General features: G+C 47.1%; 8 protein-coding genes and 1 pseudogene across 14 annotated transcripts; 4 read left to right on the top strand and 5 right to left on the bottom strand.

The window, feature by feature from the left end:
- The first annotated feature begins 5,016 nt into the window (after positions 1–5,016).
- On the top strand, positions 5,017–14,632 carry BTBD18 (BTB domain containing 18). The gene is made up of 4 exons (XM_079787104.1): positions 5,017–5,060; positions 5,541–5,616; positions 6,424–6,588; positions 12,258–14,632. The coding sequence occupies exons 3-4, from the start codon at positions 6,465–6,467 to the stop codon at positions 14,267–14,269; spliced, it is 2,136 nt and encodes a 711-aa protein (XP_079643230.1). The 5' UTR covers positions 5,017–5,060; positions 5,541–5,616; positions 6,424–6,464; the 3' UTR covers positions 14,270–14,632.
- A 196-nt stretch (positions 14,633–14,828) lies between these two features.
- SELENOH (selenoprotein H) lies at positions 14,829–16,915 on the bottom strand. The gene is made up of 4 exons (XM_079787103.1): positions 16,537–16,915; positions 16,306–16,451; positions 16,071–16,201; positions 14,829–14,982 (listed from the first exon to the last, which is right to left on the bottom strand). The coding sequence occupies exons 1-3, from the start codon at positions 16,656–16,658 to the stop codon at positions 16,101–16,103; spliced, it is 369 nt and encodes a 122-aa protein (XP_079643229.1). The 5' UTR covers positions 16,659–16,915; the 3' UTR covers positions 14,829–14,982; positions 16,071–16,100.
- A 349-nt stretch (positions 16,916–17,264) lies between these two features.
- On the bottom strand, positions 17,265–25,297 carry TMX2 (thioredoxin related transmembrane protein 2; the record flags this gene model as incomplete). 2 transcript variants are annotated; one of them, XM_079787083.1, is made up of 8 exons in its annotated part: positions 25,039–25,294; positions 20,326–20,386; positions 19,725–19,838; positions 19,380–19,456; positions 19,034–19,140; positions 18,795–18,860; positions 18,573–18,702; positions 17,265–18,069 (listed from the first exon to the last, which is right to left on the bottom strand). In XM_079787083.1, the coding sequence occupies exons 1-8, from the start codon at positions 25,225–25,227 to the stop codon at positions 17,923–17,925; spliced, it is 891 nt and encodes a 296-aa protein (XP_079643209.1). In that variant the 5' UTR covers positions 25,228–25,294. The 2 variants fall into 2 exon arrangements, with proteins under 2 accessions (XP_079643209.1, XP_079643210.1); XM_079787084.1 differs by lacking the exon at positions 17,265–18,069 and having other exon boundaries at positions 18,610–18,702; positions 18,806–18,860; positions 25,039–25,297.
- Positions 25,298–25,582: 285 nt separating this feature from the next.
- Positions 25,583–34,983, top strand: MED19 (mediator complex subunit 19). Of its 3 annotated transcripts, none has more exons than XR_013814354.1 (6): positions 25,583–25,877; positions 30,409–30,665; positions 30,829–30,925; positions 31,235–31,329; positions 31,524–31,764; positions 34,821–34,983. XR_013814354.1 is itself a non-coding variant. In XM_079787082.1 (5 exons), exons 1-5 carry the CDS (start codon positions 25,610–25,612, stop codon positions 31,590–31,592), a joined length of 786 nt encoding a protein of 261 aa, XP_079643208.1. In that variant the 5' UTR covers positions 25,583–25,609; the 3' UTR covers positions 31,593–33,620. The 3 variants fall into 3 exon arrangements, 1 of the variants encoding a protein (XP_079643208.1); XR_013814355.1 differs by having other exon boundaries at positions 31,524–31,941; XM_079787082.1 differs by lacking the exon at positions 34,821–34,983 and having other exon boundaries at positions 31,524–33,620.
- On the bottom strand, positions 33,170–56,473 carry ZDHHC5 (zDHHC palmitoyltransferase 5). Of its 2 annotated transcripts, none has more exons than XM_079787080.1 (12): positions 56,271–56,473; positions 51,969–53,150; positions 44,578–44,687; positions 40,322–40,479; positions 39,214–39,386; positions 38,959–39,061; positions 38,215–38,306; positions 37,649–37,781; positions 36,827–36,950; positions 36,303–36,415; positions 34,990–35,849; positions 33,170–34,484 (listed from the first exon to the last, which is right to left on the bottom strand). In XM_079787080.1, the coding sequence occupies exons 2-12, from the start codon at positions 52,070–52,072 to the stop codon at positions 34,319–34,321; spliced, it is 2,136 nt and encodes a 711-aa protein (XP_079643206.1). In that variant the 5' UTR covers positions 52,073–53,150; positions 56,271–56,473; the 3' UTR covers positions 33,170–34,318. The 2 variants fall into 2 exon arrangements, with proteins under 2 accessions (XP_079643206.1, XP_079643207.1); XM_079787081.1 differs by lacking the exon at positions 56,271–56,473 and adding an exon at positions 56,050–56,200.
- Positions 56,474–62,654: 6,181 nt separating this feature from the next.
- Positions 62,655–65,824, bottom strand: CLP1 (cleavage factor polyribonucleotide kinase subunit 1). 2 transcript variants are annotated; one of them, XM_079786992.1, is made up of 3 exons: positions 65,711–65,824; positions 64,128–64,755; positions 62,655–63,748 (listed from the first exon to the last, which is right to left on the bottom strand). In XM_079786992.1, the coding sequence occupies exons 2-3, from the start codon at positions 64,731–64,733 to the stop codon at positions 63,077–63,079; spliced, it is 1,278 nt and encodes a 425-aa protein (XP_079643118.1). In that variant the 5' UTR covers positions 64,734–64,755; positions 65,711–65,824; the 3' UTR covers positions 62,655–63,076. The 2 variants fall into 2 exon arrangements, with proteins under 2 accessions (XP_079643118.1, XP_079643119.1); XM_079786993.1 differs by having other exon boundaries at positions 64,128–64,780; positions 65,711–65,813.
- Positions 65,825–69,742: 3,918 nt separating this feature from the next.
- Positions 69,743–76,957, top strand: YPEL4 (yippee like 4). Its single transcript, XM_079787720.1, has 5 exons — positions 69,743–69,847; positions 72,213–72,541; positions 72,682–72,725; positions 73,088–73,196; positions 73,365–76,957. The coding sequence occupies exons 2-5, from the start codon at positions 72,401–72,403 to the stop codon at positions 73,452–73,454; spliced, it is 384 nt and encodes a 127-aa protein (XP_079643846.1). The 5' UTR covers positions 69,743–69,847; positions 72,213–72,400; the 3' UTR covers positions 73,455–76,957.
- An 8,053-nt stretch (positions 76,958–85,010) lies between these two features.
- Positions 85,011–86,595, top strand: LOC307109360 (large ribosomal subunit protein uL22-like; annotated as a pseudogene). The gene is made up of 2 exons: positions 85,011–85,015; positions 86,108–86,595. The product of its transcript is annotated as a large ribosomal subunit protein uL22-like (transcript).
- Positions 86,596–100,212: 13,617 nt separating this feature from the next.
- SERPING1 (serpin family G member 1) lies at positions 100,213–110,304 on the bottom strand. The gene is made up of 8 exons (XM_079788832.1): positions 110,227–110,304; positions 109,692–109,775; positions 107,806–108,253; positions 106,269–106,403; positions 104,507–104,707; positions 104,173–104,312; positions 101,525–101,744; positions 100,213–100,618 (listed from the first exon to the last, which is right to left on the bottom strand). Exons 2-8 carry the CDS (start codon positions 109,749–109,751, stop codon positions 100,365–100,367), a joined length of 1,458 nt encoding a protein of 485 aa, XP_079644958.1. The 5' UTR covers positions 109,752–109,775; positions 110,227–110,304; the 3' UTR covers positions 100,213–100,364.
- Positions 110,305–110,529: the final 225 nt, after the last annotated feature.

The following is a 110,529-nucleotide window of genomic DNA, read 5'->3' as shown; positions in this document are numbered from 1 at the left end:
ATTGAGTGTTGACCTATGAGCCAGAAGGTCACAGTTCGATTCCCGGTCAGGACGCATGCCCAGATTATAGGCTCTATCCCCAGAGAGGGACTTGCAGGAGGCAGCCAATCAATGATTCTCTCTCATCATTGATGTTTCTATCTCTCTCCCTCTCTCTTCCTCTCTGAAATCAATAAAAATATATTTAAAATATCTACACTAATAAAAGAGTAATATACTAATTAGACCAGGAGACCTTCCAGACGTCCTTCCGGACAAAGCTGGGGGCTTGGCCGGCCTGCAAACTGCCCCCAAACAGCCCTCAACCCCTCGTCCAGGCTGGCCATGCCCCCCAGCAGGGACCCCCACCCTGAAGGGAGCGTGGCCAGCCTGAAAACGGCCCTCAGCCCCTCACCCAGGCTGGCCATGCCCCCCAGCGGAGACCCCCACCCCAATGGGGACATGGCCAGCCTGCAAACCGCCCCAGCCCCTCGCCCAGGCCAGCACCACCCCCTAAGGGGACCCCCACCCTGATATGGGACCCCCTTCAGGGCAGACCAGCCGGCCCCCACCCGTGCACCAGGCCTCTATCTACACTAATAAAAGGGTAATATGCTAATTAGACCAGGAGACCTTCTGGGAAACCTTCCGGATGTCCTTCCGGACAAATCCATGGTGGCGGGGCCGAGGCAGAGGTGGTTAGGGTCGATCAGGCCAGAAGAGGAGGGCAGTTGGGGGTGATCAGGCCGGTGGGGGGGGGGGGTCAGTTGGGGGCAAGCAGGCCGGCGGAGGGGGGTGTAGTTGGGGGCAAGAAGGCCAGCAGGGGGAGCAGTTGGGGGCGAGCAGGCCGGCAGGCAGAGTGGTTAGGGGCGATCAGGCAGGCAGGTGAGCAGTTAGGAGCCAGTAGTCCCGGAGTGGGATCGGGCCTAAAACAGCAGTTGGACATCCCCCGAGGGGTCCCAGATTGGAGAGGGTGCAGGCCGGGCTGAGGGACATGCCCTGCCATGCATGAATTTTATGCACCGGGCCACTAGTATATATATAATTATATAAAAAACATTTTTAAAGATAACTCAATGGTGAAAAAGTTATTACAATTTAAATATGAAGCAGCTATCTTCAAAAAAAGCATCTCAAGGATTAATATGCACTAAGGAAAAACTGTTTACACTCAATTTATAAAAAATAAAAAGACTAGTTCTAATTATTTTAAGCACCTACCATGAGCCAGTAAATGTCAAGAATAATGAGATAGTCACATTTCCTGCTCTCAATAAACTTACATTCTAGCAGGGGGTCGGGGGGAGGAGGTTAACAAGTAATGTGCCAGATGGAAGATTATACAGGGATTTCAGAGTCTAATGAGAATGATTTTTGGTCTGTTTTAAATATTTTTTATTGATTTCAAAGAGAGGGAGAGAGAGAATCATAGATCTGCTGCCTCCTGCATGCCCCCTACTGGGGATCAAGCTCGAAACCCAGGCATGTGACCCAACCAGGAATCAAATAGTTATGGGTCAATGCTCAACCACTGAGCAAAACAAGCCAGGCGAAAAAAAAAAGAAAAAAAAAACAAGCCAGGCGACTTGTGGTCTGTTTTATTATTTTTACTTTTTTTTTTTTTTTTAATCCTCACCCAAGGATATTTTTCCATTGATTTTTATAGAGAGTGGAAGAGAGAGGGAAAGACAGAGAGAAATATCAATGTGAGAGAAGCACATCAATTGGCTGCCTCCTGCATAAGCCCCAACCAGGGCCTGGGCTAGGGAGAAGCCTGCAACCAGGTATGTGCCCTTGACTGGAATTGAACCCAGGACCCTTTGGTCGAAGGCTGATGCTCTATCTACTGAGCCAAACTGGCTAGGACTTGTGGTCTTATGTCAGGGACAAACTCCCTGGAGAGGTGACATTTAAGTTGAAATCTGAATGGTAAGAAGCAGCCAACCATGAGAAGATATGAACAATGATAACTACTAATGCCAAAGCTCTGAAGTGTGGGGTTGAAACACACTCGATCCAGCAGAGTTGTCGCAAATGAGGAGGAAGGGGTAGGCAGGAATCAGAACATGAAGGGTTCCTATAGGTTAGAGAAAGTAGTTTTGATTTTATTCTAGGGGAAAGCCTGTGAGAGTTTTAAACAGCAGAATGGTAAGTTCTAACTCACATTTTTTAAAAGTTCGGGCTATCTATGTGACAAATGGATTGAAAAGGGAACAAAAGTGAAAGCAAGGAAATTAGTTTGAAGGTCAAGTGATGGTGATAAGCAGTTCACTACAGTGGTAGCAGTAAAAATGGAGAGAAGTCAATGGATTGAGGATATGTTTAGAGATAGTGTTGTTTTTTGTTTGTGTTTTCCCCCCTTCTTTCTTTCTTTCTTTTTCTCTGTATGCATGGAATATTACATTCAGTGGTCAGTTTTATAACTCTCCCAGCTTAACTTTCCCACCCATAACTGTCACCACTTACTTAACACATAAAGAAACACAAGATAACATTAAATGGTGAAAGATTAGAGAAGAACTGGGAAATAAAATTGTATTTTAAAAATAAATATTAAAATTCTTATATGGTGCAGCCCTAGTTCGTTTGGCTCAGTGGACAGAATGTCGGCCTGCAGACTGAAAGATCCCGGGTTCGATTCAGGTCAACAGCACATTCCTGGGTGTGGGCTCGATCCCCAGTAGGGAACGTGCAGGAGGCAGCCAATCAGTGATTCTCTCTCATCATTGATGTTTCTATTTCTCTCTCCCTTCCTCTCTGAAATCAATAAAAATATATATTTTTTAATTCTTCATATACGGTGCAGCGTGCTATGCTGTGATGACTCTACTTCCAAAATAGACTAAAACCAGCCCAGCCAGTGTGGCTCAGTGGAGGAGGTCCTGGTTCAATTCCCAGTCGGGGCACATGCCCAGGTTGCTGGCTTGATCTCCAGTAGGGGGCATGCAGAAGGCAGCTGACTGATGATTCTCTCTCATCATTAATGTTTCTATCCCTTCCTCTCTAAATTCAATAAAAATATATTTTAAAAAAATAAAATAGCCCTGACTGGTTTGGCTCAGTGGATGGAGTGTCGGCCTGCGGACTCAGGGGTCCCAGGTTCGATTCTGATCAGGGGCATGTACCTTGGTTGCGGGCACGTCCCCAGTGGGGGGTGTGCAAGAGGCAGCTGATCAATGTTTCTCTCTCATGGATGTTTCTAGCTCTCTATCCCTCTCCCTTCCTCTCTGGAAAAAATCAATAAAATATACATTTTAAAAAAATAAAATAAAATAAAAATAAATAAAATAGACTAAAACTATAAATGCCAAGAAGAAATGAAAAAAATCAATTCCAAAAAAAACACTGGCTACCTGTACAGAGGAAAACAAAATATTTTTACCCCTTTCTACCCTCTGGTGGCTACACATTACCATCCAAAGTTTGTCATTTTTGAAGCTCTAGGTAGGATGGCCATTTAACATTCCCTTTAGAAATTCTACTAATACATAATTTAACTATAATGGTATTGGATTTTTAAAACATCAAGAAGTGAGTCTCTCTACTAATGCTGATAATAGTATACTCATGAGGGGGTAGAATATTTACATTTTTGTTATAGAACTCCATAGAATCACCTAACACTGTACTGGTACTCCACTGCTTAATCCCATCCTGGTTCCACACTAACAGCTGCCATAAACAAATATTGTTCTGCCTTCTGTTTCCTTTTATTATTTATTTTTTTGGCTTGCTTGCTTTTTTGTGTATCTGCATGCTGATCTAAAATCTATCCTTCTATAAAGTTTTATGTCCTTTCATGAATTTTCTCCTCTTCAAAATATGACAACTGCAACAAAAAAATGTCTCCTGTTCTCCTTTCTTTTTCTATCCTAAGAGCAGAAGCCTCAAACTAGGGAAAATATTACCTGACTTGGAAATACTCAGCCACCCCCCCGGCCTCTCCCCAATAGTTCAGTCAACTACCTCAAATCCTTTCTTGAGAGACTATTAGATATCAATAAAGACATATTTGAGCGAACTGTACTTCCTACTCACCCCTCCACGTCTTGTCCCCTTCTCTTAGGCGCCTTCCTTTCCTGCCTCCAGTTGGCCTCAGCAGGGACTGCTCCGTTTTAATTCCTCTCACTTTGTCATCAATGGCTTTGGATTCCTCCACTTTCATACGGCGCTGGACAGCAGGTGACATCTAACCAAGGCTAGGAGCCGGGCCTAGCACACACAGGGCAAGGACCCACTGTCCAGATTGATAACGTGGGTTGGCATTCTCGCTAAATGTTTATAAACTTGAGATCATTTAACTTTTCATATCATCCCTGAAAGCAGCTGTTTCCAGTCAGGAAGTGTTCTAAACAAACCATCTCTGGAAGGACACCGCAGACCACTCCAGACGGGAAGTTCTGCAACCCTCTCCAGTCAGCGGTTCGCCAAGATTTGGGGCTGAAGTGGAATCTGGGAAAAATTTGAATTCAGAAAGGAGCCCAGTAACCTTGTTCCTGGCCTTAGGAGTTGTCTGGAGGAGAGATGAGGGGACGACGTGTGAGGAGCGCCATCACAGGGACTATTTCCTCCATTAAGCCTGGAGCGATCTTAACAGGGCTGCCGCCATTTGCAACCTCTCCTAGGAGACTCCGGAAGTCTCCTTCAAGTGCTCTGGGGCCTACCCAATTGGAGCGTCCAGACCCTGTTTTCGGGGTGTTCGCTCAGCCAGGAGGGAGAAGCCGGCTACCATCAGAATTCCTCCGACCCCACCTCTCGCGCCGACCTTCTCCCCCCAGCTCTCAAGTACCTCGAGACTTAACCTCCCGCCAAAGTGCTCCTCCTCCTGTGATTGGCTGTCCCAGAAACCTTCGGCCAATGGGGATGATGTATCCCGGCAGACTAAACCAGAGAGCTGGGGAGGAGGGCGGACGTCGGCCCCACGACGCATGTGCGCGAGGGCAGCAGCGCGAGGTGCGTGGCGCCAGGCGCGCGGGGCCGCAGGTCCTCCCAGTCATCACCTCCCCGTGCATGAGGGTGCCCCGCAGGAAGAGGACGCCAGAGAGACGGAGGCTGCAAACGCCGTGCGGCCATAGCTGAAGGTGAGGGTGAACCCTGAATTCCGGCCTCCGGGATCCCCACACTCTATTCCCAGAAACCTTTGCGTTAAGGAGCCTCTCGTCAAAGGAGTTGGGCCAGGGCGCCTGGGCGCCCAGCTTTGCAGGGCCTTCCCTGAAGCCCTGCTTCTTACGCCAACTCCGATTCCCTTGGTTCCGGACGGGGGAGAGGAACCTCAGGCGATTCACCCACCTGTGCTGCTTTCTTGGATAACCCTCCCGTTGCGAGGCTGGACACTGGGAGGAAGCAAGCACAGAGAGGACAGCAGGGGCGACTCCTACTGCAGAGCCCGTTCAGGTTGGGTCTGGGGGCAAGGCGGGAGCTGGTGGGTTGGTAAGCTTCCCCAGGGCCTCAGTTTGGGCCCTTGCAACAGCTGCCAACCTCCTCCATCCGCATCTCTGGCTGGATCCGTATTGAACCTACCCTTTCTTAATTTACTTTTTCACTTTTTTCTTTCCTGATAGTTTGATGTTAACTCTTCTGATCATCAGTGCCACCTGACAGAAAACTGCATGCCAGGAGAGGAACACCAGCTGTGCAGTAAGTGTAAGGGGTTCAGGGCAAAAAGCTGGAAATGTAGTTAGCCTGAAGTCAGAGTATCCAGTTTGTTTTGGTTGGGGTAGAATGCTTAATTATCCCTGTCCATTGTTAGCCAGGTGATCAACTGGACTGACAAACCTAAAGGCCAGATTCTTTGCCCAATGGAATCGGGCTCGCTTTAATCAAGAACATCTGAACCATTAGGTAATGTCCTAATTTCTGTGCCCGACCTTCCCACCAACTCCAGCAGCTTTTCTTTACTGTGCACCCTCTGCTGGTTAGTGTGGTAGAGTGAGCTCAGAGAAGAGATGTATACACTTGCTAGAGAATTTTATATTCATATTGTTTCTTAAATGTTAAATTGAGGATTATACCCATGTAACTCTGGAGTGTGATGCTCAGGAAGAATATGAGTAGTCAGAACTATAGCTACTGTGAATGAGGAAAGTTCAAGGATAATAGCTACTATTTTGGGGGTGATAGTTATTATGTGCCAGGCACGCATAGAACTAAGCAATTTTACCTACATTGACTCATTTAATCTTTAAAACAACCCTAAGAGGTAACTACTGTTATCAGTTCCATTTCATAGATGAGAAAAGTGAGACTCGAAGTTAGTTATTTACCTGAGATTCAAATTGAGACTTATCTTGTATCTCCCTCATGAAACAACTATGATAGTCTTTCTTGAAATACCTTGGCACAATTTCTGGGCTTATGGATCCTCAACTTTCAAATTTTCCTGCCATTTCAAAGACAAAAAAAGGTATAAGCATAGTTCTGAAATGTATGTTCTTTTATCCACAGGAATCTGATCTGTGAAAACCTAGGTTTATTAATAGACCAACATGTGTTCTCCTGCCAGTCCCAAAATCATATACAGAAATTCCCGGTTCCTCCGGTTGGCTTTTCTGCAGCTGTATCACCAGCAACAGAGTGGGGTATTCTGTGATGTCCTTCTGCAGGCAGAAGGTAAGAGACTGCAGCAGGTCCTTGGATAACATTGTTTTGTTCAATGTTGCTTCATTACATTAAAAAGGAAAATAAAATTGATTCCCAGCTAGGCCACTGTCTGTGTGGATTTTGCACTTTCTCCCCATGCCCGGTTGCTAGTTTCCTTCCACATCCCAAAGATGTGTATGTTAGGTGAATTAGCATGTCGGAGTTGTCCCAGTCTGAGTGGGTATAAGAGTATGTTTGTGAGTGCACCCTATAAGGGAAGGTGTTTGTCCAGGGTTGATTCCTGCCTTGAGCTGCCTTATAGGCTTTGGCACCTACAACCCTAAAGTAGAATAAGCAGGTTGGAAAATAATTATGACTTGCTTTTATGAATCATTAGAGGCATGGTGCACGAAATTCATGCACGGGGCGGGTGGGGGGGGGACGGTCCCTCAGCCTGGCCTGCAATGACTCAAGTGTTCTGTGCCCAGCCTGGCCAGAGGCCCTCCGAGGCTGGACGCAGAATGCTTGCCTCGTCGCTGGGGCAATGACGCAAGCACCCCCCCTCCCCCTGCCACCCTGTGCCCGCTGCCCAGAGGCCCTCTGTGGCTGGGGTGGAACGCTTGCCGTGGTGACAAAGCAAGCATTCCGCCAGGCTGTTCACGCTGCCCGCTCTCAGTGGCTGCCCACTCGGGACTGGGGGACTCCAGCGGGGCTGAGAGGACTGGGTGCCGCCATCTTGTGGCTATGGGCACCGCCATCTTTGGCAGAGTGATGGTCAGTTTGCATATTCCCTCTTTATTAGATAAGATTCTTAACTGTACATATACCTCACATTTATTACAATGTTTAATATTGTAAGTGTCTTGGTTGTTCCTTATTTAATAGCTTGGTGGCATTTTTGTGACCAGAAATATGCTATAGAAACTTAACTCTTGTTTACATAATTAGCCTATGGTAAAATTAGTTTCTTTATAGTCATTTTGCTTAAAGTTCCAGTTTCTAAAAACCTATCAATGACATTGAGAACTTACTGTAGTAGGGACTCAATTGAAAACTCACCATAGAATAAGATAAAAAGACTTTAGAACCAGGAAGAGGAGGACAAAACCAAAAAAAAAAAAAAAGTGTTCTCTTGCCTTTGAGAACTATAAGCTATTTGTTAAAGAGCTGTTTGTTTTCTAGGACAGTTATATTTGCAAGAGTGAAAATGAGACTATGCTCTTTTTCCCTTAAAAAATGAAATTAGCCCTACCCAGTTTGAGTGGGTAGAGCATCAGCCTGCAGATCAGAGGGTCCCGGGTTCAATTCTGGTCAAGGGCATATACCTCGGTTGCAGGCTCCTCCCTGGCCCACATGCAGGAGGCAACCAATCAATGTGTTTCTGTCTTTCCTTCCCTTCCACTCTCTCTGAAAGATCAATGGAAGAATACCCTCAGGTGAGGATTAACCAAATAATAATAATTAATTGTAAAGTTTCTTTAAGTGTAGAAATTCTATTAAAACTTGGATAATATCATAATGGGATGGTTGTGAGTATTGAGTTAACATATGTAAAGCACTCAGAAAAGTGCTTTTAATATATTAGGTGATACTATTACATAGTTTCCTATTTTCTTGCCAACCTGTTGCTTTTTTTATTCTTGTCTTCAAATTTATGGTTTTTATTGTTGTTTGACCTAAAATACAGAGGTGGGCAAAAGTAGGTTTACAGTTGTTCATACAGAAAAACATATAACACAAGAATCTATCTTACCTTATAATAGAGAAACATGCAAATTGACCGCACCTCCGCTATGCCCACGATTGGGCCGGCAGGAGGCTGGAGGCGGGACTCGGGGTGGCATATCCGCCGTTGAGAAGATCAAGATGGCGGTGCCCAGTGGTCGGGCCCATGCCGCCGCTCCCGGGGGTGCCTGGGGCGATGGGCACCCCTGGGGGCGTGGCCGGGCCCAGGCCACCGCTCCGGGGGGTGCCTGGGGCGATCGGCACCCCGGGGGGGCGTGGCCGGACCCATGCCACCGCTCCCGGGGGTGCCTGGGGCGATCGGCACCCCGGGGGGGCGTGGCCCGGCCCCTCCCGCCCCTTCCGGGGGTCGATCGGCCACCTGGGGGGGCATGGCCCGGCCCCTCCCGCCGCTCCCGGGGGTCCCAGGGGAGGCTTTCCGGGCCTTGGGCACCAGCTGGGAGCCTGCACCGATCACAGGAAACCACTGGGGGTCGGCTCCTGTGATCGGTAGCAGGGACACTGGGTGCGGCGAGCCCAAGGCCAGGAAAGCCTGGGGCGGAGGCTTTCCCGGCCTTGGGCACCAGCGGGGAGCCTGCATGGATCGCAGGAAACCACTGGGGGTCGGCTCCTGCGATCCTTAGCAAGGATGTTAAGTGCCGCCGAGCCCAAGGCCACCGCCCGGGGCCAAGCCCCGACCCTGAAAAAGGCAGAAGGCAGTGGCCACAGCCAAGGCCTGGGTCCCTGGTGCCAGCAGAAAACTGGTGCAGGAAGCCAGGTGAATGAAGGTCTATTGCACGAATCTTCGTGCAAACGGGCTACTAGTATATATATAAAAGCCTAAATAACTGTTATGACCGAGCGGCTGGAATGACCAGTCGACCAGTCACTATGATGTGCACTGACCACCAGGGGACAATGCAGGAGCTGCCCCCTGGTGGTCAGTGCATTCCCACAGGGGGAGCGCCACTCAGCCAGAAGCCAGGCTCACAGCTGGTGAGAGCAGCTGCAGCAGCGGGAGCCTCTCCCGACTCCACCACAGAGCTACTGAGCGGCAAGCAGCAGCAGCAGGGCAGCAGGCCAGGATGAGCATGAGTGGTGTGGCACCCAGTCCTGGCTCAGGCTCCTCCCTGGCCACCTGCCTCTTGGCACACGGCTACATCCCTCAGGGGATGCCCAACTGCGGGTTTAGGCCCGATCCCCGCAGGCCAAACTGGTCTGTGGGGATTGGGCCTAAACCGGACATCCCCCGAGGGGTCCCGGATTGCAAGAGGGCGCAGGCCAGGTTAAGGGTCCTCTTTCTTACCCCCCTCCCCACGCCATCCCCCGTGCACAAATCCATGCACCAGGCCTCTAGTAAATAATATAAAACTAAGCTGTGTTTGGCATACTCACAATTGTAAACCAGCTTTTGGTCACCCCTGTATATATACCTTATTTCCACCTCTTCCCTTTATATTTGATATGTTAAATCAGCATGAGATTGAGCCTGGGAAAGGTCCAATACTAGGAGTCAGTTTACATTCTAGTTTTTTTAGTAACTAAGTGACAAATGGGCAAGTAACTTCATTTCTCTGGAGCTCAGTTTCATTTATAGAAAAGGATTTTGACAACCAGTATTGTATAGCACTCTACAGTTTACATAGTATATATTCTACTGTATATGTCTCTTATAACAGCCTTGTGAAAAAAATAATGTTATATATAAGGTAAATGAGCTGAGGCCCAGAGAATTAAGTGACTTGCCTGTTCGTCTCTTAGTAAGTGCAGAGTTGGGATTCATTCCTTAATTCAGAATAAACAAAAAAGTGTATTACCTATTGTATGCTAGTGCACTATACTGGCATGGGCATACAGTATATGTAAAGATAAAAGTCCTTCCTTGAAAGGAAATCACTTAAGGGAAACACTCAAATAACCAGTGTATTCAGGTAGGAGTGGGAGGGACAGGCATTCCCACGGGAGTGAGGGTAACTGTGTAGTATGATAACCAATTGGGGTAACTATTGGCTGATACAGAAGCATCTTTTACAGGCTTGAGTTTGGGGAATGGGGATTCAGGAGATTTTCTTGGAGGAAGTAACCCCCTATAGTGAGGTCTGAAGGGCAAACACAAGTAGGAGGAAGTGAGGAAAGGTTTTCCCCAGGCAAAGAGAACAGAATATACAGAGAATTAGAGATGTGACGAGTGATTTGTGAGTGGCTTCTTATGGCTAGAGTGCAGACTACAGGAAGTGACCAGAAATATTACTAGAGAAATTAGCAGCAGCCATGTGAGGTCTGAAGTGTTATACAAAGGAAGTAGGTCTTGTCCTCAGAACATTGGGAATTGTATTTATAGGTTTTAAGAAGGTCATGATCAGATACCTACTTTTAGAAACAGCACTCAAGCTGCATAAGAATTATTGGATTACTCATGGGCCCAGATAGGAGGCTGTTTTGTAATCCAGAAGAGGGGATAGTGGCCTGAACTAAGATATTGAGTAGATAAAGAATTTTTAAAACTTCTTGAAGTTGAGTATAGATTCTGTAATCAGCCCCACTCCCCAACCCCCAGTACAAATATTTTTTTGCTACTTACTAACCATATAATTGTAGGCACATATTTAACTATGCCAAAATTTACTCATCTATAATAACAAAGCTACTTCATAGGGGTCTGGTAAAGATTAAATGAATACTGGTAAAACCCTTAGAATAATACTTGGCATATGACTCAAAAATGACTTGCTTTTAAAAAATTAATGCTTAGCCCTAGTTGCTGTGGCTCAGTGGATAGAGCATTGACCTGCAGGCTGAAGGGTCCCAGGTTCAATTCCGATCAAGGGCACATGCCCAGGTTGCAGGCTCAATCCCCAGTAAGGGGCATGCAGGAAGCAGCTGATAAATGATGATTCTCTCTCATCATTGATGTTTCTATCTCTCTCTCCCTCTCCCTTTCTGAAATCAATAGAAATATATCTACATATTTTTAATATATATTTTATAGTTTTTTTACAGAGAGGATCAGGGACAGAGAGCTAGAAACATCGATGAGAGAGAAACATCGACCAGCTGCCTCCTGCACACCTTCTACCGGGGATGTGCCCACAACCAAGGTACATGCCCTTGACCGAAATCGAACCTGGGACCTTTCAGTCCGCAGGCCGACGCTCTAGCCACTGAGCCAAACTGGTTTCAGTAATAAAAATATATTTTTAAAAAATTGAATTAAATGCAGTAGGTAAGGGAGAACAAAGAATCAAAGATAACGTCAAGTGCTCAGGCTTGAACAACTGGGTGAATGTGATACTTTATTTTGAAATAAACAGTTTTAGTGGCATCATCAGCAAGCATTTGGTATTTGAAGCCAATGGAGAGACTGAGATTGCCCAGGAAGTGCCCATAAAGTGAGAAGGTGGTTCAGGACAGACCACTGCCTATTAGGCAGTAGATAGAGCTCAGGAGAGAATTAAGCTCTGAGTGTACATATCCAAAGGTCAGGAGAGAATTAAGCTCTGAGTGTACATATCCAAAGGTCATGCCCTTTCTATTAGATCACAAGCAGCTTCTATAACTTTTTTATATTCATGTGAGTCACAAAAATTTATTTAGCAAGTATTTGATCCTACTCTGTCCAACATTGGATATACTGCAGTAAGACAGTCAGTCCTTATATTTATTGAAGGTGGACGATACAGATTGCTAAGTGCTATGATAGCTGCAGAATACCTCTCTGTTCAGGAGCACCAAACCCAGACATGGGATAGAGTGGGGGAAGGCTTTTTGAAAAAAGTAATGTCCAAACTGGATTTTTAGTTAGCTAGATAATAGCTCAAGGTTCCAGGAAGGCAAAAGGGACATATTTTTCCTTCTACTTGAACTTCCATGGAGGAAAATTGAGAGAAGGAGCAACACATTTCAGTAGTAGTATCTGTGCTTAGCTCATGAACATGCCAGCCTGCATGAGATAACCAAGTGTTTGGGTTTCCCTCCAGGTGAGGTAGTCCCAGCCCATTGCTGTATCCTGTCCGCCTGCAGCCCCTTCTTCACAAAGCGCCTGGAGCAGGAGAGGCCAGCTCAGGGTTGTAAGGTGGTGCTGGAGCTGGGGGGCCTGAAGATCACGACCCTTAGGAAGCTGGTGGACTTCCTGTATACCTCAGAAATGGAAATATCTCTGGAAGAAGCCCAAGATGTGCTTTCTGCTGCCCGTCAGCTCCGCATATCTGAGCTAGAATCCCTTCAGCTAGAGGGTGGGAAGTTAGTCAAGGCCCCTCAGGGCCGAAGACTGAACCGGGAGTGCCTACAACCTCCAAGTGCTGCACCAATCTCTGCCAGGGTGGTGGCATCCAGCCACTGCCCTACTCCACTGCCTGTTACCCAGACTCCTTGTCCTCTTGGGGCAGTGAGATTGAAGTTGTCAGGGAAGGACGAGGGGCCCCAGGACAAGAGCAACCGACAGAATGCAGGGAACTTATCTGGCACTCTTCTGCTCAAGAGGAAGGCCAGAGCCTGCCCAGCTCCGGAAGAAGCAAGCTCTTTGCCATCAAGCCACAGTCAGGGATCTAAAGAAAATAAGAGTGACCCTGCCCTTGGTCCTACAGAGCTTTCCCCACCCAGCTTGTACCCCTCTGTGGATAAGCGACTATTGCCCAGAAAGATCAGGCTGAGTCGTTCACAGCTGTCACCTGATGTCTATACATCCAAGCCTTCCAGCATTTTAAGTGGATCCAGTTCAGTGCCAGCAGCCCCTGGCCGGCGTCTTTGGCGACAAAAGAGTATAAATAAAGAAGTGCTAGAGGACAAGCATACACCAGGGAGAGCTAGTCCTCTACAAAGCACCTCAAGCCCATCTGGTCTTGGAAAGATGGGTGGGAGTAAGAAATGGAGCCCTGAAGTCAGGGCACCTAACTTAGACTCTGCGGAAGAGGGGCAGGTTGGGAGAGTGAAGCTTAGGAAGACTGTTAATGGGACCTGCTGGGAGGTGGTACAAGACCCTCCCCTCAAAACCGCTAAAGATAGCCCTCATGTCCCAGAACCTGGAGACGAGCCTCCAGGAATTCAGCCATCCTCAGTTAACCAGCTAGAAATATCATCAACTAGAATAGACCTGTGTCAGGACTCCCCTGTGTCCTGTAAGTTACAAGACATTCTGCTCTCTGCTAGCCGCTCCCCAGACGACCAAGTGGTGAAGTCTGAGTTTGGATCCAGTCCAGAGCTGGTAGGGAAGGAACCTGGTTTCGATATTGACTGCACAGAGTCATATGCATTTGACACGGCTCTGCTAGAGCAGCCCTGTGAAGCCGAGGAGTACCGAATCACAAGTGTTGCTGCCACCAGTGAGCTGGAGGAGATCCTGGACTTCATGCTATGTGGCTCAGACATTGAGCCTCCTCCAGGATCTCTGGAGAGTCCCGAAGCTGAGGGCTGCAGGACCCCTAGTTATCACTTGACAGAAACAGGAAAGAATTGGATCGAAGGGGAAGAATGGTATTTACCAGACATGGAACTCTGGTCCAGAGAGCTAACTGGATTAGAAAAGGAACCTGTTGGTGAGAACAAAGAGACAATTGAACCCTTTAGCCCCCTTGTCATGCCCTCCAAGATTAGTGAAGGGGAGGTGCTTTCTGTAGGACGCTCTTGGACTCAAGACCAAGAAATTACCAGTTCCAAGCCACTGGATGGTCAGAGGGACAAACTTCTCCACATTGACTCCCTTGACCTTCCCCAAAGGTCCTATGGGGACCTCTTACCTCCCTGTTCTAACTGGGTAGAGACAGGGCTGGAAGTATCCCTAACTATGGAAGATGTGTTATACCCTGCCCTAGAACCAGGCAAGGAGGTACTTAGCAACTCTGAGCTGTTAGACTCACCTTCTGCCAGCCCTGAAGAGGAAGAGATTGATGTGGTAGATTGGACATCAGAGGGGAAGCTAGTACCTACCAATATTCCCTCCGTATGGCCAGACCCTTCCTCAGAGTCAGAAACAGAGGTAGATATACTAACCTAGTGGACAGGGAAGGCAGTTTAGGGGCACTGGGAGGATGGGAAATGTTGGCTAGCAAAAGTGGTATTGGCAGAGAGGCTAGCACATGTCTGCCCTCTCACCCTTGCTCTCCTTAGGCCGTGCTCTCCCCTCTCCAGGTTTTGGGAGCTGGGCAGAAATTTAGTACCATGGGTAGAAAATTATGAACTTGAACCTTCTTCGTTCCTTATAATCTACTTTACAGTGACAAATAGGTAGAATAATAAACTATGAGGTCTCCAACTCTAGTGTTTCATAGGTAATAGCCAAGGCCAGGTCTCCCAGGTTATGAGACACAGCGAATTCAGGAAAAATTAAGTACATCCTCTGTAGTAGTTCTGTCAGAGAAAATGTTCCAAAAGGCGTGAAGCGGTGCTGGAGTGGAACACAAAGTGTATGGGAGTGAGAGGACATTGTCCAGCACCTTAAATGTGGGACTTATTTATGAAACATACAAAGGGGACCAATCCCATAGGCTGGCTTTTATCCCTTACCATACAATTAAGTTTTACTTTAGTAGTCAAGTACTTTATTTCAACTTTTATTAAACCAAATCCAAGAACTTTTCAATGCCTTACTAGTGTTGCCTCACAACTGAACCATCAGTTCTGCAGGGGAAGAAACTATAGCTTCAGGCACATAACTGAAGTTTGGTCATGTCCCGTCATAAATGCTCCATCATCACCAGAAACAGAAAGCTGTGAAAATGAGAGAGAAAAAAATGTTAGTAAAGAGATCTAGCGTCCAGTGGTCGGCAAACTGCGGCTCATGAGCCGCGGTTTGCCGCTCTGTTGACTAAAGAGTTTACCGACCACTGCCTTAGGGAAAAATACTTAAAAAACATTTTAATAACGTACTAATGTCTTTAACCTCAAGTTAAAACTTCTGGGTCAGAGTAATGCCTTACGAAGTGGTCGGCAAACTCAGTCAACAGAGCAGCAAACCGAAGCTCGTGAGCCGCAGTTTGCCGACCACTTGATCTAGGCAATCTCATAGCCTGAGGAAGGCTTGTTCCTCCATCCTTGAACCCAAAGACTCAGGAGAGCTCAAGGATTGCATCCTCCTCCCACATCTCAACATCTCAAGGTTATGAGGCACATACCTATGACATGTGAAAGCACCGTATGAACCACTAGATATGAAAACAAGGACAAATTTAAGTGACTACAGTAATGAAGTGTTACCATATGCGACTATTAATAGAAAGACCCTACTAGGAACAAATAACACAAGAGGGTTGGGGTAAGTATGCATGAAGTTACACAAAGATTTTGCCAATAAAAGGGGGAATCACAACCCATACAAATAAACACGTGTCAGTGATTTTGTTTAACTCATAAATGAGGGTACTGGTAGGATTTACAGTCCACTTCAAAGATTCAAAACACTCACCACCAGGGGTGTGGAAAATGAAATATTTTACAAAACCGGCCCATACCCTCAGGACAATACTTAACTGCACCTTCAAAGGAATAAATTGCATTTCTTTAAATCATTTACATTTGTCTTTGAGCCAAGTCTTAGAACTTAGATTATGAAATAAAACCTGGAATTAATAAAGGGCACACTAGAAAGAACACAGTAAAAACAAACCAAAAAAAATGCTGATTTCAGTTTTTCCTACCAATATAAAGGGAAAGAGGTATTCCCAATAGAGGAAATACTGAGAACAGTTAAAGAGGAAAAAAAATGTAGCTCTATGAAATGCGGGGTAACAGAGTTGCTTCGAAAATATCCACACCAAGATCAACCCATCCCTCCCTAGACCGTCGCCCCCATTCCAAACCTCAGCATGAGGATTTCAGCCCAAGACTTCCTACGAAAGGTACTTCTTCAGCTTCTCTACGACTTCTTGCGGCTCCGGGAACTTGAGTTTGCGTGGGGGCCCCTTCTTAATCCCAGTCCAGAGCTCCACACCTGGGGAAGGACCGGATGAAGCGACGTTACTCTCCCGCTGTGAGACCAGCCCTTCCTCTCCACCGAACCAAGCCCTCTCCTCCCAGCCCCGGGCCCCCACTCACTGCTGCCGTCCGGGCGCAGCAGCGTCACCTCGAAGCTGCCCCTCCGGGGCTTGGCGGGGTTCACCTTCACCGGGAGCTCCGCGGCCTCTAGGCGCAGCGCCTGGCTCAGGGCCGCGGCGTTGCGCCCGTACACGCGTCAACTCGTGCTAGGAGACGAGGAGGGTCAGAGATCAGGGCTCCGGGTGTGCGACGCCCTCACCCCCCTTCTCCGTGACTCTCCGGGCCCCTCACCAATGCTCGATAACGACCGTCGCCTCCTCCACTTCCTTCTGGCCGCCAGCCAGCTTCTCCTGCTTCTCAGCTGCCGAGACCGCCGCCGCCTCGGCCTTCCGCTTCCTCCCGCGGGAAGCCATGGAACCCGGCCCGGGAACAGGGTGGAGACGCGGCCACGGAGCAGTGGACAGCCCCTCGCGAGCTCCAAACCGCAGGCCCCAAACTCCGCTCCCAGAACAAAACGTCTCCCCCGCAGCGGAAAGCGTGGCACACGTGGTCCGGGGCGGGACCTCCGGGCACAGCCACTCTGCACGCTGGGTAGGGGGAGCACCAGACCTAACCACCTGCGCCTGATATAAATTTGCTTAGTGAATTCATGAGGCACAGCAGGGACAGGGACAGGGACAGGGACTAGGTAGCTCTAAAATCAATCCTGGTTTCAGGTTTTTCTTTAACCGCAACCGCACGAGCGGCTAAATAGTCATAATGAACTCGGACACCACCACCTCCCCCCTCTCCCCCCAATTAAAACTTCTTCCCTGGGACCTATCCCGAGCAAGTCTACAATCTAAGGGGGTGCAACCCAAACTCTGGATTTAAAGAAACTGTTCGTCCCCAACTCTCCCCAATCCTGGGTACCAATGACTGGCATTTGGTGAAATTAATGAGAATGGCCTTTGAAGTTATGAAATCAAGCAATTCCTTTGCAGTAGCGTGGATTTTAATACACAGAGGCGCAAACAAAAGGAAATCCCAGTGTCTTTATTATGGAAAACCATCAACTGGGTGTGGAAGAGTAGGTAGGAAGGTAAGTGAAACCCCAATCCTGCCCTAGGGCTCTCTTCCAGGCCCCACCACACAAAGGAAGGTCTCAGACTTCTATTCCACTTCCTCCCAACCTCCATATTGTGGTTAAAGGTTTGTCCTTGGGACGAGTAACAAAATTAGGTTTATTTTTAATGAAGGCCAAAGACCAAGCCAGGGGGCTTAAAGAAGTAAGGGTCCTTGAGGGAAAATTTTTAGTGCAGACTCTGTACCCTGGCATCTTATGTTAGGGTTCAACCTACTGTAAAAGTAAGTCCAGTAAGAAATACTGAAAAACAACATGGTGATGTGTGAGTGGAGGGCAGCACTCCAAGCTTGGAGAGAAAGCATTTCCTCTTCCATTATGTGAGATCTCTCCCTTCTTCCAGTGAAATAGCTGGCCACAGGAGTGTGCCTGTCAATTCCCTGGATGCCTCTTTAAAATCAGAAGCAGCACCCTGCACCACCCAGGCACAGCCAAACAGGGAAACCATAAATAAAAGGCGAAGCCTCACTCAGGCAAGGCTGTGGTTACAGAAGGGGCAGGGCTTCAAAGGTGCCTAGGATTGACCAGAAGGAAGCACTAACAAGGCAGGAAATCTATTTGTCCTTCTTGCTTTCCCCATCTGGCACTGCTGTGGAGGTTGGGGCCACAGACTGCTCCTCGGAAATATTATCTCCAGTCTTCCATTGCTTCTTGGCCCGCTGATACAGTTCATTCAAGCTGAATTCTCGGATCACATTCTCCTGCACAAAAGAGATGCAGAGGTCAGGGTTGTGGGGGAGAGTTCAGAGTCTGAGAAATAAGAAGTATTTAGGCACAGTTTAGGAAAAGAGGAAGCAAAGCACAGAAATCTACTCTAACCTAAATCTCTTTTATGGGTACCTAAAAGTCAACTAATACTTAAGCACCTATTATGTGCTATACCAAGAATTATAACTACATAATAATGTAATCTGCAAAACAACCCTATGAGCTAGGTATTACTGTCTCCAATTTACTGCTAAGGAACCTAGGGGCTACAGAGTATAGATACAGGTCCTTTAAGACTGAATCTTAACTAATAATTCCCCAGTACTAGCAGGAGAAGCATAATATAAATTTGCTGAGTGAATTCATGAATGAGGTCTAATAACTAGTCCACATTGTGGGGAAGTGGCAGAGCCAGGAATCAAACCCAGGTTGGGCTTCAAAGACCACCTACTGTCCCGTATGCTTCTCCAAACCACTTGCCCACTCTTTCCTGTACCTCAGAGAAAGTCCAAGAGACAGCGCGTCCTTTCTTATCAATCTGTGGCCGCCGCATGACTTCCTTGCCACCTTGGAACAGGATCAGGGTAGGAAGCTGCTTGGTGAGGGGGGATGTGCTCACTTTGTACCTACAGGACCCAGAAAGTACTCTGTAAACGCATCTGTATACATCACTCAAAGTGATTCCCTGTTTACACCCTCTACTCAGGCCCTTACATACCGTTTACTAACATCAGTGTAGCGTCCAACATCCACCTTCCCAAAATTGAGCCCTGTACAGTTGTACCTGAGAAGGATATATTATTTAACAGTGTGAGAAGAAAGAATGGATCAAGAAAAGTAGACGTACAGCTATTGGAGATGCCTTTGGTTGCAATGTACAAAAATCAAGGCCAAAAAACAATGAGAGGGAAAGTACAGCCTCTCAATTCCCATCATCCCTCCCTTTTCACCACTCACTTGAGGGAGAGGTCAGCGTAGATTGGAGCAAATGATTGGCAGTCATTAGACCAATTGGCAAAGAACTCCACAATCCAAGTGACCCTCTTGTCCCGCTCCAGCTCTTCCTGCCACACACAGGGAAGAAACAGTGAGCTGGATCACACGGGCTCCTGGAAAGGTTCAGACCTTAGCATCTTAATTCCTCATCAGGGCTTCCCCTCTCTGCCTCCCTTAGCTCCCATGATGAACCAAGTATCCTTGACTTCCATTCTGAAGCACAGTGGCTCCTCCTAGTGAGTAGGGTGCACAACTACAAAATTACCCACAATAGACCCAAGAAATGGGAGGAAGGATGATCACTCACATCAATGGTTTTATCATTGAAGTACTTGATGTACTCAGGGCCCATGTATAGGGGAGGCTTACATGTCATCAGGAACACTAAACACACAAAAAAAAATATGTTGAAGGAAACAGATAAGGCCTTGGGCAAGGATTTACTTTCAAACCAAATCAAAGACTTCAAGCACCAAAGAACACACTTTGTGGGCATATACAAACCACTGACATTCCCTTCCTCTTAAAATAAAGTCTCTGTAGATTCACACCGTCTGAGCTACACACGTAATTAGGAACAGATATGGATGGAAGAAGACTATGGAGAAACTGGTTTGAATTTGGTTCCATCCAAGTCTTGTAGTCTCCTTACCTATGCAGAGTGTGATGTAAAGCAGGCCCATGCGAATATCCAGGCGGAAGAAAAGAATTGCATTGGCCACTTTACTGAACATGAAGATGTTGCCTATATGTTGCTCCACAGTGACTGAAACACAAAGATGTCACGGGTCAGGCTAGGCAGCAAGCTCCTATATCCCATTCTTTGTCCCTCTTCCTGGAATACTCTGAAATGGGAGAGGGGGAGCCAAAACCGGTTTGGCTCAATGGATAGAGCGTCAGCCTGCGGACTGAGGAGTCCCAGGTTCGATTCCAGTCAAGGGCACGTACCTTGGTTGCGGGCACATCCCCAGTGGGAGGTGTGCAGGAGGCAGCTGATCGATGTTTCTCTCTCATTGATGTTTCTAACTCTCCATCCCTCTCCCTTCCTCTCTATTAAAAAATCAATAACATATATATATATATATATATGAAATGGGAGAGGGGGAAAGGGATAAAAGTCCAAGATCAAATTCAGTGTTGGCATGGAACGAGAGACTGGTACAGTAAATAATGCCCTCTCATAACATGAATGAAAACAACTCCGAAGGGCTTTAGGCCTACCCTTGGGAGACAGAGAAACAGGCTAAACTTACTGGACCTGCGGTTCTTCATCATCACGATGGCACTGAGAAACATCAGGATCTCTATTTCTCTCTGCAATAGAATCAAAGTGGCAGAAATGCCATCAGCAAAGATAATTTGGGTGGATAAAGGAGCCAATATGGAACAAAACCCAACATTGATCCAAAGAGGGAATGATAACTATAAATAACTACGCTGAGGCTTAGTGGGAAAAACACCAGTCAGAAGATCTAGGTTCAAGTTCTAAACCTTGGGTCATTTCAAAGAGAGCTTATGGGATTAAAACCAGGAGCTCTTAACGCTGTGACCTAAAATTGAAGTTCTCCATAGGATGTAATAGACACTCTCAATAGTGTCTATTTTGTCCTGAAGAGATATATGATTTAGCTACTCATATCAGTGATTGGTGAGGTGAGAAAGTAAATAAATTTTCCAAGTTAAAAAAAAAAAAAGTTCTAACCCTGCCACAACCTGACTGGTGCCTTTCAGCGAATCAACTGCTGAGCTTTGGTTTCCTCCATTGAACATCTACCTCAAAATGTTGTATAAAGTATAACATGGAATAAAACTGAGAAATTACAACCAATTCTGTGACCCTGGGAAAATGAAACTTTTCCGGGGAGACTTTCTTGTAATATTAGATTCATTCAATATATGGTTATTTATTTTATTTGGTTTTGCTTAAGTTAAATTATCCCTCTTCATCTGTAATAATCATGCACCTTTAATATAATCTGAAACCTGAAGGAGGCATTTCAGAGCTCCCAAAGGCCCTTTTCAGTATCCTTGGCTTATAGTTCTTTCTCACATTCCAGAATGTAAGCTTCATGTGAGCAAAGTGGGAAAGACAATAAACATAACAAAGAAACAAGTAATTTGAAAGAGTAATAACTGCAATGAAGAATAACAATGACCATGTGAAAGAAAGCATGGGAGGAGGGCAACTATAAATTGGATGGTCTGAGGCCTTTCATACCTTTCTGTTTATAATACAGGGGGCAAATCAATGTCAGACAAAACCAATCAACTATGATTTACAGCTGGGAGACAGAGACTTAGGTTTTTAGCCTCAATTTCCAACAAAAAGTAACTTATTGGATTTAGAAATGGCTATGCAAAGTGGGAGTTAGGGAAGATGACAGACCTTACTACATATACCTGAGCAGAAGTGAGGAAGAGTTTTCCCGAATGAAAATGGGTTAGCCCCACCAGTGTGGCTCAGTGGTTGAGCATAAACCTATGAACTAGGAGGTCACAGTTCGATTCCCAGTTAGGGCACATGCCTGGGTTGCGGGCTCCACCACAGTGTGAGGGGTGCAGGAGGTCAATCAATGATTATCTCTTATCATTGATGTTTCTATCTCTCTCTTCCTCTCCCTCCCTCTCTGAAATCAATTTAAAAAAAAAAAAAAAAAAAAAAAAAGATCCCTAGCTGGTTTGGCTCAGTGGATAGAGTCTTGGCCTACAGACTAAAGGGTCCCAGGTTCGATTCTGGTCAAGGGCATGCACTAATATCTGGGTTGCATGCTCCTGCCTGGCCCGGGCCCTGGTTAGAGCTCATGCAGGAGGCAACCAATTATGTGTTTCTCTCACATCAATATTTCTGTCTTTCCCTCTCTCTTCCACTCTCCCTGTAAATCAATGGAAAAATATCATCGGGTGAGGATTAAAAAAAAAGAAATTGGTTAGAATTGAGACTTAAAATTGTGGAAAGATGGATTTAAAAAGGGAATTGTGGTCAATCAGGAGACCAACGATAGGACTAACAGAAATATTCTGGCTCTATAGCAAAGACTAGCTATATTTCCTTTTCTTCCTGGGCAAACTGCAGCTAGACTCTCTGTCTCCTTACATCTAGGTAGAACTGTGTGACTAGCACTCCTGAGTGGAATGTGAATGGAAGTGATGTGTCACTGTTGCACACAGGCAGTAAGAAAGGGTGTGTCATTGCATTCCAGGTCTCTTTCTTCATCTGCTGTCTGGATGATGCTGGGATGACCTTAAGTCCATAAATTGAAGACAGTATGAGACTGGATTCCAGACTAACTATATGAAGCAGAGCCCTTTTTTTTTTTTTTAATTGATTTTTTTACAGAGAGGAAGGGTGAGGGATAGAGAGTTAGAAACATCAATGAGAGAGAAACATCAATCAGCTGCCTCCTGCACACCCCCTACTGGGGATGTGCTCGCAACCAAGGTACGTGCCCTTAATTGGAATCGAACCTGGGACCCTTCAGTCTGCAGGCCGACGCTATATCCACCGAGCCCAACCGGTTAGGGCAGCAGAGCCCTTTTGATTGTTCTGCTTGTTTGCTCATTGTTTTTAAACTTTTTTTATTATGGACATTTTCAAACATACACATAAGTTGAGAGGATACTGACTGGTAGCAGAATATGACACCCCAAAATATGCCACTTTGGCTGAAGGTTTTTTTGAGCCTGAAGGCAATTGAGAACAACTAAATACCAAAAAAAGCTCCAACCCATTTGTCTAAAAACAAGACATAAAGTTTCAAAGGTGTCCCTCTAACCCACTCTACCAGGAAGGGCAACAGTTAATCAAGAGAGATAACCTTAATCCCTATCAGCCTGAAGACAGCACCAGAGGAGTCTATATAATACTAGAGGCCCAGTGCACAAAATTCATGCACCTGGGGGGGAGGGGTGTCCCTCAGCCCAGCCTGCACCCTCTCCAATCTGGGACCCCTCGAGAGATGTCCAACTGCCTTTTTAGGCCCGATCCCAGTGGGCAGTTGGACATCCCACTCACAATCCAGGACTGCTGGCTCCCAACTGCTTGCCTGCCTGCCTGCCTGCCTGATTGCCCCTAACTGCTTCTGCCTGCTAGCCTGATCACGCCTTAACCACTCCCCTGCCAGCCTGATTGATGCCTAACTGCCCTCCCCTGCTGGCCTGGTCACCCCTAACTGCCCTCCCCTGCCAGCCTGGTCGCGCCCAACTGCCCTCCCCTGCAGGCCTGGTCATCCCCAACTGCCCTACCCTACAGGTTTGATCACCTCCAACTGCCCTTCCTTGCAGGCCTGGTCCCCCCAACTGCCCTCCCCTGCAGGCCTGGGTCCCCCCAACTGCCCTCCCCTGCATGCCTGGTCCCTCCCAACTGCCTTCTCCTGCAGGTCTGGTCCCCCCAACTGCCTTCCCCTGCAGGCCTGGTCCCTCCCAACTGCCTTCCCCTGCAGGCCTGGTCCCTCCCAATTGCCTTCCCCTGCAGGCCTGGTCCCCCCAACTGCCTTCCCCTGCAGGCCTGGTCCCCCCAACTGCCTTCCCCTGCAGGCCTGGTCCCTCCTAACTGCACTCCCCTTCAGGCCTGGTCCCCCCAACTGCCCTCCCCTGCAGGCCTGGGTCCCTTCCAACTGCCCTCCCATGCTGGTCTGATCACCCACAACTGCCCTCCCCTGCCGGCCATCTTGTGTGTTGGAGTGATGGTCAATTTGCATATTACTCTTTTATTAGATAGGATACTAGCCTTTATATACCATTAGTTTATCTTCCTAGTTGCCTTTGGAAGCCTAAAACTTCTATGTCTAGTCATTTCTCCATAATTTTACTGTTCTTTGTTAAAGACACTATAAGCCAGAGTTTTAAGCCACCTCTTTAGTAAAATCTTTACTAATACCGTTATATTTTTCAGTCCCATTTTGGTGAAAGTGATATAGGATATCAGATAAAAATAGGATCTTTTGGAGTAACATGGCTAAACTTAAGCTAAGTAATAGTATGGTCTGGGAAAGGACAGAGGAAATATTAAAGAGTAAACAAGGGATGGAGGATAAAAGTAAGGGAGTGGGCTCTGGTAAAGGTCAAGACTCATTTTTGGAAAAAAGATCAAAACTCAGGATGACCCTCCTTCCTCAGAAACAGATGCCGCTATACAGCAGAGGGCACGGAGCTTCTTCAACTGATTTGTCTGGGTGATCCCTGCACCCCTACTCAGGAAGTATACAGCAAGAGGCTTGGGATAATTTATGATGTATTTTTTACAATTCCCTTTCAACTGGTGTAACAAATTTTATTCATTTTTGCATCCTCCGAATGCAGCATAGTTCCTAGCATATAGTGTGTATTAAGAAGTGGATGGTGCCCTAACTGGTTTGGCTCAGTGGATAGAGCGTCAGCCTGCAGACTGAAAGGTCCCAGGTTCGATTCTGGCCAAGGGCATGTACCTTGGTTGTGGGCATATCCCCAGTAGGGGGTGTGTAGGAGGCAGCTGATTGATGTTTCTCTCTCATCGATGTTTCTAACTCTCTATCCCTCTCCCTTCCTCTCTATAAGAAATCAATAAATTAAAAAAAAAAAAAAAGTGGATGGTGAGTATGTAGGTAATATGGCCAGGAGCATGGTTTCAAGTCCTAATTGTGTGACCTTGGACCAGCCTCCTAATCACGCCGAGATCAACTTCTCCACCAATAAAACGGGAACACCACTGCTGGTTTATCTCCACGGCTCTTTGAGAGGCTTTACATGTGAGCAGCACTGTTAATGACCGTGCACACACGTACGTAGAGTTTGGGTATGGCTGTTGTGCAGGCTAACCCTTGTCACCATCTTAATTAAGCACGAAGAGGTTTAGACTCGATTACGGGTCCAGGCTCTGTACTTTAATGGTAAGTCCGCTACAGGCTCGGGATTCCGGGTCCCCAGGATGCAACCACAGCGAAAGGGGCCGTCAAGGTCGCGGGGTCCTAACTACGGCGGGGGTCGCTCACCCAGTCAAAGTCACACGGGTTGCCGTCTTCGCGTTGCGTGGGGAGAGTGTGACAGAGCGGGGGCAGCTTCCTCACGAGTAGGAAGGCAGCGGAGAGCAGGGCTGAAAGAAGGTAGTAAGGTCGGGCCAGCCATCGTGAAAGACGCGGCACTGAATACACCAATGCAATCAAAGGTGCCAGGACCGCCATCTTCTTGGCCGGCGGCACTGGCCGCTCTAGGGCGTCGGTAGGCCTGGCCCCGCCTCTTCCACCATTGAGACTTCCCGGGGGGCCGGGACTGGGATGCACCGCCTCTAGAGCCAAGAGTAGATTTCTGATTGGACGCTACGGTAGGGACGCACTAAAAAAAAGGCATATGATACTTTATTGGTCAATCTAGCTGTCGCTTTTCCACTTAAGTCATTTTATTGGATAAGCGACTCTGCCAGGGGACTAAGGTTAGATAGTACTTCCTGTACGTACTCAGAAAGCGACGGAAGTAGTTGCCGGAACAAGGTAGGCAGGTCCCGAGACATCCAATGACAAGTGGCTCATGGAGGAAGAGGGCGGTACGCCGGGGAAGGATTGTCCAATGAAAACCACTAGCGCCAGACACCAGGACGGCGCTGGGGCAGAAGGAAAGATGGAGAATTTCACGGCGCTGTTCGGAGCTCAGGCTGACCCACCTCCGCCCCCAACCGCACTCGGCTTCGGACCAGGAAAACCTCCACCCCCGCCTCCTCCTCCTCCAGGCGGGGGGCCCGGCACGGCTCCGCCCCCCACCGCGGCCACGGCCCCTCCTGGTGCTGACAAGTCGGCAGCTGGTTGCGGTCCCTTCTACCTAATGCGGGAACTGCCAGGTGAGTGCTAGGCCTGGCCAAAAGCAGCCAATCAGATCAGAACGAGGGGGTGACGGGCGTGATTCTTAGCCGGCTGGCGGAGGTGCCAGGTAACCTAGGCAACTCGTGCCGGAACCCAGGAGCTCTAGGTTGAAAGGCCTCTGTGTAACAAGTTTGAGGAGATGGAAATCAAGAGTCATTTTGGACATGTTAAGGCTCCAAAATGCCTTTTAGTTCATCCCAAGTTCTGCTACATCAAGAGTTGAGGGAAATAATAATGGATATTGGTACAGTAATTTGAAGTTCATGACGCAATTATATATGTAACAATATATAGGACAGTTCTCTGAGGTAGGCATTGTTATCTGCATTTTATAGTTGAAAAAACTGAAACATAGAGAGGTTGAAGCATAGAACTTTCCTTTGGTTAGTTATTGGTTGATGTCTTCCACTAACCTTATCTATTCTGATTTTACCTATCAGTTGACAGATGTTGAATATGTTTTTGGCAAATGTTGAGTGTGTAGGACGTAGAGGGGAGGACATATGGTGAGAAGAGGAACAAGATTAAGTCTGGTCCTTGTTTTTAAGAAGCTTTTTTTACTTAGGGATGCAACGTATGTAGTTTAAGGATAGTGACCATATTTCTTGTCAAGGCCAATCTCATTATTTGGTGGTCATGCCTCACATAACTATGTGGTGGTTTTGAAAATATTATTCAAAATGAGAGCAAGAATAAGTTGTCACTTGAGCTAGACCTTGATGAATTTATATTATTGAAGAATATTAGGCAGACTTTTCCTATAATTAGGTCAGTTTTCCTAAAAGGAAACACAATGAGGGGTGTTTTTTGTTTTTTTCAGGACATGATGGAGACCCATTTGGATGGATCAGAAATTTTGCATAGGGGACTAATGGTTGACTAGGTCCCAAAGCTAAGTTATAATACAATGTTTAACCATGAGTGCCAAAGGAATTTTGAGGTGTTTTCTGAGGGTTATAGGAAATCATTGAAGATTTTTTTTAACTGATGAGTACTGCTTCTAAAAATATCTAGAGAATGGGAGGTACCATGTATTGTGGCTGGGTAGCTCAGTTGGTTAGAACATTATCCTCATATGCCAAGGTTCAAACCTGCCCTAACTGGTTTGGCTCAGTGGATAAAACGTCGGCCTGCAGACTGAAGGGTCCCGGGTTCGATTCCAGTCAAGGGCATGTACCTTGGTTGCAGGCACATCCCCTGTGGGAGGTGTGCAGGAGGCAGCTGATCAATGTTTCTCTCCCATTGATGTTTCTAACTATCTATCCCTTTCCCTTTCTCTCTGTAAAAAATCCATAAAATATATTAAAAAAAAACAAACAAAAAACAACCAAACCTAATATATAAAAACGTCTGCAACAGCCAGATGAAGGCTCAACCGAACACCGGAAGTCAGTCTGCAGTCAGTGCTGGGTTGCCATGGCTGACTGCCGAGGGGGCTGCAGATCAGGCCTGGAGAGAGGCCCGAAGAGAGAGGCAGGATCTGATCCGAAGCCTCTGTGGCAGCTGTTGATCAGCCACTGCCTCTCTCTCTTTGGGCTTTGCTAGCAGCCACACCTCTGTTTCTCTCCAGGCCTCCAGGGGCTGCTGATCAGCCCCGCCTCTCTGATCAGGCCTGGAGATAGGCCCAGAGACGCTGACTGGCATAGAAACCGACCAATTAGAACCAAATCTGACTGGACTGTGAGGAGCCAATGGCTGCCTAGGAGGTGGAGCTTGTGACACTGACTGGCATAGAAACTGATAAATCAAAACCAAATTGGCAGGCAGGGGAGAGCAGTTGGGGGTGAGATCAGGCCTGCAGGGGAGGGAAGTTGGGGGGTGAGATCAGGCTGGCTGGGGAGGGAAGTTGGGGGTGATCAGGCAGGCAGAGGCAGTTAGGGGCTATCAGGCCGCAGGGGAGAGCAGTTGGGGGCGAGATCAGGCCAGCAGGGGAGGCCAGTTGGGGGCAAGATCAGGCCGGCAGGGGAGGGCAGTTGTGGGCGATCAGGCAGGCAGAGGCAGTTAGGGGCAATCAGGCCGGCAGGGGAGAGCAGTTGGGGGCAAGATCAGGCCAGCAGGGGAGGGCAGTTGGGGGCAACCAGGATGTCAGGGGAGGGCAATTGGGAGCGAGATCAAGCCAGCAGGGGAGGGCAGTTAGGAGCAACCAGGCCGGCAGGAGAGGGCAGTTGGGGGCAAGATCAGGCCAGCAGGGGAGGGCAGTTAGGGGTGATCAGGCAGGCAGAGGCAGTTGGGGGTGAGATCAGGCTGGCAGGGGAAGGCAGTTGGGGGCGAGATCAGGCCGGCAAGGGAGGGCCATTGGGGGCGAGATCAAGCTGGCAGGGGAGGGCAGTTAGGAGCAACCAGGCTGGCAGGGGAGGGTAGTTGGGGGCAAGATCAGGCCAGCAGGGGAGGACAGTTGGGGGCAAGATCAGGCCAGCAGGGGAGGGCTGTTGTGGGAAAGATTAGGTCAGCAGGGGAGGGAAGTTGGGGGCAAGATCAGGCCAGCAGGGGAGGGCCGTTGTGGGAAAGATTAGGTCAGCAGGGGAGGGAAGTTGGGGGCAACCAGGCCGGCAGGAGAGGGCAGTTGGGGCAAGATCAAGCCGGCAGGGGAGGGCAGTTAGGAGCAACCAGGCCGGCAGGAGAGGGCAGTTGGGGGCAAGATCAGGCCAGCAGGGGAGGGCAGTTAGGGGTGATCAGGCAGGAAGAGGCAGTTGGGGCGAGATCAGGCTGGCAGGGGAGGGCAGTTATGGGCGATCAGGCAAGCAGGGGAGGGCAGTTAGGGGCGATCAGGCAGGCAGGCAGAGGCAGTTAGGGGCAATCAGGCAGGTGAGCGGTTAGGAGCCAGCAGTCCCAGATTGTGAGAGGGATGTCCGATTGGAGAGGGTGCAGGCTGGACTGAGGGAACCCCCTCCCCCTTCATGCATGAATTTCGTGCACTGGGTCACTAGTGGATACATAAGTAGAACAACAAATATCTCTTTCTCTGTCTCTCTCTGTCTCATCCCCCCCTCCTTTCTCTAAAATCAATAAATAAAAAGCCATAGTATCTACCGTATTTTCCAGCATATAAGACGACCTTTTAACCCAGGAAAATCTTCTCAAAAGTCGGGTGTCTTATACGCCGGAAAATACGGTAACCCACCCATCATTTGGCAATAACTCACTTTAATTCTAAATTGTAAATACCGTATTTTCCGGTATTTACGCTGGAACACACGGTACATAGAATTGACTAAGTCACAGAGGTGAGGAACATCTGGCCCATGGGCCATTTAAGGTCCGCGAAATCATTTGGTCCAGCTCTGACAAGGCATGAGGGGTGAGTTAACTAAATGTTTGATCAAATATAGCAGGCCAATTTTTAAGTTGATTATTTTGTATGGCCCATGAATGATGTTATAAATATCTAAAAGGCCCTTGGCAGAAAAAAGGTTCCTCACCCCTGGACTAAGAGCAGATTGGAAATGCAATATTAGTTTTCAGGAGAGGAGTCAGGGCTGGGAAGAGAGATTTTAAATCATGTTCATAGAACTGACAGAAAGTTGGAATGACTCTTAAAGTTCAGAAAAGGCACAGTGTCTTCTCACCTGAGTCTTGAGCATAACTGCCTGGAAGGAGGAGAGTCAAAAAAGAGGGGGCATAAAATCAGAATACTATAATGGTCAGAGGCAATGCTGAGTTATGAGGAGTGGTACTCTGGCACTGTGTCTCCTACCATTAACAGTTTGTGTTTTTATTTTTATTGACTAGAGGCCTGGTGCACGAAATTCGTGCATGGGGTGTGGGGTCTCCCTCAGCCCAGCCTGCACCCTCTCCAGTCTGGGATCCCTCTCACAATCCAGGACTGCTGGCTCCCAATTGCTCGCCTGCCTGCCTTCCTGATTGCCTCTAACTGCTTCTGCCTGCCAGCCTGATCACCCCCTAACCACTCCCCTGCCAGCCTGATTGATGCCTGACTGCTCCCCTGCCAGCCTGATTGCCCCTAACTGCCCTCCCCTGCCGGCCTGGTCACCCCTAACTGCCCTCCCCTGCAGGCCTGGTCACCCCCAACTGCCTTCCCCTGCAGGCCTGGTCCTCCCAACTGCCCTCTCCTGCTGGCTATCTTGTGGCGGCCATCTTGTGTCCACATGGGGGCAGCCATCTTTGAACACATGGGGCAGCCATCTTGTGTGTTGGAGTGATGGTCAATTTGCATATTACTCTATTAGATAGGATGAGAGTGGGGGAGGGAGAAACACCAATTTGCTGTTCCACTTTTTTATGTATTCATTGGTTGATTCTTGTATGTGCCCTGACCAGAAATTGAACCCACAACCTTAGTAATATGGTGATGACACTCCAACCAATTTAGCTACTTGGCCAGGGCTGCTCTCTTATCAATGGAATGTGGTAATATCTTAAATACATTGAATTTTTTTTTTATGGTTCAAATGAACACATACTGGAAAGTATAAAGTATTATATAAATGTAAGTATAAATATTATGTGGCTGACTTAAAAACATTTTATTATTCTCCCTGCATCCTCTAGGCAGCACGGAGCTGACAGGCAGCACCAACCTGATCACACACTACAACCTGGAACATGCCTATAATAAATTCTGTGGGAAGAAAGTGAAAGAGAAGCTGAGTAACTTCCTGCCTGACCTACCCGGAATGATTGATCTGCCAGGTTCCCATGATAACAGCAGCCTCCGCTCCCTCATTGAGAAGCCCCCTATTCTTGGTGGCTCTTTCAATCCTATCACAGGGACCATGCTGGCTGGATTCCGCCTCCACACTGGCCCGGTGAGTCCCCTCTTGGGGAGGAAGGAGGCAAATGGGGAGGTCTGAAAGGCATGGAGGTAGTTTATCTGTCCAAGTCTGTTCCTTCCTAATTTACTGAGCAGAACAATGGTGAGCAGGGGATTTGCTCCCTCCACTCACTCAGACCTTCCTTTGGTTCCTTCAGTTGCCGGAGCAATGTCGTCTGATGCATATTCAGCCTCCCAAGAAGAAGAATAAGCACAAGCACAAACAGAGCCGTACCCAGGATCCTGTCCCCCCAGGTAAGAAGCAGTTCTATTCAAAGCCAGAAAACCTGATGTTCTGAATCTGGTTTACCCATCCTCAGGAAAAAAAAAAAAGTTCCTTACAGAGTCCTGGACTCCCAAATTCTCCTGAAAGAAATTGATGTTCTGGGGTTTCCTGGGCAAGTAGGACCTTGGGACAGGGACCTTAGCAGTGCCTCCATATCCTCTCTGGCCATTTGAACAAAAGCAGTTGCCGTTGACTAGGGGTTTTCCTATAATCTGCAGAGTTCTGGCAGGAGGGGATTTTGAGCTCTACAGTTGATAGGCACCTAATGTCTCCAACAGAAACACCATCTGATTCAGATCACAAGAAAAAGAAAAAGAAAAAAGAAGAGGATCCTGAACGGAAAAGGAAGAAGAAAGAGAAGAAGAAAAAGAAGGTAAAATAGGGGCCTGTTGCTGTAGCCCAGTGAGTTTCCCTTATGTCTCACCCCTATACTAGGTAGAGTCCTTGGCTTCAGGTTGGACCCAACATTGAAAACTCAGGGCAGGTTGCACTGTTTTCCCATCCACTCCTGGTCAATGCCAAGGCTACTTCCTAGTTGTTCTTGTGCTCCTGCTTTGTCTTCCCCAGAACCGACACAGTCCTGACCACCCAGGTATGGGCAGTTCTCAGGCCAGCAGCAGCAGCAGCCTCCGCTAACAGGACAACTGGACTCTACCAGAATGACTTTCCTGCTGTACTGAACCTGCTGTCAAAAGCTGCCTTCCTGGCTCTTGGACACTGCCTTAGGAGCATCCCGGTGGCTGGATCAGAAGCAGACCTACTGTGCTCATAAGAGGAATGCATTATGAGAGAAAAGGCCCATGCTTTTGTAAGGCTCAGTCCAGCTTTCTCATGGATATCTCTTCCTCTCCCAGGGAAGCTTTCTTTTCATCTCTTTTGTGCAGTTTGTCTGATTTAGGACCTTATCTGATTTGTTAGGGTTTTTCTTAAAAAAAAAAAATTTTGCATTTATCAAACTGGCTGAAGTATGGCTGCCTATTAAGAGGTAAGTGCCTTTCTGTGAAAGTCAAGAGTTTAAGCCAAGGCATGCTAAGATCTGGGGGGATTTGGGCCTTGTATTATATTATCAGTAGGCAGGGAACCAACCAAAATGAAATTGGGGAACATGGTCCAAAAGTTAGGAAGAGCTTGTTAATACCTTTCCACAGAAGACAAATAAAATAGCAGCTTGCCCATATGTTGACAACCAAACACCTGGATGATCATACTCCATCTGAAGAGCTGATCCAGTTGGGGCTTGACTGTATTCTAGGTCAATTTTGTGTTGAAACAGAATAGCCAAACAAAAAAGCACCTACAATCACCACTGTACTTCAACAGGTTGATTCTTGGTCAAGCCCATGATTTTTTTGAAGTGAATATCTGGCAAGCAAAGGTGAATGCTTCTCTTATCTTTATACTAGTAGTAAGAACTTTGGAACTGCCTCATTCCTTAGTTAAGACAAAGTATTTGGCTGACGTGAAAACATTTCTAAGATAGCAACAAAAAGGCATCCTAAACTAACAAAATGTAAAATTAAATCACTTTGGTCTTTGCAGACCAAATAACTAAAAAAAATCGGAGAAAACCCAGCCTAATGTAATCAGACTTGAAGTTAAATTGGCAGAACAGTTAAAATCTGTTGCTACGATCCAAGGCTGTCCCTAGATCGTAGAGGGAAAACCACTCCTTTATCTCCAGTTTTAAAGTAGGATTTCAGAGGAAGAGTTCATACTTATCAACAGTGAAAATAAAGGGCTCTAGCCAGTTTTCTGAGATTAAGTGTCCAAGAATGCCTATTAAAATTAGGGCATAGCCTTTTGCTTTTGCAAATAGAGACAAAAATAGGAGAGATCAAATTGAACTGCCACCCATATGTACAGCTGGCCATTAAGAGGGCTTTCATACTTTGATCATTCAGTCTTCCCTTTGGCTACATCCAAAATGAACTTTACTTTTCAGACACTTCTGTATTGAGGAACAAGTGTGGGTTCTCTAAGCTTCGAAATGACAGACTTTAGTAGTTGCAAATGATTTTTCCCCCCAGGAATTTTTTGGATTAAATCACTGGGGGAAAAACACCAGGACCTGTTGTCTTAAGTGGTTATTTTCACTATAGTCCTGTCTAAAGATGGGTCAGGACCAGAGAAACTTGTGAGGCTTTCTTTATGACTCCCCACCAGAGATCATTCACCCTGCCTTAACCAGACAAAATAACACAAGTCAGGGGGGAGCTGGTTAGATCAGGATTTCTTTTTATTCCTTGGTTTAAAATGGCTAATCAGAATAAAAAATAAAAGGGCCTTTATCTAGAGGCTGGGGTCTCCCTGTTTAGAGGTTAGAACCCAGGTATCTCCTTTACCCAGCACCATACTGAGGTGGGCTGAGGGGTACCTCTCAAGGGATAATCGGAGGGGCTTAGGCTCCTCTCTATCCCCAGTTTTTGGCATGTGATGAAAAATATTGCTTTTTGGATTCTTCTCTCCTGGCCTTGGATTTAAAAATGTTAACTGTGTGAAATAAGGGAAGGCTTTGAGGGGCTAGTTGAAGAAGCCCACCCACCCTAATCCTTCTGTCCCAAAAAAGGGGATTATCCAGTTGTTTCTGGAGCTTGGCCAAGTTCTTTTCCTGATCTCCCCTCCACCAAAAAAAATCATGGGGGTGTGACCCCTTTCCTGGGGAAACTAAGTGCCAATGAGCCCTGAAAACTTCACTCTCTCCTCTGACCAAGACCAGACTCGCCTCTTTCCAGTTCCTTTCCTGATCACTAAGCACCAACAACAGGGGGTGCTATTTTCTTAATTGGTGATGGACAAAAGAGAACCCTGGGGCAAAGGAAGACTTCTATCCACATCTTTCCTCTTCTCCTGCTGGTCCCAGGAATGGGAAGAGTAAGATTCCCCCTCCTTAAACATATCCCTCCCTCATTTTCCCATCCCAGGATAGATATATAATTTCTTTGATATTTATAATATATATATGTATATATATATATATATATGTACACACACACACCTGGTAACGCAGAAGAGGAAAAAAATAGAATCCGTAACAATAATAAAAAAAATTATTTCTGGTTTAAAAATGATCTGGTTCTCTCCAGGGCGAGCAATTGCACAAATGTCCACTGAGTCTGGTCCAGGGGCTAAGGAAGGGAAGGTCTTAATAGGTAAAGGGGGTTGCTACCCCAGTCTCAGGGCCCCAACTCTCCGACTCCCCAACCCCATTGCATTTTATAAAACGCTCCTCATCCTCTTGGAATCGGTGGTTTAAAAAAATGTCCATGCAGGGGAGGAGAGCCCCTTGAGGAAAAGGAAGGTGGCCACCTGGGGGGCCCTTTGGTACAGGCGCAGAGGTGTGGGGGAGGGGAGGTGCCGAAGGCTCACACCGAAATCTCATAGGTGGTGCCACCTACTCCTGACACCTTCTTGACTCCTCCCCTTGTGGGGCTACTGAGAGGTGGCTGGCCTGGGCCAGGGGAAGCTGAGCCTATACTCTTGGGCTGCCCATTGGACTTGCTGTAGGCGGTCTTGAGCTGTACTTCATCTCTGGGAAGAAAAGAAGAGAGGTGTCAGGAACTGGGACACAAAACACAGAAAAGGGAGACAGTTTTAAAAGTTCAGGGGGGGAAAAATGATGTACTTTTCTCCATACATACTTTTTTTAGTATGATGAATAACTTTTAATTAAATGATTTGTACTTAGTAAATATATACTTTACACCTAAACATTCCCTTTTGTTTTATTGCACTGCTTGAAACAAGTTTGATTCCCTATCTCCTATTTATTCTCTCAAATAGCAGCTATCTTGTATATTTACACTCAAATAAATTAATGTTTAGGACAGGATTAAGAAAAAGTATTAAACTTCAGTCTCTTAACAGGAATGGCCCATGAAGGCAGCTGGAGTGAGAGTGAAAATGAAGAGCTATCCACAAGCAGGACAACCCTGGGTCCATTTGCACTAGAACATACAAGGGCAGTCCTGATACCTTCTGCAGGGCAGGATGCTAATTATAAGTTCGCTGAAGGCCAGGATGGACTAATACTTACTTGGGTGTCAGTAACGGCTGCAAGGCCACTTCTTCAGTCTCAGAGACACCAGGTGGAGTTTTTTGGCTGCTATAAGACATGGATCGGCCCAGGTATGGAGCAGTTGGGCCTGATTCAGGGGACCCTAGTCCCCGGCCCCTTAGTCCATCTGGCTTGCCAAATCGGGGCACAGCTGGGCGTCCCAATGGAGTCTTGCCCAAGGGTGACCGCTTCGAATCATCTGAGGAGGAACTAGTACGAGGGGCATGGCCTGAGCCTGGTGTCGACTGAATGCCTGAGTCCCCCAAGCCTGGTTCTTCCTCTCGACCTGGGAGTGGGGGTGACTGGCGTAGCAGCTTCTCTCGTTCCTGGAGGGAGGCCACAATATGGCGCGACAGATTGTCGTACCGGACTGGTGAGGGCTCTCGGTGTGCTGGGCCAGTTGGCACCAAATGTGGGTGCCTCTCAGCTTCCCGCTGCTGAGCCAGCCGGGCTGACAGGAAGGGAGAGGTGTAGCCTAAAGGTGTGTCTGGCTCAGGCCCTGCCTGCACTGACTCGAAATCAGGGCTGTCGGAAGGAGTGAGCAGGCTGTCATAAGATAAGCTTCCATTGCGTGTCTGGTTGACCAGGCTCTTATAGGAGGTGGAGGTTGTGCCCTCTGAACGGATGGACTGCAACTGGCCCAGCTCAAAGCCTGTGCCCTGGGCTGACTTGAGGCTGGAGGAGCGTGAACCACTGGACAATGGATCGAAGTGAAAGCTTTTGCCAAAAGTGGGAGAGCGGAAGCTCTCTGGCTCCAAGCTGGGTTCTGACCGGTAGCTGGGATGGCGGCTGCTCTCTGCAATTGAGTTTGGCTCCTTCAAGCTGTCACCACGACTCAACTGGGGGAGAAAATAAAGCAGGCTCTTAGTACTGCTCCTCATGTGACAGATGCCAGGTCCCAGAGCCCAAGGTGTCCCTCAAAAATGGCCTGTTATATGCCAGCAATGTTTAGAACATTTGTATGCATTATCTTGTTTAATCCCTAAAGCAAATCTATGAGTTAGTACAAATAATACCACATTTTAAGGTGCAAAAAATAAAACTTAGGTTAAGTAACTTGCTCGTGATGGGTTTTGAACTTAGGTATGACAATCAGTGCTTTTATCTATTTTACTTCCTTGCCCCCCTTTAATGAAGTAAAATCAAGGAGATTCAATCCCCCTAACACCAACAATTAGTAAAATGCCTTTGATTTTCTTTTCTTCCCTCTGCCTCTTCTTTCCCTTCTCCCAATCTTTTTCCCAGAACAAGTGGCATATTTACAACCCTACTGCTTAGGGAGAACCCAGTACCTTGGCGCTGGAAGAGTGAGGCATGGCGGCTGATGTGCTGCTGCTACTGTAGCCTGGCCGATACTTGTACATGGTAGGTGTGGGGGGGCTGTCCTTGCTCAACAGGCTGCTGTCTGTGGGGAAAAAAAGGCCCAGGAGAACCACTTTACAAGCTATTCTCTTAACCTGGCTAGAGTTCCTTAAGGTACAGGAGAGAACAAGGTAGGAATACGTATACTCAGCCAAGGGAACATGATTTTGTTGAAATCAAGACTAAAGACTCCTATTAGCTCAGATCTCAGAGTGAATATACCAAACAGGACTAGGGTGCTCTCTGTCTAATGCTGACAGTTCCCTCACAAACATCTAATTTCTAATTCACTGCCATTAGCTAAGTGGTATCCCCTTTCTCCCAGCTGTTCACAGTAGTGGCTCAAGTGCCACCTATTGGGTGTTCTCAGCTACAACAAAAGCATTATCTCCTAGTCCTTGCCTGTATGTGCTCTACAATTCAGTCACCTTCTCACTCCTGCTGCTGCCCTTACCCTCATTAGTAGCCAGGTTGAGGTGTGTTCGTAGCCCTGTATAACGGCTCAGGTCTGGCTTAGGAGGAGGTGGAGGTTCAGCATCTGCAGACTGGCTCTCTGTAATCTCCAGGCTTCCTTTAGACTGGATAAAGGAGGAAAATCAGATTTGGAGAACTGGGCATTAGGCAACTCACAAGTATTAAACTGGTAACACAGGAGTGTTGGAGAGTCAATTATATATTTCTAAACTGGGACTGGAAGACAAGGGACAAGAGTCAGTTTGAGAATGGTACTGGATTAAAAAAAGTTTTCAACAAGGGTTTCATCCTGCCATTTATTTGTGGGTTGTTTTTTTTTGTTAATCCTCATTTGAGGTTATTTTTCCATTGACTTAAAAGAGTAAAAGGGCAGGAGAGAGAGAGACATCACTGTGAGCGAGACACATCAACTGGTTGCCTCCCCCATGTGGGATCGAATCTGCAACCCAGGTGTGTGCCCTTGACCAGGCATTGAACCCATGACCATTTGAGCGCAGGCTGACACTCTAACCATTGAGCTCACTGGCCAGGGCTTTGTTCATTTTAATCATAACTACTACTTGAGTTCCAGCCACCTGCAAGCTGCTATGTTAAATCCTATGAAGACATGGAAATGAATGGACTCAATTTATAATGTCAGTAAATCACAATCTAATGGAGAAAAGATATATATTTTAAGTAATTTTAACACAAGACAGAAAGTGATAAATACTATGAGAGATGTAAACTAAAAGTATGTTTCCATTTCTTTCCCAGAGTGAGAGCTTCCAAGTACCTAGTTTTGCTCCCCTAAATTCCTCACCTTAGTTCTCCTCAGCTCTCCCTGGATGCCATTGTCCATAATCTTCACAGTTATCTGCCCATCTGACACTTCTGGTCGAAGGAAGGGAGGTCTGATTACAATGGTCTTCTCTTTCTTTGGTCTCCCCAAATACCTGAGTGTTAAGAGTAAAAAGGCTTTCATTCATTCATTCATTCATTCATTCAAATGTATCTACTGATTGCCTACATTGTGTAAAGCATTTATACACAATGAACAGTCCAACCAGGCCAATGAAAAGATCAGCACTGAACAGATTTCTTTGATTCCATGACTGCAATAAGACTTTGGGCAGATAGCTAGCTCAGGGCACTCCGGAGTAAATCTCAACTCTCAGAGGAAAGTAACCATAATACCTGACGAGTATCAACTGAACTCATAGTGTCCACTAAAGGATGGCATGTCTTTCCCATGTAGGTACTTCCCATTCTAAGAGAACCCTTCCTAACGGCAGTCTCCCAGCAGACCTGGCACCAGAAGCAGCCCAAAGGAGACAAAAGTTATAATGAAGGGTGAACAGCAGACCAAAGGGATAGATATAGATGTACCTGGGTGCTGGGGAACTGCAGAGTACACGGCTGACATTGTTACAGCAGCCATTGGTGAAGGGGTTCACACCTCCCCGGAATTTACCCGTAACCTAGAGGGAGGGAAAAAGGGCCGGAGCAGTCAGACAATGGGTCCCTGACTTCCCAAGACCAAAACACAAACCAATGACAAATTATCATATACCCACTATCTGGGAGATACAAAAAAAAAAAAGAGTAAAACACAATCCTGCCATCAACCAACTTCTACCTGTGATAGCTAAGAATGGCAACTCTAGAGTAAGTGTCCTCAGTTCAAATCCTAGGTCTTCCTCACCATAGCTATCTCACCCTCAACATCAGTTTCCTCGTGTAAAATGGGGATAAATATCTCTCTGAATATTGAAAACTAAGATAATATACAAAACAGCAAGCAAGCAAGGTTAATTATGCAGAAAAATAACTGGCTTTAAGCAGCACTATAAGCTTCTTGAGGGCTGGCACAGGTCTTTTATTAAGCTTCTCTAAGCTTGGAGCCCAAATTGTCTAGTATAAGTGGGCATTCTGAAAATGTTAACTAGAGATGGCCTCTATTCTCATGCTTGCATGAGGAAATTGGACACCGCCTCGTAAAACATATTTAGGTGGCGGGGCAAAAAATATATTATTTAGGTATCCATGTGTGGAAGCACAGGCTAAACACTAATCTCAGGACTAAAAGACAAGCCCTGCTCTGCAGAGGTCTCCCATCACTTCTTCCTGTACCTGTTCATTGGTTGTGCGTCCCCTAGCCACCAGCACCACATGAAATCCCGTGAGGCCAGCTACAGGGATGAAGAATAAGCCAGCCACACACATCACTGCCATCCTGAAGCCAAACAGTCAAGGAGAGCAGAGCAACATGATCTCATCTTCTCCGGCCCGTACTGTAGCCATCTTCCCTTGAGCCTTACTACCACAGGATTCAACATTTCTCACTCTTCCCCCGCCCATTCCCACAACCCAAGCCTTGAAGGATACGTGACAGCCGTGCGGACCCCTGAGAGTTCCTCCATGTGGTAGAGTACATAAAGGAGGCCAAAGCCAAACACACCCATAATGTGCGCTGTCAGGGAAAGGAGGAAGAGGAAGAAATAACGGTAGTTCCGGCGACCAATACAGTTGTTCACCCAGGGGCAGTGATGATCAAATTCCTAGGGGCAAAAAAAGAGAATGAGAGGCATCCTTGGACCACGGCACTAGATCACTTTTCAGTCAAGAAGACAAAACAAATGGCAGAACTTAACTGTTGTTTTTATCTACAATCATGTTATTTAGTTGCACAATTAAAACAGAAAACAGGATCAAGTAGTTTATCTTGCTCTACCAGTCTCTAAGGAAGACTTTCCAAAGGTTGATGATCAAAAACCAAAGTTGCCTCTCAAAAGTTTATCCTATGTGACCAAGGAACTCTGAAATGGAAGAATTTCAGAGGCTTTGCAAAAACATCAAGATTCTTGAGAAAAGAGGCTTGGAAGGAAAATGCTTACAGCTAAGTAAAAACTGATTGGGGGGAAAAAAAAGTCAAAAATAAAAGTAAGGGCCCTGGCCAGTATGACTCAGTTGGTTGTGTACCATCCTGGGCATGGAAAGGTTGCCAGTTCAATTCCCAGTCAGGGCACATGCCCAAGTTGTGGGCTCCATCCCTGGGAAGGGGCATGAAGGAGGCAGCTGACCTGTGTTCCACTCTCACATGGATGGTTCTGTCTGTCCCTCTCCTTTCCTCTCTCTATACAAACCCCAAAAAAACACAAAACCTTAAGAAAAATAAAAGGAACACAGGAAGAAAAATATAACTAAAAATTGAATGCAACAGTATGATGTTGTAGACGCAAGAGATAACACAAAGCCAAGACAGGTAACCAGAAAGATGAGCCAAGGGAAGGAAGGCTAGAGCCATGAATCCTGGTGCTGGGAAAACTTGGGATCCCTCCTGTAACAGAATATTTGCGCTCTACCTCTCATGTACACACTGCTCACATAGTTAGCCAGGACTATATTTCATGCACAGGATTCGATCCTTACTCTATGAGTCGGAAGAAAACCACTTGGGTTAAGCATCAAGTGATACCCCACTCAGGGTTCTTACCTCCACACAATTGTCACAGACACTGCAGTGGGAACATCGAGGAGGACGGTAGAATCGGCAGGTGGCACACCATTTCATGCGCACTTGGATGCCCTTGATTTCCACTGTTTTGTAAAGGGGAGCTCGGAAGTCATCTTCCTTGTCTTCATCCTCCTCAGCTGCAGAGAGGAAAGTCAATGAAAAAACAACTGGGCCAGAACTGTACCAAGCACTAAGGGATGCAGTGATATTTAAAATATGGCCTCTGCCTTCAAGGAATTCAGACTAATGGGGGAGAGACTAGGAACTAGGAACTAATACTGTGAGACCAGCTCTTTATATAACATTATTGGAACACAGTTGAAGAAGCAATTTATTCTGCACTGGGATATGAGGTTCAAGAGAATATGACTCAGCCGGCTGGCATGGCTCAGAACCAGAAGGTCGTGGTTCAATTCCAGGTCAGGGCACATGCCCAGGTTGCAGGCTCATTCCCCAGTATGGGGTGTGCAGAAGGCAGCCAATCAATGATTCTCTCTCATCATGGATGTTTCTATCTCTCTCTCCCTTTCCCTTTCTCTCTGAAATCAATAAAAATACATTTTTTTTTTAAAGCGAGAGAAAAAAGAGAATATGACTCAGGTGGCTATGATATGGGTACACTGATATTCCCAGTTTTCATACTACAAATATGTAAACTAGTTATCTCTGAGCTTTGAAATTATAGGTGATACTTGTCTTGTTTATACTTTCTATATAATGAACATACACTATTACAATGTTTATATTTAAAAAATGTTTAATGCTATTTATTTTGAAATCTCTGATCCTTCCACACCATCATCTATCAGAAGTGAGTTCTTTATTTTTTTAAAGTACTGTATAGTTATTTGATTACTCTTATAACTTAACTGGAGGCCCGGTGCACGAAATTCATGCACTTGGGGGAGGGGTTCACTCAGCCTGGATTGCAAGAGGGTGCAGGCCAGGCCGAGGGACCCCAATGGTGCATGATCGGGGCCAGGGCAGGAGGTTGGCTAGCCTGGGAGGGACCACGGGAGGGCTCCAGGGCCTGTCTGGCCCATCTTGCTCAGTCCCAATTGGCCAGACCCCAGCAGCAAGCTAACCTACTGGTCAGAGCATCTGCCTCCTGGTGGTCAGTGCACATCATAGCAAGCAGTTGAGCAGCCTTAGCATACCATTAGCATATTACGCTTTGATTGGTTGAACAGACGACTGGACGACCGTACACTTAGCATATTAGGCTTTCATTATATAGGATACGCAGTATACCTATTCATACAAATATCTTTCCTATCTTCCCTTCTATTTGAAAGCAAGGACCTTTTAAAAAACAAAATCACCCCTAATGACCATAATGTCTTCCATATAGATCAGCGACTTTCCACCTTTTTTATCTCATGGCACACATAAACTAATTACTAAAATTCTTTGGTACACCAAAAAATATACTTTTTGCTGATGTGACAAAATAAAAGGTATACATTTGATTTATTCACACCAGATGGCTACTGTTGTGTTGGTTGTCATTTTTTTCATTTGACAATCTAGAAAAGAAGTAAGTGCCCGACTAAATAGTCATGTTTTAAAAATTCTTGCGGCAAACTGGTTGGAAATCACTGGAATAGATAAAGGACAAAAGAACACTAAAAGCTCATTAAAATAGACCTACTTGTTTTTAGGAACTTAAAGTTCCTTTCATTCATCTGATATTTGAAACACAAATTACAAATGAAGCACAGTAACACAGCTTTTTTTGAACACAATGAATTTCAGAAAAACTTCACCTCACCAAAGTTGCTATCCCAATCCCACTTGTCTCACTCTTACAAGATAACTTCACATTTGAGAGAAAAAGTAGGTGTCTTCATCAGTGACTTTGACAGTTCTTACTCTCACCTCCTAACTCAGAAACAGCTTACTGCTTCTGTATGCAAAACCCTTTTCCCATGTGTATGGGAAAGCATCTCCTTCCTAATTCTTCAATTATCCCCTTTCTGTCATTTCAGCTTCTCTCTCTTCTCTGGTTCTGGCTCCTCAGCCTACCAACATGCTAAAGTTTTCTTTCTGTATCATAAAAAAAAAAATCTTCCCCCTCCCATAAGATATTTATCTTTTGCCTTCTTCATTTCTTGAAAGAATCTTTTTTTTTTAAAATATATTTTATTGATTTTTTTACAGAGAGGAAGGGGGAGGGATAGAGAGTTAGAAACATCGATGAGAGAGAAACATCGATCAGCTGCCTCCTGCACACCCCCCAAGGGGGATGTGCCCGCAACCAACGTACATGCCCTCGACCGGAATCGAACCCGGGACCCTTGAGTCCGCAGGCCGACACTCTATCCACTGAGCCAAATCGGTCAGGGCGAGAGAATAATCTTAATACTCATTGACTCTTCCTCATTTCCTATTAACTGCCTTCCAAACGATTACAATTTTGGTAATTTAACTATATTTCTCACATATACATACGTAAATACACTATTTAAACTGTTCTTGTTCAGATCACTAATTTCTTTTTTTTAATATTTTTACTGATTTCAGAGAGAAAGGGAGAGGGAGAGAGCAATAGAAACATCAATGATGAGAGAGAATCACTGATGGGCTTCCTCCTGCACACTCCCTATTGGGAATTGAGCCCGCAACCCAAGCACGTACCCTACCCAGGAATCGAACCGTGACCTCCTGATTCATAGGTAAGTGCTCAACCACTGAGCCACACCAGGCAGGCCAGATCACTAATTTCTTAGTTACCAAAATAATGGATAATTTAGAATTTTGATACTACTGGATCTACTTTCTAATAACCATCAGCTACTTCATGAACTTTCCTTAGTTCCCACTTTGTCCAGTTTCTCCTCCTACTAACTTTTTTTTTTAATATATGTTTTTTATTGATTTCAGAGAGGAAAGGAAGAGGGAGAGAGAGATAGAAACATCAATGATGAGAGAATCATTGATCGGCTGCCTCCTGCACGCCCCCTACTGGGGATTGAGCCTGAAACTTAGACATGCACTCTTGACCGGAATCGAACCTGGGACCTTTCAGTCTGCAGGTAGACACTCTATCCACTGAGCCCAACCAGCCAGGGCACTAACTTTTCTTGCTCAATCACTCTTCAATTGCTCCTCCTTCTGCTCTACTCCTCATTAAAATGTCAGTGCTGGTCAGGTATGATCTTAGTTTTTATCTAATCTCATTCTACTTTCTCTAAACAATCTTACTCCTATTGCTTCAAATACCACATGGCTAAAGACTTGGAGAGTCTGACTACTCAATTGCGCACATGTTAACTCTACTTAAATGACTCATAAATATCTCCAATTCAACATTCTGAGATGCTGTCTTCCCTCCAAACTTGTTCAACATTCCTGTAACATGTATCTTGGTTTACAAAAATTAGCATCAAACTTATCTCCCAAGTTAGGAACCTAGGAACTACCATAGACAATTCCTTTACCTTCTCACTCTTCCCCAGTAAGCCACTGGTCGTGAGACGTTCTGTTGAGTCTTCTTCTGAAAAATCTGTAAATCCCTATCCAGGCTATTGGGATAATGCAAACCAGATTTTTCATCTGATTTGCATTATCCCAATAGCCTCCCAAATGGTATCTGTACGTTCTTACAAGAATTATATTTGTAAATGAAATCTGGTCCTGTGCTTCTTCCAATTAAAGGAAGAAAATCTATTTGATTTAGCATATAAAGTCTTCCACAATTTGGCTCTGGGTTTCTCTTTTGCCCCTTTTGGCCATACCATGCTCTCTACCTTCCACCCCACTGAGTTCAGCATTTCATGGCTACAAGCTTCTGCCTAGAATGTCCTTCCTTTCCATCCTCTACTTGGTAAAGTCTTTCCTACCTATCATTGGCAGCATTTCACAGTTTATCTGGGCACATATTAGCGCACACTTTTCTATGGTCTCACAGAATCTTGTTCATGCCTCCATTACAGTTTGCATCACACTGTTATAACTGCCTAATTCATACTGGATAGTATTCTGCCTAGCAATACCGCCCAACCGGTATGTTCAAAATATATTTCTGCTGAACAGATAACTGAAAAACAAAGAGTTGATTCAAAGTGAATCACATTGTTAGAAGTTATGACATATAGTAGTACTAAAGGCCCTGACCTGCTTTTCATCATTAGACTATAAAAGTATCCCAAAACCTTATCACTCAATGTATATGTCCAAAAATCATTATTTTTTCAAAGGTAATAAGGAGCTTCCACAAAAGAGGAAAATCTTACCTCGAGGGAAAATCCCTGGGTCCATGAAGGTGGCCATGCTGAAGTTAGCCAGCACAAAGAGAAAAACAATCGCATTGTAGATGGACACATAGAGGCTTAGTCCTGGACAGCTGCATAGATAAGAAAGAAAATGAGGGGCTGCTTCTAACACTTTGGACACCAACCATATAAAGATTCAGCCCCCATACTTATATTTAAATCTTGTGTAGTTCACCTTTGCTGCCTCAAATTATTGTATTCTTCCCAACAAATGTTTCTAGTTTCCCAAAGAAATGCTCATTTTAGATCAAGGTACAAGACACTCTTTCCTACCATAACCCCTTGCACTAAAGGTCTGTGTTCTTCAGATTCTTTCTTCCCTGGTGGATCTTTCCAAGGTTTTAGAATCTGCTCTTATCTCCCTTTTAAAAGGGCACAAGAGTTAGGGACTGAGTATGTACCAACTACACTGATACCAACTACACTTCCTTCTCTGTAGCAGCCTTGAGGCTTCTGAATCCCAGCCATGCCCCAGTGACCTGTACATTGGCCCAAAGCATGAGATACCACCTGCCTCTCTGGCTTCCACTCCCTCTGGCTTTGTACCGCTCCCAACTGCCTGACATTTCTTCACTGGGTCAGATATTCCTGAGAGTTTTATTCAACTAGAAACTAGTTTTCAAGGTGAAAAAAAGGGAAAAAATAATAATACCTAGATATGAATGGCACAAAACTAGACTTCTTGAGGTCTATAAATGAAGCAGAAGAGTGGGGAATAAAGAAAAGATTCCAGGCCTGGCTGAGTAGCTTAGCTGGAGTGTCGTCCCATGCACCGAAAGGTTATGGGTTCGATTCTAGGACAGGGCACATACCTAGGTTTCGAGTTCAATCCCCGGTCAAGGTGCGTACAGAAGGCAACCAAAGGATGTTTCTCTCTCTCTCTCCCCCTTCCTCTCCCTCTAAAATCAATAATGCTTTTAAAAAAAAATAAAAGAGAAGATACCAGACCAAGCCACCCTAAATCCTATAGGTAAAAGAAGCTGGTTAAATATATCCAGTATTTCAAGGGTCCAAATCAAGAAATATGCATGAGGTAACTTTTCTTGGATTACAAAAAAAAAAAAGTGCCCCAGTCCAGGATTACACTCAGTTTCTGTTGGGATGTGAGTCTAGTAGGAATGCTGCAGGTGCTCTTCCTTTCTCTGATGATATTCTGGGAGCTGGAAGTTTCAGAACACAGATGTGCTGCTTGCTCTGTCAGTAATATCCAAGACCCTCTCTCCTGTCTCAGCTCAGGAAAAACTTCCCATTATAAGACAGTGGCTAAATACCCTAATCTGCTCTGTGGCTGAGAACTTAATCTCCAGAATTAGGACAGCATCTGTCTTTGTCCCCTTTATCTAGACCACTCAGAAGGAAAGGAAGAGTTCATGAAGGAAGCAAGGGCCAAGAGAACATGACAGCATGAGTCTGGAGAATTCATCCACAGCAGTCCTGGATTCTGTTGTGATGTGTCTCTACCAAAACAAAAAGCACAGCCCTGAGCAGTGATTCAAGATAGTTCATAGGAATTGAACTCCATAATGATATATAAATAAACTAACGGTAAGAGACAAAGGTGATTGTCACAAAGCATCTAAAAGTCTTGACCACCATCTATTTATTCAAATTCCATTAAAAAATTTTTTTAAGTAAATATTATGTGCAAGGTTTTTTAGGTAGTAAATATCAATTAACTCTTAGCTTCTGATGGATCAAAACTGGAAGATAATGAAGGTAGAATAAAGGCACCGATTTCAAGAAAAAAAACAGATCTCTCATCACAGTTCTGGGTTTATTATCAGTCTCCTATGGAAGCGTCTTCTTCTGGGGTTTCTTTGGTTCAGAAAAGATGTCCCCCGACTTTGGCAAGTTTTGGGGTGAACTATAAGCAAGAAGGAAGAGTCCTTACACAGCCCCACCTAAAGCCTGAGTTCCTAGCTCCTTGGAAGGGAGGGAGAGAAACTGAAAACCAGTCATCCAGGTCAGAGCCCCTCCCTAGTACTTAGCTGTCACTTTAATTTCCGCCTGGGGAAGAGGAGAAAGGGTGACTCACTTGACTCCTACAGCCTGGGAAGATAATTAGAAGGGAAAAAGAAATTAAATCCTTAGAACACTGAGGTACCATGATTTAAGTCTCATTCCTAGAATTGGCCATTATGGCTACTGTGGCAGCCTCTTGAGCTTCTGAAAAAAAATAAGGGTATTTCTGTTCTTGAGGGAAACCAAGGTAAATGACAATGAGACAGCAGCTACTTCGCAGGCCCAAATGTCAGCCTTTCTGACCCCATTCTTTCTTCAGTTTCTACATTTCCAAACAAAGAAAATCACACAATTTCTTCTGTATCTGGTCAAACTCTGGGATAATGAACTTTACCCCTACAACCTTCCTGATATCAACCTATCCCAGTCAAAGTGTGAAAACCTAGAATCAAGTTCTAGGATCTGTTGCCAAAATAAAGCCTGCCCCAGAGTTGGCAGTTTCTAGAAATGATACAAATAAGTGCAGAGGCAGTATTTGCTCCTAGATGCAAATCAGGGACGTACTGCTTCCAACCTAAACACTCTAGCTCAGAGAGCACCCTACCAAGGAGAGGCATGTGTGAGCAGTGCCTGGTCCTGCCATATCCCATTCTGTTTAGCTCAGGGAGAGGCCTGTTGTTGCTATAGTATTCTGTCAGATCCTAGGTGACCACTCCAAGTAGTCTGTCTGAATCTGTTGCCTTTGATGGAAGGAAATGAGGGCTAAGCTGAGAGGAGTTGTTGGGGCTCGTCCTCAGCCTATAGCAATAATCACAGTGCTCCAAAGCACAGGGAGTGGCTGCAGCCCAGAAGGCTGGCTGACTGACTCACTGATGAAACTCCCAGTCCTATACCAACCCAGAAAGAACAGGTTCTTCTGCCCACCCATTCAGCCCTCCTGTTTTCGAGCCAAATAAAATGAGGAGAGTAGGTTTCAATACCTACACTCTTGAAAAATCTGTTGCGTAGCCATCTCTCACACTTCCTATTATAAATGGTTCAATTCCTAGTACAAAAAAAAAAAAGTGGGGGGAAAAAAAAAAGTAGGAGTCAAGAAGCTTTGATTTTAATTCTCTCTCAATATTTTGCTAGGTAACCTAAGGTAATCCACAGAAAACTCTCCAAGTTCATTATTTCAACTACATAATACAAATATGAGAATGAGACAACGTTTGAAAAGATCCTAGAATTCTTTTTAAACCAGATGGCTTAATACTGGGCATTCACTGGCTAAAAGACACACACACACACACACACACACACACACACACACACACACACACACTACTATTACAACCATCATCAATTATCATTCCAGCTCCACCTTCATCCTTCATTCCACTTCCCCATTCTGAGGTACTGGACATTCAAGAACACTTGAAACATAGGTACTACCCTCCTAAAGAACAGGTCTATGCATTCCATCCATGCCTAGCACATAGTTTGAATGTATGAGTAGTGTTCCTTGTTAATGAGGAAAGGTTGAAATGAATACTCCACTTCCTGCCCCTTGGGGATCAAGATTCCAAAGGAAAACAATTTCTTCTCTTATAGGTGGGTAAGTTCCCCTTAAAACACTTCATTTATGGTGTGTGTGTTACTCAGACTTTCAAGCAGCTCAGTGCAAGACACAGGACCTGGACATTTACTCCTGGATGAGGAAAAAAACGTGGGAAGGAAAAGGAACAACCATTGCTCAATTAATGCCCTAAATCACGAGACTGCTCCCACTCAAATCAGGTGCTAGCACCTCCACAGTCATGAAAAAAAAAAAAAAAAACCACAGAGGGAGAGTCACTCCAGTTGCCCAACTCTGCGGTAAAAGGGTTGGGAGGGGCCAGAGGTAGAAACTGAAAGGAAGAAAGCTCTCTATGGATGGGACACTGGAAAGACCACAGATTTCTGCACAACCCAGACTTTTTTATCTTTCCTGAAGAGGACCACCTGCAGCAGAGATGTGCCCCCATGCCCACCCTACCGACCTTAAAAGTAAACAAAATGAGACACTGGTTGACTTTACTCGCAGTTCGAGGAGACTTTAGAGGATACAATTCAGTGATTTATTTCAAAGACCACTGCTAGGAGCCCTAAAAAGGTCTCAAGGCTCCTCAGGAAGACAAAGAGTATGCACCAAGTAGCTGGGCCTCTATGCATCAGCCTCAGCTGAACCAGACAGCTCTACCCTTGTTTTATGTACTGGGGTTCCAAATAAGATCTCATTTGAAAAAGGTCATGGTGTTTAAATAACTGCTCTAGGTCAACTTCCTCATTATACAGAGGAAGAAACAGGTCCACAAAGTTTAACAGGCTTTGCCAAAATCTGTCTCCTGACCCCCCAAAAGTGTGCATTCCTTTTACCTAGCACTGCCCCTTTGCCAATCACAAAAGGAGGCTTAGCAAAGACAGATGAGGATTCAGGCACATTATCTTAAATGCAGAGTCTAATGCCTAATTAGAAGGAGGAGGGTTACTTTAGCAGACACTCTCTTTCCCAAGCAGTAAAAAGAGGAAAGAATTAAGACATGATCCCCAATAACTCACCTGCTTAGTTTTAGTACTGAAAAAATTCAGTGAATGACGGGGATTAGGCTTCTAGGAGGAAGACCTGAACTGTTCTATTCAAGCTTCTCTGGGAAAGAAGATCACCATTTTTTGATGATCAAGCCCAACTGATAATTTCTGCTCATAGCTTTCCCTACTTGGCGGGTATACTACATCTAATTGGCTGAAGCCTATATGCTTCCACTAATTACGTCTGCCAGCTGAAAGGGACTTTTTCTCCTACTCCCAGTCCTCTAGGTCCCAAAGTAATTCTCACCTGGGGCTTGTACAAATGGTTGAAAAGATAGTTGTAGCCTAGGGAAGAGAATAGGAGGATGACAGAGTAGTTACAGATTTAGGGCCCCAAATAGGAGCAGGTTCAAAGAGAGCCTTCCTCTTGTCTCTCACTTGAAACCATAAATTATTTTTTAGGTTGTATAGTTTTAAACAGAGGATTCTCCAAGGACTTGAACTTCAAAAGGGATAGGATATGAGGGAGAACAGTTTTTGAGATCAATGGCACCTTAGTCCAGATGTATGCTTGTAGAGGAACTGTTATGGTTAGATGGAGAGGAAGAGATGAGAATTTCAGAGGTTCAGGGTGTTTATGTCTCCACAGATGGGCAAGGAGACTCTAGGGAGGAAAAGAGAGCCCAGAAGTTGGTCCTGAGGAAAGTGCCAGGGGGGGACTCTCACTAGGACTTAAGGCTTCTAATTTTGGATTAGAGGCAGTAATTCCAAAGAGAGTCAATATTGTCCTCCAAAATTCTTTTTCCTCAGGCTAAGAGACCATAGAATAAGGAGGGCCCCTACTTTTCTGGCACCAGGGAATGGAAAAGTAGGTTAAATAGCTTCAACTATCAGTTGAGAAAATGTCTATGTCAAGACAACAATCTGTGGCAAAACTGGTATAACCAGCCACGCACTTCAATGTTTCCAGATTAGCAAATTAAGAGCAAGGATTCTGCTCAAGAACAAATGGGTTGAAAGAGAGAAACCACTTAGTACCCTGAATTTCCAACTTCCCCCAAAGCTTTGCCCCTTGAAGGAAGATAGAACCTCCCCAATTTAAGCAGGTCTGAGGGTGTCAAAGTGGTCTTGTATAATATCCCTCCTGACACAGCGCCACAAGGACTACAAGGATACTAAGATCCCATATAATTGTCCCATGGTTAAAATGTTGATTCTACCTACCCATAAGAACAGAAACCAAAATAAGGATGACGCTAAAATTCCCTCCTCCTTATTGGCAGTCAATGCATGAAGAAGGGCAGAACACTGAACATGTTGAGACAAAGATTATAAAGAACAGAGAAGAGCAGGGCTGCTCTAGATCCCTGAAGGATTCCACAGGTAAGTTCAGGCTGGAGAGCTGGGGGCAAGGAAACTATGACTTCTACTCATCAGAGAAAGAGGCGAGAAATAGGATGGTGCTTGTACCTTAGGCAATAGAGCTTTCCCTTATCAAAAAACTAAGAGCCCTAGCCAGTTTGGCTCAGTGGATAGAGTGTTGGCCTGTGGACTGAAGGGTCCCGGGTTCAATTCCAGTCAAGGGCATGTACCTAGGTTGCTGGCTCGATTCCTGGCCTGGTCAGGGCGCATGCAGGAGGGAATCAATCGATGATGTATCTCTCCCTATGTCTCTCCCCCTCCCTTCTACTCTCTCTAAAAATCAATGGAAAGATATCCTCAGATGAGGATTACCAAAAAGAAATAACTAAATAGAAAACATCACTATTACTTTGCTGACCCATATTTTTTAGAATTCCTTCTGGCATAAGCTCAATTTGGGAGGTTTCCCTCCCTCCTTTCTCAGATTTAATTCCTGTTAGCTATTTCTTCCCATAATAGTAATTGCCAGCAATTTCTGCTTCATTCATCCTTCAATGAGTCCAAACTGTTTTATTCCTCACCACTTCATTGTCCTCTTCCCAGCAACCTCCCATTGCTCTAAATAGCACCTCACAATTAGGTTTAAGCCTGAACTACAGCAAAGTGAACTCCCCAGAAATATCTACCATGCTCAGATTGTTCCAAGAGCTACAACTAGAACACCAACTCAATGTCTCAACAGTTTAAGGCTCAGAAGGCTGGTCCATGTTAATTATAAACAGGTAACAGCAAAGATGTTTCCCGTGTGGTTGACAGTTAAAATACTGGGGAAAGGGGGAAGAATAAATCAGTCTCCTCCAATAACAAGCCAACGAACAAAGTCTGAATATCCTAAGTGGGAAATCTTTTAATACCAACTGCATTTCCTAACACAACAAGGGAATGGAAGAATTGCTGCCATTCCCTTCAGCAGGAACTAATATAAGTCTTCTAGGACTCTCCTAAATAAAATTTGCGTTCACTTCCCATTGGCCTTCACTCCTTAAGTAACACTAAAAGCTAAACTCTCTCAATGGTATATCTTCTAAATCAATTCTGAAATTCTCCAGTACTCTGTTCCCATAATCTTAAATTTAAGCTTCAAATAACCAGGGGAAAAGCCACTGCCAGTGGCTGATTGCTTAAGCTGCTTCAAGCCTCTCTGGTGGTTTCCTCCCACTTCCTTCCTAGTTCAGGATCATCTAATGATGGAGCTGGGTAGGAAAATATGAACATCTGTGATTCCAGAGGAAGGGAGGCAGGGGAAGGTAGAGGATTCAATGGAGTAAAATATATACCATGTTTCTGGGATTCAGATTTACCTCTATCAGACATCCAACACCCAGTCGCTCGGCTTTGAAAGCAAAACTCAAGAGAAAAGCTAGCCCATCACCTCCCATGGAGTGCCCCCCAAATACTATTGCTGGGAGAAAACTCACGTAAAGGCAAAGAAGAGGGTCGTAGCTCCCACTAAGAAGATGGCGGCTGCTGAGACCGGAACATACTTGCTGGGTTTGAATCTCTTTCCAGACTCTGCGGGCATGTTGGAGGTCTGATGGGAGATCTGCCCTGCCGCATAGCCCAGGCCCACACAACGGCAGAACAGACAAGAAAATGGGATGAGGGCAACACCGAAGATAAGAGCACAGGACACCAGGGAAAGAGAAAATTTTAAATTATCACCCTTCCCCCTCCCAAATAAAACCAAAGGTCAAAAGATCTCAAATGAAGGAGAGCATATGGGAGGGGGAAAGGTGATTCCAAATAATGAATAACCACCTCCCCAGCTCGAGGCAGGAGGAGACTAAGAAACACAACTTGTACAATTTAAAAACTGGAGACAAACAAGAGGCTGTACACATGCAAATGGTTGCAGGTAGAGAACACAGACAGTCAGACAGATCAAGGAATAGCTCATGGATGGAGATAAGTCTTCAAAAGGAAAGAAGGGGAGTATCAGGGTAGGGCAGAACACTTCGGACAAGGAAAAATTCTTCGGAAGAGATACTGTAGTACCTCCACGACTACCACACTTCCACAAAATGTGAGCTTCACCCAGAGGTGTGCACTGTGCTTCTATCTTAATCCAAGAAGGAAACTGGGATTTTCAGCTTTAAAGAGAAACTGTTTTTACTGTAGTCCTTGTCTCTTTTAGGCAGTTTTCTCAATGTCACCACTCCCACACCTTGACTTCAGGGCTTGTAGTATGGCAATGGTGGTTTAATTTTATTTCTTTTCTCTTGATGGCTAAAGCTGGGCAGCAGCTGTTACAAGACTGAGTTGTAAATCCTTTTCTTTGAAGAGGGACGGAAAACAGAAAAAGAGCAAGCGTGTCTGTCTTCAATCTCTTGTTGTTATTCTCAAGCCCTTTTAGGGCTCCGTTTCCTAGAGAGTTCATGCAAAACTAAAGGGAAACATAAAATCCCTGAGGCCATGTTCTTCCCAATAAGCAAAATTAAGATGGAAAAAAAAAATCAATTCCACTCAATACTTTTTAAAGATTACTGTGAATGAAAGCAAAGTTCCAAAGAGGTCCCTGTTTCCAGGTTAGTGTGTCTGCTCTTTTGTCTTCAATCTTGGGCTGTCTGAATGCAGAGTTCAACTGGGTTACAGTGCCTCACCTGGAAAACAAAAACAAATATCTTTATCAAAGAAATTCTTTCAGGGCATTTCTTAAGATCATCAAGGCTCAAACCCCATAGAGCACTGTTTAAAAGTGCCTTTTGAAAGAAAGATTAGTTTCCACTTCACTTATGTGTATGATGGGCTCTTACATTTGGAAGAGTGAATTCTTCACTCTTCTAAATGCTGTTCATATTAGAAAGAGAAGAACATGGCTTCACCTGGCCTAAGGTCATCAAAGAACTAGTTCTTATAAGGGGGCCATCGTACCTGACACAAATAGTCAGTAACAAATATCAAAATCTAAAAACAAACAAAATGCCAGCAGTGACGGGCAGTCCTAGACAAGAGATTTCTCCTTGGACAAGGAATATTTCTTGCTACGATGAAAAGAGAAAAAAATAACCTCAAAACTAGGGCAGTAAGTCTCATTTCCTCTCTCTCTCTCTCTCTCTCTCTCTCTCTCTCTCTCTCTCTCTCTCTCTCTCTCTCTCATATCCCTCTATGCCTTTTTAGTTATAACCCTGAAGAGGTAGAAGCTGAATATTTGGTCTTCTAGAGTAACACATGAAAGGACCTGAATGAGAAATGTGCTTGCACTGAAAGGTGAGATGCCCTCTTTAGGAAACTGAGTCAACCCTAGGGGCTGGTCCTTTTTTCCCAATTCAATAGTTTTTTTATTCCTACATTGGCCTATTAGGAAGTCAACTGAGCCCCACCTTCCTCAATATGATTAAAAGTAACAATTAATTCTGTTGATGGTAGTAGCAAAATAACACAAGCATTTTGGATTTTATAGGGTGCTTTTCATCTAGTGATCTCAAAGCACTTAACTCACATTATCAGAGACAGAATCCCTTATCCCACCCCGTAAAATTGAAGGCTAGAGAATGCCTGAGGCTATTCCACTGAATCACTTGAGCAGTCAAGTCCAGAGCCCCGAGAGTTCACATGCCCCTTTGCCAACCCAAACCCTTTCTATCTCTTTCTCATCCACTATACTACCTGCCCAGTGATGACGACTGAAATCTGCAAACCAAACATTTAACTTGTTAAAATTTAAAAATAAAAGTTTTATTACCCCCAAGTGATCTAGGATTTCCCTTAATACCAAGGCAGAGATCAAAGTATCAGAAGATTCAAATGAAATACAAATGTGCCCTGGAATTTATCACTTCCTCTCTTACCTGTGGCATGGAAGGCAAAGGAGCCCTTCTTCAAAAAAGATGCATTGTCTCTCTCTTTAAAAAACAGTGTTTTAGAGGGCCAAACAGCAATATTAGAAGTGAACACCCAGATAGTACAAAAAAAAGTTAACATCCTAAAAAATTTAAATCCTCGCTAGCCCCTAATTTTATGACTATTTAATTCTCAGTTTCCTAAAACAATCAAATCCCAACCTTCTGAATGTAGGCCTAAAACTTTGTTAACAATGAAAAGCAAATTCTTGACTTGCAGACAATACTATTAAGCTTTCCCCTCAAAACCCTGAAGATTGGAGAAAAATGGAAAATTGTACTGCTTATATTTTATCTATAACAGGCTATAATTTAGACAGCATTAGTATTCCAGATTATATTTTCTAACAGGAAAAAAAGTAACTTGGATTAATAATGCCACAGTAATGCAGGATCATAAAAGACCATGCAAGTTTGGGAGTATTATACTGAGAAACATCTAAGATGTTTGGGGGATATACATTACAATGGACAAGACATAACCTAAGAATTTATTGGGTATAATAAAGACATACCAAGTCTTAGCAGAAGGATGTGGGTAGTAAGGATAAGATGAGTGTGTTTCATCAGAGCCAGTAGTCTGGATCCATACCAGTATGAGGTGTACAAGCATGTGTATGACACAGGCAGAGTAATTTATGGAATGGAATATGTATATATGAAATAAACTAGAGAATATGTGCTTGAAGGCTCTAATAAAGGTTTAATAAAAGGACCTTCTTAAAGGGTGAATGGATATGAACAGTACCAGTAAAACACAAGTATTGTTTGTTGAAACAAAGAGATGTAACAGTACAACATAGTAAATCTGAATACAAAGTAATCAAGGTCTCATGGAATAATCCACATGGCAAGAGAGCTGAAGAGTCAAGCAGAAGTTTAACATGGGTGTTATCATTATATACCAAGGTAGCAAAGTACACGGGTTTATAATTCTTGTAAGCATTAGGTGGGTTTTGAAGAATGGGTGATAATGAGCATTCTCAAGAGATTTGCTACAGTACAGAGAGATACTGGGATAAAAGGATAGAAATGCGGATAGAAGATCAACCTAGACAAGAAAACATTAATCAGGAAGTGAAAAATCCAAGACAGAAAAAGGGTCTACACTACAATATAACACATATCTGATCTTATACCTTTCATAACTTTAGGTCACTTGCTTACTTCTCATTTAAGTGTTTTCATTCAGCCAAGTGGATAAAACATCTTCCACTTCCTGTCCCACAAAGAGATAGATTCCTATTGGTAAAATATTAGCAAATACATCCGAGCTCCGCTTGTATTAAGTACAAAGTACTAAAAGCATGAAGCACCGGCCGGTGGGAGTGAGGAAGCGGACAGACGGGAGAGAACAGGTAACAGGATGAGGCTTGAGCCAAAATAAGTATCAGCAGAGTGGAGCGAGGGACCTGAAACGGAGGGAGGTAAAAGGGGAACAGCACCCAGTCCCCACTCAGAAGGCGAGCTAGGAGAACCACTGTATGGGGCAGAGCTGACTGAGACCGAGAAGACAGAATTCACTGGGCAGGGCCCACTGGGGCTGCGGGAGACTGCAGAGCCCAGCAGCGCAGGGCCGGGGGCGGAAGGGGCGGCGGCTGGGCACCAGGCGCCAAGGGGGACCGGGGTCCCGAGGTAGAACCGAGCGGCCGGCACTAACCCGTTCTGAGCCCGAGAGGCCGTGGATCCCCGGCCTCTGCTCGTCGTCCGTTTCCGGGGCCCACGGGTCCCGCCGCAGTTGGATGACCCGGCCCGGAGGAGCAGTGGGGCCTCAAACCACCTCCCCCTTCCAGGTCCCCCTTCCCTAGAGGTCACTCTCCCCTCCCACCTCACTGGCCCCGCACTTCCGGTTCCGCAGGGGCCGGTGTCCCTGGTACTCACCCCCGGCACGGTTCCCTTCACCGCTGCCGTCGTTATCGCGGCCGCCTCTCGGCAGTGCCGTCCGGCCTCTGAGAGGCAGCGCGCGGCCCCCGCACGCTCCACGCCCGCCCTGCTACGCGCGCTCCCGCACGGTGACGCTCGCCTCCGAGCCGGCGCGCGGCCGTTGCCCTCACTGCCCAGTCTCGAACCCTCCCAGCGTTCCCATTGGCTCCCTGTCCCGGGCGCGCGCGACGTCTCGCGCCGGGCACGTTTCTCTCATTCATGCGGCTCTAGCCGCCGCGCCCGCCCCCGCTCACTCTCCCATTCACCCATAGCCCCACCCCCACCCCTCTCTAGGCCGTGCGCGCGAACCGCGGCGACCGCAGCGACCTCGCGGTCTGATTGGCTGCAGGAGCACAGCGCCGTACGCACGCAAGACAACGAGAACGCGCGCGCAAGGCCGTCGGGTCCCGCGGACGACTGGGAAAAGGGGGGGTGGCGTCCTGCGCCGGAGTCGGAAATGGGGAAGTGGCCGGGCGAGTCTTCCCTTCCCCTGTGTCCTACTTTCCCTTCCTACTGTATCCAAAAAGGAATCTTCGGGAGTAAAAGTAGTTATACGTGTGCACTGGAAGAACTCCAAAGCAAGCAGCTACCTTCTGGAGTTTGCCAAACCCCCTCCACGTACGTTGGTACAGTCCAGACAGGCGTCTAGGATAGCCAGTCACCTAGAGAGGCCCCGCCGTCTTCCTGCTTTAGCACCTGCATTCATTGGCCAAACTTTTTGCGACTAAATAGCCCTCCTCTTCCCCGCCCCCTCACCTTTTTTTTTTTAATGGCGAAAACTTTATTTAAAACGATCTTGATGAAGCAGTTCCCGGTCCAGCGAGTTTCCCGGTATCAGCAGAATCCCAGGAGAACGGAATGGTCTAGGGGCTGCCGGTCCCGTTCGGCGGGGGACGCCGGGACTAGAAGAGTCCGTCAGGGGCGAAGCTCCAGCCAGACGCCCGGCATGAAGAGGAAGGAGGCGCTTGGAGTGCGCGCCATTTGAGGCGGCGGCAGCCCCCCGAGGGCGAGCCTGCTCTCGACTCCGTTTAATTACCCTAGTTTCTCCCTGCAACACCAGGAGCGGGCGCCGCGTCCCTAACCTCGCTGGAAGGAAAAAGTTCCCTAGAAAACCTGCGCCACACTTTGCCTTAATTAGCCTCGCGTTGCTGTAAGGCCAAGTGTTCTTCTCTCCTCAGTTAGTTCGAGGCCATGTCTCTTCCGAAAGCCGCTCTCGTTATTACACAACGATCTTTAAAAAACAAAAGTGCCCCACCAGCCACTTCTGAAGCCAAGGGTCCTCATCTACAAAGTGTAATTCTAAATCTTGCGGTCTGCCCTTGAGTTTGTCTCAAAGGTTGCTGGTTTAACCGTGGTTTTACACTTCAGCACTAGGTAGCAAGAAGGAGAAAGGTCTCCCTTCTGTTTTCTGGGATCTAGTCTAGTTCCTTACCTAACATGGCATATACCTCCAGTTCTAGTTTATTATTGCTAAGGGCTCCAACCCATCTTTTACTGCCACACACTTCGGAGGGTTCTCCTTTCAGTGACAGTGTGTATTAAAAGGCTGTATCACCCTGGCCAGTTTAGCTCAGTGGGACCTGCGGACTGAAAGGTTCCATTCCGGTCAGGGGCACATGCCCAGGTTGCGGGCTCAATCCCCAGTGGGGGGCGTGCAGGAAGCTGCCAATCAATGGTTCTCTCTCATCAGTGATGTTTCTCTCTCTCTCTTCCTCTCTGAAATCAATAAAAATATTTTTAATTGTATCTTCAAAATTCTTTTGACCTTATGGAAGTAAAGTTATTACTGGGTAGCATATTTTTTTATTTATAGAGGCTTTTCTGTCAGGTTGATTTGTTTCCTTAGGAAGAAATCAATTTCATTTTTTTTCTATTGCATATTTTTCTTGGATTTTAAGACTTCTCATTTCCCCAAATTCATAGGTTAAGCATCTCTCTTTTCCTTGCAACCTGTAAATTGTTTTGAATCTTGTCTCTACAGTGCTAACTGGAAATAAAAATTCGATCTTCCACCGTCCAACCACACATTCTAAATTCCCCTAGGACACTGACTACTGGATGCCAAACTCTTATCTGGATGAGCACTAACAGTGGCATAATTACTATCCCAAGGTTTGAAGATTCCAATTTCTTGTCCAGTTTTCCCTAGGATCATGCAACATATTTCCTGGAAAGGTTGTTTAATAGAACATAAGGTTTAAACTGCCAGCCATTTCTGAAAAGTATTGCACAGTATAATCCAGGTTAAAACAGTGGGATATCTAGACCACCAAACTTCCAATAAATTACTTTGTATATATCAAGAAATACCTTACAGCCCTAGCTGGTTTGGCTCATGGATAGAGCATCGGCCTGAGGACTGAAAGCTCCCAGGTTCAATTCCGGTCAAGGGCACATGCTTGGGTTGCAGTCTTGAACCCCAGTGTGGGGCGTGCAGGATGCAGCTGATCAATGATTCTCTCTTATCATTGATGTTTCTATCTCTCTCTCTCTCTCTCTCTCTCCCCCCCCTCCCTTTCTCTCTGAAATCCATATAAATAAATAATAAATAAATAAAAGTGGGTAGAGGGTAAAAAAAGAAATACCTTACAGGTGGGAATGGAGACTGGTACAGCCACTATGGAAAACAGTATGGAGTTTCCTCAAAAAAATTAAAAATGGAACTGCTATTTGACCCAGTGATCCCACTTCTAGGAATATATCCTAAGAATCCTGAAACACCAATCAGAATATATGCACCCCTATGTTCATAGCAGCACTATTTACAATAGCTAAGATTTGGAAACAGCCCAAGTGCCCATCAGTAGATGAGTGGATCAAAAAGATGGGTTACATTTACACTATGGAATACTACGCAGCTATAAAATAGAAGGATTTCTTACTCTTTGAGACAGCATGGAGGGACCTGGAGAGTATTATGCTAAGCGAAAAAAGCCAGTCAGAGAAAGACAAAAAGTATCACATGATCTGACTCATATGTGGAATCTAATGAACAAAATAAACCCTGAGATATAGAAGCATGGAATAGACTGACAAATCTCAGAGGAGGGTGGGGGTGGAGGGTAGGGTGGGAAGAGATTAACTAAAGAACTTAATATATACATAACCCACAACCCACGAACACAGACAAGAATTCGGTGAAGGCCTGGGGGAGGGTTACTAGAAGGGGAGGAAGGGAGGACATTTGTAATACTTTCAAAAATAAAGGTAAATTCAAAACAAAAAAATATGTTATAGTGTTTCTAATGTAGTTTACCTATACTTTTTCAAATTATCTTCACTTGCATTCCCTCATGCCTATAGATGGCAAACCACAGGGTCATTTTTAGTTCAACTCACTGGTAAATAAATAGGCAGACAAGAACAAAATGCTACCCTGGGGTTTAGACTCAATTAGAGAGGAATGACCTATCTTTCAGCACCAACCATCTCTTTATATTTAAATACTGCCACCTTCCCTCCTGTCCTCATGAAATGTCTCTGCTTGTGTTAAAGGACAGTTTCTCCCCTTCACTCCTGCAATTTCTTCTGAATTTTTTCTTTGACGTTTTATTTGAAAAATGAAATACAGAAAAAATAGGATAGTGTCAAGAACATACCATGTCCATCATTACATTCTCTCCCTTTGAGTCTGTTATGCTGAGAGGCATTCTATCTAAAAAACACACACACACAAAAAAAAAACTAACAACTCTCCCTTGACTCCATATCCCCACTACTCCCTTCCTTAGCAAGCTTCTTCAAAGAGTTGTCTATAGTTGTTATACATATTTATTCAGATTACGGTATATCTCAGTATATTCCAATAGGACTTTTATCCCCACCATTCCAAGACTACACTCTTCAACATTATTGCTGAAATCCATGCCTCCAGATCCATAGTCAAGTCTCCTTTGCTAGCTGCCATTATATTTCACCTCCTTTTTTGGAGTACCCTGAAAGTCCATCTGCCTTCTGATTTCCAGTCTTTAAGTGACTTCATCCAATACCACTGCTTTAAATGCCTTCTATAGGACAATAGCTCCCATGAACCTTCAGCCCTAACCCTCCAGATTCATGTTTCCAGCTGTCTATGTGGCATCTCCATATGGATGAGTAATAGCCCAAATTTAAGTGCCAAAGTAGAACTTGATATTCCCTTACCTCCTCCCTGAGTTTCCCCAATCTCATAGCCAATCAAAGTTGCTCAAGTAAAAAATGTAGCAATTATCTTTTATATATATATATATTTGTATTGATTTCAGAGAGGAAGGGAGGGGAGAGAGGGATAGAAACATCAATGAGGAGAATCATTAACTGGCTGCCTCCTGCACACCCGCTACTGGGGATGGAGCCCCAAACCCCAGCATGTGCCCAGGAATCCAACCATGACCTCCTGGTTCATAGGTCAACACCACACTGACTGGGTTAGGAATCATCTTTGATTCCAGTTTCTTTTCCTTATTGCTCCCATCAGCAAGCCTATCAACTTTACATCCAAAATATCCCCAGGCAATCTACTCACCAACTCCACCTTTGCTGCCATACTTTTTTTTTTAAAGTATATTTTTATTGATTTCAGATATGACAGGAGAGGGAGAGAGATTGAAACACCAATGATGACAGAGAATCATTGATCGGCTGCCTCCTGCACACCCCATACTTGGGATTGAGCCTGGGGACCGCAACTGGGGAATGTGCCCTTGACCAGAATTGAACCTGGGACCTTTCAGTCCACAGGCTGATGCTCTATCCACTGAGCCAAACCAGCTAGGGCTGCTGCCATACTCTTAATTCCCCATCAATTATCACATTGAAATTAACTTGTGTCCTTGCTTCTTAACTCTTGCCTCTTTAATCCATTTTCCACACAGCAATGATCTTTTCAAAATGTAACTCAGATCATGTCATTCCTGTTTAATTATCTGCTATGGTATGAATGTTTGTCCCCCTAAATTCATATATTGAAATCCTAACCCCCAAAGATGACTGTATTAGGAGTGGGGCCTCTGAGAGGTGCTTAGGTCATGCATAAAGAGCCTCCATAGAGCTCCCTTACCCCTTCCAGTACATGAGGACGCGGGCTAGAAGTTGGCAGTTAGCAACCTGGAAGAGAGTCTCTATCAGAACACAACCATGCTGGTGCCTTGATCTTGGACTTTAGAACTGTGAGGTTTCTAATATTTATAAGCTACCCAGATTGTAGTATTTGTTATAGCAGTTCTAAAGGACTAAGATACACATCCTCACCCATTGTTTCCCACGGCTCTGGGGTTACAAAAGCCCTACATTATCTTATCTTTGCTGCTCCCTCCCCCCTCAATTTTTACCTCACTCCCCTTGAATCACTATACTCCAGCCAAGCAGACCTTTCCTTCACCAAACACATTGAGCTTTTTCCTTATGTTTTTGCACTGTTCCCTCCACCAAGATTTTGGCCAAATTTTGCACAGCCATTCAAGTCTCTCTCTCTCTTTTTTTTAATCTCTCATATACTCTTTTTTAAAATAATTTTTTAAATGTTTTTATTGATTTTAGAGAGGGAAAGGGAGAGGGAGATAGAAACAGCAATGCATCAACATTGATCAGCTACCTCTTGCACATCCTGCTGGGGATCAACCCTGAAACCCAGGCATGTGCCCTGACCAGGAATCAACCAGCGATCTCTTGGTGCATGAGTCAACTCTCAACCACTGAGCCACACTAGCTGTGCACCATTCAGTTCTTAACTCAGGAGAGGCCTTTCCTGACCACCCCATTCTAAAGTAGCCCCAGTCACTGTCCTGTATCACCCAATTTTAAGTCTTTGAGTAGCACTGATCTTTGTGTTTGTTTTATAATGTAAGCTTCATAAGACTTTATCTTGTTCCCCATCTAGAATGGTTCCTGGCAAACAGTAGGTGCTCAATAAATACTTGTGGAAACAATGAACAGATGAAGAGCATGAGATACTTAGTAATCCAAGTCCAAACCAGGAACACCAAGCATTTGCAGACCAGAGAATGGACTTTCCCGGCTTCTTACTACCTGAAAGCTCAATTTACACTTTGACTTAGATTCTGATTCCAAGCAAATAGACAATAGGAAAGATAGTTGCACCTGGGAGAAAATGATCTCTGGAAAGTTATTAGATCTGAAATCTCATCCCAAGTTTATCACTAGCCTCTTTGGTTCCTCATAGTTACCCCTCTGCACTGAGAACAGAGTTAGTTAGCATCTATTTACCTGCTTGGCTTATAGGTGGGCTCTTTGTTTTCCTCTTTTCTAAGCATTCAGCAATAAGTCATTCTAATAATGTTTCTATAATTCTTAGGGAGAAAAACAAAATTTAGAAAAATTATACCAATTTCTGTGTTATGGCAAAAATATTTATTAAAAGTTTTTCCAAGTTTGAACTTTATTGTCAAGAGTCCTTCTAATACACTTGTACATCCTGGAAAAATAAGGTAACAAGTACTATATATAGTATATAAAGCAGTAGTTTTTTAAAAAAATGAGTCCACATAGTAACACGGTGAAAGAAATGGGATTCTCCAGGGCCTTAGAGAATTTGAAGTGGCACCTTAGGTGATCTAAGAAACCAATTATAGTCTCGTGGTTTTTCTTTTGGTTCAAGATTAGTAGTTAAGTTACCATCACCCGTTTTAAGAGGTAGAATACATGCTTTTTACTGGTCCAACCATTTACTGGTCAGCCTGGCCTCAACAGACTCTCACTCTTCAGCCCATCTGCCTCTGGTGATGGCCAGAGATCTCCATGCCCCAGGCAGCAAGACTCCCTGATTGCTATTTAAGATCCATGAACCGGATATCCATGATGAGAAGGAAGTTCTTCGGCAGTGGACGGGGGGCTGGAGAGAGAACGGTAAACACCTGATGCTCCAGGTCCACACTGGTCACCACGATGAAACCGGCCACACTGGTCTCAGAAAGGTTCTCCTCGGTGCCCTCAGCAGTGCTGACACTCAGGAGGTGGTGCACCATATCTCGGCCAGGGGTGACAGGTACTAGCTTCAGCTGATTGTCCTCCTGAGACATGCCCAAAGGCAAACAGGAGTCTGGAATGGTGGGTGCCCCAACTTTGTAGATTTTCACATCTGAAAATTTGACATTGAAGGCATGGGGATAAAAACAGCCCCGGAATCCATAGAAATACTCACGGATACGCTCATCCCTACATTCCCGCCGGAAATCCTTGGAGCGCTCAACCACACCCCCTGATTTAGGGAGCAGCACAGTACGCACAAAGTGAGGCAAGTCCCGTTTCAGTTCATTGTAAAGTCGTTCTTGATCCAGAACCACAACCACATCTACCTCAAAGGCTGAAGCTGCATGCACCAGGGCCTGGTATCCAGAGCCCTTGACCCAGCCACAGGTGTTAATGACACAGCCACTCACAGAAGCCCTTCGGTTCACTTCACACCTTTGGTTGAACACATCTGCTAGACGAGATGTAATCTGCAAAAGACAACCAAGGTGAGGAAAAAAACACAAAAATGAACAAACCTATTATTATTTTGTCCCTCTTTAGAATAAGTACTATTAAGTACAAGAAAAACATTTTTAATGACTATGGTTTTGATCCCGTAACATGGATTTAATTTTTATGTTGCTTCTTCTGTCTCCCAAGTGGGAATTTAATAAATAACTTAATAGGTCCACGGAAACATTTAATAATCTGATATTGACTTATATTTGAAACTGTCTTTTCCAAAATCATATGGCAATAATACCAGCAGAGAAGGAGCAAAGAGATGGCTATAGTTTTAACCAGCAACTTCTGCACAGCTTCCTACCCTGATAGCAACCCTACCCTCCATCCCACCTTGGCTCTGACCTTATTATAAAGCTTGATGTTGGTGCCAGGAGTGGTGGATCCAAAATGATACACCAGAGGGGCCTGGATGGAGAATCCTTCTTCAACATCTGCTGGCCGCTCAATGTAGAGGGCCCCCATGGTACCAGGGATAGACACAGAGCCCTGGCCCACATCCAGCTCCACGTAAGTGGGACGGCGGCCCAAACGCACTGCGTAGTTGAGCAACAGGCGGCACACTGTGGACTTGCCCACATCCGTGGGGCCCACTACCATCACCCGGGGGCCTCGCTCTTCTTCCTTCTCCGCCTGCCTCCGCATCTGCTCCAAAGCTGTATGAGTGTTGAGGTAAAGCAGCATAGGGGTGTCCTTGGAGACATAAGCCACCTCGGTGCGGCCACTCAGCTGCACAGAGCAGCCGTGCCAAGTGAAAACAGCTACCTTGGCACCAGCATCAAAGGTGAATTTCTTGTTTCGGGTCAGCTCTGTGCCAAAGATTTCTGCCATGCCAGCCAGCAGCTCCAACTGAACTGACTGAGATGCTTCCACCTCAAAGCGAAGTTCTGTTTCTCGCTCTAGTTCAAATTTAGTTGTTGGCTTCTTGTCATCATTGGTCTCCTCTCCCATCTTTTCCGTGTAGCTGCTGTGCCTAGTACACAAATTAAATATCAGATCTAAATACAAGTTAGAACTCTGTTCAAAATCCTCCAATGAATGTTTCCCCTGACCCTGCTTTATTTTTCTCCTTATCTCTGATCACCATCTGTCTACCCCACTAAGGTTGGGCATTTTTGTTTCCTGCTGTATCTCTAGTACCCAGGATAGAGCTTGATAACCCACAGGCACCTCGGTACATACACCGAGCGAATACATGACTGAGACATTAGAATAAAATTATAGCCCTAGCTGGTTTGGCTCAGTGGACAGAGCGTTGGTCTGTGGCCTGAAGGGTCCCAGGTTCCACTCCAGCCAAGGGCACATGCCTGGGCTGCAGGCTCAATCCCCAGTAGAGGGCGTGCAGGAGGCAGCTTATCAATGATTCCCTCTCATCATTGATGTTTCTCTCTCTTTCCCTCTCTCTTCCTCTCTGAAATCAGTAAAAATATATTTTAAAAAACATTATATCTACAGATTGACAAAAACACTTGATCACATCACCTCATCGCTCCCTTCATCACTCCATTGGGATACTCCAGAGAAGGCAAGAGGTGCCTACTCCCCAACCCTCTTAGTCAACAAAAATCCGGATGCAAACCACAGAATAGCAATATTGGGCTTAAAAAAAAACAACACATTTCAATATTCCGCTCAGCAACGTTTAGTAGTGTCTTCAGACAAATCACTTAACCTCTCTGAATCTTTTCCTCAGCTGCCAACTGGAGGCATTTACACGTCCTCACACAAAATGTTGTTCTGGGGACCAGCAGGGATTGTCGGAGGAAAACATCACTTAGTAAACTAGAAAACGCCGAGAAATGATCAGGAAGTTATTTCCGATACCAGACCGCAGCTCTAGGTCCCGCATCTGTCCCAGTTGACCCAGACACGAAATCCGCCCATGTCCCAAGGAAGCGACGGTTGCTTTCCTGAGCTTATTATCTTACCTGCACAGCCACCACCCCCAAACGGTAAACTGAGAAGCCCTTCGGGTCAGGACCCTAGCCCAACTACAGCCGGGCGGGCCCAGACCCACGCCGGAAACTCGAGCAGTTCTGCACTTGCGCAGTGGAGGAGACGCGGTCGCGCGAGGCCCCTTGGGATATGTAGTTGTGCGGAAACGGCTGGGTGCAGTTGAGCTCGCGCAGCCGCCCGGCCTTCTGGGAGTTGTAGTTACAGGACTGTTTTGATTGTGACGCAAAAGGTGGGCGGAGCAGCGACGGTCATTGTTCGCCTGCTGACTTGATCCCGTAGGAGTGGCGGTTACGCCCCCGCGCGGCCGGGACCGGCCAAGGGGCCGAGGGTTGCCGGAGTGTAGCGGTGGCGGACTCACCACCCTGTTCTCGCTCATCCGCTGCCGGGGAAGGGGAAGGGCGGCGGGAATGGAGGGAGACTCCCTGTCTAGGTCCCAAGATAGCCTGCTGGCCTAGGCAGCGTCTCTCTGCATCCCAGGACAGCAGTGCCTAGCAAAGAGATGATGCTCCCAAGTCAGCAGCTGAGTTGCGCCCTTAGACAGTGTCCAGGTGTCTGGCTTTGGTGTCCAAGAGACCTGAATTGGAATTCCAGACCTGCCAATATACTCACCAGCAACCGCTGGACAAGTTCCTGATGTGAAATAAACTGCCTGTCCCCTAACTGGCACTTAGTGAACAGTAGTTGCTGTTATTTCAAAAACACTGTTCTCAACTTCATACCCTGAAACCTAAAGAGGGTTTATTATTAAAAATTCTATCTCAAGAGACACGTGCTAAATTTGTGTCTTAAGAACTTCTCTCTCTCAGTGTTCCTTTTCTATCAGATTCCAATTATATTTCATTTTGACTCAGAATATTTCTCATGGAGAGCTGCCCTGTGCGCATCACTGAAGTGTGTAGTCAGAGAACATGTCCTGATTTCTAACCGGCTAACATTCAGAACATGACGTATCATAAAGGTGGAGGGACTTACACAAAGGATTGCCTGTGGGTGGTTTGTTTTTCTTTTCATGTGTAAGGAGGGGGAAACTTTAAGTTAGGGAAATGTAATGGGAGACGTTGCTAGCTGGGTATGAAGAAAGGAACGCCACAAGATTCTGGGGTTTAAGATAAATTCTGAAAACATCATGTGTTTTGAGTGATAGCACTCTCTGGTACCTTGAGTGAGAGTACCAGAAGTTTGACATTGAGAGGGAGAATTGGGTAAAGAAAAAAAAACACCAGAGGGACAAAAAGGAGAAGAGGGGGAGGGGGAGGGGGAGGAGGAAGTGTTCTTGTCTACACAGCAGACCAGAAAGGAAATGTAAGTGCTGGAGGAATATGAGGAACCATTTTTGAGGAAAACAGTGGGAAGTGGGGGGAAAGGTGAGTAGTTTTGGGGGGTAAGGATTGAAAGTTTGGAAGCAAAATAGGTTATTAGTTTAACTCAGGAAAATAATAATCAAGGATTTAGCTGGAGAGGAGATTGAAAAAGACCACGAGGACAGTGCTATTTGGGGCCGGGGGTGGAGATGACAGGAGGGCTTGGTGAGAGTGAGAAAAGAGAGTGTAGGCAAGCACAGATGCTTTAAATGTTGTGCCCTGACTCTGTTTAAGAAGCAGAATGGAGCCCTAACCAGTTTGGCTCAGTGGATAGAGCATCGGCCTTCGGACTGAAGGGTCCCAGGTTCGATTCTGGTCAAGGGGGCATGTACCTTGGTTGCGGGCACATCCCCAGTAGGGGGCATGCAGGAGGCAGCTGATCGATGTTTCTCTCTTATCGATGTTTCTAACTCTCTCTCCCTCTCCCTTCCTCTCTGTAAAAAATTAATAAAATATTAAAAAAAAAGAAGCAGAATGGAGAGCAGTCTAAAGGGGGTGGGTGCTCCTCCCTAAATTCAGTTTGAGGTAGCTAGCTATACAGTATCCAAATAAAGACGACCTTCAGAGAATTGGGAGAAATTGCCTCAAGGGAAAGAGTGTGGAGGCGAAGAAACAGATTTAGGAGATACACTGTAGAGAAACAGGACAGCATGAGCTCACTTGGGGAGAAAATATGCAAATGAAAGACTGGAATTGAATTTTTGAAGAATGGCGAAAGATTAGGGGATACCTAATAGTTCATTGAAGGACTAATGCATGCATAGTGAATGAATGAAATAATTCAAGCAAACCATCAGAGAAAAACCTGCGAAGTGAGGATGGCATCCTAAGAAAGTGAGTGCTCAGGTAGGGCCAGCAGGACAAAGGCAACCAGGAAAATCTCAGTTTTCTCAGTCTGGATGAACCATGTGAGCTAGACTGAAACAAGTCCTCATCTGTAAAGTGAGGATGACAAAGACAGTGAGGACTAAGTGAATTTACACCTGTAAAGCCCAGAGGACAGTCCCTGGCACTACATATGTGTTTGCTGTTGTTATAATAACTGGACTCAGTCTCCAAAATCCTGGGTTTGAGTCCTAGCTTGGGCCAGTTCCTTCACCTATCTCTCCTCCTTCCTCTGGAAATAATAAAACTGACTGTACAGGGTGTCTGTGAAAGAAGATATCTGAAAGGGCTTTGAAAAACGTAAGCCACTGTGCAAATGGGTGACATTATCATAGCTTCCCCTCCTCAAACTGCAATAAAAACTTAAAAGCTAACATCAGATGCTTTCTTGTTATAGGCATCATGCTTAGTACTTTATGTGTATCATCCCATTCAATCTTCAAAACAACTTTTAAGAGGTTGGTTACTGTTATTACTCCTATTTTACAGACAAGAAACTGGGTCTCAGAAAGTGTAAGCCTGTCATTTGCTCAAAGTCACACCGTGAGCAAGTGTCATAGCAAAAAAATACAAGATTCCAAAGCCCAAGCTCGTGACAAGAGGCTTATAGACGTGGCCCAACATGTTGCCTGCAGGGTAAATGATTGACATTGTGTAACTGACTAAGAGTCCCCAATAAAACTCCCTGCTCAATAGGAGAGAGGTTGTTGGGTAGAGACTGACTTTACAGAATACCTGGAAGAAATTCCTGGATTTTTGTTTTTTATTAAAAACAATTTTAATGTCCTCTAGGTGCCAAGCACTGTGTCAAGTAGGGGATGACAGCCCAGGTGGGTCTCCTAACAGGCTGAGTTCCTCAACTTTACCTACCACTAGGTTTCCCTGTGTCCAAAAGGGGTTTTGCTAATTTCCTCACTTCCTGGCTTGTGGTCTAGGCCAGCGGTCGCCAGCCTTTCGGACCTCACGGACCACCGGTTGGCGACCGCTGGCCTAGAGCACCTGCCTCAGAAAGTCTACTGCCCAGGAGGGAACCTTCTGTAATGTAGGTGTCTCCATTCGTGAAGCACAAGGAATTTGGAGGTGATTCACAGGTTCCTGCATGGAAGATGTCCTATTGGGTCGGTGGCTCCTTTGGGGGTCTTAAGCTGAGGCTCGGAGGCTGGGAAGTACCTGGCACCAGCTTGGGGGCACCGTTTGCTGTATGTGGCCATCAGTCTGTCTTTTCTCTGTGTCAGACTGGGATCCGAGCTGAAATGGGAAATGTCATCTTAAATGTGTGTACAGGAGCCTGACTCTCGGCATCCATCTCTCACAGTCCCCTGCCTCACCACCTCCTTCCCTCCAGCCCTGCCACCAGAACTCCATCCTTGTCCAGCCCTGTCCTTCCCCAAGGTTCTCTCTCCTTGACCACACTGTCTTCCTCCTCAGCAACCAGCCTTTCCTCTTTCGCACCCCTCCGGTCCCGGCTTTCTGTTCCCACCCCTGCCTCACCTCCTCCCCCGCCCCCCCCCCCAGCCCCTTCTCTGGATGCCTGCCTTCTCCCTCCCGACCCGCCTCCTGTGTCTCCCAGCCCTGCTCTGACGTGGGAGGTGAGGGGGGTGGGGGGGTGGATGACTCACAGTGTTATGATGCAGTTCCACAACACACAGCTACATTCACCCACAGACCGAGGTACCGACGGGAGACAACCTCTGGCCCCCCAGCAGCTGGCCAGCTCTGCAGCCCCCGTCTTTAGCCCCTAAGTCCCCTCCCCCACCCCCACCCCCTTCCCAATTGAAGGAGCGGACAGAGAAGAGAGAAGAGTGAGCAGAGAGATTGAGAGAGAGAGAGAGATAGACGGAGATCTCTGGAGCAGACCTCAAGGTGAGGGGGCAGCCCTTCTCCAAATGAATTTTTTTTCCCCTTTGCAAATTTCCTCCTCCTGCTGCGTGTTGCTTTCTCCCCTTTGCAAAAGCATTATTCATCCATCCTTTGTCCTCCCTTCCCCCTCCCTGCTGCCTCCGCTCCTCAGCTCCTCCGCTCCTCCATCCCTCACCAAGCTCTGACGGCTCCGCACTTATTTCCCGGCAACTTTGGCTGCAGCATCAGGCATCGCTGTTGATTGTTTTGTGGCTGTTGCAGACCCTCCCCCCCCCCCCCGGACCCCCCTCCCCGCCCCCCGCCCCTCCAAGCCCGCTCTGGGAGCTGGCTGCGCTGCTAATGATTTTGGACCATACCATGCGAGAATGCCAGCCCAGAGGGGGCCGAAGCCTCAGAGCAGATGAGAAAATCCATTGTGAGCGTGTGGCCCCCTCCGTTTCTCCCCCCTGAGAGGCACAGGATTCGCACCCGGTTCCCGGAGCCTCTGCCTTGGGGCCTCCGCTGTCGGTGATGGTTGCTCAGCAGCCCGCCCTCCCCAACCCTCCCTCTCCCCTGCCTCCCACGGTCCAGCGCTGGCTCACTCGGGGACCATCCTCTCCCCAGCACCCAGCTTGTCTTTGTTTTTCCCTGTCGTTTGCCCAACTGGCTTTTCTCTGTGATCTGAGATGGAGAAGATATGACCCCTACCGCCCCTCCTGTGAGTGATTCTCTGGCCTGTGCAGCCTCTGCTGTGCTTAATGGGGAAGCAGGGGAGAGAGAGGGTGGGAGGCGTGACGGAGGCCGGGGGAAGGAGGCTGAGCAGGGACCTGGCCAGCCCCTTCCTGGGCCCTTGAAGGTGTGCTAGGTGGAGCGGCAGAGGGCCACCGCAGGCAAAGTTGGAGGCAGACCTGTGAAGTGGATGCTGACCAGTTTGTGCTGGTGAGGAGAGCCTGTTTCTTGCGACCAGAGCCCAATGTCACCCTGAATTCAGCCCACGGTGTCGTCCTGGGGCCCAGCCACGGGGACAGGACATGAAACGGAAGATGGTCTCAGTCCGGGGTTTTATGGAGAGACTGCCGGCCCCAAGGAGGACTGGAGCAGCTGGGCACTAGCAGCTACTGCAGAGGGCAGGATGACAGCCCTGGCTCCCCGGAGCCACACTCGCTGCCTCTGCTCTGCCTCAGAGAGCACCCAGCTGGCACCTCTGAACCAGACTCGGGCTAAACCACCCGCCCCGGCCCCGAAGGCCCCAGGAAGGAGAAGGCAGCATCTCACCTGCTTATCAGAGCCACCAGAGGCCACCTCCCTTCTTATCCTCTGCCTCCAGCTCCCTCAGCCACCCGGGCTGGAGTTTGGACAGATGTCAGCATCTTCCTCAAGACTCCTAATCAGAACCTGGCAAATATATCTTCTGTCACCCACGGGGGCACTGCTGTTCGTCCCTGCCCCCAGCAGAAGGTGGAAACATTCTCTGCCTTGTGCCCCAAAGCACAGCTCTTGAAAATTCGAGTCCCCCTCTTGCTGCTCCTGGAAGATGTTGTCCATACACTACACCCCCAGCCCTTCCTGCCAGGGGGCCCGTTTTCCATTGATTCCAGCTGTCAGATTTGCCTGAAGGAGAGTTCCTCTCCTATAGCTAGGGGCCTACATCCTGAATGGAGGGCGAAGGCCATTGTAAAGAGCAGTAGAAAAGAGTACCCAGGGGCTCAGTGGCTGAGAAGACAGCCAGGGACTGCTTCAGAGCCACACAGAGTGGACCAAGGGGCAGGATCGGGCAATAACGGCCACTTCCAAGGTCTCTGGTAGAGAAGGAGACACCCATGAAGTTCTAGTGCCAGGAGAGGGGTGAAGCACGGCGTGTGCACCTGCTGGCCTGGCCTGCTCTCCCTTTCATCTTCCCCTCCTCCTCCCACACAGAATGTATGAAGGACCAATTGTGTTGTAAATAGAGGCGATGAAATAGAAGAACTGCCAGACTACCCCAATGCTAAGAGGCTTAGAGCCCCAGAGCCTATCAGAGCATGTGGGAGGCAGATCCTCACCGAGGACTGACATCAAGGCGAGCACTGCAGATGGCATGGCTCCCATGGCAGCGTGGACCAGCGGCTGCTCCCCATGGAGATGCTGGAGGCTGCTCCCGCCCGCCCCGGGGGCGGGGGTGAGACAGCGCCTCCCCAGCTAGGGCACCTGCGGCCTGCAACTGCTGCCAGGCTTGCCGGAGCAGATGGGAATCCAGGGGACAGGGAGGCTCAGAGCGACTGAACGCTGAATTGATGGCGATGGGGCACGTAGGGCAGGGGTGAGATGAGCACCAGCTTCGCCATTCCCTCGGGAGGGGCTCCACATGAGGCCACAGCTCTCCTGACGATGCACCTTCCCCTCTTCCCAGGTGACTTCTATTTCTACCTGGTTCACATCTGGGGGGGGGGGCCCTGGCCGGGCAGCCCCCCCACATTTCTCCTGCCCTGAAACACGGCTCTAGCCAACCTGCTCCGCTGCTTCACCTGCGACCGCCTGTGTGGGGGCTGCACAGCGCCGGCCCCTCCAGCCCGCCAGGGCATCGTCCTCCAGCCCGTCATGCCCAGCTGTGACCCTGGCCCGGGCCCTGCCTGCCTCCCCACCAAGACGTTCCGTAGCTACCTGCCCCGTTGCCACCGCACCTACAGCTGCGTCCACTGCCGAGCACACCTGGCCAAACACGATGAGCTTATTTCCAAGGTACGCCACCTGGGGGCCTGCCTCTCCCCTCCTCTCCCCCACCAGCCTGCCCTTCCTCCTCCATGCCCCTGGGTTTTCAAGCGGGGGGGGGGGGGGCTGAGGGCCACCCAGTAGTCACTGCCTGTCCCGTGTCTCCACAGTCCTTCCAAGGGAGCCATGGCCGAGCCTACCTGTTTAACTCCGTGTGAGTCCACCTCTCTCTTTGTGTGTGTGTGTGTGCTTGTGTGTGTGCATAATGTCCCTCTGTGGACAAAGAAGGTGAGCCGCCAGAAGGTGGCCTTGCAACTCTGCTTTGCGCCCCCTCTTGCAAAGGGGTTCAGGAACTCAGGCTGCAGTTCTCTTGTGGGGAGTCTGGGCAGAACTGGAATTCCCCCGTTGGAAGACGAAGGCCCAGGCACCAGTCCTAAAGGGGCCGGTTGCTGAAGGCAGGGGGCTCCCAGTCGGGCGGGTTCAGCTCTCCAGATGGAAGTTCCTTTGGGCTGTTTGGGGGCTGGACTGACAGAGCGACCCCACTGGGTACTGGGTCCCTCCTGTTTCTTGAGACAGGGTCAACGTGGGTTGTGGGCCGGCAGAACAGCGTCTTCTGCTCACGGGGCTCCACTCGGTAGCTGATATTTTCTGTGAGAGCTGCAAAACCACACTGGGCTGGAAATATGTAAGTACAGGGGGGGCACCCTCCACAATGGACAGTCTCCATGGCCTCCAAGCCCCCGTGGGGTGGACCGGGTCGGGGGGGGGGGCTTTCAGGGCAGGGGTAATACAGGAGGTAGGAGGACCTGGCGGGGACTGCGTGGTCCCACATTCACCACTCCCTCCCCACCAGGAGCAAGCCTTTGAGACGAGCCAGAAGTACAAGGAGGGAAAGTACATCATTGAAATGTCACACATGGTGAAGGACAACGGCTGGGACTGAGGGGCTCAGGCAGGCAGTGCCCCTCCTCCGCATGCCCCACCCTCCCATACCTGTCTCCTGGCCCTGACAAGCAGTCCGTACCAGCATGAGTACTGCTCCACCCCTGGGGGGATCCCGGCTCCCACCAACCCCTCCCGCCTCCACCTCATCACTCCCAGGCCTCTTTGGAACAGGGGTCTGGGGTACTCCAGGGGTGTCCAAGGCTCAGGAGTGGGCAGCAGTCAGGAGAGAGGCAAAACTGGGGAAAGGGGTGGTTGTGGGTTCCTCCTAGCCCCAAGGTCCTATAAATGGAGGAGATGGCAGGCCATGTGTTAGGCAGAGGCCAGTAGGAGGAATCGGCTTTTGCTCCACCTTTTCAAGTAAACTGAAGACAAAGCTTGAGTCAGGGGCTGGTACATCCTGGGCCACAGAATATCAGAGAAAAGGCCTGGGTTGGGGTGAAGTTCGGGCCTCATACACAGGGAGAAACCAGTCTCTGAGGGTGAAAGGGAAAATTCTCAAATCCCAGGCCCTGGGAAATAAAGGAATCACAGGGGTTTCCATTTCACTCCACTTGTTTATCTTGGCACTAAAGAGGCACTTTCCAGTATCTAACCTTTGCCACTTAGTGGGATGGGGAGAGCTGCCTCTGGAGCAGCCCCCACCCCCAGCTGGCTGTTTCCGGAGCGAGCGGTCTCTACGGGCATTCCCTGAGGCCCAGCTACTGCTCCCTGGGAGGGGAGGTGGGCAATCAGTGCTACGGGGCCAGGCATTCTCGTGGCTGCCACCAGCGAATGAAACTTTTGTATGAGACTTAAAGTGTTTGGGTTTATTTTTAATAAAAAGAGGAAAAGCAGCTATGAAGTGCTGTCCTCTGACTTTCCTTCCTTGTGCAAGTAACCAGTCACCTCCCCCCACCGTCCCTTCATGCCGCTAGGGGGCAGCCGTTGCTTTGTCTGTGGCAAAACCCCACTGGAGTTTTTACTAAGGGATGGGTATTCAGGTGAGGTTTTGTTTAGTAAGAGGGATGGCTTTTGTGAGTCATTCCATTTGGAGCATCCAAAACAGTTTGAGTCTACCGGAGCCCTTGATGATTAACCAATGTTGCCTGGATTCACGATTGGACATCTGGGAAGAAACTCATCCCAGAGCTAGGGTGTTCTTGGGTCCCATTGCCTTTGCGCCCGATTCTGTCATATGCTGGTCAGCTCACGGCCATACTTCAGGCTAAGAGGAAAGTCGACCAGCCAAGGTGCTGCCCTGGCAATTGATACAAAGTGGAACAACACAGTTCAAAATTGCAGCATCAACGCAATCATGTGACCCAAGTGCAATTTTTGGCAGTGATGTGAGGTTGCTATTGTTGTTGGGTCACTGACAACTGCAGAGGACTGTACACATTATAAAAACCAAATAACAAGCTGGCTTGTTATTTCCAGATTCACTCATGGATACTGCAAATATTTGCAAAGCGGCTATTGCTTTTCAGGCATGGTGTCAACCACTGGAGAGGCAAGTGAAGAGCAAGGCAGCATGGCCTGACTTCATGGTGGTCTAGTGGGAGGACAAACTGTAATCAGGCAATTCCAATAGGTGACAGGATCTGAACAGGGGTGAGGAGCAACCTTGGGAGCATGCAGGAGAGGCTTAAGTCAAAATCTGAGGAGTCAAGGTAGGCTTAGCGGAAGTGATGACTGTGATGGCAAATGCAGGATGAGAAGTTGGGTGGGTGAAGAGAAGAGTGGGAGGTGGGGGAATAGTTCAGGCAGCGAGAATTGCATCAGTGGCTCTTACTTAGCCAATTGGAGGAGGAAATAAGTTTCCCCTATCTGGAGTGTAGGTGCAAATGGGTGAGAGATGAGAGGACACAGGAAAGACAGTCATAGAACATTTAGGGAATCAAGATTTCATCCCAAGGGCATTGGGGAAACACTGAAAAGTTCTTGTTTTTTAACAAGAATGGAGTGGCATCATCAAATGGCTTTTTTTTGTGCCCAGAGAAGACACTCAAGCAGAACCATTAATAGACTGAAGAAAGTATGGGACATAAACTGTGTAGCATCTCCAATACTGTCAGATGTCAGAATGGAGCTGTCTGGGCAGAAGAACAGAAGAGAACTGGAAGTCAGGTGCAAGAAGGCAAATGCATCCCCATCGGAGAGGTCTTGGGGCGGGAGGTCGGGGGGGGGGGGGGAAGTCTGCCCCCCTGTTCAGTGTCTGCATGCCTGGTGATGTCTAGAGATCCTATCGGCTCCAGCAAGGGACCCAGAACCCTGTCCCTCTTGGTCCCATTTCTTGCAGCAAAGTTCAGGAAGGTTTCTGAAGCTTCAACCTCTGACCTTGAAAATCAGGCACAAACTAGCTGCCTTCTTAAGGCTCCCCAATATTCCTGTCTCTCAACTTACTTTTAAGTTCTTACTAAGCCAACTAGGCACTGTGGGAAGCAAAGGAGTAAATGGCATAGTTGTTGCTTTCAAGCTCCTGCAATCTCTCCTGGAAGAAACCTTCTGTGGACTCAGCCCAGGGATCCTATTTTAGTCTCTAAGATCAGGCTGTGGGCAATGCGGTCTAAATCTTGGAGGTTCAGACAGGTCTACCCTCAAGAAACATCATTATCGAACACCTGTGACCAAGAAGGGTCATGCTGGGAATTACAGGTGGATATGAGCTCTCCTTTCTACAGCCAAGACCCAGAGAAAAAGCCACAGGCATAGAATGCCAGGAGCATCCATGTCCTCATCCCTGGGGAGCAGTGTTTTCAAGTTAGCCCTTTTATCTTTCCTGTGCATCGCTTTTTCTCATAGAGGTCTACTCGGGTCCTAACAGGGATTCTCCCAATCTTCTCCATTCACCACCCTCCAATCCCAAGCCAAGTCTGAGACCTCCTTAGCCAACAAGCTACCACTTTTATCCTTAAAGTCTTCAGACTTTGGAAGATACCCTCATACAACCAGCAGATGGCATTCAAACCTTCCACCCCTCAGCTCAGTTTGAGAACCTACCCAAACCTCTTCAGATGGTTCTACAAAAAGATAGGTGAATTGTCAGATTTAGGACAAGGTTCTATCCAGGCTCTGCAACTTAAGAGTTGTATAACCTTGGCCATACTGCTCCAACGGTCTGGCTCAGTTTCTCCATCTGTGAAACGGGGTTGTGACTTGCCAAGGAGTCATTAGTGCACACCATCACGTAATAAGGGTCTAGCACACAGATTGCACGTAGAAGTCCTTCCATAAATGTGAGCTAGTCGCCTGTGATAGCGAGGCTTCCCCAATTCCCACTAGGGTAGCTGATTGGTGCCCAGATGGGAGAGGAAGTCTTGATGCTGAGGAGGCAGCCGGCGCTGGTAGCACTACACGGCCAATGCCCTTTTAACATTGCACTGCTAGTGGTAGGTGCAGACAGTAGCACAATGTGAAAAGAGCTCCGGCCTGCAGCAGAGGCGTGCCGGCCCTGCCTCCTCACCCCTCTCCCAGTCCCCGGCCCACTCAGCCTCCCTCCCTTCTCCTCGGTTCCCAGTGTTAATCCTCTCTCTTCTCTCCACTCCTTGCCTTCTTCCTCGCGCTCGCCCAGCACCGTGACCACCTTTTTTCTTGAGTTTTGGCATGGGGAACAGGGGGCAAGAAGGCAGCCAAAGGAATACCTTGAGCTTGACTCTCCGTCTTCACAGGAAGTGACTGGTGGAAATCCCAAAAATTTGGGGGACACTCACATTATCTGGGTTTGTATCTCTGTCAGCTTCTCTTCTGGAGAGAAGCGTGCCCACCAGGACCACAGAGCCCTCTATTCTTCCCTACTTTAAAGCTCTCTCTCCTTTTTAGATAAAGGGGGGGGGGGGGGGGGCGGTTCTAGGCCTCAAGGGGACGTCTTGGCTGAAGCTCCAGGACCAGAGGGTGAGGGACTGTAGTCACAAGTCCCCAGGCAGCACAGATAAGCTCCCAGGTCTGGAGGTGGAAGCTGTGAGTGATGCCATGGCCCTGTATCTCCTCGGAGGTCTTCAAAATCCACTTTGTGGATTCAACATGAATCAAAATGGTGAGGGCGATTCCGTCTCTGATACTGAGTGGTAGGGATAGGCTTTCACTGGCAGTGGGATTCGAATCTAGGGCGCTTCCTATTTTATCCAGGGCCTCCCATTAGGAAGTCTTCAAGCTCACCCAGGACTTCCCCATCCTACCCTACGGGAGGGGGCTTAAACTCTGGGTAAACAATCCTGAGACCGATTAAAACCCAAAGCTCAAAGACTGGACCTGGAGAGCCAAAGGTTCAGAGCTCTAGCGGGACACACTCCGGGCTGGAGCTGTGGCCCCAGAAGCCCAGCTCTAGTTCTGACCTGGTGAACTGTGGCCAGCCCAGGGGCTGCAGAGGCTCCTCGGGTGCACCGACCAGTGAAGGCCTTTCGCCCATGCTGATGCCCTCCTCCCCCATCCACGGCCAACAGGAGGAATGGAGGACAGAATCCAGCGGGGCGCTCTTCCTCTGGGCTTCCCCTCCAGCCTTCTCCCACCCCCCTCAGGAAGCAGGAGGCTCTCCCGCCTTCCCAGGCAGAGTTTGTTCCTGTCATCTGCAAACAGGGGCCCTGTCCCGTAGTTTGCACAGTTCTAATGGACGGAAACTAAGGCCCCGCTAGGGTCAGTCACCAGGCCTCTGCTCCCGGGGTTGGGCAAACCAGTCCCAGCTGGGAACTGGATCGTGTCAACAGAGGGCAGAGGGGCAAAGACAGGACGGCCCAGCCAGCTTTAGGGAGGCCAGAGGAAGATTCTTCACCGAGGAGCGCTCCTAGGGAAGAGAAGGGAGAGGGGGGCCTGGGCCAAGATCCCCTCAGCTCTCACACCCAACTCATTCCAGAGCGGGATTCCCTGCAACTCACCAGCCAGCAGGGCCCCTCCCCCACCTTGGGCCCAGGAGCCATCCCCCAGCTCCTTCCAGAGGCGGGTGTAGAGACCGAGGAGGAAATGGGGGAGGGGAGGCCCGGCTCAAGTTCTCTCGACTCCCCCTCCTCATTGGCCACCATCTTCCGGCCCCTGCCCCCCAGAGCAGCAGGGGATGGGGCCCAGCCTGTGGAAGGGAGAGAAAGGGCCGGTGAGGGTTAGCTGGAGCAGCGGGGGCAGCGGCTGGCCCCAACTGTCTCCTCCCACCCCCTCCCCGCAGCCATGGCGACAGGAGGAGGAGGAGACCAGGAGGGTCCTGAAAGCCATGTTCTGTGAATGGGATGAGAAGGGTAGGGGGGGGGGGGGGAAAGAAAGGGGTGAGGGGCGCTCTCCCTCAACACCCTACTGTGCCCCCCGCCCCCACACACACACCTCGAGGCTGGACCACACGCGCGCACGCACGCACGCGCACACACACAACTCTCACAGTTGCTGCACAACTCAGCCCTTACTACACACTTACCCCGAACAGCCAGCCCTGGAGTGGCAGCACCCTGCTCCCGGCCTCCCGCACCCCTGAACACCCCACAACTCTTAGCTCAGGGGTGGGCCTCCCCCCCCCCCCCCCCCCCCCCCCACACACACACAGTCCCTTAGCTCAGCCCAACTTCTTAAGATGCACAACTCCCTGCCCTGCTCCAGCCCTTCGGCCACGGTGCTCCGCTCCGAACACACCCGCCAAGGCCCCGCACCCTGCCCCGCACCCTCACACACCCGGGCGGACAGATGGCCCAGCCGCAGCCCTGCCCAGCGGAGCCCCCCACGCCTCCCCACCCTACCACACCCCCCAACTGGAAAGTGACAGGGAGGCCGCCCCGGCAAGACGTGCCGGGTGCTTCCCAGTTAAGAGTTGCTTGTAAAGGAAAGGACAGAGGAGACCAGGAGTGGAGGAGAACGAGGGGAGAGAGGGGAGAGAAAGAGCCCACACCACCCCCTCCCCTCCCTCCCCAGCAGAGAAGAAACCCGAAAACCCGTGGCGTTACCCTTCTGGGAGCTGCCGATACCTACACACGGCTCTTCGTTACGTTCCTCTGCCTGCCACCTCCTTCTTCCCGGGCTCTTTCTCTGCCCTTCCCTCCCTCTCGGCTTCCCTCCCCGGCCGCGCTCCCCCTCTCTCACGCCCTCTCGTCCCCCGCCAGCCCCGCTCCCAGGCCTGGCTCCATCCCCCGCGGCCGCGCCTCCACCCGCCATCCCCGGACCGAGGGCCCGGGTGGCCGGGCGCTGCGCCCTCTCCACGGCGATCTGGCTCTTCCTCCCGTGCCCCCTTTCTCCTTCCACACTCCCTGCCGTCCATCTTGAATACTTGGGATTCTTGAATGGAGTGAGCAGGATCCGCTCCCCCAGGCTCCCATTGGCTGTGGGTTAACCCTTTTGAAACGAGATCCTCCCTCCCATTGGCTGCCTGGCCCCCCTCTTCTCCCCCAACTCCCATCCCCCTCCGCCTCCCAACAGCCGGCGAGGTCAGGGCGCTCCCGGGCGCCCCCTCCCCTGGCCTCTCACCTCCCTATCCCCACCCCAGGATGCCCCACTCTCTGCTCTTTCCATCAGCCCCCACCCCCCACAGCACTGCAGGTGAAGGCAGGTCCATTTCCCGCCAAATGTGGCCGAAGCCCTGTTCCCAGATGCCCCTTAAGCTGGACTTGTAGACCTAGGAAGATGCAAAGGGTACAATCTCCTGCCCCACTTCTACCTCTCCTTGCCCAGAAGTACCTCTCCAACAGGGGGTCCACGCAGCCTCTGAGCCTCACCCAAGGCGATGGGAGAGCCGGGACAGCGCTCCTTGAACCAACCAGCTCTCCAGGGCTGGCCAGGAAGAGGGCAGCTCCGGAAAGAAGATCTGGGGCCCTTCAGAGAAGCTAATTCCCTGAGTGCCTGGGGGCAGGTCTGACCCTTTGAAGAATGTGCAGCATCTGGAGCTCTGCTCAGTCATAAACATCCCCTGGGACCAGCCCAGCCGCCTGGCCCAAGTGCTGGGCCCACTAGAGGCCCTGAGTTGGGAGTCCAGAGAAACATGAAGGAAGTAGGCAGCAGGGACCAGGACAGCGAGTCAGGCCTGGGGGTCAGGGCACGTTTTCTCTAGGCCCAGATCTGCCCATACCATGCTTGGTGAGGTCATATCTCCTCTCTGTGCCTCAGTTTCTTTATTTGCAAAAGATTGGTCTAGAACAGCGATTTTCAACCAGCGTGCCACAGAATTTTTAAAACATGCAATACCTAACTTTTAGTCAGGGGCACTGACCTCTTTCCCCTTAGATTGTCAAATTAAAAAATGACAAGAGCCAACTTAATAGTCGTCCAGTGTTAATGAATCAAAATTATACCTGTTTTTTGTCAGAACAGCAAAAAATATAATGTATTTTTTGGTGTGCTGCTGAATTTTAGTAATTAGTTTATGTGTTAGAGAAAGGTTGAAAATTGCTAGTAATTAGAGAAAGGTTGAAAATTACTAGTCTAGAAGACTGCTGTTATGTAGACATTTCTTTTGTTTTGGTTTGGTTTTTTTGTTAATCCTCACCCGAGGATATTTTTCCATTGATTTTTGGACAGAGTGGAAGGGAGGAGGAAAGAGAGAGAAACAACGATGTGAGAGAGACACATCCACTGGTTGCCTCCCGCATGCACCCCGACTGGGGCCAGGGATTCAGCCTGCAACCCAGGTATGTGCCTTTGACTGGACTTGAACCAGGGATGCCCTACCCACTGAGCCAAAACGGCTAGGGCCTTTAGACATTTTTGTGTGAGGATGGACATGTTCTGTGTCTGCGTCATCCAATATGGGTAGCCACTAGCCACATGTGGCTATTGAGCCCTTAAAATGTGGCTACTGCAACTGAGGAACTGACTTTTTAAAAATATATTTAATTTCATTTACTTTTAAATAGCCCGCATGTAGGCAGTGGCTTCCCTATTGGACAGTGCAGTTTTCAAATTCTGCTGGTGAAGAACCTTTTCAGATTCTTGCTAGGGGAAAAGTATCCTTTCTCTTCGTCCTCAGGTACAAAACCGTCCAGCTCCAAATCACAAATCACCAAGGGCCTCAACAGGCAGGTGAGGTTCCAATCCCTGCCACCTTGATCAGGAATCCTTCCCTTTTGGCTGCCATCTCTGTTCTGATAAGGAAGCTGAGATATACCCAGGACACAATGAGAGATTAGGACTAGCAGGGACTTTGCAAGTTTGTCCAACTTGCTTGTCTTTTCAAGGATAGAAACCAAGATATTGATGGGATGAGGATGGGGGTTGTCACTTGCCCAAGGGCAAGAAGTAAGTTACGTTCGTTTACAAGTTAACATGCACCATAAACTGAGTACATCTCTTTGGGGGCACTGCCCATGTGCACATGTACATCATTATGTTTATTTAATAAGTACTTCTCTGACCCAGGCCAAATGTGAACTGGGATTGAAATCAGCCAGTATGGCTGAGATCAAGCTGTAGCCAGCTCCATGGGAGTGCCAGATAGGCCCTCTGACCAGCATGTGAAAACCCAGAGCTCTGGGGTATGCCAGGTTACAAGGACATGGATAGTCCAGAATCTGCTTCCTGAATCAATGTGGTTGAGGGACCCCCTTGGTGACATCCCATAGGATAAGGGGAGGAAGTTGTAAGGTAGGTAAAGAATGCTCTGGGTTCAAGTTTGGATTGATCAGAAACAGAATTAACAGGGGACTGGAACTACTAGAGGAGAAGTGTCCAGGATTCTGGTAGCTACAGGCTAGGACTGGTGCATACAGGGCCCTAACTTAGCAGAGAGAGAACTGCCATAGGAATCTGGTCAAGGGAATGCAGCACCAGCCTGAACCTGTACAGTATTTGTACAGTCCCCACTTCCGAAGGGCCTGTGTCTGGGTAATGTTCTATGGGCGAAGGGAAGACAGAGCTGCCTGCGGAATGGCTTTTGTCCTCAATACTTGTTTACTACTAGATGATAATGGCTAAATGACTTCTCTAGTGACAGACAAGGAATTCAGAGGAGGGAAGTGTTGCTCCCAATAGAGAATGGAATCTAAGAAGTCTTCCTAGAGAAAGTAGCATCTAAGACTTGAAGAATAGAAAGCACTTAGATCAAGAAGATAGGAGGAAGGAGACCAGGAATGCCAAGGAGAGGCAACCACAAACACAAAGACTGACATGTGGGGAAATGGGATGTGTTCAGGGTAGGTTGGAAAGTCAGCGAGAACTTAGGAAGAAGAATAGCAAGGATTGAACACTTCCCTTGAGCCCCTTGCTCAACTCCAATGACATCATTTGAGTTGGTAAAAGGGCCCTTGCCCTTTTCTCTGCCAAGAGACACATCCCACCTCCTCACCCTCTGCTTTCTGCTGCTTTTGCCTTAATCTGCAGGCCTGCTTCCCAGGGCAGAGTGGACTTCAGTTCCCCATCAGGGATGGACTGTACTTGGTCCCTCTCAGCTCAGCCTCCAGTCTCTGGAATCCCATTCCCAAAGATGAGCTGCACAAAGGGAACTTCCTTTTTCACTCTCCGCCTTCCAAACCTTCACTTGGCCCCATCCCTTCTCAGGAAAGTAAAAAAAAACACAAAAAAAACGGGAGGCCAGAAACAGCTAGACATGGTCCAACTTGTTATAGGAGTGTAAAAAAATTTTACCCAGGAGCTATTTGGCTCCTCGCCACCCCACCCCACCTCTACATCCTTCCATAATGTGCCAGGGCTTTGCAGTAGCCTCCCTCCCTGCTGTCCCCACAGCAAGTCCAGGACCAGTCTGGAGGTACTCTCTTTGTCTTTTTCCCCAATGCTCAAAGTCCTACCCAGATCTCTATTTGGGTCAATCTCATGGAATTCTGTAATTGTGAGATGGGAAGACCTCTGCCTCTCGGGAGGACTGAATCTGAAACATTGGAGAAGAGTTGGCTTCCTGCTTAAACATCAACAGAGGTAAGCGGGGTTGCTAATCACATGGCTCCTAATTCACTGAGATGATAGAGACCTTTCCCTTTGAACCTCTTCAATTTCCTCTCCTTCACAATAGGCACCTCTTAGTCCTGCATCTCTCAACCACATATGTGTCTAAGCACCTCCTGTGTGGAAAGTTCTGGAATCATTGCTGTGAAATATTCCGGGCCCCAAGGTGCTCACAGTGGAGGAGCACAAGGCAGACACACAAAGAAGAAGTCAGACTGCAACAGTGCCCCAATAGATGCAAGAACCTTATTTCTGAGGCTAAGATATTCCCCTGAGGTCTTGATCCTATTCTTGCTTCATCAATTGCCCCATTTATTGCATTTTCAATCCCTTTCCATGAGCCTAGAGCAAGGGTCAAGCAAGCTGCAGCCCACAAGCCAAATCCTGACCTCTGCCTGTTTTTTTGTAAATAAAGTTCATTGGAACACAGCCATGTTCATTTGGTTACATATTGTCTCTGGCTGCTTTCACACTACAAAGGCAGAGTTGAGTGGTTGCAACAAGACCCTATGGCCAACAAAGCCTAGTATATTTACTCACTGGCTCTTTATAACAAAAGTTTGCCAACATCTAGTTTGTGGGAAGTTTTGGACCCTGTTATCTCAGAAAGATGTAACAGAACTCAAGAAAAGCAACTGAAATTACCTTGAGATTAGAGTGGAAGGACACAGCCCAGACTTTTCCCCACAGCCTACACATGCTCAAGTCTTCCCTCAACCTGCCATGAAACTTCCCACAACGCTACTTGGTTTTCTACATCTCTTCTTCCTGTCCCACTCATTCTTAAACCCATGCAGTCTGGCTTCTGCCCCTAATTTCCAGGGAAATGGTTCCTACTGGAAACATCAATGACCTCCTCATTATTGATCCACCATTCTTTTCTCAGTCCTTTATCACACATAGCTTATCTTTAGCATTTGCCTCCATTGACTATATGAGTCTTGAAATGCCCATTACTTTTAGAATGGATTACCTTCTACTTCTGCAAAGATTCCTTTTCAGGTCCCTTCCTGTGGGTCTTCTTCCCTCCCTTGCTATCTATATGTACACTTCTGCAAGATTTGACCTTGGCCCTCTTCTTTCTCCATGCCCTCTCCCTGGACAAAATCATCTCTGTGCCTGAGTTTAACAGCCTCTTCTTTTTTGGTGGCTTCCCAATATACAACTTCTGAACTAAAGATGCCCAGGTTGCTAACAGAAGGCTGTGCCTCCTCAGGTGCATGTCTTATTGACCAGACAAGCTGAATTTGTCATACTTCAAACACAACTTCCTACATCTCTGCTCTAACTTAATCACCTCTGCCTCTTCTTTCATCTGCCCATTAATTGTTACTATTTCCAGGAGATCTACCCTTGACCTTTCTCTTTGGGCGATTTCACCCATTCTTACAGTTTCATCATGCCTGTGCATGAATCACTGCCCAATCTCCATCTCCAGGTGCGTTTGTAGCTGCCTCCATAGATTACCAAATAGATGTGTGAGGTAGACATCTGGTGACTTTGCCTGCCTAAATTCTGTTTCCCTTCTAGGAATTACACTTAAAAAATATATATATATATATATATATATATATATATATATATATATATATATATATATATATTAAAAGCCTAATATGCTAAGTGTCTGGTCATCCAGTTGTCCATTCAACCAATCAAAGTGTAATATGCTAATGATATGCTAAGGCCACTCGACCATTTGCTGTGATGTGCACTGATCGCCATGGGGTAGAAGCTCTGACTGGTAGGTTGCTTGCTGCTGGGGGTCCTGCTGATCTGGACTGAGGAGATGGCCAGACACGCCCTGGAGCACTCCCATAGTCCCTCCCTGGCTGGCAAACCTCCTGCATCCCTCCCCAGCACTGATTGTGCACCGGTGGGGTACCCTCGGCCTGGTCTGCACCCTCTCACAATCCAGGACCCCTTGGGGGATGTCAGAGAGCTGGTTTCAGTCTGATCCTGCAGGCCAGGCCCAGACACCCCACTGGTGCATGAATTCATGCACCGGGCTTCTAATAAATATATGATTTCAGAGAAGAAGGGAGAGGGAGAGAGAGATAGAAACATAAATGATGAGAGAGATCATTTGTTGGCTGCCTCTGCATGTCCCACACCAGGGATCAAGCCTGCAGCTTGAGCATGTGCCCTGACCAGGAATTAACCTGTGACCTCCTGGTTCACAGGTCAATGCTCAACCACTGAGCCATGTTGGCCAGGCTGGTAACCACTCTTTAACTTTCCTTTGGGGAGACACTTATTCTCTATTTTTAGTCCCTAAGGTTGACTTGAGATTGACCCCATCTGCCTCTTCAGGAGCAGTCACACAACCCAGGTGTATTAGTTGACTATTGCTGTGTAACAAATAAGTCCAAAACCTAGTGGCTTAAGACAACACATTTATTTTTTCACGGATTCTGTGGGTCAGGAATCTGGACAGGGCTTAGTTGGATCCTGTGATGATGGTCTCTCATGAGGTTGCAATTAAAGGGTCACCCAGGGCTGGAGTCTCATCTGAAGGCTCAGTGGGGAAGAATTTGCTTTCAAACCCCCTCTCATGGTTGTTGGCAGGATTCAGTTCTTCAAGGGCTATTGGACCAAGGGCCTCAGTTCTTTGGTGACTGTTGGCTGGAAGCCACCCTCATTTCTTGGCAATGTGAGTGTCTCCAGTATGGTAGCTTGCATCTATGTCAACAAGAGAGTCTGATAGCAAGATGGAAGTCACAGTCTTTTGTAACCTAATCACAGAAGTGACATTGCCATATACTATTGGTTAGAAGTAAGTTGCTCTCTTCCCATAAGCAGCCTGAGATAACCTCTCAGTGAGGTTCACTATTCACTTGATCCAGAAAACCCCACAAAATCATGCAAATCAAGGGGTTCAAATGAACACTCGTGAAACTGCTTAGGCCATCAAGGGTATACACATTCAAAGAGCCACCAAGTATCTGAAGGATGTCATTACAGAAGCAATGAGTGCCATTCCATGTGCCATACCAAACAGTGGGGCTGGACACAGGGTCAGTGGTCCAAAAAGAGTGCTGTATTTTTGCTGCACATGCTTAAAAAAGCAGAGAGTAATGCTGAACTTAAGGGTTTAGATGTAGATTCTCTGGTCATTGAGCACATCCAGGTGAACAAAGCTTCCAAGATATGGCCCAGAATTTACAGAGCTCATGGACAGATTGACCCTACGTGAACGTTTCCTGCCACACTGAGGTGATCCTACTGAAAAAGAGCAGATTGTTCCTAAACCAGAAGAGGAGGTTGCACAGAAGAAGAATATATTGCAGAAGAAACTGAAGAAATAAATTTACTCCAGGAGTAAATTCAGCATAAAATAAATGCTAATAAAAGTAAAACAAACAGCCCTAGCCGGTTTGGCTCAGTGGATAGAGTGTTGGCCTGAGGACTGAGGGGTCCCGGGTTCGATTCCGGTCAAGGGCACATGCCAGGGTTGCAGGCTCGATCCCCAGTGGGGGGCGTGCAAGAGGCAGCCAATCAATGATTCTCTCTCATCATTGATGTTTCGATTTCTACCTCTCCCTTCCTCTCTGAAATTAAAAAAAAAAAAAGTAAAACAAACAAAAAATAGAAATAAGTTACTCAAGAGCTGGAGACTACACAAGAATATGGTTACTAGGAAGTGGGGGCTGACTTAGAGGCTGAGTTAGCCTAAATCACAATAACTGATTCAAGGATGAGTATCCAATCAGAGTCAATCAGATGTTTACTGGAATCTTTGGGAAAGTGACTTTGCTGGTACAAGAAGGAAAGCTTGAAACTGGAGGGTAATCTGCTTAAAGTGAAAACATAATAAACAAAAGATAGGGAGAGACAGATGCCTGATAACACCCTTTGAGAACTGATACAGTCATGCCTACAGCAGAACCTCTGGAGTTTTTAGTTATGTAAATAAACCAAGGCATTCCCTTTTCTTCTTACTTTGGTTTCAGATGGATTCTGTCACCCACAACCAAAGGTTCCTAACAGATGAAATGTCTCAGAGATGCCCTGGATTCAGTTTGCCCAAACCCAATTTAATTATCTTTACCTTCATCTTCCCCACAAACCAGCTCCTCTTGCTAGGTTCTATTTTGCAGTTAAAAATATAACACAATTGCTTAGACTGACAACCTTGTTGTCATCTTTGCTCTTTCTTAGCTGCTGTGGAAATTGGAACAGCCCATGGAATATGGATTGATTCTATAGAACCATAAAAGAGACTTTCTGCTTTGCAATGATAGGGGATGCCCTAAGACAGTGGTCGGCAAACTCATTAGTCAACAGAGCCAAATATCAACAGTACAACAATTGAAATTTCTTTTGAGAGCCAAATTTTTTTAACTTAAACTTCTTTTAACTCCACTTCTTCAAAATAGACTCGCCCAGGCCGTGGTATTTTGTGGAAGAGCCACACTCAAGGGACCAAAGAGCCGCATATGGCTCGCGAGCCGCAGTTTGCCGACCACTGCCCTAAGGTGACCCAATGAAACACAATCTTAAGTATAGGCACACAAGTAGCTCTAGGTTTTTCTCCAAGTCATTAGACCATAACAGAATTTCTGGATGTGAATCACATGATTGAGAGGATGAGAAGAGTGTATCTTACTCTCATATCAAAACACACCATAGACTAAAATGAAATTCTGGCAAACTGCCTGGTGAGCTTGTGGTTTGGAAGGCACCCTGGGCTGCATTTGTGAAAATATTCCTTCCATATCTAAGGCAGATTAAAGGAAATTCTGTCGTTTGAAAGTCAGTCATAATTTTTTATGTCTTTTTCTTTAGGGTTCCAGACATAATTCGAATCCTTCCCTTTCCTTCCCTATGCTACCTTCAACCAAGTTGCCCTAAACCCTGTGCATTCTCCTCTCAGACGTGTCCTGTTTTCTCCATTCCCTTGCTAGTTTAATGTCCACCTTGGGGTCTTGTATCACCTCTGAAAAACTTTCCTTTCCACCTTCATAACTCAAACCTCAGATCGTTTATCTGTCTCCAACTGTGATGGCTCCCAAGTGGTAGACCATGCTTCCTAACCTTTATTGGGTCATGGGCCCTTTTATAAAAAGCTGATGAAAATCTTTCTAGAAAAATCTGTGTTTTGTGTTTTGCTGTACATTTCAAGGGGAACATGAACCCTCTGGAGTCCCTTTATACACCTGACCCACGTGATGACATATCCTCTTCTCCCTCAAGGTTAGACCTTCTTAAAGAGAATATGTTCCAAACTGCTTAACATGGCATTCAAGGCCTTCCAAATTTATTCTTATCTGCTTTTTTGGCGGCACCTCTGCCTTGGGCGGTTGGGGTTATTTGATGTCTGATTTCCCACCAGACCAAAAGCCTCCCTGAATGGTGCCTTTTCATTTTTCTTTTTTTTTAAAAAAAATATTTTATTGATTTTTTACAGAGAGGAAGGGAGAGGGATAGAGAGTTAGAAACATGGATGAAAGAGAAACATCCATCAGCTGCCTCCTGCACACCGCCTCCTGGGGATGTGCTTGCAACCAAGGTACATGCCCTTGACTGGAATCGAACCCGGGACCCTTCAGTTCGCAGGCCGACACTCTATCCACTGAGCCAAACCGGTCAGGACGCCTTTTCATTTTTCCTTGCTCTATCTTCCCGGGTGGAATGGAAGTTTCTCAGGAGCAGCAACCAGAAGGCCCAGAATAGTGCTAGATAAATTGTTGGTTCATTGCCAGATTTATTTAATTTATTAAAAAAATATATATCTGTATTGATTTCAGAGAGGAAGGGAGAGGGAGATAGAGATAGAAACATCAATGATGAGAGAGAATCATTGATTGGCTGCCTCCTGCACGTCCCCTATTGGGGATCAAGTCCGCAACCCAGGCATGTGTCCTTGACCAGAATAGAACCTGGGACCCTTCAGTCTGCAGGCTGACACTCTACCCACTGAGCCAAACCAGTTAGGGTGCCTGGTTTTATTTTTCATTTATTTTATTGTGGAAAGAACACTTAACCACTTACCATAAGACCTACCCACTTTATTTTTTATTTATTTTGACTTACTCATTTTTATTTAAATACATATATATATTTTATTGATTTCAGAGAGGAAGGGAGAGGGAGAGAGATATATAAACATCAATGATGAGAGAGAGTTATTGATTGGCTGCTTCCTGCATGCCCCACACGGGGGATCGAGCCTGCAACCCAGGGAATCAAACCATGACCTCCTGGTTCATAGGTCGACACTTAACCACTGAGCTGTGCTGGCTGGGCTTCTCTTTTTTTAAGGCTGAATAATATTCTATTGCATATATATACACACCACATTTTAAAAACCCACTCAATTGTTGATGGGCATTCAAGTTGTTTTTACATCTTTAGTATTGTACTTGTGTTGCAATGGATTGCTAGAGTCATTTGAAGCAGGAAAGGATCTTGGGGTGATGGGCCTAGCTAATATGATATAATGTCATCTGCTTCAAATCTACATTTGGAGAGAGAGTTCTGTTTACAATTTTAGTGGACCCCATAGGTATAGGGACTTCTCAGATGTGTGCCATGATTTTGGTTTGAAAATACAGGTCACCCCCTGGTGAACTGACCACATTTGCCGGTTACTGCTGCCAGAAATCCATTTTTGTAGCTGGGGTCCATTGGGACCCCAGAGAAACTTAAGGAACTGGCCTTGGTTCGTGGATTCCTAGGTGAGTTAATTGACTTCATATTAAAGCTCTGACTCAACCCTAACTCCCACATAAGCCAAGGAAGGAATGTGTCCTATGTGCCTCCAAAATGGACATTCCGAGGAAATCTGGGACAAGAAAATTGCTCTTCCTTGGCCATATTTAAAAATTCCTCCTGCATTTCAGACCTCCCCACATCCCCCACATACACAGGGACATTTCCCATTACATGGTGGGAAGTGGAAGAAAGACGTTATCAATCCATAAAAGTGCACATTCTGGGGTGGGGTGTTGGGACAAGGACGCTCTGTCTTGTGTAACACTGTTTTCCCAGTGCCTGAAACAATGCCTAGTACATATTAAGCATTCGATTAATACTTGCTGAACAAATGAATAAATGAGAAAACAGGAGAAGTCAATGATCTTGGCTTCTAATTTGTAAAAGTTGTCTTCAGAAACCTCTATACTTTCTTTGCAGGCATTTGATATCTTGTAATTTTATCCAACCATAAGCATTGAAGGATGTGGGTTCTACTGGACATGTCAGCACCAGTGGGATGACTTCAAATTTCTCCCATGTGCAACATTTGCAGCATCAGTAAATTAGATGCATTGTGTGGGAGGGTCTTACGTGATGGTATCAACCTGCTATGGTCTGGGTTATCAGTTAAGATTGGATTCTACCTCATGACCCGTGATGGCCACTCAGGCTCCGGCCATCATCTTTTATTCCAGCCAGCAGAATGGTGGAAGGAGGACTGAAGAAAAGTGTGCCCCTCTTTTAAGGAGACCTCCCAAAATTTACCTATGGTACCTCTGCTTACATCCCATTAGGCAGAACTTAATCACATGGCCACAGCTAGCTTCAATGCAGGAAGTCTTCATTTCAGGAGGCTGTGCAACCAGCTGAAAGTCAGGGGCTCTATTACAAAGTAGGAAATACTAGTATAGTGGGAGAGACATTTGAAATGGTTGGGGAGGTGGTTTGACAGGGAAAGTCTGGCCTTGCCAAACCAGAGAAACTTCTCTGAATTCATGCTCCCACTCACAGCTCTTCTCTACCAAGAAATGTCACCAGCCCCAAATGCCACCTGCGGGCAGAGGAGTCTGAGACCTGGCTAGAAAGCATGGCTGCTGGAGTCAGATGGTTGTAGGTTCCAATATGTCTCTGGACCTCTCCTTTCCTCCCTTGATGAAGCGAGGAAAACAATACCCATTGTGCAAGGTTGTGGTATTTTACTACTGGGAAATTCCTGGGACAGTTATTACCCATGAATGGTGCTTTCTTTCTGGTGGTAAAAAACATATAACACCCAATTTACCCTTTTAACTATTTTTCTTGTACCGTACAGTAGTGTTAACTATATGCACATTGTTGGGCAACAGATTTCTAGAACTTTTTCATCTTGCAAAACTGAAACACTACACCTGTTGAACAATCCCCCCCCCCCCCCCCCAGCCTCTGGCAGCCACCATTCTACTAAGAGTTTGACTAGTTTAGATACCTCATATAAGTGGAATCATACAATATTTGTCTTTTTGTGACTGGCTTATTCATTTAGCACGACATCCTCAAGTTTTATCCATATTGTAGCACATGGCAGGACTTTCTTCTTCTTTCTTTTTTTAAAATATATTTTATTGATTTTTTTTACAGAGAGGAAGGGAGAGGGATAGAGAGTTAGAAACATCGATCAGCTGCCTCCCGCACACCCCCTACTGGGGATGTGCCCGCAACCAAGGTACATGCCCTTGACCTGAATCGAACCTGGGACCTTTCAGTCCGCAGGCTGACGCTCTATCCACTGAGCCAAACCGGTTTTGGCAGGACTTTCTTCTTTTAGAAGACTGAATAATATTTCATTGTATGTATATGCCACATTTTATTTTATTTTTAAAATATATTTTATTGATTTTTTACAGAGAGGAAGAGAGAGGGATAGAGAGTTTGAAACATCGATGAGAAAGAAACATCAATCAGCTGCCTCCTGCACATCCCTTCCTGGGGATGTGCCCGCAACCAAGGTACATGCCCTTGACCGGAATCGAACCTGGGACCCTTCAGTCCGCAGGCCAACGCTCTATCCACTGAGCCAAACCTGTTAGGGCATATGCCACATTTTAAACATTCACATACTGCTCATCCAACGGACCTCTAGGATGCTTCCACCTCTGACTATTGTGAATGAAGCTGCAAAAATGGTGCTTCTTATCAGAAACTAGTTAGTATACTAAGAGACTAGCTCTCTCCTTTCTTTTAACATCCTGGGGTGGTGGTGTGTGTGTGTGTGTGTCTTTTTTTCTGTATGTATATAACTTAGTTTAAATACCTTAGGTGGAAACAAACAAGGGGAATCTGGGAATTCTGTAGAAGGCACATTATCAATGAGAGGGCAGGGGATAAGGCCCCCAGGACAATAACAGCCTATAGATGCTCTTTAGGTGGTCTGTTTGAACAGATAAGGAGCGACAATCCATAAGGCTGTCACATTGTTTAATCCTAGCACAGCTAAAATTCCAGACTCCAGATGTTTACCTACAGGAAGGGTGCAGAACCCTCCTCCCTCCCCCGGTTCTCACAGCAGCCTTCCATCGGTGGAGAGCGAAATCCTGACCCCAAGATCAAAGGCCTGGGGCAGCTGTGAGGAAGAAAGACCACCCAAAAACAAATGTGTAATCCCCGCTGCGGAGAGACAATTCTTAAGGGCAAAACCCTAACTGACCCTAATACCGGTGAGAAGCCATGCTTGGGTACTCCTTCCCACAATGATTTCTCGAGGAGGCACATAAAATAAGACTAAAATTAATGTCATCATTAAAAAATAAAGTCCTCACCCAAGTGTGGACATTGCACACTTTGGATCAAAAGTGTTTTGCTGTGCATTTATAGGTATAGAAGGTGTCAGAGAAACATGGATTGAATCAGGTTCCCAAGGAGCTTCCTAGTACTTGGAGTGAAAAGGCAAATACTCATGAACATGGCATGAATTATACAAGGCAGTGGTGTATGTTGAGTGTGGTGTTTGGAGGAGCGGGAAGGGGGTTTGGTTGGGAAGAGCAGAGAGCATGACTGGGCGATGGAGTTTGCACCAGACTCAGAATAATGACAGCATTTAAATAAACCAACAGGGTTCCGAAAGGCTTTTTTCTGTTTGTTTTGCTTTGTTTTGTTTTAGCCAATATGAGGACAATGACAGAAAGACATGGCCCCTGCCTTCCAGGAGGTTTCCGAAAATTATTTCATTCGGGGAGCAGATTTTTCGAATGAGGCTCACACTGTCCTGGCCTCACCCTCTGAGGGGACCCCAGAGGCACCTACAGGACACTGGGTCCCCGAAGCACAGCTTGATGAGCAGGGGTCGGGCATCCAGCGCCGACAGTCTGGTTGTGGCAGCAGCTCAGGGCTTGGCTCACTGTGACCACGCCACTCGGTCCTCAGTGTGGCCACCGTCCAGCACCACGCGCATCTCCCCCAGGCTGGCTGTCCCCATGCGTTTTCCTGCTCAGCCCCTGACCCTTGATTCTTGGGGCTGGTGTTTGGTCTCCCACTGTGATTATTCCTCAGACTTGGGCTCCTAAGCTGATTTAAGAGAGAAGATAGGAAGAGGTGCCCGTGGGGCTTCCAAGAGGAAATGCTTGGCGATACACCAGCTCTTCAAACTGAGATGGTGAGTGGGGGAGTCACACAGGGAGGCGGGAGGGGTGGGAGAAGCATTGGATCCTGGGAGATACTCTGGTTTGAGTATCTATCTAGCCTTCCAGCTGGGGGACCCTGAGCGAATGGTAGCTTAGAGGCTCCTTTTCTTCATGTGTAAATCTGGCCAAAGGATACCAAGTCACAGGATTCTTGCAAAGTTGCAGTTGCCGCGAAATACTGAAATGTGAAGCCCCCCGCGGGACAGGTGGTAAAAGGCCCGTGGAAAGGGGGTTGTGCCTGAGAGGGAGGGGCAGTTTCCGTGGGCCCGCAGTGTGCAGAGAGAAGAGCAGAGCCGAACTGAGCCCGCAGTGTGCAGAGAGAAGAGCAGAGCCGAGCTGCTGAGCCAGGGCAGGTCCGCGTTGACGACTTGGGAGAGGATTTGAAGACTCGGCTAACATGCTGCTCCTTCCTCCGTGGAGCCAATCTGCGGTCACTCAAGGAGAAATGGAGGGGCGTGGGGGAGGGGGCTGGGAGGCCGGGAGGCGGCTGCACAGCCAGCCTGTCACTCCAGGATGATGGATGAGCCTATTCCATGGCTTGTAATTAGTGCTGACTGGCTCTGAGGTTCTTCCCTTGAGGGAGAGCTCCCTGCTCCGTGGCCGGAGGCCCTCCTCAAGGGAGCGGGGCTGGACTGGATGATGTAAAGTTTGTCCTGGAACTCTGGCCCGGACTCCCAGGGGTTGGTGTGTGCATGTGCTTTTTGTAACACGCATGTACAGGCGTGTATGTGCATATGTGTGACTCCTGTACCAGTGCGTGTGTGAACACATCTGCAACTATGTGTGTACTTACATGTATTTGAGTGTGCTTTGTGCTAAGTTGCTAGTCAAGACACAGATTAGAACGTGCAATGAGAGGAAAATGGGGACATGCTGGACTTTTGTCTGGGTCACGTGAAGGGACTTTCCGTTTCAAGAAGTCACTTGACTCATCTTAGTTATCCACGTGGCAGGCAGCCCCTGTCCTGAGGGAAGAAGTAACGGAAGCCTCCGTCCCTCCGTCCCTCCGTGGAGCTGCCACTCCCTGAGCAGCGAGCAGCCAAAGCAGGTCAGGATTCCCAATTTGCATTTTTTTTAAAATCCTCATTGGAGGAAATGCTTAGAGAGAGAAAGGCGGGGGGGGGGGGGGGGAAGGAGAGGGAGAAGGAGAGGGAGAGAGAGGGAGAGAGAGGGAGAGAGAGAGAGAGAGAAAGAGAGAGAGAAACATGGATGTGAGAAAGAAACATCCATTGGTTGCCTTCCGTATGTTCCCTGATGGTGGAGCAAACCCGCAACCCAGGTATGTGCCCTGACAGGGAATTGAACCGGCAACCCTTCAGTGCACAGGACACACTCAACCAACAACCAACTGAGCCACTCCTGCCAGGCTTGCATATGGGTTTTTCTGGGATAAGGGGAATTCATATTTCCCCAACATTTCTTCCAGAGATTCAAAATTGTAGAGAGTCATTTCAACCAAAGCTTAGGACAAAGAATATCAGTAAATCCTCTAAAACAAAATTACCTTGAGAGAAATGGAATCCAGGTTACTGAGCACTCGGGTCTACTCTCAACTCCACTATTCACCAGCTGAGACCTTGAAGGAGTAGATTAACTGCTCTCTAAGGCTTCATTTTCCCATTCACAAAAAGGGGAGAAAAATGGTGTGGTGCTATCATATATTATATACACTTGAATGATGCAAATGTGAAAAACTGCCAATCCCTTTAAATTAAAAAAACCACCAGGGTTGCATGATGTCCTAGTTGGTGAGCCGAGTGGGTTGTAGACCGTGCCACATGACAGCATCCTCCTAACTTCTGATAGTGACATTAATGACTAATGTGCTGTTATTTTAATATCCAGCATTATCATTTAAAATACTTTCTGTATCCTAGAATGATGTTATCTTAGAGTTTAATAACTGATGGCGTGAGTGCCAAAATCCACTCTCCAAATTCAATAGCGTTCTAATGGAAGTTAGATGTGATAAGACGCTAGGAAACAGCCCAACCTACTTCCATGATGCGCCAAGCAGTTAACTTAGGAGGGGCAACTCTGTGAAACATTAGAGAGTTTAGTGAATAAAAGATAACACACAGGCAAACATATGCTCCAGTGGTTAAGGATTCCTCTCCCCACCTTTTACACTTATTTGTCTGGAAAATATAGTGTCGAATCACACAAGTCTTGAATTATTCGATGTCTTAAGTCACATGTTGTCTCCCTTTAAAGGAAATGTAATCCATGAAAAATTCTCAGCACAGCAGCACCTGACAACTTGGTAAGTAAGTGCTCAATGCATGTTGTTTTGCTACTATTGTGGTTATCATCCTCGGCCCTAAAGATCTGTAGGGACCAGGATGGTTCTGACACAACTCGTGGCTCAGGTCAGAAGCCTTCCAGAATCCAGGCTGAACCTGAAGATATTGATCTTCAAGAAACAGTGGCTGGCCCTAACCGGTTTGGCTCAGTGGATAGAGCGTCGGCCTGCGGACTGAAGGGTCCCAGGTTCGATTCTGGTCAAGGACATGTACCTTGGTTGCGGGCACATCCCCAGTAGGAGGTGTGTAGGAGGCAGCTGATCGATGTTTCTAACTCTCTATCCCTCTCCCTTCCTCTCTGTAAAAAATCAATAAAATATATTTTAAAAAAAAAGAAAAAACAATGGCTGAACAAGTGTGAACTGTAAACTTTGGATCAAAGTTTAAATCTCCACAGTGGTTGTTTAAGAACCAAGTACCTCACAGAAGTTACAAATGTCCAAAAGGCTATGCAAGACAAAGTTTCAACAGCGACACCATGTGGCAGCAAGGAATAACTACAACGGACCATCAATCACGCTTCAGGGTTTTCTCAGGAAGCCCTCAACCAAACCCAGGGGAAGCAGATCACTGGAACTTTGTCTGTCTCAGAGTAGGATTGCAGGGCAGGGCTGGAGGGTGGGGGTCTTAGGGGTGAATGTGTCTATGAATGTATGGCCTCTTTCTCAAGAATGACACATGCAGATGGAGGAGCCAGGGGTTAAATATGACAGAGAGCAGAAAAGAGTAAAATGATATGTAAGAAACTGGAAATTTCACATAATAAATCACTTCTAATATGATATAGGCAAAAAGTAGCAAGTTGATGGGGGAAATTGTTAATAGTTTCTCTACAAATATGTGGTGGATTGGAAAAGTGGCCACAATTATTCATTTAAATGAATAATTGCAGTCTTTCTTTAAAAGTGGCAACTTTTGTCCTGGCTGGTATGGCTCAGCTGGTTGAGTGTCATCCTGTGCACTGAGAGGTCACTGGTTTGATTCCGAGTTGGGGCACATGCCCAGGTTGTGGGCTCCATCCCTGATGTTTCTTTCTCTCATCCATGTTTCTCTCTCTCTAAAAAAAAATTTACATAAAAAAAAGTAGAGATGTTTTCCTTACTCTTTGTTCCTAAGCTGGTCTGATGACTTGCTTTGGCTGACAGAATGAGGCAGAAGTGATGTTATACTGCCTCTGCTCACTCACTTCCTTAGACCCCGGCAACCTCCACATATGAGTAAGCCCAGACTATCCTCCTGGAAGATGACAGACCAAGAGGAGCAGAACCTGTCAGCTGATTCCTTTCAGCCAAGGCCAAAGACAATGAAAGAGGCTATACAAGCTCAGTGAAGCCAAACCTCATCACACCTTTCAGCTAATTCTCCAGCTAATCCTGCCAGGCCCACACAGACTCAGTGACTCATGAGCTAAATCAATGTTATTGTTTTAACAAACACCACCCCCTCCCAAAGTGACACATGCTCTCTTTCAAGAAAAGGCTCAGAGCAGAAAAGTCTCTTCTCTTCCAGATTTTCTACTCTTCCCAGAAAAATAAGAACCTTTTCTTTCCCTTTATCTGGATGTAGTGATTCATTCCTTCAATCATTCATTCACTCAATAGATTGTTTTTTTTTCCAGTGTAAAGGCACCTTGTTAGGTTTGGTGGGGGCACAGGGTACAGGGCATAAAAAAACACAGACCTGATTTATAGTCTGGTTTGGGCAGAAAGGAAATGAGCCTGGCCAAATAAGCCACTGAGTGCATTCGAATTCAGCCGCGGGATCACTGTACAGCTGTGTGACCTTTGGATAGTTACTTAACCTTTCTGGGTTTTCCCTTCCTTATCTCACAAGCAGGGATAACACCTGGCTCTCAGCATGAGAAGGGGGTGAAAACATGTGCAACGTGCTGTGCCCTGGATCAGAATCACTTCCCACCCCCTGCCTTTGCTCAGTCCCATTTCATCACATCAGGCTCTCCTGCAGGAGGGGGCAGTTTTCCTGAATTTGGGAGGTGCCTCTGCTTTCAACAGTAGCCCAGACAGAAATGTGGCATCTTCCCACCAGCCTGAGAGATTGACTTTAGGGGCACTGAGAAAGGTTGGGCACACAGAGACCATTCTGCCAATCAAACCCGATGTGAAGTGGTGATCTCTCCATGCCCCCAGAGCAACAAGTCAGATCTAGGGGACTCTTGTTTGGTTCTGAGCCTTGGGTGGGAGACTGAGCTGCAAGAAAGGCCTCAGACCTGACATGGCATCGGAAGTTTTGCCCACATGGGCAGCCAGGTCCTAAAGGGGGAAGCCAATGGTAAGAGAGGATGGGGTAGGGGCTAAACCACAAATCATCCTCAACCCCAGTCTTCTCATTTCCCCTCTCAGAAACCCCTGAGCTCAACCAAAGCATGCACGAACTAGAAAGAACACACTGGAAGCTTGGGTCACCTCCCACCTTGCATTTCAGCCCAGAACTTGGCACCCAGCTCAGGCCATAGAGAAGGGGACCAGCCCCAAGGACTGACAGCTGCCAGCCCAGCGGCAGTACCCAGCTAGATCAGTTACCACACTGCCCCTATGCCTCAGTTTCTCCTTATCACCAGGGGATTCTGTGAGAGGGGAACTGGGAAGCCAGATTCCTCAGGTGGCAGGAGTCCCTGAGTGGGGGCAGCAGGGATGTGAGCCTACATCCTGGTGGCTGTGATGGCCTTAAGAAGAACACTCATGCATGCCCTAGCCAGTTTCCTCAGTGGTTAGAGCATCAGCCTGAGGACTGAAGGGTCCTGGGCTCGATTCTGGTCAATGGCACGTACCTCAGTTGCAGGGTCAATCCCTGGCCCCAGTTGGGGCATGTGCAGGAGGCAAGCAACAGATGTGTCCCTCTCACATCGATGTTTCTCTCTGTCTCTCCCCCTCCCTTCCACTGTCTCTAAAAATCAGTGGAAAAAATATCCTCAGATGAGAATTAACCAAAAAGAAAAGAAAAACACTCACCCCATAGCAATCAGAACGTTGGGTGGACAACACTGTACCCAGGAGAGGGGAAATGGGGGAAAAAGGAAGAAACAGAGGCGGGGACAGACAAAACGATGGGATTAGGAGGGAGAGGGAAGGAGGGAGATAGAAGGGCTAAGAACCAGAGCACCAGTGAATCTGTGAGGATAAGCTAGAAACGAGAAAAACACACTAAGACATCTTTAGAGATGAAAAGAACGCTGTGTGAAAATCTGACTTCCCATTGGTCTCCCTCATCAAGCTGTAGGTTTTGAAGGCAGGCACTGGCTTAAGTCATCTGTATGCCCTCTGTGCTTAGCACAGAGCAGACATAAGGGCACTGTATTTGTTGAACAAATAAAGAAAATATTAAGAAAAGGCCTTAGCCAGTTTGGCTCAGTGGACAGAGCATCGACCTGCGACCGAAGGGTCCTGGGTTTGATTCTGATCAAGGGCGGGTACCTCCATTGCAGGCTCCTCCCTGGCCCTGGTCGGGGCTCCTGCAGGAGGCAACCAATCCATATGCTTCTCTCACATCGATATTTCTCTCTGTCCTTCCCTCTCTTAAAAATCAATAAAAAAATATCCTCGGGTGAGGATTAAAAAATAAAAAAAAGCCAAGGCAGGATTTTAAGCTAGGAGGGCAGAGACAGAGATAGTGGCTCTGAGCTTAGACTTGAGTCACAGAGACATGCTTTTGAACCTCAGGGCAGCCTTTCCTAACTGCACAACTTTGAGCAAGACTGAGTCTCTCTAAGTTGAGAGCTTACATATCAAGTTGTGGAGGATGAACATCTGTAAAGCTCTCAGCAGACCACCTGTGTAAGCTTCCAACACTGTTCGTTACTGTTATTACCGTCGTCAAGGCAAATATTCAAGACGGAGACTGGCATAAATGGATTGCATGAATAGCCTCCGGTTAATGACTTTGCCCTCTAACGCTAGTGCCTGTCCACTCGAACTTCAGGTCTGGCTATGTGACTCGCCTGCTTTGGCTGATGGCACAATGGTAAACTTGATGCCAGCAGAGACACAGAAGTGTGAAAAAGATAGCCTACTTCTGACTCCTTTCTTGCCAACTATTACAGCTGTGTCATAGAGCCCGGGGAAGATCAACCAAGTCCCGGCCAGATCAGAAAGACCACTCAGCCAACCCGAGGCTTGGCTGAAATAATAAATAGTTGTTGTTTGAAGCCAGTCTTTGGGAATGACTTGTTACAAGGCAGTAGCTAGCTGACACAAGGGCATGGTTACCCTTGTCCTTTAAAATTGAAAGGCAAATGAGAGAGGAAGTCAGGATCTGCCAGGTTTTATTTGTAGAGTCTAGTGAACTTGAACCAGAGAAAGCAGCAAAACGTGGTTTTCAGGCGGGCAGCAGCAGGGAGAGCTGCAACTGGGCAAGCAGAGGCTTGAGGGGTAGGAATGGCCCTAGCCTTGGCCCCTGCAGGTCTCAGGCCGTGGGGTCATACACCCGCCCCATGAAGATAGGGAGCCTGTGCTGCTGGTCCCAGAGCAGGAAGAGGAAGGGCTGCTGCACCTCAAAGATCAGCAGAGCGCGGGCCACCGAGATGGCGGAGGCCGCAACCGCCTCCACCCCGCTCTCCGTCAGCTCCAGCGCCGCCTGGTGTTTCATCGCAGAAACCTGGAGATCCGGGTCCTCTGTCAGCCCGCACAGGTTGAGATCGTAAGCAAAGTCAAAGAATTCTAGGGCATAACCAGAGAAAAATAATGAGTCCAAGACCAGCATGAAACCCTCAGCTGTCGGAGACATCTGTCCGGAATTTTCTGGCTTGGTCCCAAATCCCAATCCTCTCTTCTTCCTCCTCGTTGCTTATCAAAATGTATTATCATACCTTCTGGTCCAGTTCCTGGGATCCTCTGCCAGAAGGCCCATCTTCACACCAACTACCACTTTCTCTCAAGTGGTGAGAGGCCTTGCCCCTTCCCCCCACCAAACCCCCCAAAAATGATGTCATTGCTTCTCTGTCAACAAGGACCTTGGAAGTAAGGAACTATATAGAAAGAGGTCATATGTTATCAAATGAGGTCATATACTAGGAATCAAGATTATCTATTAGGAGGTCAAGTTCTTTAACAGAATATGAAGCGATATAGCTGGGAGTGAGGTTAAAGGTCAGGAAGTGAGGCCAAAGGTTAGGAAATGGAGCCTCTGTTGCCTCTCCTAAACTCAGAAGCCTCCAGTTACCCTGATATCCTGAGTGCCTCTTGCACAATCTGTGGGATGGTTGAGTGTTATGAAATGTCTGTGGGGGAAGAGCATCCATGGCCCACCTACGTCACCTGTCACAGTGTCACAATGAACCATAGTGGAAACAGTCAAGAGAGCTGAAGACCTGGATTGGTGTTCTGGCTCACTTCTACCTAGCTCAAGGGATCTTGGCTAAGTTATGTAAACTTTCTGAGTCATTTCCTCATGATGTAATGAGATAATAGCAAATCCCTCTAACTTACAGGATTGAGGAACAACCTGAGGTTATAGATGTACAAAGTATTCTAGAGAATGCGAAGTGCATTTTAGGGGCTCCCTGCGTCCTGCCACGCTTTTCTCCTCTGATGATCTGGGAGCAACTCTGAGCTGCCAGGGCTCACCCAGTTTCTCCATGATTATCAACATGTCCTGGTTGCTCTTGAGTTTGAATCGGGGCAGCATCAGGAGAGTGGGCTGGAACTTGGTCATCTCCAGCTTCTTCATGACGGCCTTTAAGACAGAGGGGCTGAGAGCCTGCTCCATGTCTTGGAGACTGAGTTTCAAGTTCTGGGGTACCATGATCACCATGCTCAGGTTGTGGGAGAGCTGCAGTTGCCCCACCTGGAGAAATAAAGATGCACCTTGTCAATCTTCCACCCTCTGCTGTTCCAATCTGTACCATTTCAGCAAACAGCAGCCAGACTTGAGCTTCCAGGTTTCGCCATGAAATGGGGATGCCAGCTAGGTGAACAATGCTGGTGAGATGCACAAGAATGAGCACAAGTTTCTGATCACACAGGCTGAAGATGACTCTACCACTGATGAGCAATGTAATACAGGCAAGTGATTTGATCTTTGTGAACCCTGTTCCCTTCCTCTCAAGTGTGCATAGGGTACCATCAGAATTACCGGGTCAGTCCTTTGAAAGACTTGATGGCTCTGCAGTGCCTACGCGCGTAAGTATAAATCTCTTAGTGTGACATTCAAGATTTTGTACAAGCGGGCCCTAGCTGACCTTTCCAGTTTGCCATTAGAGGGACTTTCACTCATGGCCAGACAAAAATATAAGAAAAGTGCAGGACTCGTGGGTCTAATATAGTGGTTCTCAACCCAGTGTGAATTTGCCCCGAGTGGACATTTGGCAACATCTGGAGACATTTTGATTGTCATAGCTAGAGGAGGGGGTAGAAGCCAGGGATGATGCTAAATCCTACAATGCCAGGATAGCACCTCATAACAAAGGATTATCCAACCCAAAATGTCAATAGTGCCAAGGGTGACACCTTAGACGAATAGGATGTAAGAGAATATCATTAAAAGGGCATGTGGTTGTGGTTGAAAGATGGATGAGAAGAATCTAGACTTCGGAATTCAATTGAGCAATGAAGAAATGAACGGAAACCAGCCAATTGTTGGAATTTGAAAATATGGCCCAGAAGAAGCAGGATATAAATTGCTATTGACTGAGGAGCATGGACATGGGGTCCCTGTTGATGGAGGCTTCAACTAGGGTGGGATCATTGGAGCAGTACGCACCCTGTGGATGGATCTCGAGTCTCTGACTAAAAAGTACCATGTTATGGCCTTAAATTTCCAAGCCAGTAACCTGAACATTCCTGAGCTGGTAACTCTAATCCCCTTAGTTGGATGAATACTCTTTAAGTCCCAGGAAGATTCAGAATTAAGTATGGAAAGGACAAAGAAAACTAACTTCATAATATTCACACCAGATGGTAAGTTCAGGATAATCTTAAGAAAATCAGACACACTAGTTTAATACTTCTAAGCAAAAAGGTATAGGGCCCAGCCGGCGTGGCTCAGCGGTTGAGTGTTGACTTGTGAACCAGGAGGTCATAGTTCAATTCCCGGTCAGGGCATATGTCCAGGTTGCAGGCTCCATCCCCAGTGGGGGGCAGGCAGGAGGCAGCTGATTCAGGGTTCTCTCTCATTATTGATGTTTCTCTCTCTCTCTTCCTCTCCCTTCCTCTCTGAAATAAATAAAAAAATATATATTTTAAAAAAGGTATAGGATAATTTCATTAACTTTGAGAACAATGTTGAGATGTTGGGGTTAAAACTGATTTACTCTTTAAATTTAGTTTTCAGGTCACAGGTGTTTGGAAGATGTGGCCAAGCAGGGCTGTAATTCTGCCCTGTCGGGTATATGGTATACTTAAAAAAAAAAGTATATTTATTTGTAAAGTATACCCATAAGCTTGAAGTGCTTATGGGAATATTAATTAACCGTATTTGTAACCATGTTTGTAAACGGAACAAATGGTTTATAGAAGTTTAATCTGTTAGAAGTGACTCGATTAAAGGATAATCTTTGAGCTGACACCTGAATGAGCAGAAGGCACAGTTATGTGAAAATCTGAGTGAAGAGGGACGAGGCAGAGGGAAAGCTAAGACCAGCTCCCAAGGTGGAAACAAGCCCGGCGTGTTCCAGGTCACATCCTTTACTTCTCGCCTGGAACTGAATCACTGGGTGTCTCCCACTGTTTTCTATCCAATAGGTCTGTGTCTTGATGTCTTAACAAGGCAGAAACATCTGATCCCTGGGCATGAGGCATTTTATTAATTAGAATCCTCTGGGCTCCGTATTTCCTGTCTCCCCCTCCGCCCCCCCCTCGTCCACCGAAATGATACTGTTCAATTTCTGCTAAGGAACTTAAGCCACTAAACACATGTGCACACAATACCACATGTATATACATACAGCTATACCTATACATGTGCACACATATATGCATGCTGCACATGCATGCATACATCAGATGCACAGGACAGAAACACGACTCACTTTTTGCCATTTGATGGAGTAGAGATGAATGAAGAAACTTTAGAATCCTGCTTTCCAGCCTAAAATATACAATGCCTGCCTCGGCCAAGGCTGCAGTAGGAAGAAAGAGAAAAGGCAGGGTGGAAATACAGAGGGAAGAAGGAGAAATTAGTAAGGGTGCACCCCAAACAAATGGGGCCGTAGCAGAAAAGAAATCAGGACACATAAGAGGCACTGAAACAGGTGTAGGGAGAGGCAAGGACTGACCTTGGCCTTCAACGTAGGGTCAGTGAAATGGGCCACCGGGTACTTCTTGCTGGTCATCATGGGCACCTTCATCTTTGAGGATTTCAAGTAAAAGGACTCCCTCCTGGTTTTTTTGTGATCAAATGTTGTCTTCCACTTGGCTAGAGGGAAGAGAGAGGGGGACAGTTACTCTAATACAGGTGGGGAAAGGATAGAGAGCTGAAATCCCGGTAAGCAAAGGGTAAGACAGGTACAATGGGATCCAGGCATGGAATGTGGGGTCTGGTGGGCTTTGAAGCCAGGCGGGGAGGAAGGATTCAGGATGGGAAGATGACCTGGTCCAGGGCCCCCTTACCACTTAGATAGATAGCATTGAGGAGGACAAGGCGGGTGTCGGACGGCAGGCTGTCCAGCAGAGAGTTGATCTTGTGGTTGGTGTTCTCCGCCACCCAGCTGTTGATGAGCTCCAAGTTGGCATCACTGTCATTTCCCAGGAGTCTGGGGGTGCCATACAGGTACTGAGAGGCGTTCACAAAGGCGTCCCTTATAGCCAGGTCTGGTGGGGGATGCAGGTCAAGAGAAGGAGGCATGAGTCCCAGAACACGCTCCCTGCTTCCAAGAGCAGGTTTTGAGAGGGGGTGTGTTTCCCGTCAATCTTTGTGCTCACTCCAATGAACACAGTATGTTGGAGCAGGGGTCCAGGCCACTCCTCTCGTACAGATGTGACAATGAGGCCCAGAGAAGGTAACCCTGAACTTGGAGCAGAACTCATCCCAGGCCCCACCTGCCTCTGCTTGCCACGTGAGCATGGCTGGCAAGGTACTTTGGAACTTCCGTTTGCCTGTATTTTCCCTCCCTTCTTTTCTTAATTCAAGAGGCAACAGAGTCTGCTTCCCAGCCTCAGCAAAAGTTTGTAATTAGACTTCCTGGCTTTGGCGCTCCAAAGCCCAGATCCACTAAAGAAAACAGTGTCTGAAAGAGGAACTTTTCCTGGACTAAACAACTGATAATGAATGCAGTTGTATTTACCACCAACCCAGCAAAACAGAGGATCAAATTGATTTATAGTAAATAAGTAAATACGATGTTACTCGAATGCCATATTTTCCCATCTCTAAAAAGAGGGTGTCCCCGCCCCCACTTTGTTTTTCTACATTTTCTACATTTTCTCAGTTTCTACGATGAATAAGTATTGTTTTCATCCGTTAAAAAAAAATGCCAGAGTGTCACCCTGGCCCATGTGGCTCAGTTGGTTGGGTGTCATCCCCGTGCACCAAAAGGTTGCTGGTTCGATTCCCGGTCAGGGCACATGCCCAGGTTGTGGGCTCAATCCCTGGTAGGGGGCATGCAGGAGGCAGCCCATTGATGTTTCTCACATCAATTTTTTTTCTCTCTCTCTCCCTCTACCCTCCTCTCTCTGTTAAAAAAAAAAAAAAAAGTAAAGAGAGGGTCAGACTACATCTATAATTTTCAAACCTTCTCAAACAGCAGAGCTGTGTTTTCAAATAATGTCATGTCTGAAGCCCACAATATAAAAGGGCTGCGGTTGAGGCTGGGCAGGAGCTTAGAGCCCAGTTGGCTCTATGTCCCTCTCACAGGAAGTGGCACCCCCACCCCACCCTGCCTCCCTGATCCCCACTCCCACTGTGACTTCTGAAGGAGCTCTGCAGAACCCCAGGGCTCTGTGGACCAAACCTTGAAAAAAAAAAAAAAAGCATTTGATCATGTTGGAAGTTTATTGCTCTTATTACCTACTTATTCATCTAACACATGTAAATGACAACAAATTCATATAATATAAATAAAGTACAGACAAGAGGGCCCAGGATTCCCCTGACCCAGATTAGCAAACATTTTTTTTTGGCCTATTTTATGTCTATAGCTCTCTAGTCCTATCTATTCATGAACTCTTATTCTAAACGGAGTTGATGAATGCAAATGACTTACCCAAAATCTCACCATGGAGACTATCTGTCTGCTGAAGCCCTCACCTGCTCTGCAGTCCATCCTGGATGCTCTAGCTCTAACATTCCCACTGTCCTTTACCCCAGTGCTGGGTCCCCCTCAGCATTCCCTCGGGACCCTGCCCAGCAGCTGGCCCCCTCCCCGGCACTCACCTGGGCTGTGGAAGATCTGAGAGACTGAAGTGAAGCCTTTGGATGTGAAGGCCTTCAGGGCCTGGTGGACACAGGAAAAGTTCTCAGGGTAGGAGAGGACGGTCTCCAGGTTTTTCTTGGTGCTGTTCCCGGCCCCTACAACAAAAGGCAGAGACGAGGGCCAACTGCAGGAGGTGTGGGGGAGCCACCATCAGGACCACTTTAAGGGACCAGCTGGAATGGGGGGGCCATTGACTGCTAGAAGGGGATCACGTATCACCAGAGCTGGAAGCATGGAGTCAGGAGACAGTACAAAAATCAGAAAGAGAGAGGTGGGGGGATTATGAATAATCACGGTTAGGCTTTTCCAGGGCTGCAAATACTCTCCTCCCCTATTTTCTGCCTAATTTTTATCCCACTCATCATTCAAAGCCTGGTGCCTGTTCGACATGAACTAGTATTTAGTTGGTTTAGGTTTACAAGGGTTCACCATATAGGCAGGGATACTAGATGACTATTAGGAGACATCATCCCTGGCTGGGTAGCTCGGTTGGTTAGAGCGTCATCCTGATATGCCAAGGTCGTGGGTTTGACCCCAGGTTGTGTGTGCATGGGAAGCAACCGATCAATGCTTCTCTCTCTCTCTCTCTCTCTCTCTCTCTCTCTCTCTCTCTCCCTTCCTCCCTCTCTAAAATCAATTAAACAAAGAAAAAAGAAATTAACCAAAACCAATCAACTGAAATGTGCCTTCCAAGGGGCATTTGGCAGTGTCTGAAGATACTCTGGTGTCTTAACTGGAGGGATGCTACTGGCATCTAGCAGGTAGAGGTTAGGGGTGTTAGGATTCTGGGATTCCAGAGGAAAGGTTCTTATATATGCTCACTCTGTCTCTCGAAGCCTTCCTGGAATTTCCCCCTTACAGTGACAGTTCTGTCCTCACTGCTTATAGCAGTTTGTTTGTGTCACTCCTAGGGTAGTTAACCTGTGGCACTTGACGGTAATCCTTCAGGAAGGCAGGGGGATTAGCATTTTTTGACTTCCCATCAAGCCAGGCCCTGGGCTATCTACTTAATTTCAGGAGGTAAGTACAACTATCTCCATTTTACACGTGAGGACTCAGGCTCAGAGATGTTCAGTAATCTGCCCAAGGTCACACAGTTAGGAATCCCAGAATCCTAACACCCCAAACCTCTCCCCACTAGATGCCAGCAGCATCCCCTCATTATCACGATTCTACTCTACTTCTATCTCTTACGGTTTCATCTCAATTATTGTCTGAACTTGAACCATAGTTAATAGCTGGGACCTTGTTTTATATGTTCTTGTATAGTCCATAGGGTTTTTATAAGCAATAGTGCCTATTAAATCATTGTTACATGAAAGTTCAAGAATAAAAACATTACCCCCCCCCCCCCCCCCCCCCGCCACACACACACACTCCATTGCAACCCATTTTTATAGCTTCTTCACTGAGGCATAGCTTTGTAGGTGTCTGCATTGGGGACCCTCATGGGAGAGTTCGACATGTGACCCAGGGAGAACTCAGCCAGGTTCTTACCAAGCAGGATCTGAGTGAGCAGGCTGGCGATGCTGAAAGGTGAGAAGATCATATTGGTCTCCTCCCTCTTCACTGACGAGAAGGCGTGGTAGAGTTTCACGGAGAAATCCAGCAAAGCCTCCCCCAACATAGTCTCCACTGAAGGATTCTCCAAGTCAGGGCAGTGGGTCTCAGGCTCTGGGCAGGGGGGCCCAGTAGTGGGCAGGGTGGTTGGGTCGATAGGTTGAGTGGTTGACTCGAAGCAGAGCTGGGAGGTGGGGTGCAAAGTGCCATTGGCTCTTAGGTTAGTTGCGTTGGTTGTTGGCATGGTGGAAGAGCCCACGGTGGGCTGAGTGGATTGAATCTCGGGGGTCTCTTTCTCTGAGATGTTTTCGTTGATTTCCCATGTCTGGTTCTTTGAATCCGTGAGGCTGAAGCTGGTACCATTAGGATTTGAGGAGGCTCTATCCTGTGGTTCAAGAAACTGTGTCTCATTTTTCTATGAGGCAAAGTCCCCTCAAACAATGAAAGTGGGAAGAGAAGGTGGGGATGTGGACAATATTCTGTACCCAAGATAATTTCTGAAAAGGCCTGGTGGGTGAGGGGCCTGCCCTGGAGCCGTGGCCATGGATTCCTCCAGAATAGGGGACAAGGCAGCGATGGGTGGGGTGTGGGCAGGGATTTCTCTGCAGAAAATGCAGAGCAGGCAGGGACTCTGTCACTGCTGACCAATTACTGCCATATAGGAAGTTGTTTCCCAAACTTTGGAGCTGAGTGTCGGCAGCCACTTATCTGTGTTCTTGAAATAAATAAATGTATCTGCCTGTCTTGGCTCACCTACCTGCCCAGTATAGACATTGGAGCTTGTGGCCTTTGCTTTAGAACAGTGGTTTTTTTAAATTGTGGATTGCAACCCATTAGTGGGTATTGAAAACAATCCGCATTCCAGAAGGAAGGAAGGAAGGAAGGAAGGAAGGAAGGAAGGAAGGAAGGAAGGAAGGGGGTCGGGGCGGGGGGAGAAATAGTATAGACCAGTGGCTCTCAATCAGAGACCATTCTGACCCCAGAGGAACTGTGGCAATGTCTGGAGGCATCTTTGGTTGTCACATAGGAGAGAAGAGGATGGGGGAAGGGCGGAGATGCTACTGGCATCTGGTGGGTGAGGCCAGGCTTACAGCAGAACATCCTACAATGCACAGGACAGCCCTTCTTACCCAGGAATTATCCAGCCCCCAAATGCTGTTTGTTCTGGGTTGAGAAGCCATGTACTTATTATCCCCATTTCACTGATAAAAGAAACTGATGCTGAGACATGCTAAGTAACTGGTCCAGGGTCTTGCAGGAGCTGGAGGAAAAACTAGGAGCCAACCTGCAGTCTGATTCCGGGTCCCTGCGCATCACCAAGGACACTGCGGGTGCCTCCTTCCACACACAGGGACACACAGGCCAGAGCAAGCATCCACCTTGCTTCCCCCTGACCTCCCAGACCACTGCGACCTCTCACGGATTCACACCCATCCAGGTGTGTCTGCTACCACTTGGCTTTCACAGGCCCAGCCTCGGTCTCCGCTGCAAACCCACAGCTCAGTGTCCACAACAACCCCTGCTTTTACCTCGCAGAATGCTGTCCATTTCCTTGCCCTGCTTGGTCCTCCTTTATTCTCCACTTTATAAACTAGAGCAGGAGGGCGCCAGGAAGTGACTTGCTCAAGGCCACCAGGCTGGAGCCCAGCGGGTCAGGTTTCGAACCTGTGTCCCTCTGAGTCTCCAGCTCTTTCCAGTCTCTCTATGAATGGAGCCGCACGGATCACATTGTATGATCCCAAGAGGAGCTCTCCTCATTCTCCGGGGCCTGAAGGGTTAATCCTAGGCACCCCTCCATTCCCATCCCATGAAGGGCCACTCACCCCAGCCAGCAGCAGCAGCAGCAGCAGGAGGAGGGTCAGCGGGGTCAACCTGGAAGCCATCTGGGAGGCGATGTCCGCCTGGACCTGCGGAGCCAGCCAGCGTCAGGGCCGGCTTCGAGGAGGCGTGGGGCCCACCCCCGGGCCCGCCCCCATTCCATTCCGCGCCCTTCCCCGCCACCTTCTCCCAGGCTCCTCCCTCTGTTTTGTTTTTCCCAAAACCGCTTCCCTTTCCCGGCACCGGCTGGCTCAGCCTCCCCCTCCCTCCCCCCAGCCTCCCCCAGGCCCGGGTCTCCGTCCATCTGTTCCATCCTGGGGGTCCTGCTTTAGCCAAACAATGAGGCCAGAGGCTGGGGGAGGAGGGGAGGTCCAGAGGGGGCTGCCCAGGAGGGGAAGAGAAGGGGGAGGCAGAAGTCTCTAGGGGAACCAGGTCTGTAGAGACTGCAGAGATAAAAGGGGGGCCCAGAAACTGGGGGAGGGGGAAAAGGGAGATGAGAAGGCCCCTTCCCACCCCCCCTCCCCCTCCCAAGAACCAAACCTGCTCCCCAACTCCTGGTCACCGGGCAGCTTTAGTGCAGACTGAGTGGATAGTCCCACGGGGTCAGGGAGGGTGGGGTGTGTATGTGAGTGTGGGGGGGTCCGTCTTCGCTATTGGCTGGCCCAGGACACAGCCCAGTTACAAATTAAGGATGATTGATCGCTGGTGTGAGTTCCTGTAAATCACATTGGGAGAGGTCCCTTGGTGGGCTTTGGGGGCTGGAGCAGGGAAGTTTGGGTGCAGCTCTGAGCTTTACACAAGGAAGCTTACCCCCTCCACCTTCGTGGATCACCATAAAAGCAG

The sequence above is a fragment of the Cnephaeus nilssonii genome (assembly GCF_951640355.1).
Source record: "Cnephaeus nilssonii genome assembly, chromosome: 13".
In the NCBI taxonomy this organism is placed as follows: domain Eukaryota; kingdom Metazoa; phylum Chordata; class Mammalia; order Chiroptera; family Vespertilionidae; genus Cnephaeus; species Cnephaeus nilssonii.
Note: the sequence above shows the minus strand (reverse complement) of the source record. Positions and strands in the feature narration are given on the sequence as shown.

Bases quoted from the DNA above. Each gene is read 5' to 3' on its own strand.
- BTBD18 (XM_079787104.1), top strand. From the start codon at position 6,465: ATGTGTTCTCCTGCCAGTCCCAAAATCATATACAGAAATTCCCGGTTC. The intron at 6,589-12,257 runs GTAAGAGACTGC...GTTTCCCTCCAG, and splicing joins TGTCCTTCTGCAGGCAGAAG to GTGAGGTAGTCCCAGCCCAT.
- MED19 (XM_079787082.1), top strand. From the start codon at position 25,610: ATGAAAACCACTAGCGCCAGACACCAGGACGGCGCTGGGGCAGAAGGA. The intron at 25,878-30,408 runs GTGAGTGCTAGG...TGCATCCTCTAG, and splicing joins CCTAATGCGGGAACTGCCAG to GCAGCACGGAGCTGACAGGC. The intron at 30,666-30,828 runs GTGAGTCCCCTC...TGGTTCCTTCAG, and splicing joins TCCGCCTCCACACTGGCCCG to TTGCCGGAGCAATGTCGTCT.
- ZDHHC5 (XM_079787080.1), bottom strand. From the start codon at position 52,072: ATGCCCGCAGAGTCTGGAAAGAGATTCAAACCCAGCAAGTATGTTCCG. The intron at 39,387-40,321 runs GTAAGAACCCTG...TTTTGCCCCTAG, and splicing joins TCTGTGACAATTGTGTGGAG to GAATTTGATCATCACTGCCC. The intron at 37,782-38,214 runs GTACATCTATAT...CTTAACACTCAG, and splicing joins TGCAGTTCCCCAGCACCCAG to GTATTTGGGGAGACCAAAGA.
- CLP1 (XM_079786992.1), bottom strand. From the start codon at position 64,733: ATGGGAGAGGAGACCAATGATGACAAGAAGCCAACAACTAAATTTGAA. The intron at 63,749-64,127 runs GTCAGAGCCAAG...TGTCTTTTGCAG, and splicing joins ACATCAAGCTTTATAATAAG to ATTACATCTCGTCTAGCAGA.
- YPEL4 (XM_079787720.1), top strand. From the start codon at position 72,401: ATGCCCAGCTGTGACCCTGGCCCGGGCCCTGCCTGCCTCCCCACCAAG. The intron at 72,542-72,681 runs GTACGCCACCTG...GTGTCTCCACAG, and splicing joins ACGATGAGCTTATTTCCAAG to TCCTTCCAAGGGAGCCATGG. The intron at 73,197-73,364 runs GTAAGTACAGGG...CCTCCCCACCAG, and splicing joins CCACACTGGGCTGGAAATAT to GAGCAAGCCTTTGAGACGAG.
- SERPING1 (XM_079788832.1), bottom strand. From the start codon at position 109,751: ATGGCTTCCAGGTTGACCCCGCTGACCCTCCTCCTGCTGCTGCTGCTG. The intron at 108,254-109,691 runs GTGAGTGGCCCT...CTTGAACCACAG, and splicing joins TGCTGCTGCTGCTGGCTGGG to GATAGAGCCTCCTCAAATCC. The intron at 100,619-101,524 runs GTGAGCCCTGGC...GTTATGCCCTAG, and splicing joins GATAATCATGGAGAAACTGG to AATTCTTTGACTTTGCTTAC.